The sequence below is a fragment of the Cervus elaphus genome, chromosome 21 (assembly GCF_910594005.1).
Source record: "Cervus elaphus chromosome 21, mCerEla1.1, whole genome shotgun sequence".
Taxonomy (NCBI): Eukaryota; Metazoa; Chordata; class Mammalia; order Artiodactyla; family Cervidae; genus Cervus; species Cervus elaphus.
This window is the reverse complement of record NC_057835.1, coordinates 33729819-33855722: the sequence shown is the minus strand read 5'-3', so window position 1 is coordinate 33855722 and position 125904 is coordinate 33729819. Positions and strand designations below refer to the sequence as shown.

At 40.8% G+C, this 125904-nt stretch overlaps 1 protein-coding gene across 3 annotated transcripts; it reads right to left on the bottom strand.

Annotated features, from left to right (window-relative positions):
* Positions 1 to 4213: 4213 nt before the first annotated feature.
* DNAJC5B (DnaJ heat shock protein family (Hsp40) member C5 beta) lies at positions 4214 to 98341 on the bottom strand. 3 transcript variants are annotated; one of them, XM_043880080.1, is made up of 7 exons: positions 98130 to 98341; positions 79987 to 80138; positions 63295 to 63414; positions 55956 to 56083; positions 20256 to 20469; positions 15770 to 15941; positions 4214 to 4546 (listed from the first exon to the last, which is right to left on the bottom strand). In XM_043880080.1, exons 4-7 carry the CDS (start codon positions 56072 to 56074, stop codon positions 4452 to 4454), a joined length of 600 nt encoding a protein of 199 aa, XP_043736015.1. In that variant the 5' UTR covers positions 56075 to 56083; positions 63295 to 63414; positions 79987 to 80138; positions 98130 to 98341; the 3' UTR covers positions 4214 to 4451. The 3 variants fall into 3 exon arrangements, with proteins under 3 accessions (XP_043736015.1, XP_043736014.1, XP_043736013.1); XM_043880079.1 differs by lacking the exon at positions 79987 to 80138; XM_043880078.1 differs by lacking the exons at positions 63295 to 63414; positions 79987 to 80138.
* Positions 98342 to 125904: the final 27563 nt, after the last annotated feature.

Below are 125904 nucleotides of genomic sequence, written 5' to 3'. Positions count from 1 at the left end.
TGTTAGTTTATAATTTTAATTTATGAAAGAATGAACCATCTTTCTTCAAACACACCTGTGATCCTAAAAACCAATACGTTCTACCTCCTTTCAAATCCTTTAGTTTGGGGGATGGGATGGGTTAAGAAGAAGAGATGAAACTAAGAAAAGCAGGAGATAAGCAAGGAAGTGAATCGTTTTTATTTCCTATTAAGACTTTATCCTCTTATTCAGAATAACGTGTACCTTTCAGATTTTGGTGACTAAAAATTAAATTTCCTAGTTTGCTGTGTATCGAGTTAGAAAATAAATTCCTTGCTAAATACATTAAAGAAACTTTTAAAGCCATTTTATAGAAAATTATTATGCCATTAATAATAAGTTAATCAATATATGGGCTTCCCTGATGGCTCAGAAGGTAAAGAATCCGCCTGCAACGCAGGAGACCCAGGTTTGTTCCCTGGGTTGGGAAGATCCCCTGGAGAAGGGAATGGCAACCCACTCCAGTATTCTTGCCTTGAGAATTCCAAGGACAGAGGAGCTGGGCTACAATCCATGAGATGGCATAGAGTTGGAAAGGACTGAGTAACACTTAATACACGGGCAGTATTTTTCATTGCTTACCGCTTTCATTTGTTGCTTTTATGAAGCTACCTAGGTTAGCTTTAAAATACTGGTTTTTTTGTGATTATAATTCTGAAAATATCAGTTTAGTAAATGGTTAATGTATGCTGCTGCTAAGTCACTTCAGTCATGTCCAACTCTTAGCTTCCTCATGGACTGCAGCCTACCAGGCTCCTCTGTCCATGGGATTTCCCAGGCAAGAGTACTGGAGTGGGGTGCCATTGCCTTCTCCAAATGGTTAATGTATATACATGCCCAAATAGATCATTCTAAACACAATTAAGAAAATGTTGAAATCTCATTCCCAGAGTGAATGTTTGTACTAAAAATTTCCCCCAACTATTCTTCACCAGAAAAGAAAGTATACTGTAGATGAAACCTTGAGATTCATCAATCTGGACAGCATCTCAGGAGTGGAGATATTTGGGTACCAGAGCAGATTACTCAGAAGTAAGGAAAAAAAAAAACTCTCATAAGTAAGATCCATCTTCCTGGACCTGGGAATAAGGATGTGCCTGGGGGCTTTCAGGCATGGGAAATATTGATAATTAGATTTTTCGGCTATTAGAAAGCTCAGTTGACAGCCTAGAAATGAGCAGAATGTGTTAATAACTGTCCGGTAAGTGCTGATTTGATTCTAGGAATTCAGTTTTGCTTCTTGAGGACAGCCCTGGAATAGCATGAAAATTCCAGAAAGTTTTACCACACTTAACCCTTCATCTGGCACTGAGCATGTTTAGGTCTCCTTTTGGAGAAAGGCTTTTCTCAGAAATGGTCTATGTTATGAGAACTGATCAGTTAGTCAAGAAGTATTTAGCAGTCTCTTCATATTTTAGCATGGTGCAGAATACAGATACAAACGCTGACCCTAAGATGTAGTTTTGAAATCACTGCTAATGTGAACCACCTACAATTTGGAAATAACTTTGCTTTACATAAGCTGGTTTTTCATGACTTAATCTAAATTTCTGGCCTTTTGTGGTCTAGAACTGCTCAGGAATAATATGAAGATGACTGTTACTTAGGTTTTAAGGAGGGCTTCAGGCCAGAAGAAGAGGGGTTTTGGAGAGGAGGACTCGTGATTGTCAAATAAAGGTCTTTCTTTGCTTTGAGGACTGTTGCCCTGGAAGTGGACATTTGCCTTCTCACCCATGAGAAGTAAGGGGTGGCAAGCTGCTGAAATTTAAAAAAAAAAAATCTAAAATTGGGTCAGAGGTTTGACTGCCAAATTAACAGAGAAATCCCATGGACAGAGGGTCTTCCTTTGTGGTTCATTTGATAAAGAATCTGCCTGCAATGCAATCCCTGGGTTGGGAAGATGCCCTGGAGAAGGGAAAGGCTACCTCCTCCAGTATTCTGACCTAGAGAATTCCATGGACTGTGTGACGTCCATGGGCTCACAAAGAGTCGGACATGACTGAGCGACTTTCACTTCACTTTACTTCACTTCATGAACAGAGAAGCCTGGCGGGCTATAGTCCATGGGGGTCACAAGAGTTGTACACAACTCTGCCACTGAACAACAACAAATGTAAGACAGCAAAAAAGTAAATGGTTGATTCATGAAACCCCCTACTCTTATCGCCTGGAGGCCAGGATTAGGTTGTGAGCCACTGAAGTGGGCAGTTCACTTAACCCTGCATGAACTGGGATCATTGTTGAGGATCACAGTCAGCATGTCCCTTCTTTCCTTGATGCTTCTCTGCTAAGATGCTGTGGATTCATAATAGCAGCAGGCGATTCCAGATGGCAACTCTACAAGACGCTTATGTGGCCCCTCCTCAGATGGAGAGTTGGTCCTTGTGCCTGTGTAGCTAAGGGGCATTCTGTAGAACTCATTCCCTCACTCACAGACAGACATCTATGTGCTTACATTTGCCATGCAGCACTGTAAGTAAAAACTAGCCCTATGTGGGAAACATTGGCCAGAACACCTCCAGGAATTTATTCCGCATCTGATCAGGATTCTAATTCATGACCTATTTTCATCAAAACTACTCTTGTACTGGCTCTCTGGGAAAGCTGGGGTAGAAGTAGAAAGTTTTCTGTGAGAAGGAAAAGTGAGATCAGGGGGAGAAAGAGAAGATGAGTTTTGTGACTTGTAAGTTACTATTCAACAGCAAGAGTGCTGTTTTGCTTAGAGACCTCAGGAAGGAAAAGTAGTGGCTCTAGGTACTCACAGGTGGGGCTGTTCATCTCATTGTTCCCTTCAGATGGAAAGTTACTCATGTGTTGAGTACAGTTCTGAGCACCTGCTGGTCACTGGACTGTTAGTATTGGGTATTTTCATGGGTCTTGTTGGGTGAGAGAGTTTATATACAGAAGTCTCATCACATTTGTCTCTGTGTATCAACATATACAAACTCATAAAACCATCTTAAACTTGTTGAATACTTGACTGTTTGGAGTTCTTTCACTTCATCTATTTCACTTGGTCTTGCAACAGTTTGGAAGGTAAACAGAGAAGATATGAAAACAGAGTCATAGAGCGATTAGCCGTATCATTCTTATCTCAGTTGGTCACAGGGCTAGTTTGTGAGTGCTTAGTTAGAACCAGGTTCTTAAATTTCAAACTGGGGCCCTTTGTACTTAATTATGTTGATTAAAAAAAAATTCCAGTAACACAAGAGTTAGAGTTTTAATTATGTCAGAACTGTCAGAGCTATAACACTAATTCTCACTTACAATGTATATTTAACTTTAATTAACTGTAGTTTGGTGGGGGGAAGGGTAGAATAAGAAACAAAGAAGGAAATGGCATTTCGTGCAATATTATGTAAAAACATAACAAGATCTTGAAAAATGCAACATTACATTAAGAACTAAGAAAGATCTGGAAAAAATAAACACTTGCTGCTTACTGTTTTAGAAAGAGCATATGGCTTCTACCACTTGATGAATATAAGAATCAAGTAAATGCAGAGATGACCTCTGAGCATAGATGTTCAACATGGGCAGTATTTTCTGGTCACTGTTATTAATCTGGCTGAAAATGGGATAATTGATAGGCCTTTAAATTTAAATTATAGAATTTAGAATTCTGTCCTTTACCTCATGTGTTTCTTTTTCTTAGTGTGGCTAATCTAAGTCTGTTGGACAAAAAATATTTTAACTTAAAATTGTCAAACACAATTGTTTGGGGCTGTTTTGTGCCTAGAATGATTTTTTGGGATCATTTACAACATTTCACAGGGCTGAAGTTCTGTTATTGTTTTTATGCCCATCTAAAAGTACACAGAAAACTTCTTTCTTCCTGGTTTTGTTAGTTTTCAGTAAGTGATAATTTGTAATTTTTCAAAACTATACTTTAATATGATTTGTCTTTACCTAATAATTTCTTCCTGCCTCTTGAAATATTTCTGTGGCCATATTGTATATGACAGGAAAAATCTCTACACACACAAGAAATTCCTCCTAAATTCTCATGTATGTTTTGCTGATGATATTTAAAGGCAGATGTTAATACTGCATTTAGTTAAATATATGATAAATGGCTTTGGTTTCAGAATACAACTTTAGTCTATGAGGACTGAGGTCTGGCTCATATAAAGGGAAGGCTCAAAAAGCCTGTCCAGTGCCACTGTCTAACCTCAGGCAAGGAGCATAAAACAACTCTTCAGGCCTTTATTCATCAAAATGGAATGTGTGTTTCCATTAGGAATTCTATTCAAAGAGTGAATCTGCATACTGAGAAAATTATGTAGCAGTCATCTTTCCTTAACCTAAAGATAAAATACAAATGTTGAAAAGTTCACAGCATTTCATGTCCCCTCCCCTCCCCCAACAAGACCACCTGGAGACATGGCTGAACCAAGAGGAGGTACTGTGGACCCTCAGTGGGCTCAATATTAAGAGTCTGTACAATAACTTCGAGGTTCTTCTCTGATTAGCTGTGTTTTCTCATTTGCATTTGTGGGCTGGAGAACAACTGGGAAGTCCATATCTAAAAATAAACAAAGAAAACCAATAAGCATCCTCTTAGCCTGTTATGTCTCCTTTAATGGGGGCAAGTGGTAGATATTTTTGTGGAAGTGATGATTGGCAAGCCAATTCAATTCCTGAAATATTGAGGATCCTACCTTTTAAAGGCCTTCAAAAGGAAGGATTTATATTGTCTTTGTTCATTTAAGTTCTATCAGTTATAAAAATTTAAAACCAAAGCACTAAACGCAACTTTCACTTCAAGGCCATTTTCTAAAACCAGTGAACTTGAGCTTTAGTTTTTACCATTTTGTGGGCATGAGGACAGGGCCACCACCCATGTCATATAGACTACATGTAAGTCTACATGAAAAGTAATTCCTAGAGTTGTGCAGGGGACAATTGCAAATATGGCCCTGGCTGGGAGAGAGGTCAAAACCCAGAGCTTGCTTAGGTGAGGAGTCTAATAGGAAGTTGTCCACAAAAGTAAAAGTGAAGTGTTAGTTGCTCAGTTGTGTCCGACTCTGCGATCCCATGGACTGTAGCTCACCAGGCTCCTCTGTCCATGGGATTTTCCAGGCAAGAGTACTGGAGTGGGTTGCCATTTCCTACTCCAGGGGATCTTTCCAACCCAGGGATCAGATCCAGGTCTCCTGCCTTGGCAGGTGGCTTCTTTACTCTCTGGGTCAACAGGGAAGCCACAAGTCCACAGAAAGCTAGTATCCTGAATGATTATATGGTGTCTAAGTCACCATACTCCTGAATCTGCAAGGAAATCTGCTGGTCTTGAGTTTTTGTGAAGCAGGGAAGAGCCTTTTTAAAAATGATTATTGACAACTCAATGAGCACACAATTTGGCAGGCCAAACTTATAATACCTTTGTGTTCCAAGAAAGCTCAAGCTGAAAATTTAGTTTAAAATGGTCCAGTGCAAACGCGCTGAGCAGAAGTGAATGACCCCAACCTTCAACCCAAGCCTTAAAGCATCCCCCACAAATTGCAAGAAATAAACTCATAGTTAAAACAAGTAGGAGAGATAAGGGGAAAGAGAAGGAGAGAGACTGAGAGAAGGGGGGGAGAGTGAGTGGAAGTTGGAAATAGAAACAGTGAACACTGGGTAAGAGCCAGTAGAAACAACGAAAGGCTCAATCAGACCCCGAAAGGCTTCAAATCCTGCACTGACACTTCAAACTCATATGTGTTGTATGTCAAGTAAACATCTCAGTAATGCTGAGATTTAAAAAGGAAAATGATCACAAATGATTTAAGATAGCAGTTACCTCTGAAGAGGGAACAGCAAGCAAAGAAAGGTAATGGCAATAATCAGGTCATAATATTAGCTTGTATATGCTGGATAAGTAGAAACAATAACAGATGAAATAGTTAAGTAAATTACCCCCCAAATCTCTACCAGTAACTAACAGAGTTGGGGCTTGAAATGGGACTGTCTGATTCAAAGCCCTTTCCTATCTCAACCACTAACAGTGTACCGTTCTCAAGGTAACTGGCATGAAGGCCGATGATCAACTTTCCCATTTCCCCACACTTGTGAATATTGATGCTTTGTGGTATCCTCTGCTCCTTGCCTCATGGGTGAATTTGCAGGAAACAAAGAACCTTCTCCTTTTCTGAAGAAAGGGTCAACTACTTTCTGTAGTCAACTCTTGGTTGACTACTCTCCTCTACTACAGATATTTTTTAACTGAAGTGAGATTCACATAACATAAAATTAACCATTTTAATGTGAACAAGTTAGTACATTCATAATATACTAAATATATAATTCACTGCTTCTATCTAGTTGCAAAACAGTTCCCCCAAAGGAAACCCAGTACATATTAGGCAGTTGTTACCTGTTCCTCCTCACCCCTACCCCCACAACCCAGGCCCTGGCAACCGCCAATATGCTTTCTGCCTCTATGAATTTACCTATCTGGATATTTCATGTAGTTGGGGTTATACTGTATTTGTCCTTTTGCATCTGGCTTCTTTCACTTAGCATAATGTTTCTGGGTTCATTCACCCTATAGTATTTTTCAATACTTCATTCCTTTTTAAGGTTGAATGATATTTCACCTCCAAGTTTGATCCCTGGGTTGGGAAGATCCCCTGGAAACGGGAATGGCTACCCACTCCAGTATTCTTGCCTGGAGAATTCCATGGACAGAGGAGCCTGGTGGGCTACAGTTCATGGGGTCCCAAAGAGTCAGACATGACTGAGCGACTGATACCACCTTTTTGCTTTTCTTCCCCAGAACTTTCTGGGTTTTCTCTCAACTCCCTCTCCCCTCTTCTTAGTTAAATCCTACAGCTCTTGCTCTTGTCTAGCAAACTCTGCAGGATTCCAGCTGTTTTCTGCCTATCACATTTCGCTTTGATGGTATGAACCCTTGTCTGGATGTAGCCCAGTTTGGGGTTATTTGCAAATGTGATCTCTGCATAGCTTCTACTTCATTCTATTTCTTGATAAAACTCTGCAATAGAACAGCCTAATATGACTATCCCCGCCTTGCCCAGCATCTAGAGCTCCATTTACCCTCTTGTCCACAAGATACAGGGAGACTGTGTGCCAGACACTGGGCCAGTATCAAGATTCCTCCCTTCTGGGACTTCCTTGGTGGTCCAGTAGCTAAGAATCCACCTTCCATTGCAGGGGATGCGGGAAACTAAGATCCCACTTGCCTGGGGGCAACTAAGCCTGCGTGCTGCAACTACAAGACCCACAGCCAAATAAATAAATAGATTTTTAAAATAAAATACTTAAAAAAAAAAAAAGGATTCCTCTCTTCTAGGATTCTCCATCCCCATCATCTCCTACCCCTTAACTCCTCCTCCTCCTTGAAGTTTTCAGCTGTAAGTGTCGCTCCCTCTGGGAAGCGGTCCTCACCTGCATCCAGGTCAGACCCCTAGTGTTCAGTGTCACAGCCCCCGCGCTTCTCCTCTGGCAGACTTACTGTACCTCTAAGTTAACTAGCTCCTTGTGTGATTATTTCTTTATTGTTTGTCTTCCCATCTCCTCTGCTAGACTGTCAGGTCTAAGACCACAGGGAAGGCATGTTTCTTTGCTCTAGCCCCTAGCAAAAAGTGCTCAATAAATGTTTGTGGTTGAAAGACTATCTTGATAAACCTGTCAAGTAAGTTTGCTCACTGAACCTTAGCAGGCAAAGTTTGAAGAAGCCTTGGGTCCACTTTGAACTGCTTCTAGGGCAGTATTCTGCACTGACTCACTTGTCCTGCTTGTCCCAGGCCCGGACCTCAGTGATGCTTACTTGATATTTTCATAGAGAAAGTGAAAGTGTCAGCTGCTCAGTCGTGTCCTACTCTTTGCAACCCCGTGGACTATAGTCAGCCAGGCTCCTGTGTTCATGGGATTCTCCAGGCAAGAACTGGAGTGGGTAGCCATTCCCTCTCCAGGGATCTTCCTGACCCAGGGATCGAACCTGGGTCTTCCTTGTTGCAGGCAGAGGCTTTATCAGCAATGGGCTTTGGACTAGTTACCACAGTTATTTTCCAAAAATTATTTTTAGAAATCAGATCCTTTGGATTGGGGGGTGGTTAGGAAGGGGATTGAGATTGAGTGGGATTGGTGAAAAGAGGAAGGATGAATTTAATCTCTTCCTTGGTGCCCTTTTACTGGGCAGTAAAGTGCGATGAATGCTGAATAGTAAATGTAATAAATGTCTCAATATCTTGGCTGAGAGTGAGTCTAATTACAAGCCATATGGCCTCTTTAGCTCAGTGGCTGTGAATTTATTTGGGCTTCATCCAGGTGACTGGCAGGAGCAGCTAAGCAGTCAATAGATTTTTCTCTGCACTGACTCTCACGTTTTTAGATCCAAGGTCAGCACACTATAACATCTTCTCCCTTAAATACCTTATTCCCTTGCCTTCAAAAAAAAAAAAATAGGGAAATGATTCCACAAGGAAATTTTAGGGTTTTAATTGGTCGTTTTCGGACCAGTGCTTGGGAAAAAAAAAAAAAACAACTGAATTTATCTTTGGTATTTTTGGTTCTCTTTGCCAGGGTATTTAGCGATGCTAGGTTTCCATTTATGCTCTTATTTCTATACCTCCTTCCTCTCTTCTTTCCTTCCTTTCTCTTTCTCTCTCTCTGTCTCTGTCTGTCTGTCTGTCTCTCTCTCTCTCACACACACACACGCAGGCCTAGGGAAAGGTGTTCTGTCTCAGGATGGTCTCCGCAGCCCTCTTGGCTGGTAGAATTTTGACTTCATTGTATCCTTCATCTAACAGAGGAGTATAGGGTCTAGATGAGCTTGTTTTACATAAAGTGCTCAAAATTTCACAAAATAGAACTTCTAATTTGTGATATCCATTACCTTTATCTTTCAAGCTTTAAATTTTCCAGGACAAAAGGGAGGGATGGGCAACCCACCAAGATACTGTCTCTCTTCTCTTTGCTTCTAGTTGACTGATAAGAATAATAGAATTTCCCTGTGTTCCTAGAAACCCACTGGGATTTTATTTTTATTTTGAGAAAGAGATGGGACTCAGTCTACAAGTTCTAAAGTTTGCAGAGACTATTGAAGATGCCACTCTTTTGAACTTCCTTGCTTTATTTCTTAAGGGTAGAAGTTGGGTTACACCCTTTTGCATGGATGAAACACAATAACCCAAGTAAATCTCTCCTCTTTACTAGCAAATGCCACCCTATACCACTACCCTTGACCAGAAACTGTGGTGTATGTTTTTGTGGTTTGTAGTAACTCTGTATAATTACTGCTAGTCATACTGGCATAGGAGTGGCCTTAGAGATAACTTCTGTAACTCAACATCCGAATTTAATTGCTTAAGAGACTTGAAGATCCACACCAGACATGGTGTCACACTCTATGAATGTATCCAATGTGCTCTGACCCTGGAAGCTTTGGGTGATGGAGGGGCAACAGGGTTTCAAATGTGTATTCAAACTTGGTCTGTAGAAAAATTCTTCCAAATTTTACATCTTAAATATGAAATAAGTTGAATAGGAGTTTTCTTAAATTTGACAACATCCCTAAAAAGTTAGAAAACATTATCAATAATGAGATGTAAAATTGAAATTTTTCTAATCTACCAATAATGAAAAACAAATTTTGAACAAACATGCTAGAGGAAAGACAATTATTTTTCTATTGCCCCTACAGTAAATGATGTTAATGAAATTGCTATTAAATAAAGAGGCAGTGAAAGATTTACCCAGAAAGTATAGCAGGGAGTATTATAAAGGTATGCTAGGCAGTTAAACTATTGCTATTTTTCAAAATTTGTGACATTTAAGATGTTTATGAGTTTTTAAGGCTTGCTATTTTTTTGTAATTTCTTTTTTTCATGATAAATACTTGCTTCAGATCTAATTTTGTATTTGTAATTTTTGTTTTTTCTCCAAAAGGACTGTACAGATTGTGTTAAGTTTCTGGCCCTCAAAAACCTAGAATAATTGTGCATTAAAATATTTCAGAATAAGATAGAGCTTTTCCTTTTGGTTAAGGCTTAAGGTAACACAGTCAAATGGGTTCATGAAAAGGTCTGTAATCTGACCTTTTCAATGGAATTGGTAGCTCTGGAGTATCAGAACCGAGAACAGTGACTGACACATAAATTCATCACCAACAGCTCTGTAGGAAGGAAACCTGGGTGGAATTTGGCACTGAGAATGTGTTTCTGTTCCAGAAAGGAAATCTACAGAGAAGGTCTGCTGAAATGACTGGGTGGAGCTTTTGTCTAATTTAAAAAGGAAAGACTCTGTGGCTCTTCAGACAAGAGTGAAACACTGGATTTGTGATATCTAGATTGAATTCACCTAGTTCTGGTTTCCACGCTATACAGGAAAAGATGAGGATGACACACTGGCTGACAATGACAGTGCTCTGTGTCCCTGCTCCTTCCTGTTCTCTGCCACTGATGGACTGGGCTGACGGATATTATAGGAGATCCCAGTGACCCCTGGCATGACCTGATGTCAGTTTTCAGTTCTTTTCAGTCGCTCAGTTGTGTCCAAATCTTTACAACCCCATGGACTGTGGCATGCCAGTCTTCCCTGTCCATCACCTACTCCTGGAGCTTACTCAAACTCATGTCCATTGAGTCGGTGATACCATCCAACCATCTCATCCTCTGTCATCCCCTTCTCCTGCCTTCAATCTTTCCCAGCATCAGGGTCTTTTCCAAGGAGTCAGTTCTTCCCATCAGGTGGCCAAAGTATTGGAGTTTAAGCTTCAGCATCAGTCCTTCCAATGAACACCCAGGACTGATCTCCTTTAGGATGAACTAGTCTAATCTCCTTGCAGTCCAAGGGACTCTCATGAGTCTTCTCCACCACTATAGTTCAAAAGCATCAATTCTTCAGTGCTCAGCTTTCTTTATGGTCCAACTCTCACATCCATACATGACTACTGGAAAAACCATAGCTTTGACTAGATGGACCTTTGTTGGCAAAGTAATGTCTCTGCTTTTTAATATGCTGTCTAGGTTGGTCATAGCTTTTCTTCCAAGGAGCAAGCATCTTTTAATTTCATGGCTGCAGTCATCACCATCTGCAGTGATTTTGGAGCCCAAGAAAATAAAGTCTCTCAACGTTTCCACTGTTCCCCCATCTATTTGCCATAAATTGATGGGACCAGATGCCATGATCTTAGTTTTCTGAATGCTGAGTTTTAAGCCAACTTTTTCACTCGCTCTTTCACTTTCATCAAGAGGCTCTTTAGTTCCTCTTTGCTTACCATAAGGGTGGTGTCATCTGCATATCTGAGGTTATTGATATTTCTCCCAGCTTTCTTAATTCCAGCTTGTGCATCATCCAGCCCAGCATTTCACATGATCTACTCTACGTATAAGTTAAATAAGCAGTGTGACAATAGCCTTGATGTACTCCTTTCCCAATTTGGAACCAGTCTGTTGTTCCATATCCAGTTCTAACTGTTGCTTCCTGGCCTGCATACAGGTTTCTCAGGAGGCAGGTCATGTGGTCTGGTATTCCCATCTCTTTAAGAATTTTCCACAGTTTGTTGTGATCCACATAGTCAAAGGCTTTGGCATAGTCAATAAAGCAGAAATAGATGTTTTTCTGGAACTCTCTTGCTTTTTTGATGATCTAACAGATGTCGGCAATTTGATCTCTAGTTCCTCTGCCTTTTATAAATCCAGCTTGAGCATCTGGAAGTTCACAGTTCACATACTGTTGAAGCCTGGCTTGGAGAATTTTGATCACTGCTTTGCTAGCATGTGAGATGAGTGTGGTAGTCTGAGCATTCTTTGGGATTGCCTTTCTTTGGGATTGAAATGAAAACTCACCTTTCCCAGTCCTGTGGCCACTGCTGAGTTTTCCAAATTTGCTGACATATTGAGTGCAGCACTTTCACAGCATCATCTTTTAGGATTTGCAATAGCTCAACTGGAATTCCATCACCTCCGCTAGCTTTGTTCCTAAGGCCCACTTGACTTCACTCTCAAGGATGTCTGGCTCTAGATGAGTGATCACACCATCGTGGTAATCTGGGTCATGAAGATCTTTTTTGTACAGTTCTTCTGTGTATTCTTACCACCTCTTCTTAATATCTGCTGCTTTCTGTAAGGTCCATACCATTTCTGTCCTTTATTGAGCCCATCTTTGCATGAAATGTTCCCTTGGTATCTCTAGTTTTCTTGAAGAGATCTCTAGTCTTTCCCATTTTATTGTTTTCCTCTATTTCTCTGCACTGATCACTGAGGAAGGCTTTCTTATCTCTCCTTGCTATTCTTTGGAACTCTGCGTTCAGATAGGTATAGCTTTCATTTTCTCTTTTGCCTTTAGCTTCTCTTCTTTTCTCAGTTATTTGTAAGGCCTCCTCAGACAACAATTTTGCCTTTGTGCATTTCTTTTTCTTGGGGATGGTCTTGGTCACTGCCTCCTGTACAATGTCATGAACCTCTGTCCATAGTTCCTCAGGCATTCTGTCTATCAGATCTAATCCCTTGAATCTATTTCTCACTTCCACACTATAATCATAAGGGATTTGATTTAGGTCATACCTGAATGGTCTAGTGGTTTTTCCTACTTTCTTCAATTTAAGTCTGAATTTGGCAATAAGGAGTTCATGATATGAACCACAGTCAGCTCCCAGTCTTGTTTTTGCTGGCTATATAGAACTTCTCCATCTTTAGCTACAAAGAATATAATCAATCTGATTTCAGTATTGACCATCTGGTGATGTCCATGTGTAACGTCTTCTCTTGTTGTTGTTGGAAGAGGGTGTTTGCTATGACCAGAGCATTCTCTTGACAAAGTTCTGTCAGCCTTTTCCCTGCTTCGTTTTGTACTCCAAGGCCAAATTTGCCTGTTACTCCAGGTGTTACTTGACTTCCTACTTTTGCATTCCAGTCCCCTATGATGAAAAGGACATCTTTTTTGGGTGTTAGTTCTAGAAGGTCTTGTAGGTCTTCATAGAACCATTCAACTTCAGCTTCTTCAGCATTACTGGTCAGGGCATAGACTTAGATTACTGTGATATTGAATGGTTTGCCTTGGAAACGAACAGAGATCATTCTGTTGTTTTTGAGACTGCATCCAAGTACTGCATTTCAGACTCTTTCGCTGACTATGAGGGCTACTCCATTTCTTCTAAGGGATTCTTGCCCACAGTAGTAGACATAATGGTTGTCTGAGTTAAATTCACCCATTCCAGTTCATTTTAGTTTGCTGATTCCTAAAATGTCGATGTTCACTCTTGCCATCTCCTATTTGGCCACTTCCAATTTGCCTTGATTCATGGACCTAACATTCCAATGTTCCTATGCAACATTGTTCTTTATAGCATCGGAATTTACTTCCATCATTGGTCACAACTACAACTGGGTGTTTTTGTTTTGGCTCTGTCTCTTCTTTCTTTCCAGAGTTATTTCTCCACTGTTTTCCAGTAGCATGTTGGGTACCTACTGACCTGGGGAGTTCATCTTTCAGTGTCCTATCTTTTTGCCTTTTCATACTGTTCATGGGGTTCTCAAGGCAAGAATATGGAAGTGGTTTGCCATTCCCTTCTCCAGTGGACCACGTTTTGTCAGAACTTTCCACCATGACCCATCCGTCTTGGGTGGCCCTACATGTCATGGCTTATAGTTTCATTGAGTTAGACAAGGCTGTGGTCCATGTGATCAGTTTGGTTAGTTTTCTGTGATTATGGTTTTCATTCTGTTGGCCCTCTGATGGATAAGAGGCTTATGGAAACTTCCTGATGGGAGAGATTGACTATGGGGGAAACTGTGTCTTGTTCTGATGGGTGGGGTTATGCTCAGTAATTCTTTAATCCAATTTTCTGTTGATGGGCAGGGCTGAATGTCAGTTTATCTTCTTCCAAAGAGCAGATGTGAAAAATCATTGGTCTCATTAATCTTCATACCCATGGAGGATCTTAGGTTCCCTACCCAGAGATCGAACCTGTGTCCCATGCACTGGGAGCATGGAGTCTTAACCACTGGACCAGCAAGGAAGTCCACTGGGCTCATCATTCTTAAGCAAGTCACACCAAAGTTCCTGGCTCTTTCCTGAAGAAGAGTTTACACATATATATTTCTGTTTAACCTATTCGTGAGTAATATAGCTTGCTTACTCTTTTTTGGTATGTAGGCCCCATTAAATATGTGTCCTTTTGTATCCCAAATTAAGCAAAAGAAAGTTGTATTTCACCATGGGCCTACAATTTGGCCACAGGGGCAGTAATAAAAAATGGTAGGAGCAAACCCCATCTGCCACACTGGCTACCCACTGGTCCCTATAGGAAGGAGTCACAGCTGGCATAGACTTCCCTTCTGATATCCCAACCCTGAAATGGTCTGAGACCAAGCCAGGTTCACATGACTCCTTTAAGTTGGAGTCAGGGTGGGTAATAATTGGATATTACTTAGCATCACATTTGATAGGAAATTAAAAGTACCTCAGAACGTTTAAAACAGTCTCTGCTCTGTCTCATGTCATGGAATTTGTGCTTTACTGTCATCAAAAGAATCAGTCCACGGAAGTGCGTCCTGCATCTCTGTCTGAGTGCTTGCTCAGTTGTTTCAGTCATGTCTGATTCTTTGCAACCCCACGGACTGCAGCCCGCCAGGCTCTTCTGACCATGGAATTCTCCAGGCAAGAATACTGGAGTGGGTTGCCATGCCCTCCTCCAGGGATCACTGCCTAATTATCAAGTAATTCTTTTATTTCCAGGCTGCTCTGTGACTTAGTGATAAAGCCTGTTATCTAGAATAATGATCCATTCTGCAGGAGAAAATGACAGCGGCATATGACTGCAAGACAGAGAGGACAATGACAGGTTTGACTCCAGTTTGTTTAAACAAAGGCATTTCCCAGAGAGTATGGAGTATTCCTAATGTTGTGAATTCTAAGAGATTTTACCTTTCTTTACATTTTTTTGTTCAATGAGTGAACTTGAAGAATCAAGGAATATACCATGGCCATGCGTACACACTGATAAACACACAGAGGTGGTCTAGCAAACAGTCCCATTTGTAGGATGACATGCTTGATGCTGGTTCGAAGCTAGCTCTGAATGTGTGGATATGAAAGAACCCGAATTTCCAGGGAAGGCTACCCTCCACCAGTTTTACCCAAATGCATTTTTAAAGTAATCAAAAAGAAGAAAAGTCAAGGGTTGCTGACTTCTCTTGATGTCCATTCCCTTCTATTTGAATAGAGATCCTAACATAACAGGGCTTCCCTGATGGCTCAATGGTAAAGAATCTGCCTGTGACACAGGAGATATGGGTTTGACCCCTGGGTCAGGAAGATACCTTGAAGGAGGGCATGGCAACCCACTCCAGTATTCCTGCTTGGAGAATCCCATGGAAAGAGGAGCCTGGTGGCCTATAGTCCAAGCCAGACATGACTGAGCACAGCATGAACCTAAACTAACAGACTGAAGTGCTTTTCCTGGGATAAATATCTGCCTTGGCTGTCCTACCCCTGGGATTCCCACCCAGCCTCCCTGGATCCATGGTTCACTCTCTCATAATGAAACTATGAACCTTTGCTTTGTGATCAGCATATCTCATGACTTCTTTCAGTGTCAGTTTGTGCTTTTTTTCTGTGACTGGTAAAGATAAATTCCTCTTATCTTCCTCAAAACAGGTACCAAAGGAAAAAGTCTGTGGGATTCTTCCCCCAGTTTGTTCGTTGCATCTCTCTCACTTTGTCAATGACCATCACCATGGGACCTGGTGCTTGGCCAGGCACGTGAAGGGACACCCACTACTCTATTCTCGTCTCACTCCACCTTTTGCCATGTCTGTCTTGATCTGCTCCTCAAGATCCTCTGGAGACACGTAGAAGTCCTCTTCTGGCATCGATGACTTAGTCCAGCAGCGTCCACAGCAGCAGTTGCAACAGCAGCACAGACAGCAGCAAAAATAGCAGCCGGTCAAGAGGCCAATGATGACAAACAGAGTCTAGAGGAAAGAGAGGCAAAGCAAAACAGGGGTGAGGGGTACAGGGGTGTAAGAGATCCCAGAAATCAAGTGTTTTGCCCGTGTACCTCCAGAGACCTGGAGGCATCACAGTTCTCATCTCACAAACTGCATATTCACCCTCATTCCTTATTCCGTGGAGGACTATCTTTTCTGTTTCCTTGGAAACAAATTTCTCATAAAGTTTTGCCTAACGAGCCAGGAACAAGTGACTTGCAGTCAAAGTCATGAGGTATGACATTTTCTTCTTTATTCTTAAGTCACAGTGATCATTATTAAGAGCAGAGCAAACAAAACAAACCAGAAAACATACCCTGTACAGGTCAGATGAGCTGACCACGGGCACGAACCACTCTCACCAAAGAAGAGCCATGGATAGCCAGCCCTGCCGCCACGTTATTCTCTCAGTCACCAAGTCTTGCAGTCTCTCCGGGACCTTTGTCCCGCACCACCCCCCTCCACCCCCATCATCTGTATCCTGAGTGGTAGGGCTTTAGAACAGAGCCCCTTATCCTGAAAGGCTACCCACTCCAGTATTCTGGCCTGGAGAATTCCATGGACTGTATCGCCAATGGGGTTGCAAAAAGTCGGAAACAACTGAGTGACTTTCACTTTCCCTTATCTCTGCTCTGGACACTTCAGTAGCCTCAAAACTGACCTACCTGTGGCCACTCTTGCCTCTAACCCAGTCTGCACATTGCTGCTGGAATTTTCTGACATGCGTGTTCTTGTGAACCCATGCAGCAACTCTACTTGCCTTTTAGAAGAGGCTGGAGCTCCTTATTAGTGGTCATCTGGCCTCCCCCAGTGCCTCCCCTGCACCAGCATGGCTCCCCTTCCTGCCGGATTTGCCGTAGCTCTGCTCTCCCTGTGGACTCATCTGCCTGGACATCCCCTGCCCCACCCCCTAGTCATCTAACAGATAGCCACTCTGTGTGTAAGTTTATCTCAGCAATCCTCTCCAACATCTTTCCGGAAAGCTCACCTCCCCCAGAACAATTGCCCCTGGAGAAGGGCATGGCAAACCAGTCCAGTACTCTTGCCTGGAGAATCCCATGGACAGAGGAGCCTGGTGGGCTACATCCATGGGGTCGCAAAGAGTCAGACATGACCGAAGTGACTTAGCACTTATGCACCAGAACAGTTACTCCCTCCTTTGTGCCCCAACCACACTCCATACAAATGTCCACCATAGTCTTGTTTTGTTGACAAGACAAAACTTTTCAGTTATTCTGAAAAGTTTAAGACAGTGATCAGTTTATAATTCTGTCTCAGACCATGAGCCTCTTGAAGGCTAGAACTATATATTAGTCATCTTTCAATCCCTTCTCTACCTCCATGTTTAGTATTTGGCATGTGGTAGACAAGAAATACCTACTGAATGAATGAATGTATTGATTGATTATTGATTAGTAGATAAACAAATGATTTTTTTCCTCCTAGTGCACAACACCAGGATTTCCCCACAAGCATATAAAAAGTTTCCTCACTAAACTCACCATAGCTAAAGATTAAAAGATTACACTCTCCTAATCTAATCTGCAGTGAAAACAAGGCCACCTTTGTTAACTGAGCAAAATAAGTTTACGATTTTATTGAAAATATGGTATTTGAAATTGGAAGTGATTTCATACACCCTCACACCTACAGTTTTTTTGCTGTGAATTCTCTGCATTTTCATAGAGTTGTAAATTTCTTAAATTAGTCTGAAAAGTACAAAAAAGCTTCCTCCTCACCAACAGCCTCTAAGACCCCTCCTGTGCAGTGTTTTGGAGCTGTTTCCCCAACATGCTACCCCCTTCTTTACCTACTCTTGTCCTTTTTTGCTTTTCCTATTCCATTCCCAAGTTTTTTCTCCTCTCTGAAAATTTCCTTTAATACATGTTTTATTCTTTAGTTATTCCAGCTGGATTGCTTGCCTATTTCAGAAATAACCTTGCCTTATCCTCACAGAGCTTAGTGTAGTATAAGATACAAGTAGGTGTTCATTGTTTTTCAAATACACATTTTCAAATCGGTACACTGATTTATACATGTAGTGCGTACTTAAAACATGATCATCATGTGCTGGGGCACTCTGATGGATACTGTGCAATGAGGCTTTGGCACAAGCAGAAGGGAAGGTAGATTTTTTTGTAGCCTTATTTTTAAAGAACCACATCAGGAATTATTTTATGTATATCTCTTACACTGGTCTTCCCACGTGGTGCTAGTAGTAAAGAACCTGCCTGCCAAGGCAGGAGACATAAGCGATGGGGGTTCAGTCCCGGGGTTGGGGAGATTCCCCGGAGAAGGAAATGGTAACCCATTCCAGTATTCTTGCCTGGAGAATCCCATGGACAGAGGGGCCTGGCGGTTGCAAAAGGTTGGACAAGACTGAAGCAACTTAGCACATGTATCCTTACACTACTTAACAGCTTCTGCTTAGCTCTATGAATTTTGATCAATTTTGTCAACTTCTGGACAAGGGAATCAATTCTCCTTTTTATGCAGGTAGGCTCCAATATGCAATTGGGTACTAGTGTTTAATTATCTATAACTCTGGACATATCTTCCCATGGACATTATGTCATATCTGGATGTTAGGTTCCCAGGTAAGCCCACAAAAACCTGTATTTTACATAAACATTCAATCTATCATCATAAATGACATTGATAATATTTACATTCTCATTCCAAGTTCCACGTCCTCTTGGCAGAAATTTGTCTCCCTCCCAAGTCCTCAATAGTAAAGAAAGGGGGTTTCAGTGGAATTCTGAGGAATTCTGAGGATTGCAGAAGGCAAAGGAGGCTTTAGGCTGCAGACTTGCTCTCCCCATGACAGTGAAAGTGTTAGTCATTCAGTCATGTCTGACTCTTTGCGATCCCATGGACTGTAGCCTGTCAGGCCCCTCTATCCATGGGATTCTCCAGGCAAGAACACTGGAGTGGGTTGCCATGCCCTTCTCCAGGGGATCTTCCTGACCCAGAGATCAAACCCAGGTATCTTGCATTGCAGGCAAATTCTTGACTGTCTGAGCCACCAGGGGTATCCTCTATCATCCTGCATATGTACAACCACTCAATTTAGCAAGATTTATTTTTGTGGAAGAAGGTGGCAATCAGAGTACTACTGAGCATGACTCCTGACTCTGGAGATCTGCAGCTTCTTAAATGATTTGTTACAACTCATGTGGATTGAGTTGTAACATGTGATTTCATGTTACATGAGAGCTCATGTGATTTCACGAGATATATGAACCGTTAACTTACTATATGTACACGAACTGTCCAAAAAAAGCTGCCAATGGACTATATGTATGATTCAAATGTAAAAATACTATAATCATAAGATAAGGATATGAATATTTGTATGTGTGTGTGTGCTCAGTTGTGTCTGACTCTTTGTGGCCCCAAGGACTGTAGCCCACCAGGCTCCTCTGTCCATGGAATTCTCCAGGCAAAAATACTGGGGTATTGGGTTGCCACTTCCTATTCCAGAGGATTTTCCTGGTCCAGGGATCAGACCCAGGGGTCAAACCCGGGTCTCCTCTGGCTCCTGCGCTGGCAGGCAGATTCTTTACCACTAGCGCCACTTGGGAAGCCTTGAATACTCATAAACAAATATGAAACTATCATCAAACATGCCTATCTGAGGAATTCCTAGGAAATCACACTACTGTCAAAAGTCAATTCTGATTGCAGTAAGTCCTAACAATGCTGCCTTTCTCTTGACTAGATATCCTTTTTCTCCCTCTCTCTTCCTCTCTCTCTCTCCAACTCAGTGTCCTCCACTACTTAACTCTCACCTTTCCCCCTCATTTCCTTCTCCACTGCCCCACATCAGGCTTCACGTGAACCTATGACATGATTTCCATGCATTCTCCCTAGCATTGTGTTCCCTGATGTAGCCTGTGCTATAGACAGGAAAGTACATAGCTAAATTTGTCCCATAATAATTTTTAAACAGTTGTCACACTAATGAATTATTTTTGGTTTTTAGCAATGAGTCAGTTTTAATTAGTCATTATGGGAGTAGGGAGGGCAGTCAGAATTAACCTGAAGCATCAAATTCAAACATAATTAATGTCTAGAAGTATTTTAAGTCCTGCTGTATTTTATAATCACTTGGTAAGCTAAAGCAAAAATGATCCTTAAATACCATAACAGCTTTCAGTCAAAGTGATAGCTCTTTTATTAATAAGAGTTTAGTAATATACTAAGGTTAGGCTTTCTTTAGGATGGAGTCTAAAAGAGTGAATAATATCATGACCTTTCAGGAAATTTTTTTCAAGGGAAACAAAAAATCCAGTTCACCTTTGCCCACCAGCTTGACAGCATGAAGTAGGTATTAACATTTTCATCTCCAAATTGCTCGGCCACATAGAGTCCCAGTGATCCGTACTTGTCATAAATGTTTCTTTTTGACGTGTCAGTAAGAATTGTGTGGGCGTTGTTGATTTCCTTAAACTTTTCAGCAGCCCCTGGATCATCTGGATTCTTGTCTGGATGGTGTTTTAAGGCCAATTTTCTTTTAAAATTAAAAAGAAGTGAGGAAAAGTGTTATTCAACAGGAATTACAATGATATTCTAGAAGGGCATTGTTCATTTGTTCATCTTTTATACATGTAAATACCACGACATGATAAATTTCACAATAATATTGATTTAAGCAAGGTTTCGTTATCAATTTGTGTTTCTAATGTATAGGCTCAATGGTACTGTTTTCCCCCTCACATCCTCAAAGGAATTCTCCATAGCTGCATAGTTGTTGAGTCTGAGCGATTTTGCTATTGGCAAATATGTGAAGTTAATTTTTGCCCGGAAGTTCATGTGTAGTCCACCTCAACATGCAGAGGCCTTTAAGAGTTCCAGCAATAGGACCAGTTTACACCACAATTTCGTTTAGAACCACAAGACTTTTCCAGAATTAACAAAACATCACACCATATATTCTAAAAGTTAAACTCAGCTGTCAAAAAAAGAGATCTTACTCTGCTCAATGTCATGTGGCAGGCTGCACAGGAGGGGAGCTTGAGGGAGGATGGATACATGTTTATGTACGGCTAAGTCCCTTCATTGTTCACCTGAAACTATTCACAGCATTGTTAATTCGCTATATGTCAATACAAAAGAAAAAGTTAAAAAAAAAAATCTCTCATTTATACACCCTTGAATAAATTTTATGACTGATTCACATTTTTTTTTTCACAAATCCTAACTCCCTTTTGTTTTTATGGACAAATACTGTGACTTACCTTCTATTCAAATATGTATCTGACCTATTTTCAAAGAGGTCTTCCCACTTGAAATAATCTGTAGAAGTTTTCTTGTGAGTCCAAGGCCTTCTGTCCTCTGTGGATCATAATGCAATTCCAGAAGAGTATGAATAAATGTTGTGTTGCTGTGTGTGTGTGTTGTGCGGAGGGGGGGTGGTTTGTGAGTGTTCTTTATTCTTCAGTTATAATGAAGTATTAAAAGTGTAAAATGGATGTAAGAACTGAGCTATGAGGCTCATAGCTATCAGAGAACAGAGCTATCAGGCTCTGGCTAGGGACTCTTTCCCCCTCCCTCCACAGACAGATTTAAATTGATAAAAGCCTTGTTCAATATTGAGTCTGTAGTGTTTTTCCTCTACAAAATCAATTAATTATATGACTCTCTATGGAAATTCCACGTGACTTACTCTCCCTGTTGTACCCATAATATTTAATAGGTATATGTAGGAATGCACCTTAAGCTTTTGTTTATCAGTGTAGATTGAATTGTTTCACTTCAATGCATTAATAAAAGGCATAAGTAGAGCAAAAAAAAATAAAGTGTATCTTGTAAACCAATCTATAAAATAAACAAAAAAAAAAAAACCCCAAACACCTATTTTAGGAATTAAAGCATTGCTGGTTAGGAAGTAGGTGAATGAATAAGCAATTTAGCATCAGGATGCTTAAAAAAGCACCAAAATGTTTAAAAACATAAGTCATGGTGTGTAATAAATTCTAACTCTGAACTCAGAATAAACAAGAAGAATAAAACAAGGATGCATGCATTCATGCTAAGTCCCTTCAGTCATGTTCGACTCTTTCTGACCCTATAGTTCATTTTAAATTTGTTTCATCAAACGCATTTCATCCTTATTTTTTGAGAGATGTTTGGGGTATCTATAAATTCTTACTGGAGACATTTTTTATGTGCAGAATTTATGATAAAAATCTTCTGCTAATAGCACAAAAATGCCAATTTTGTCATTTTAAAAACATTTATAATGTTTACTACATGCCAGCACTATTGTAAGCATGTTATAAATATTAATTCATTAATCTTCACCACAGTTCTATGAGATTAATATTATAGTAATCTCATTTTACAGTGAGGAAATTTAGCCACTGAGATGAGAGGCTAAGTAACTTGCCCAACGTCATGTTTTTGTTGTTTAGTCCCTAAGTCCTGTCCAACTATTTTGCATCCCCATGGGCTGTCCACGGGATTTTCCAGGCAAGAATACTGGAGTAGGTTGCCATTTGCTTCAGCAGGTGATCTTCCTGACTCAGGGACTGAACCTGTAGCTCCTACATTGCAGGCAGGTTCTTTACCCCTGAGCCACCAGAGAAGCCCAGCATCATACAGCTAATAACCAGAGCCAGGCTTTGAACACAGGCGATCTGACCCCAAGCACTGTGCTGCCTCCCACATATTCTTACATTTAAAAAGTAAGACATCGAAAATGTTAATAAGACATTTCAAGGACTGTGGCATTTGGTCAGGGTGATGTGGGAAGCCCCTGGAGTATTTTTTTTTTCTTTCCCCCTGGAGTGTTTTGAGAAGAAAAGTGGTATGATCCGAATTTAAGTTTAGAAGAATCATTCAAGTCTTGGGGAAGACAAATGCAAAAGCCGGAGGCTCTCTCAGGGAAAGTTCATGGTGGTTTGGACCAGTGTGGTAGTGGATTAGTTAGAAGTGGTCAGATCCTGGATACACTTTGGGGGCTAGCTGATGGATTGGGTGTGGGATGTGAAAGAAAAAAGAAGAATCAAGGATAGCATCGAAGTTTCAGCTCAGGTAACTGGCAGTTTGGAGTTACAACTTAAAAAGTTGGCAAGAGATTTTTTTTTCGGTGGTGGGAAATGGTTTGCTAGGATTCAGAGTTCTATTTGAACACCTTTGAGATGCCTGTTAGACTTCCAAGTGTAATGGTGTAGAGATATATGAGCCTGGAGTTCAAATGAGAATTACTCTGGGGGATGTACATTTGGGAGTTCTCAGCAGGTAGATGGTATTTAGAGCCATGGAACTGGAAAAGATTCCCAAGAGAGTTGGATCCAAGCTAAGTCCCAGGGCTGAGTTTTGGAAGGAAGAAACACAAAACAGAAGAAGAAAGAAAGACCAATGGTACAGAAGGGAAAATTTGGAGAATATGGGATCTTAGGATCCAAGTGAACAAAGTATTTCAAGGAAGAGAGCGGTCACTTGTGTCAAATACCATTGACAGGTCATGTGCAATGACAACTGAGAAGAGATTGCTGGATTTAGTGATATAGAGATCTTTGGTGACCTTGATGTGTGCACGCACATATACACATTATACATGTACGCATGTACATATGCACGCAGACTATTGTAAATATGCCTTTATATAGGGAAAATATAGCAGAAAAATAAGTAAAGAGAAAAATGGAAGGTTATAACCACACTTAACTGGGATTATAAGTGATTCTTTTTTTGTTGTTGTTATAAAAAAATTATACATACTACTCATGTAGTTTCTTTCCCTAAGCATTTTTAAGCTCCGGCTAAAAAATTTTATGCTTTTTTAATAGTTGAGAGTTTAGAGTTTGCTCTCTTAAATAACCCACTACCAAATTAAAGTAGAGAGGAAGGAAGGAAGAAAGAAGTCCTCAAACTTCAATAATACAACAATCATTATCAAAAAGCTTCAAGTGGATTTTTGAAGCACATTCATTTTAATGGCTCAGTATTCCTGGAATTCTCACTCCATGCCCTGGAACACAATTGCAGCGTTTCCCCTTGCCAGTTCCAGAGACTGTGTCCAGGACAACCAAATGCAAAGGCTATTATTTCTGCCCTAGAAGAAAAACACCTGGAAAATGTCTCTTTACATATACTTTTTATTTCTAGGGTTCAGTTGTAGATGGATGCCCACTGCCCAAGACTTAGCCAGTGGAGCCTATCATTTTAAGCTGCTTGGATCTTTGTTAGCTTACAAGGGCAGAGGCACACAACCATTTATCACATTTCTCTAACAATGGAGTTGGCAAATTCAGAGGCTGGAGCACTTCCATCTGTAACAAATCCAATTCCTGGTCATCAGCAGCGTTTGACTCCTCTTGGCAGATGCTCTTGGCTCTGAGGAATCCTCAGAAAGTATGGCCAACAGAGGCAGCTGCCAAAGTCACACAACTGCTCACACAATTGCCAAAGTCACACAGTCAAGTTAATCGATCAATGACTCACCTCCTTGGGTATTGTCCATACATCAGGAAAACACATATGGAATTTAGAGTAAAAAGAGGGATGCTTGAAGTACATATAAATACGAAGTGAAGTGAGTAGAAGTCACTCAATCGTGCGGATTCTTCGCCACCCTGTGGACTATACAGTCCATGAAATTCTCTAGGCCAGAATACTGGAGTGGGTAGGCATTCCCTTCTCCAGGGGATCTTCCCAACCCAGAGATCAAACCCAGGTCTTCTGCTTTGCAGGCAGATTCTTTACCAGCTGAATCACCAGGGAAGCCAACATTGCCTATTCATTTTAAAGATCTTTCTTGTAATTTCATTTTATACTTAAAACTAATAATAATGTTCAATCAGAATGTGTGCCTTTAATTCCAAATCTTTCTATACTCTTAATCACTGTTAGTCTGATATGGCTATAACTATATTGCTAGTTACTGATATATATATAAAACTAATACTGATGTGTGTGTGTGTGTGTGTGTGTGTACATATATATGTATCTGTGGTGTTGGAGAAAACTGATGAGAGACCCTTGGACTGCAAGGAGATCAAACCAGTCCATCCTAAAGGAAATCAACCTTGAATATTCATTGGAAGGACTGATGCTAAAGCAGAAACTCCAATACTTTGGCCACCTAATGCGAAGAGCTGACTCACTGGAAAAGACCCTGATGCTGGGAAAGATTGAGGGCAGGAGGAGACGGGGACAACAGAGGATGAGATGGTTGGATGGCATCACCAACTCAATGTACATGAGTTTGAGCAAACTGGGAGATGAAGGACAGAGAAGCCTGGAGTGCTGCAGTCCATGGGGTCACAAAGAATTGGACATGACTTAGCAACTGAGTAATAACTAATATTAGAAATATCATCAATACCTGTACTTTTCACTTCAAAATCCAATAACAGCTTTCAACTGAAAAGCATAATGAATTCACTGAGTGGCAGATAAGATCAATATTGATTTATAGTTGTAATTACCAAAGGCTCCTAAGATCTACCTCCTTTGAGGCAGTGGAATAATTCTACTTACTACTCTCTACCAGTCTGTTTTTTTAAATTTTTTTTATTTTTTATTTTTATTTTTTCCATTTATTTTTATTAGTTGGAGGCTAATTACTTTACAATATTGTAGTGGTTTTTGTCATACATTGACATGAATCAGCCATGGATTTACATGTATTCCCCATCCCGATCCCCCCTCCCACCTCCCTCTCTACCCGATCCCTCTGGGTCTTCCCAGTGCACCAGGCCCGAGCACTTGTCTCATGCATCCAACCTGGGCTGGTGATCTGTTTCACCCTAGATAATATACATGTTTCGATGCTGTTCTCTCGAAACATCCCACCCTCGCCTTCTCCCACAGAGTCCGAAAGTCTGCTCTGTATGTCTGTGTCTCTTTTTCTGTCTTGCATATAGGGTTATCGTTACCATCTTTCTAAATTCCATATTTATGCGTTAGTATACTGTATTGGTGTTTATCTTTCTGGCTTACTTCACTCTGTATAATGGGTTCCAGTTTCATCCATCTCATTAGTAGTGTGATAATTTCAATTGAAGATGATGTAGCACCCTCCATGGTGCTATAAATGACATCATTTCATTCTTTTTTATGGCTGAATAGTATTCCATTTTATATATGCACCACATCTTCATTACCCACTCGTCTGTTGCTAGACATTTAGGTTGCTTCCATGTCTTGGCTATTGTAAACAGTTCTGTAGTGAACATTGGAGTGCATGTATCTTTTCAAATGATCATTTTCTCTGGCTATATGCCCAGGAGTGGGATTGCGGGATCATATGGTGACTCTAGTTTTAGTTTTTTAATGAACCTTCATACTGTTCTCTGTAGTGGCTGAACCAATTTACCTTCCCACCAACAGAGTAGAAGGGTTCCCTTTTCTCCACAGCCTCTAAAGCATTTATTGTTTGTAGACTTTTTGATGATGGCCTTTCTAACCCTGGTGGCTCAGATGGTAAAGCATCTGCCTACAGTGTGGGAGACCTGGCTTCAATCCCTGAGTCAGGAAGATCCTCTGGAGAAGGAAATGGCAACCCACTCCAGTACTCTTGCCTGGAAAATCCCATGGACAGAGGAGCCTGGTAGGTTACAGTCGATGGGGTCACAAAGAGTCAGAAACGACTGAGTGACTAAACTTTCACTTTCACTTTCTGACCTACGTGAGGGGATACCTCATTATAGTTTTGATTTTCATTTCTCTGATAATTAGTAATGTTCAGCATCTTTTCATGTGCTTTTTGGCCACCTGTGTGTCCAGGAATTCTTAACTTTAATTAGTTGAATTAATCAGTCTTTTCCTGAATTAGGGAGTATATTGTCCTATAAACCCTTCAACTCTAAACTTTTTATAGATTGGACTTTCACATAGAATTCATTGATGCATTTATAGTTGATTTTTAAATGTATTAGAAAGTAAGCATACAATTTCATTTAAAAAATCTAGATATGCAATTGCCCTGGCACCATTTATTAAAAAGATAAATTCCTTTTCCTATATTTTAGGATCTCTGTTCTGCTACATTGGTATGTTTGGCTACTTCTGAGCTAATAACAGTCTTAGGTATGGTGTTTTTAAAATATGTCTTAGTATATTAAAGAACAAATTCTTCCACATTGTTGTTCTTCAAGAATTTTGTGGCTATGCTGGTCCCTCTATATTTCCACAAAAATTTTAGAATTGGCTTGTCAGTTTACACACACACACTTACTCTGTTGGGATTTTTATTACAATTACATTTGACTCTGTAGATTAATTTAGAGGTTGATATTTGTATGGTATGTCTACTTATTTAGAACTCAGACTTTATTGAAGGAGCAAACAGGCTTTATCTTGACAGCAGGACTCCATCTTGGGCTGGACTGTGGACTTTGAGCTCTCTGCCCAGTATCTATGGAAGCAACATACCAACTGGAAAACGAGGCCCCCCCGCTCTCTTCCTTCGCTAAAAGAATATCCTAATTATCTGTGTAACAGAATAGAATCATACATTCTATTATGCTTATTGGGGTATGACCACAGGCCTATTGATAATTGTCCACTGTTAACTACTTAGGCTTAAGGCATATGAATAATGGGTTAACTTTGATTGTCAGGGAATTTGGGGGGTAGGTTTGTGCACCTACACTTAGGCTATATAAGGTTTTCACAAAAACTGGTCAGGGTCCTTGGCTAAGAGGAGACTCTGCCTTGGACCCGCAGGTGTAATAAACTGCACTCCACTATCTGCACTGTCCTTCCGGAACGCGTGGCTACAGCATTATCATTTTACCATTTAAGCTCTGCATATATTTTCTTAGCTTTATTTCTAGGAACTTAATCTTTTGTGTGTTTTTTTGGTTGTTGTTTTGTTGGAAGTTTTACTTTCGTTTTTGGTTTGAAGGATTTGTTAACAAAAGAAACCTTTACACACACACAAACAATTTCAATTTTTTATAGACAATTAGTTGGCTTAATTTCAATACACAGTCCTTAAAAGAAATAGAAAAAAAAAAAAGAGAGAGAGAGAGATAGAGAGAAGTAGCAGAGTATATGGTCTTCCCTGGTGGCTTAGTGGCAAAGAATCTGCCTGCCAAGCAAAATGCGAGTTCAGTCCCTAGGTCTGAGAAGATCCCCTGGAGGAGGAAATAGCAACCCACTCCAGTATTCTTGCCTGGGAAATTCCATGAACAGAGGAGCCTGGTGGGCCATACTCCATGCGGTCAAGAAAGAGTAGGACACGACTTAGCAACTCGAAAACAACAGAGTATACTTTACCAAATTAGACTGATATCCACCCAGACTTCCATCATTGACAGCAATCTGGAGTCCCAGCTGGGAAGTGGTCGAGAGCAGTACGTCCCCCTACAGGTAAGACTTCGAATTGCAGTTTTGTGGGGTCCTGTTTATAATCCCAGGCCACAAACTGATATCATCGTCAGTTTGCATACAAAAACGCAGCTCTGGTTTTTATGACTTTTACAATGCTGTTTGTTTCACCCTGTGAGTCACAGGATTTCGTTAGACCCTGGGGAGGGGAGATGGAAGGGGGGGGGGGGGGGGTTGGTGTCCAGACCCTCAGGAGCTCTGGAATTCCAAGAATTCCTTTCTTATCTAAAGTGGCACCTGACTTGGTGTGCTTGCAGACAAGGAATCTGAGCTGTGTCCAGGCAGGTCAGAAGCAGGTCAGAGCCCTGCTCTCCTGCTTCTGAAGCCCTAACAAGACTTCCTCCATTTTAATTTCCCTAACAGTGGGCCTCAGGGTTGTTTAGGCTGAACAGCATAGGAATAAGGCAAAAATAACATGAGTGGTTTTCTTAATCCTGCAAGTCAGACCACAATTCCAAATAGTCAAACAAAAATCATCCAAGAAACAAGGGATTAAACAGGTAGGCAATAATTTTTTGAGCGTAGGGGATTTAGTAAAGAAAAGTCCCGCAATAGAACACATTGGGTGATGTGTGTCTGATCCTTGTCTCTCCTAACTGCTGCCCCCCTCTAGTTATTATATTTGTCTGGGCTTTGTAGGACTTCACAAGTAGCTGATTTGGTGATTGCTAGGTGGCCTAGTTTGTGTAAATATAATGTGTTGGTCTTCTCCATGTTCTTCTGGGGTTTCATTGTTTACAAACTTCTTTTTATATTGAGAAAAATAGCCAAAGCATCTTTGACAAAATGTTCTGCACCAGGCAAAAAGATCTGAAACATAAGCTTGGGGGCCCCTCTTCTTGAAGTTGGGGGGGGGGGGTCTTGAACTACACTTTCTTTTGTGTTCCCCTTCCTCTATTTCCTATTTCAAACAAGATCTGTCCTAAAAACTAGATTCCTATCCCCTCTCTTCCACGTTTGTGCCCCCTAAAATAGACCATATACCTATACGTTTAATTTGTGGGGTATCTGTGATTAAGTGATTTGTGCAAAAATCCTGAAGAAGCTAAGATCTCTCCACCCCTTGTTCCCAATCTCGAGTCATGTCCATTCCTTGATGTGATTCATGCTAAACGGACTGCTGTATTTGGATGGATCAAGACCAACTTTAATTTCTAATCCAAGGGTAGAGAGGAGCAATGAAGGGGGCCTTCCATGTAGAAGGTGGGGCTGGGAGACCACGAAAGGAAGGATGAATGTATATCCAAGTCACTCAGGAACTTTTATATAGGTGCAAGAAACTTAGGTCAAAGTAGCCACAAGATTGTTTAATAGCAGACGGATGAATGTAACTCCATGTTTACTGCTAGAAACCAAAGCTTTGTATGAAATCTTGAATTTATGGGGAGGGAGGGAGGGTAGAAAAGCATGTACCCATCAGTTCTTTCCCTCATCCCTTCTTCTCATTCCTGAACTGCAGGAGACAGCCCCTTGGGCTTTGGCGACCCCATCTGGGCAGTGTTTATTTGATGGCTGATTTTGCTGTGCCAGGTACTTCCTTTCCCATTTGCTATCATTTTGTAACACACACTCTGACCCTTTTCCCTTCCCTTTCTTTTCCTTGGGAATATACAATAAATAAAAACTTATTGGTACTGAAAAAAAAAAAAAAGAAACAGAAAAGTCCCACCATGAATGAGAAGTATGTTTTTGTACATCAATTCCTATATCCATTAACTTTTTGGCAGCAATAGTAATAACAGCAGAATGTTCTATCAAGGTATGATTACATTTATCTATGAAATTTTGTAGCACTTTGGTTCCTTGCAAAATCTTACATAAAGGTTCTCAGGGGAAGCTAATATTAGAAACAGACAAAGTAGGAAATAATGTTTGGGTCCATAATACCTGAGTTCTCATGGGGGGATAGTAATAGGTGGTCCCCTTCCAATATAAATGATCAACATGTACTAGGCATCCAGAAAAAGGGGTTCCTAACTGATATGTAGAAACAGTTTCTACATCATTGGTTATAATACAGAAAATCGAGCATTCATTTTTTTTTAAAAAAGTAGGATTTAGGCATGATAGTCCATTCATGATAGTTAATGACGGTTCCCAATAAGCAGGATTTCCAAATGTGAGGAGTTGGTCCGCAGAGCAGGACCTCTGTAGCTTCATCCCAATCCGTCAGTCATTGGGTAAGATTATCAAAGTCCAAATACTTCCCAGTGAAACGAGGCAACCAATGTTCTTCTCCAAATACAACAGGTAACGCATGAGACTGGCCCATGATACTTGTGTTCACTACACTATAAGGTCAGTGCTCCTTGGTACCAGCGTCAGTGCACTTTGTAATGCCACTGGGGATACGAGCCCAGTGATTGTTAAGAATCCATGCTCTAAATAATTTTTTTCCATTATGCATTAATAGACATTAAAATTCCTTGGGCCTTATCTTTTTGAGCCAGGTACTCTAATAACTGGATAGAACAAACTGTTTAATCAAATATGTCAATTAAGGATTAAGTTTGATGTAGCTGAAATATTATCGAGCCTTTAAACAACTGTAAAATGTCTGTCATGTGTTAAGCTAAATTCCTGTCCTGTGAAAGTCGCTCAGTCGTGTGTGGCTCTTTGCAACCCCATGGACTGTAGCCCGCCAGGCTCCCCTGTCCATGGAATTCTCCAGGCAAGAATACTGGAGTGGGTTGCCATTCCCTTCTCTAGGGGATCTTCCTGACCCAGGGATGGAATCCAGGTCTCTTGCATTCTTTACCATCTGAGCCGCTGAAATATTACCAAGCCTTTAAACAACTGCAGAAAAGCAAAATGGCTGTCTGAGGAGGCCTTACAAACAGCTGTGAAATGAAGAGAAGCCAAAAGCAAAGGAGAAAAGGAAAGATACACCCATCTGAATGCAGAGTTCCAAAGAATAGCAAGGAGAGATAAGAAAGCCTTCCTCAGTGATCAGTGCAAAGAAATAGAGGAAAACAATAGAATGGGAAAGACTAGAGATCTCTTCAAGAAAATTAGAGATACCAAGGGAACATTTCATGCAAAGATGGGCATAATAAAGGACAGAAATGGTATGGACCTAACAGAAGCAGAAGATATTAAGAATAGGTGGCAAGAATACACAGAAGAACTGTACAAAAAAGATCTTCATGACCCAGATTTCCACAATGGTGTGATCACTCACCTAGAGCCAGACATCCTGGAATGTGAAGTCAAGTGGGCCTTAGGAAGCATCACTATGAACAAAGCTAGCGGAGGAGATGGAATTCCAGTTGGGCTATTGCAAATCCTAAAAGATGATGCTGTGAAAGTGCTGCACTCAATATGCCAGCAAATTTGGAAAACTCAGCAGTGGCCACAGGACTGGAAAAGGTCAGTTTTCATTTCAATCCCAAAGAAAGGCAATGCCAAAGAATGCTCAAACTACCACACAGTTGTACTCATCTCACAAGCTAGCAAAGTAATGGTCAAAATTCTCCAAGCCAGGCTTCAACAATACATGAACTGTGAACTTCCAGATGTTCAAGTTGGTTTTAGAAAAGGCAGAGGAACCAGAGATCAAATTGCCAACATCCTCTGGATCATCAGAAAAGCAAGAGAGTTCCAAAAAAACATCTATTTCTGCTTTATTGACTATGCCAAAGCCTTTGACTGTGTGGATCACAATAAACTGTGGAAAATTCTGAAAGAGGGGAATACCAGATCACCTGACCTGCCTCTTGAGAAATCTGTATGCAGGTCAGGAAGCAACAGTTAGAACTGGACATGGAACAACAGACTGGTTCCAAATAGGAAAAGGAGTACATCAAGGCTGTATATTGTCACCCTGCTTATTTAACTTATATGCAGAGTACATCGTGAGAAATGCTGAGCTGGATGAAGCACAAGCTGGAATCAAGATTGCCGGGAGAAATATCAATAACCTCAGATATGCAGATGACACCACCCTTATGGCAGAAAGTGAAGAAGAACTAAAGGGCCTCTTGATGAAAGTGAAAGTGGAGAGTGAAAAAGTTGGCTTAAAGGTCAACATTCAGAAAACTAAGATCATGGCATCTGGTCCCATTACTTCATGGCAAATAGATGGAAACTCCAATACTTTGGCCACCTGATGTGAAGAACTGACTCGTTTGAAAAGACCCTGATGCTGGGAAAGATTGAGGGCAGGAGGAGAAGGGGACAACAGAGGACGAGATGGTTGGATGGCATCACCAACTCAATGGACATGAGTTTGAGTAAACTCCAGGAGTTGGTGATGGACAGGGAGGCCTGGCATGCTGCAGTCCATGGGGTTGCAAAGAGTTGGACACGACTGAGCGACTGAACTGAACAACTGTAAAAGATCCTTGTGTGTTAAGCTAAGTTCATGAAGTTTTAATGTTGTAGGGATTCACTTAGCATCAGTGGCCAAGGCTTGAACTATGTCTTTACCAGTGTTGTGTAATCTAGCAGACAGATAAATTTTGTCCATAAAAAGTCAAAGTTAAGGGAGGACAGGCCTTTTTTGTTGGTCAGGTGATGTTATCCTGAGTTTAGGTCCAGCTCACATTTCTCCAGCTGAAGATTCTTCAATAGATTTCTTCACATTTTTCTTTTAACTGTAGCATACCATTGAATGTTGAGGCATGAATGAGAATCCACATTACAGTCAGGCTTCCAAGAAGAGTCTGTATGTTGCTTTTTCTCCCAGATGCCCACATTTTTGGTGTGCCCACAAAGTCAAAGCCTGTAAGTTGCTAGAGTCTGGATCAATGTCCACTGTTTGGATTTTGGCTTGCTCATCTGTAATAGTTACAGTGTCATTTCATAGAATCTGGGACACTGTGAGAATCTCCATGAAAGACTGAAACATCAGTAGTGTGAACAGTTTCCAAAATGTTCTTTGGCATGAATTTGTCAGTTATGTTTCCCTGGTGACTCAGACAATAAAGAATCTGCCTGCAATGCAGGAGACCTGGGTTCGATCCCTGGGTCAGGAAGATCCTTTGGAAATGGAATGGCAGTCCACTCTACTATTCTTGCCTGGAGAATTCCATGGACAGAGGAGCCTGGCATGCCAGGCATGCCAGGCTTCCCTGTCCTTCACTGTCTCCCGGAGTTTGCTCAAACTCCTGTCCATTGAGTTGATGATGCAAATTGACTGTTCTTGGTATAATTCTTTTCTGCCTCTGAAAATTTCCTACTCCAGAAACTAAAATCACTCTTTTGTTGTTTTCACCATAAGCTCTAATTAGCGCACAGTTCACTGATATGTACATGTAATTTTGTTTCTCCTAGTTGTAGCTTATAGGGTATCTAATCTCTATCCTAAAATAGATTACTGAGATAAGCTTTAGAATAATTCAGTTAAACGTTTCAGCAATAAAACAAAACAGTAAGAAAGTATTTGGAAAATGGGTCTTGGTCAATATGGATTTCAATTAACAAAACTAGAATTTAATATTCGGTGAAACATAAAAAAATATTTTGTGAGGGCTTTAACCTTGCAGCCAGAGAAGGCTTTATTCCTTCTAATAATAAATGAGGTTTGTCAGGGAGCCTAGAAAAGCCAATTGGCCACCTCAGACTTACCGTCGCCCTGAGTTTTTTATTTACATCCATTGTTTATGTGTGTGTTCCTCAGTCATTCACTCGTGTCAGACTCTTTACAAACCCATGGACTGTAGCCTGCCAGGCTTCTCTGTCCATGGAATTTCCCAGGCAAGAATACTGGAGTAGGTTGCCATTTCCTTCTCCAGGGGATCTTCCTGACCCAGAGATCAAACTCGTTTCTCTTGTTTCTCCTGCACTGGCAGGCGGGTTCTTTATCACTGCACCACCTATTGTTTACCCATTTTAAATTCCTTGATTTTTGGGTTGACTGTTTGGGGGTTGATTGCTACCTTGTCCTAAGTGATCTCTGGTGGCCTTGACTTGCAGTGGCTGGAAGCAGGGCTTCAGTCTGGGCCAGAGATTGAGGTCAGGTCCTGATGGTGAGAGCACCGGAATCCTAACCACTAGCCCACTGGTCAGTGACAAGGCCCTGGCTTCTTGGCTTTGCAGAAAAGAATTCCCACAAAGAAGGGAAAGTAGTGAAACAAGCAAAGTGTTTGTTAGGAGAAAAAGAGTACCGTACATGTGAATAGGCACATGGGCAGGCTCAGAGAGAGCGTCGCTGAGTTGCTTGAATGGTTTTGATACTAAAATATTTTTCTTAATTTATTGTAGATGTAAAAGATTTTTATATACTGATTTTTTTCCTACAAACTTTTAATGTTCATTTATTAATTTTAAGAAATAATATGGTTTTTGTATTTTCTATATACACAATCATATAATTAGCAAATAATGAATTTTTTTTCATTTCAATCTGTATATCATTTACATTTTTCTTTATCTTATTGTCCTGGCTAAGACCTCCAGTATAATATCAAGTAAGAATGACTAAAGCAGGGGTTCTTCTTTCCTTCTTTAACTAATTCACTAAGAATGAATGAATATTGAATTTTAATCAAATCTTTCTTCTGCATCTGTTGAGAAGATACGTGTTTTCTTTTCCAATCTATTAATATGATTGATTTCTTAGTGTTAAATGAAACTGATGTTCCTGGGATATGCTTAATTATGTGTTATTTTATTTATTGCTGAACTCAGTTTTCTAATACGTGCATTTAATTCTGTCAATTTCCCTCTAACTACTACTTTAACTACATTCCACAAGTTTTAATATGAAATATTAACTTCTGTATCTTTTCTAATTTCAATTGTCATATAATTTTACCCATGAATTATTTTAAATTGTGCCTCCAAATTTTACAACATAGGGGAATTTTCCAGCTATCTTTTTATTTTTGCTTTCCAATTTGATTTCCCTGGAGTGGGAGAACATATTCTATATGATTTAAATCCTTCAAAATTTGAGATTTGCTTTATGTCTCATTACATGTTCAGTTTTTATGTGTTTCATGTATACTTTAAAGAATATATATTCTGTACTTGTTCAGTGCTTTTTTCATATAAAGACAATAAATTTTCTTTCTAATTCTTTTTGTTCAAATCTTCTGTATTCTTTGCCATTTTATTGTTCTACAAGCAAGGTATAACGAAATCTCCCACTGTTCTGTAGGTTTGCATATTTTTCCTTATAGTTCACTTTTTGCTTTCTATAGTTTAGGCCCTGTTCTTTAGAAGCATACAGATTCACAACTATTATATATTCCTGGTGAACTGAACTTTTATTGTTATGAAATATACACCTCTTTTCCCTAGTAATACTTTTTTTCTTTGATATTATTAAGCTATACCAGCTTTCTTTGGATACATTTATACATATAATATACTTTTCTCTTATTTTCAGGTTTCAAATTGGAATACTAAGAAGATGCTATTTTTTAGGTTCTACTTTCAGATGTCTGGAGTATCTTACAAAACTGGGATCATCTTGATCCAATATTAGGACTTGAGACTTTCTCAGTCACCCCAACGGCTCAAAGTGCAGTTACAGTCCATAGGAGGGTGGTGTTGCCACTGTCTATTTCTGTATAATAAGCTACAGTAAAATTTAGTAGCTTAAACCAGTATTTTATTTTTTTTGCCTACACTGTTGCCAACCTATTGGGTTGGACTGTGTGGGAACAGTTTTTTCTTTGCTTTTTGGCTTTGACTGGAACTGAAGGGTCTGCTTCCAAGATGGCTTCCCTGACCTGCTGATCAGTTGGTGCTGCCATGATGGAAGCTCAGTGAGGGCTGTTGGCTGGGAACTCTGCTCCCCTCCATGTGGCTTCTCCACATGGCTGGGTCAGATGCCTCACATCAAGATGATGTCAGGGTAGTTGTCATACTTCTCAAATGTTGTCAAAAGTAGAAGCTGCTAGTCCTTTTTGTGATTTAGGTAATCCTCACTTCCATCACATTCTATTAAGTTAAATCAGGTCAGAAATCCAGCCCAAATTCAAGAGCACTACACAAGGATATGAATACCAGCGGATATGGTTTATGGGGGACTACCAAAGTAATTGTCAACCACAGATGATTTACTTCCATTTTGCCCTTTCCCCTGAGCTGCAGCACTTTGGCATCTAAATAGAATTGCAGGATTTCCATTTGTGTAGGGCCAGTGTCCAGGTTTGTTCTCCCTTCTCGGAAGATTGAGTCCCGCTCAGCCTCTTAGCTTGTCTTCTCCTATATCGTGACCTAGTCAGCAGCAATATTCTCTTCTTTCAACTGTATGTTAACTCCATAAAGAGCTTTTTACCACTGTTATATGAAATGGGCCTCTGTGTATAATTTATTGTTTATTTCTTTGCTGTAGACTGACACCCATTAGCTCGAAAGCCCATCATTGCCAAACTCAAATTTCCACACAATCAGTTATTTTTTTATTAACTTTTTTGGCCATACTGTGAGACTTGTGGGATCTTAGTTCCCTGACCAGGGATTGATGCCAAGGCTTCGGCAGTGACAGCACAGAGTCCTAATCACTGTACTGCCAGGGAATTCCCTCAGTTAATTCTAAAATAACCCAAACAAGTAGATTGTTAGCCATTTAGAGCCTATATGCTTTACATATCTGCAAGACTCACCCCACGTCTGCTGGCCATTGGTAAGAGAGTCTTGTGGTTGTGAGACTTCAAGCTGCTGTGGCCCTTGGAACTCTCTGACTGAGAGACTCCCCACTCTGCTCCTGAGTGACATCACTTAGATACGTAACCCCCTTTCCAACCTTCTTCTCACCTGGGTGTTCCCTTGGCCTCCCGCCTTCCGATGGTAACCCCCATGCCATACGCCTCTGGGCACTCTCAGCCGTCAGAGACGTCCCCTCTCATGCAGCCCTGTTCAGGCACCATCCAGCGAAACCTGTGTGTGACTAGCTCTCATGACTGTAGCCTTCCCCTTGATCAGCCCCCAAATCTCTCAAACCGCCACAACCATTTCAGACACTGGCGCTCAGTACAGTTTTCCTCCTCACAAGGCACTTTAGTATAATAAGCTGCTGAGAGAAAGCTGGAGCAAGGGTGTGAGTGGGACTCAAGGAAGCTGGAGCCACTGGGCCAGGATTGGTGTAGAGTCAAGGAACAGAATAGTGAAGAATGATGCCAGTACCACCCCTACTGTGTAAGTGTTTCCGAAACCCCGGCTGCCATGTGATGCAAGGGTATGATTCAAGTACTTTGACTACCCAGGCTTCACCCAGGGCCTTCTGAAGGCCACATTACACAGTGCTATGATTTCCGCATATTGACGGACTATCTGAGCAGCCCACCCCAGCGATTGCTCATGTTTTCTCCAGTTTTCTGGGATCTACAGTCACATTCACGATTCAAGACAGGTTGCATGAGATAACAATGGTTATCTCATTGTGGTGATCTTTTATCTCACTGATTATCTGCTTGTTCAGACAATCAGTCTTTTCTCTAACAGAATCACATCGAGAGTCCAGTGCTGACCCCTAGTGGCGGTTGGGACACTGATCCCACCGTACTTAAAATGATCCTTTGCCCGATTTTTCCTTGACTCCGTGAGGCATTATGCTTGTCGTTTCTTATTGTGAGACTTAAAAGTTTTTAAAGTTCAAATGCCAGAGTCTTATTTTAGATAGTTTTCTGATCATTACAATTTTTTTCTATGACTAATTTTAAGAGCAGCTCTTTACCCTCCTTAATAAAATAGAATAGACCATATTTGTGCAAACACAGTAGATAACATATGGCCAACATTAGAAGTAGTTATCCATACCAGTCATAAAAATACTACTTTAGGGGAGGAGGACCTGAAGTTCGGACACCAGTGGGCCTCTGACAGCCTTCAGCGGGTCACTAAGATTGTGTGCTATATTTAATACTTTTCCTCCATAGCCTACCACCTCACCCAGGACTCGAGAACTACATATAATACAGGGTATGTCTGTATCTGGCTCAGGTACAGAAAATTTCTGGGCCTCTAAGGCTTCCCAGGTGCTCAGTGGTAAAGAATCTGTTTGCCAGTGTGGACACAGAAGATGTGGGTTTGATCCCTGGGTTGGGAAGATCCCCTGGAGAAGGAAATGGCAACCCACTCCAGTATTCTTGCCTGGAGAATTGCATGGACAGAGGAGCCTGGCAGGCTACAGTCTGTGGGGTCACAAAGAGTCGGACTCAACTAAACGATTAACACTTATTCTTTTAGACTGTCCATTTCACTGAGTCAGTTTCCTTAACTAGACAAACTCAACCTCATGCATGGTCATACTCTTATAGTGATACTCAGATCAATTATATTCAATTTCTTAAAAGCTCTGATTTCCTGACATACCTCCAGGAAGATATGACACTCTAGCCATCCACTGCTTCCACTCCTACTTCTGGGAGACCAGAATGGCTGGAGAGGATTGCAAAAACAGGCAAACCAGGGACAGTAAAGGTTCAGAGCTTCCCACCTCAGCTGGCCTTTCATGCTGCTTGCCAATCCTGTTGCTTGACCTCAGTAAGTTCCCTTTCAAGTCTCCCATGGCAGGTGTTCAAGCTTTTGCCACTTCTTGATTCCTCTTCCTCATTCCCTCACCCCTCTCCACAAGAAACCTCATTTCCTACTTCAAAGGAATTAAGAGGTCATTAGAAAGAAACTCCTTCATACACTTTTATTTCTATACTTATGCATAATTGCACTCATCTTTTCCTCCTCCTTTTATTTAGAGAAAAGAAGAACCTCTCCTTTTTAAAATTAAAATTTCCAGTGTATTCTAGAATCTGTTTAACTGTGCACCTTCCTAAATCCTGGTCCATCAGTCACCAATCCCTACCCCCAACTCCAGTATCTTCAATAATATCTCCATTAGCTCCTTCTCAGCAAGCAAACACATTCATCATTTTTATAAAAGGAAACTACTTTTTTTGTCCTCACCTCCCCTTCAAACTATTGGACTGTTAATTATCTCCTCTTTCTCTTCCCCATATGTACATATACTAAGTTGTTTCAGTCGTGTCCGACTCTTTGCAGTCCTATGGACTATAGCCTACCAGGCTCCTCTTTCCATGGAATTTTCCAAGCAAGAATACTGGAATAGATTGCCATTTCCTTCTCCAGGGGATCTTCCTGATCCAGAGATCTAACCCAGGTCTCCTGCATTGCAAGTGGGTTCTTTACCACTGAGCCACCGGGGAAGGCCCATTTCTCCTCTGCCCACCAGTTAAATCAGTGGTTTTCAACATCTGGTATTAACAGTCATCTGTGAAGGGGTTTTCTTTTTTAAAACTCACATGTCAAGTCATAGATCTTTCTTTCTTTTTCTTTCTCTAGAGGGTTTTTTTTTTTTTTTTACCGTGCAAAACTGAAATTCTGTGTCTATTAAACAACTTCCCAATTCCTCCTCCCTGGAAACCATAATTCTATGTTGTTTCTGTGAGCTTGACTGCTTTAGACAGAAATTTGTTTTTGTTTTGCTTAACATATACAGGAGTTACTAGCTCCAAAGCTATCTAACACTTTCTCAACAACTTTGTTGGAATGCTATTATGCTACTAATTATTTGATGCTTTTTTCCCCCCTATGGTAAATAGTTAAGCACATTGTACAATATTAATGGCAAAGCATTATACACATACAACGTAAAATTATGGCAATTTAATCTCTATTAAAACATTTAAGCCTGTTCTTTTTGCTTTTTTATTTTGTATTTTTCTTTAGGACTAAATTCATTTTATAACTGGAAGTTTGTAACTTTGGACCATCTCTACCCACCTCACCTAGCCCCAACGACCACCTCTTATAACCACCAGTCTGCTGTCTGTATCTATGAGTTGGGGGGTTTTTTAGATTCTACATTTAAGTGAGATTACACATTTTTTATCTTTGAGTTTTTCACGTAGCATAATGGCCTCAAGGTCTTATTCACGTCAGAAACAGCAAGCTTTCTCTCTTTTTCATGGCTGAATAGTATTCTCTTGAATATATACCACATTTTCTTTATCCATTTATCCATTGATGGACACTTTGGTTGTTTCCATGTCTTGCCTATTATAAATAGTGCTGCAGTTAACATGGGTACAGATATCCTTTCAAGTTAGTGTTTTTGCTTTCTTTAGATAAATATTGAGAAGTAGAATTGCTGGATCAGATGGTAGTTCTATTTTTAATTTTTTTAAGAACCACTATACTGTTTTCCCTAGCGTCTACACCAATTTTTATTCCCTCCAATACTGCACAAGAATTCCCTTTTCTCCACTTCCTTGCCAACAGTTGTTATTTCTTATCTTTTTGAACAGTCTTCCTAACAGGTGTGAGGTGATATTTCCTTATGGTTTTGATTTGCATTTCCCTGATGATTGGTGATGTTGAGCATCCTTTCATGTGCCTGTTGGCCATCTGCATTTCCTCCTTGCAAAAATGTCTATTCCATTCTTCGGCCCACTTTTCAATCAGGTTGTTTATTTCTTTGATGTTGAGTTGTATGATATATGCAGTTGTGTTTTAAATCAGGTGGGAAAAAATAGGAATTGCAAACAGATTAATTCTGTCTTCTATATTTACCTATGAAGTTACTTTTACTGGTGTCCACTATGTCTTCATGTGGATTCAAGTTACTGACTAGTGTATTTGCATTTCAGCCTGAAGGACTCCTTTTAGGATTTCTTATAGGGGAAGTCTACTAATGACACAGTTATTTATTTATCTTGAAATGTCTTGATTTCTCTTTCATTTTTGAGGGATTATTTTGGTAAATATAGAATTATTGGTTGACATATTTTTTCAGCTTTTGAATATATTAGTCTACTGCCTTCTGGCCTCATAGTTTGTAATGAGAAATCAGTTGTTGATCTCATTGAGGACTGTTTATAAATGCTGATTCATTTTTCTCTCATTGCTTTCAACATACTATTTGGCTTTGAACAGTGGTTTAAGAGGTATCTCAGTGAGGATTTTCTTGAGTGTATCTAATTAGAAATTATGGAACTTCTTGGATATGTAGATTATTTCTTTTTTGGAAAGTTTTAGCCATTATTTCTTCAAATATTCTTCTTTCCCCTTTCTGTTTCTCCTCTCCTCTGGGACTCATATGTGTATGTTGGTCTGCATGATGGTATATGTGGAGAAATTGATCTATTTTCAACTTCATTGGTTCTTTCTTCTGCCTGCTCATATCTACTATTAAAGTCTCTAGTGAATTTTTCATTTTAGTTATTGTACTCTTCAGCTAGCTCTGGAATTTCTATTTTTGTTCATTTATATAATTTTTGTTATTTTATTAATATTCAGTATGTGATGAGATACCATTTTCATCTTTCCTTTTGTTCTTCAGATATGATTTTCTTTATCCTTTGACATATTAGCTTACTTAAAGTCTTTGTCTAATATGTCCAAATTTGGAGCTTTCTCAGGGACAGTTGCTATTGATTATTTTTCACCCTGCATATGGGCTTTATTATCTTGCTTTTTGTTTTTGCGTGGCTCATAATATTTTGTTTTGAAAACCAGACATTTTGAATAGTATAATCTGGCAACTGTACATATCAGATTCTCTTCTTTCTCTGTGGTTTTCAGTTGTTAACTTGTGGTAGTTGTTGTTTAGTAACATTTCTGACCTAGTTTTATAAAGTCTGTATTCTTTGTCATGTGTGGCCACTGAAGTCTCTGTTCCATTAGCTTGATGGTCAGCTAAGGATTACACAGATTTTCTTACACATTTGGAACCAAAAATCACTCAGTCTTTGCAGATGAGCTCTGTGTGTGTGTGTGTGTGTTAGGACACACTTTCAGCACTCAGCTAGGCAGTTTACAACTGTGCCTTATAATAGCCTTCACTTCCTGCTTGCACACCTCTTCAAGGTCAGTCAGAAGTGGGACCCTAAGGCTTTCTTGGGTCTTTTCTGAGCATATGCAGAGCCCTAAGCATGAGAGTAGCTTCTAGATTCCCAGAAATATGTCAGAGCTTTCCAAAGCCCTTCAAAGTATCTCATTCCCCAGGCTTTCTTCCCAAGTTTCTTTAGTGAGTCTACTGTTACCCCAACTGTTATCATTACCTCAGGCAGCAATGACTACAAATTTGCCCATAAATGTTTTCAACAAATCCACCTCCCCCCCACACTTTTCATGGCAACTTTAGCACTGGATAAGTTTTGATTTAGGTGAGATAAAACAAACCTCTTAAATAGGTCTTCCAGAAAACCACCAGACAGATCATCCAATGACAATTATTTGCAAATGAAGTCCTTCCTGCTTGTTCTAGTACCAGGAGTACCATGAATGCAGGCAGTTTATTTTCAAGGTTGCAGCTGAGCTTAGGAGCAAGTTGTGGGACTAGGATAATTTAAAATGCCATGAAATTCGCTGTTCTTACCATGATTCAACTTAATTAAAAATAAGTACACCCCAGTTGCCACAAGCTTTTGTACAGTGTCCAGGTTCTGAAAAGGTTGATTCTAATAGTTTTGATAGTTGAAAAATCTTTCAGATTTTTAGTTGTTTTTATGGTGGAGCAGACTTTAGGAGTACCTTATTCAACTATTTCCAGTGATATCATCACTTATCAATAGTTTTAATACATATACAAATGTATTTTTAAAGTTTATAGAAAAAATTTCTTTGAAAGTATACTTTTATACTTTATGCTTCTGTTTCAAGAATACTGATAGACATAAAGCAGATTTAAGGAACATTTTGGTACCTAAAAGATGTAGCAAAGTCCAATGAGGTAAACAATATTAGTTTTGTACCTTCGTACCCTTGCTTTCACATTTATGTCTACATAATTTCTTTCAATTGCTATATTATGTTTTTTGACTTGAGAGCCATTGCTCAAGCACCCAGGAAAACAAGCATTGCTTTTTCATACTGATTTATTCATTTATACTTTTCATGCATGTATTTATTTGTACTTAGTCACTCAGTCATGTCCTACTCTTTATGGCCCCATGGGCCATATAGCCTGCCAGGTCATGGAATTTTCCAGGCAAGAATACTGACATGGATTACCACTTCCTATTCCAGGGGATCTTGCCCACCTAGGGGTAGATCCTGCATCTCCTGCATTGCAGGTGGATTCTTTTACTGCTGACCAACAGGAAAGCCAGTGTAAATTGTCCTAAAATTGGTGTAATTTGTCCTAAAATTAAGACTGCATTAAGTTTCTTGTGGAAGACTTCTCTAATCCTTGATCCACATCAGCTTTGTTATGTACTCTCATGGAACCATCCTTTCTTCCTTTAGATCTCCTTATCTTATCAGTAATTATACACTCATTTTTGTCATCATTTGATTAATTCTTATCTCCTCCATTAGGTTACATGAGATCAGTGACCATGATTTGCTTAGAATTGTACCCCCAGAACCTACCATAATGCTTGGAACAGAAATGAATAATGGCATGAAGCATTCACTTTCATTAAATGATTAATATGAATTCTATGCTCAAATTAATCTATTTCCCTACACCACAACTTCCCTTGTTTTGCTTGTTGTTTAATATGTATCTTTTAAACCTTACTAAATCTAACTCTTTATAAGTTAACCTCTTTAAATGGCACAAAATTTGTATTTACAGATATGTATCAATTAGGGAAAGAAATGACATTAGAGAAAAAGACATTAGAGAAAGAAATGGCAGCCCACTCCAGTATTCTTGCCTGGGAAATCCCATGGACAGCAGAGCCTGGCGGGTTACAGTCCATGGGAGTCACAAGAGTCAGACACAACTTAGTGACTAAACCACTACCACCATCAGTAGACATAGATACAGAAATCAGTTCAGTTCAGTCACTCAGTCATGTCCAACTCTTTGAGACTCCATGGACTGCAGTATGCCAGGCTTCCCTGTCCATCACCAACTCCCGGAGTTCATGTCCATTGAGTCAGTGATGCCATCCAACCATCTCATCCTCTATTGTCTCCTTCTCCTCCCACCTTCACTCTTTCCCAGCATCAGGATCTTTACCAATGAGTCAGTTCTTCACATCAGATGGTCACAGTATTGGAGCTTCAGCATCAGTCCTTCCAATGAATATACAGGACTGATTTCCTTTAGGGCTGGCTGGTTTGATCTCCTTGCTGTCCAAGGGACTCTCAAGAGTCTTCTCCAACACTACAGTTCAAAAGCATCAGTTCTTTGGCACTCAGCTTTCTTTATGGTCCAACTCTCACATCCATACTTGACTACTGGAAAAACCATAGCTTTGATTATACAGACCTTTGTCAGTAAAGTAATGTCTCTGCTTTTTAATATGCTCTCTAGGTTTATTATAGCTTTTCTTCCAGGAAGCAAGCGTCTTTTAATTTCATGGCTGCAGTCATCATCTGCAGTGATTTTGGAGCCCAAGAAAATAAAGTCTCTCACTGTTTCCACTGTGTCCCCATCTATTTGCCATGAAGTGACGGGACCAGATGCCATGATCTTTGTGTTTTGATTGTTGAGTTTTAAGCCAACTTTTTCACTCTCCTCTTTCACTTTCATCAAGAGGCTCTTCAGTTCCTCTTCACTTTCTGCCATAAGGGTGGTGTCATCTGCATATCTGAGGTTATTGATATTTCTCCCGGCAATCTTGATTCTAGCTTGTACTTTATCTAGCCCGGCATTTCGCATGGTGTACTCTGCATACAAGTGAAATAACCAGGTTGACAATATGCAGCCTTGACGTACTCCTTTCCCTATTTGGAACGAGTCTGTTGTTCCATGTTCAGTTCTAACTATTGCTTCTTGACCTGCATACAGATTTCTCAGGAGGGAGGTCAGGTGGTCTGGTATGCCCATCTCTTTAAGAATTTTCCACAGTTTATTTTGATCCACACCATCAAAGGCGTAAGTGTAGTCAATGAAGCAGAAATAGATGTTTCTCTGGAACTCTCTTGCTTTTTCTATGATCCAACAGATGATGGCAATTTGATCTCTGGTTCCTCTGCCTTTTCTAAATCCAGTTTAAACACCTGGAAGTTCTCATTTCCGGTACTTTTGAAGCGTGGCTTGGAGAATTTTGAGCATTACTTTGCTAGCTTGTGAGATGAGTGCAATTGTGCAGTAGTTTGAGTATTCTTTGGCATTGCCATTCTTTGGGATTGGAATGAAAACTGACCTTTTCCAGTCCTGTGACCACTGCTGAGTTTTCCAAATTTGCTGGCATATTGAGTGCAGCACTTTCACAGCATCATCTTTTAGGATCTGAAATAGCTCAGCTGGGATTCCATCATGTTGAGAGATGGATATACATGTATATTCATATCTCACAGTATAATATAATAAGTATTCAAAAGTAAATAGGTATTGGGTGAATGAGTGAGTGTGGAAAAAATCATTGATCATATTGATTCTAGAGCCCAGGAATAATCAAAGTAGATGCTGCATGAAGAATGAAGAGGATCAAGTTAGTTCAACTTGATCGAGTTAGATAAAGTTCACCTAAGAGGAAGAAATAAGAGGATCTGCTACGGGAGAAGGGAAGTTCTTACTGACCTGGAGGATCACTCTGGCATAGCCTCATCTACTCTTCTTTTCAGTGGAAGGTTTTAGAACTCAGGAAGCAAATTAGTGCTTGATAGAGATTAATTTCAATTTATTTTGTGAGCTTGAATCATCACTTTGCCTTGTAAATATTTACAATTCTTCTATTAGCTATGCACTCCCCTGACATTTAAACTTTATTCATAAGCACCTCTGTTATGACCTGTAATTGCTGATAAAGATGGGTAAAAGCACCATGTATTGGGGTTGCCACAGATTGCTATGGAAATGACAATCTTTCCTGCCTCTTACGAAAACACCATTTGCCTCACTTCGGCCTAGACTGAGGCAACTCACCTCTTCAGAGGTTGAAGACAATTTCCAAAAAGTTCCATGTGAAGTTGAATGAAACAGAAGAATCAACTGAGTCCCTGCTACCTTGGGAACCAAGATTTTGTTACCTTGTCTACAAGGAGAAATTAAGCTCATCCATGGACAAAGAGACCCAGGTGCTAATGTACAAATGAATCATTCTGATTCTGTGGTTCTCTGAGGACTTGAGAAAGAGCTCAGTCTTTGATTTCTCCTCCAGTTGGCCAACCATATGGTAGGCTCTTGTGCCATAAACACCAGAGAGACCAATCAACCTTCTTTTCGGCCATTTTGTTTGTTTTTATTTAACTTCACATGCGTGAAGTTAGTACACATGTAGTAACTTCACATCAGTGTACACATCAGTGTAAATAAAAACTAACATTTAAGTTACAGATGAGATTGTGAATACTCAAGAATTAGATTCTCTAAATTGCCCAGCCGGCTCTATTTTCTATTTTCCATTCACTATTGTCTGTCTCCTCCTTCACCAGCTTCCTAACTCAAAAATGTTGTTGGTTCAGAGATGCTGCTTAAATCAGGCAAGAGGGAAAAACATGTCTGTTTAAAGCTACAGCAAATATGAGAAAGATGGGTAAATGCTTAACTATTCTGGGTCTATCTGAACTTGAAAAGATTAACTCAAGTAAGATTTCTTCAGACAGAATGAAAAAGGGGTAGTAAAGACTTTTAGGCAGTGGGAGAATGGGGGAAATCTTTCTTCATCTTATGAAACCCAGTTGGGATCAAGTGACATGACCCAGCTATGGGAAAATTGGGTTAAATAAGGCTTAGACTTCAAACTCATTGGAATTCTGGTGGCTGAGATGGTAAAGAATCTGCCTGCAATGATCTGAGTTTGATCCCTGGGTTGGGAAGATCCCCTGGAGAAGGAAATGGCAACCCACTCCAGTATTCTTGCCTGGAGAATCCCATGGGCAGAGGAGCTACAGTCCATAGGGTTACAAAGAGTCGGACATGACTGAGTGACTCACACTTTTTTTCACTTTTTCAGACTTCACACTGTTAGGAGTTATTACACTCTGTAATACCAAAAGAAGATTTATTTCATAAGGAAGGCCCTGGATAAGACTCATGGCACAAACCTGAAACTACCACAACATTGTTAATTGGCTATACCCCCAATACAAAGTAAAAAGCTCAAAATTTGAAAAAAAAAGACTCAAAGCATGAGTCTCATTCTGTGATGTGGCACTTTTGACATGGTACGGAAACTCACCTTATGTGAGATAAATGGTTTTTGAACAGTAGCACCAAATAGCAGGATAATTTCAGACTTTCAAGGATAATGAGAGTATCTGTCCATTCATAATAGTACCTGGTACTTTCATTGTGCTTTTCCACAAAGGGCTCCATGCACTTTGAAAAAGTAATCTCTTCAAAAAATTTCAGTGAGGCAAGAGCTTTGGTACATTGTGGATTGACACAGCAGAAACCTTCCTCTTGTCATACTCCTTGATGTCCTTTGAGAGAGCTGGGGGCTCCAATTTATCAGGACTAATGAAGCATGATTGTACTCATAATGCAGGAAAAACAATGATATGGGGAAAGGAGAGGTTTATTCACATAAAAGTTCTAGGATAAAGATTTCTAAATAGACCCAGAAAGGGACTGAGAGAGATCTGTGAGGCTTCTATGATATCTCTTAAAAATAAAGAGCTAAAGATATTGATAATTTCCCATCCAACTCTGTAACCCCTCTTTGAGAACATTACCGCTTCTCCTTCCCATAGAGTTGGATCCCACAGTCCTTGCTAAGTGGTAGTGGGGATTTGTGATTCCAGATCTCTAGTCTGAGCCAGGCATACATGGGTGAGCATCTGACCTAGCTGAGTCCATTAGCTACTTGCTCAGGAATTGAGAATTGGGACCTAGCAAAGCTGAAAAGTGGATAAGAACCAAAATAGTTCTCCTCTTCCCACCTCTGTCTACCTTTATGGGACTGTGGAAAACATTCCGTTTCCTTCTCTGAGAAGCTCTAAGTTGGTTTACAAAGGAAGCCTTGATGGAAAACAACCTAAATATCCATTGACAGAGAAATGATTCATTCACCATACGGCTATACAGCACTGTGAAAACAATGAAACTTCTCTATGAACTGACCATTTCTTAGAATGATCTCCAAGATATATTAGAAAAGAATACAACACACAAGATAGGAATGATAGTACACTACCATTTGTATAACAAGAAAGGGAAAATTTAACACACTTAGACCATTTACATTTAATATAATTACTGATACATAAGTCTGTCATTTTACTATTTGATTTCTGCTTGTTTCCTCTATTTCTCATTTCTCCATTTCCCTTTCTTGTCTTCCTGGGGGTTATTTGAACATTTTTAATGATTCCATCTTGATTTACTTGTTTTTTTTGGAATGTATTAATTTGTCTACTCTTTTTAGTGGTTGGGTATATATTTATCACAGTCTACTGATAACAGTGTTTTACCAATTTGAGTGATGTGCAGAAGCTTTACTCCCATTTAGATCCCATTATCCTCTCCACTTTAAATGTCATTGTCTTGAATATCAGACGGTGCTATAAAATTTTTATGGGTTTCTCAGGTAGCTCAGACAGTAAAGAATCTGCCTGCAATGCAGGAGACCTGGGTTCTATCCCTGGGTTGGGAAGATCTCCTGTAGAAGGGGATGGCAACCCACTCCAGTATTCTTGCCTGGAGAATCACATGGAGAGAGGAGCCTGGCAAACTACAGTCCACGGGGTTGCAAAGAGTTGGACACGACTGAATGACTAAGAACACATAATTTTTATACCAATCATCATATATAATTTAAAAAACTTATGAGAAGGATAGTCAATTGTATTTACCCATATTTCTGTAGTCCCTGGGGTTGCAAACAATCAGACTGAGCAACTGAACAACAACAGTATTTCTGTGTCCTTCATGTTCTTTCTTCCTTTCAGATCCAAGATTCCTTCTTTTATCATTTTCTTTCTTTTGAAGAACACCCTTTAGCCATTCTTTGAGTAGATCTGCTAGTGATTAATTGTTTTAGTTTTCCTTATTCTGAGAATGTCTTTCTTTCCCCTTAATTCCTGAAGTATAGAATGGGAAAGACTAGAGATCTCTTCAAGAAAATTAGAGATACCAAGGGAACATTTCATGCAAAAATGGGCACAATAAAGGGCAGAAATGATACGGACCTAACAGAAGCAGAAGATCTCAAGAAGAGGTGGCAAGAATACACAGAAGAACTGTCCAAAAAAGATTTTCATGACCTAGATAACCACAGTGGTATGATTACTCACCTAGAGCCAGACATCCTGGAATGTAAAGTCAAGTGGGTCTTAGGAAGCATCGCTACGAACAAAGCCAGTAGAGGTGATGGAATTCCAGTTGAGCTCTTACAAATAAAAGATGATGCTGTGAAAGTGCCGCACTCAATATACCAGCAAATTTGGAAAACTCAGCAGTGGCCACAGGACTGGAAAATGTCAGTTTTCATTCCAATCCCAAAGAAAAGCAATGCCAAAGAATGCTCAAACTACCACACAGTTGCATTCATCTCACACACCAGTAAAATAATGCTCAAAATTCTCCAAGCCAGGCTTCAACAGCACATGAACCATGAACTTCCAGGTGTTTAAACTGGAGTTAGAAAAGGCAGAGGAACCAGAAATCAAATTTCCAACATCTGCTGGATAATCAAAAAACCAAAAGAGTTCCAAAAAAACATCTACTTCTGCTTTATTGATTATGCAAAAAAACTGTGGAAAATTCTTCAAGAGATGGGATAACCAGACCACCTGACCTGCCTCTTGAGAAATCTGTATGCAGGACAGGAAGCAACAGTTAGAACTGGACATGGAACAACAGACTGGTTCCAAGTAGGAAAAGGAGTACGTCAAGGCTGTATATTGTCATCCTGCTTATTTAACTTATATGCAGAGGACATCTTGAAAAACGCTGGGCTGGAAGAAGCACAAGCTGGAATCAAGATTGCTGGGAGAAATATCAATAACCTCAGATATGCAGATGACACCACCATTATGGAAGAAAGCGAAGAAGAACTAAAGAACCTCTTGAGGAAAGTGAAAGAGGAGAGTGGAAAAGTTGGCTTAAAAGTCAACATTCAGAAAACTAAGATCATGGCATCTGGTCCCATCACTTTCATTGCAAATAGATGGGGAAACAGTGGAAACAGTGAGAGAGTTTATTTTCTTGGGCTCCAAAATCACTGCAGATGGTGACGGCTACAGCCATGAAATTAAAAGACACTTGTTCCCTGGAAGAAAATCTATGACCAACCTAGACAGCATATTAAAAAGCAGAGACATTACTTGGCCAACAAAGGTCCATACAGACAAGGCTATGGTTTCTCCAGTATTCATGTATGGATGTGAGAGTTGGACTGTAAAGAAAGCTGAGCACTGAAGAATTGATGCTTTTGAACTGCGGTGTTGGAGAAGACTCTTGAGAGTCCCTTGGACTGCAAGGAGATCCAACCAGTCCATCCTAAAGGAGATCAGTCCTGGGTGTTCATTGGAAGGACTGATGCTGAAGTTGAAACTCCAGTGCTTTGGCCACCTGATTCGAAGAGCTGACTCATTTGAAAAGACCCTGATGCTGGGAAAGATTGAAGGTGGGAGGGGAAGGGGACCACAGAGGATGAGATGGCTGGATGGCATCACCTACTTGATGGGCATGAGTTTGAGTAAACTCCGGGAGTTGGTGATGGACAGGGAAACCTTGCCAACTGCAGTCCATGGGGTCGCAAAGAGTTTGACATGACTGAGCGACTGAACTGACTGATAGTTTCACCAGACATAGAATTCACAGTTCTTTAAGCATTTGAAAACTGTCATATCGCTTCTTTCTGGTCACTATTGTTTCAGATGAGAAATCTGCTGTCATTTGAATTACTGTTCCCATATAGGTATTATGTCGTTTCTCTGTCTGCTTTTAAGATATTTTCTTTGTCTTTAGTTTTCAAAGGTTTAATTATGGTATATCTTGGCATGAACTTGTTTAGATTTATTCTATTTGAGATGTACTTAACCTCTTGATTTCTAGGTTTGTATATTTTGCCAAATTTGGGGAATTTTCAGTCATTATTTCTTTGAATACTCATTCCGTGCCACTCTTTCTCCTCCCCTTCTAGGACACCAGTGCTATAAAAGTTGGGTCTTTTGTTAATGGCCTCACGGTTTCCTGTGCCTGTTTGTTTTCAGTTTATTTTCTTTCTGCTGTTCAGGTTGCATATATTGCATTGATCTGTCCTCTGCTGATTCTGTTCTCTGTTATCCCACTCTACTACTAAGCTCATCCAGTTAGTTGTATTATTTCTATAATTTTTCAGTTCTTTAATTTCTATTTGGTTCTTTTTTTTATTACTTCTATTTCTTTGCTGAGATTTCCATGTTTTTTTTCACTTAGTTCAAGAGAATTTGCAATTGCTTACTGAATCTTTTTTGATGGTTACTCTAGGATGCCTAGATAACTCCAATAACTGGTTCATCTCTGTGTGGGAGTAAGGTGGTTATCTTTTCTCATGCAAGTTGGGATTTCCTTTTTTCTTTGTATACCATGAGTGATTTTAATGTAGACATTTTGCCTATTGTGTTATGAGACTCCGGTTTCTATTTTTTTTTAAATAAAACACTATAGTTTTAAAAAATTATTTATTTATTTATTATTTTCGGCTGTGCTGGGTCCTTGTTGCTGTCTGGGGTTTTTTTCTGGTTGCGGTGAGTGGGTGCTACTCCCTAGGTGCCGTGTGCGGGCTTCTCATTGCTGTGGCTTCTCTTGTGGAGCACCAGCTCTACAGCAGTTGCCACGCACTCACTCAACAGTTGTGGCTCGTGGTCTCCAGGGCACAGGCTCAGTAGTTGTGATGCATGGGTTTATGTGCCCTGTGGCATGTGGGATCTTCCCAGCCCAGGGATCAAACTGGAGTCCCCTGCACTGCAAGGCAGATTGTTAACCACGGGACCACCAGCGAAGCCCCTCTGGGTCCTATTTAAATTTTTTACTTTAACAGACAGTCACTTTGTTAGAGTTTAGCTTGCAGGTCCTAGCCTACTTTTGTGGTTGGTGGTTCCAATGACAATCTAATTTTCAGACCCTATGGTGTTGTTTTGGTCAGCTTGGTCTGTCTCCTGCCTCTGGGGCCGCTGCTGGTGCTTGTCAGTTCTAGATGAAGAAGTGAAAGGGGCCTCTCCAGGCTGGGTGCCTTGGTGTCTTTAGGTGGGGAAAGAGAATCCCCAGGGGCAGGGACAAAAACACTTCCTGGGCTGGGTGTTTGTTGTGGCAGAATCCCTTGGTGGTAATTTCCCCTGTAAAGTGGGGTCTCTGGTGAGAGAGAGGAGTCTCAGGCGGGTGGGAAAGTCCTCTGTCTGGCTGTTGTTAGGGAGACATTCAGTGGGTCCTCTTGGCCGTTTCTGTGGGGGTTGCCTGGAGCTGTTGGCAGGGCTCCCGTTCAGTTTGGAGGAAGTGAAGGACCACCTGGCTGCCTTCCATTGCTACGGCGGGTGTCGGGAGAGGCCAGGCCCACCTTACCTTTGCTTAGATGTGGAGTCGTCCGAGGCCTCGTCACACTGTTGTTCCTTTGCTCCTGTGGTCCCTAACGAATTCACCTTTTCTTCTTCCTTCTACCTTTCGAAGGTTCTCTTTTTTTGTCTCTTGAGTTATTTCCAAAGCTTTTTGTCATGGTTAGCATGAGGAACTGGGAGAGACAAGCCTATACCATCTTGCCTAGACCAGAAGGTCTCTATATGTGCTTATATAGGCATAAGATCTCTCTGTAGAAGGGTACACAAGGAATTGTTTTTCCAGGGTAGGGAACCTGGGGGACATGAGGTAGGAAGGAGACTTTTTTCTTGCATACCTGTTTATGTATTCTTCCCTGATGGCTCAGACAGTAAAGCATCTGCCTGCAATGTAGGGGACCTAGGCTTGATCCCCGGGTTAGGCAGATCCTCTGGAGAAGGGCATGGCAACCCACTCCTGTATTCTTGCCTGGAGAATTCTACGGACAGAGGAGCCTGATGGGCTACAGTTCATGGAGTCACAAAAAGTCTGACACGACTGAACAACTAACACTTTCATTTTAAGTGATCTCATGTTAATCAGGTGAATATATTATGTATTCAAAAACAAAGTAAAATTTCTAGCTCAATCTTATTCAAGAGCACAACCAAGGATTACAACAGAGGTGAAGCAGCATATAGATTCAACAGTTGGTAATTTTATTAAACTTCACTGACTTTTAATTTCACTGTATTGTCACTGCTTTGATCCAGATCCCTGAATATAAGAATACTATTCTCAGTGGATTTTTCAGCCTGCTCATACATTTTGAATAACTAGCAGAATACAAATATGTAATTTAGTTAGAAGGAGAGACTTTTGGCAGCATACTAGTATCCTAATCAACTGAAAAAATAATATTTGTATGACATTAAAACAAAATTAATAGGAAGACACTGATTACATGAAGAGACTTTAGGTTGTAATGATTAAACTTGCAAACTACTCAGCATAATTAGTGCCTTAATTAGGATATGACCTGAAATTTCAGCTTACAAAATAAAGGCAATTAAAAGTCACATTTGTAAAGTGAGCTCTAGAACTTACAGTTAGACATCACTTTTTTTCTCATTTTGGGAAGCACCTTTGTAGGTATTATGCTTATTGTGCATTTACTTTGATTCCTAGTCTCACCCCCCTCCCCCCCCACAATGTCTCAGCCCACAGCCTTAAACGTCAAGTTTAATGACCTTCACCAAGGACATCTACACACAGGAAGCCGAACAGATTCCAGCCACACTCCTGGGCAGCTCTAGGGTGCAATGAAACAGCAAAGACTTGTCTAGCACATTAAGTGAAGTAAATTAGAAGTTTGATATTGACTTTGATTGAAATATACCATTTCACAGAACTATTTGGTTCCAAATGGCAGTTTTCACAGCTGTCATTTATTTTTCAACATGTGCTTCTTGAAGGCATTTCAGGTCCCACAGCTTACCACATGGTGAAGGTTCTAATCCAAAGTCAAAGAATTTTCCATCAGTAGATAAAAATGGAGAATTCAATAAATTTTGGTGGGCTAGTGATTTAGGAAAAAAGTAATTTGGAATCCTACCTTCATTTCTCATGCCAAAATAAACTCCAAATGGATCAAAGATTGAATATAAAAGCAAAATTATAAATGTACTATAAGAAGATAATGGTTAAATATTTTTATAATATTATAGTAGAGAGAGGCTTTTTAACCACAACAGATTATGCAAAAGCCATAAAGGAAATGACTAACAAATTTGCCTACTTAAAGATTTTAAACTTCCATACAGCAAAAAAAAAAAAAAAAAAAGTTTTCCTAATTCAAGGCCAAATTAAGAAGTGACTGATTAAAATCTGAAACTTTCATTTGTCTTTTGATTCATTTTTCTTCTAAAGGCACAGTTTTGTTTTTCAGTAAGTTAGGAAATAATTGGAAATATGCATTACCATTTATGTACAAGGACATTAAGTATAGGGTAAATTAAAAGAATTTACATGTTAAAAGATAGCTCATGGGACTTCTCTGGTGGTCCAGTGACTGTCTGCACTCCCAGTTCAGGGGGCCCAGGTTCAACCCCTGGTCAGGGAACTAGATCCCACATGCCACAACTAAGACCCAATGCAGCCAAATAAATAAGTTAAAATATTTTTTTAATGGCTCATTAATTAAGTTACAGAATAGCCTAGGCTACAGGCATTAAAAATCACAATATTAAACGGCACCTGTATTCATGATAGATCCTCTTTAAAAAGAAAACTAATTAGTTGGTGGGAATATAAATTCGTATAGCCACTGTGAAAAACAGTATGGAAATTTCTTAGAAAACTAAAAATAGAACTGCCATATGACCCTGTAATTTCACTCCTGGGTATGTATCCAAAAAAAACCAAAACCTCTAATTCAAAAAAATACTTGCACCCAGTATAGGGGTGGGAGAGTGGGAGGTACAAACTGCTGAATTTAAGTTAGGCTATATGTATTGTACAACACAGGGAATATCACCAATATGTAGTAACTGTAAATGGAAAGTAATCTTTAAAAATTGTATAAAAATAAAAAATAGAACAGAGAAAAAAATATGTTTTTCTAAAATATAAAAGGCATGAATCTGGAAAAAATTTTAAGAATGAAAAAATACAATAAACTAGTGAATATAACACAAAAGAAGCAGACTCACAGATATAGAGAACAAACTAGTGGTTACCAGAGGCCAAGAGGGGGGACAATGTAGGGGTTGTATTATCTAGATTTTTTTTTTAAAGACTGGAAGAAAAATTTCAGTGATCATCAGGAGAGGTAAAATTATGGATAAATGTTATTATTTTCATTTTTAGTAATTTCCAAATTTTGCAAAACAATTATACTTAATCCTTTTTTAAATTCCTTGATGCTTTTAAGAAAAAGTTATTTCAGTTTTTCCCAAAAACAGCTGAGTTGGAACTAGATCAGATATGAAAGATCAAAATGGAAGACTTGAAAAGCATAGCACAATACAGCAATTGCAAGAAACCCTTATGTTTTTAAAATCCTCTGCCATATTTGGTGGTGCTATCTCATGTCAGTTAACCACAACTCCTGGTCATTCGCGGTATCCGTCTGTCTGTCTCTGTCTCTCTAATAACACAGGCCTAGAACACAAGACTACCTTTCCAGCATCACAGGAGAGTTCTTTCATAAAATCAGCATCATCCTTCTATGTTCCCAACTGCTCAACTGTAGAACAGGGAATGGAACATGAGTTCCAAAGCTCTGATTACCAGGCCTCAGCAGGAAGCTTATGTCTCTGAAACTCACCAATCACAACATAGCTATCACTAGTAGTACAGGAAATGCCATCATTGAACTTCCTGTGTACCTGTAGGTCTTCTTAATTTCTTCATTTGATGCTCCTTTATGCAGACCAAGAATTTCATACAGAGCTTTTCCAGATGTTGACATTGTCCGCTGTCGTTGGTTAGGTATGTTACATGCCATTTTCTCAAACTGCAAAATCAAAGAGGGAGATGGCTGTGAAGGTTATGCATGCCAGATCTCTAAAGGGAAGATAGTTTGTTTCTGAAGTCAGCTGCAAAAGGAGGGGAGAAAAGAATTAGGAAAGCCAACACTAGAGCTCTAGGTCAGGGTCTGAAGGGCAACACGCAGTCATGCAAATAGAATATGGCTTTTCCACATGGCTAAATAGAAGCAAGACGTTATCTAAATAGCCAGCTAACTTACAATTATTAAAAACTGATCCTCCCAGGTCAGGCATATGTAGATTTTTTTCTGTCAAGATTTTTTTGGTTAGAATTTGTCCTTTTTAGAATATCTTTTCCAAATGTAGGCAACAATGGAAATAATCATCTACTTTACTTTGACACTATTGGCGTAGCCATTGTTAGAGTGTGAGTTCTTAAACAAAAAACTAAAACCCAACATTTTGTAAGTATCAAAAACAAAACAAAACACAACGTTCCTAGTCTCATCTGAGAGCCTGGTTAGACCATCTCTGCAACTATGGGGTACTGAATCCCCCCACAGTGCTCATGGGTTTATATCCAAGATAGCTCCTCTCCCTGTGGTCTATATAGAGCGGTTGTGCTGCCCCATGTCCCATGGAGCCGCCTTTTGCTATTTTCTGGCTGTGGGGGAAGCACAGAGAAGCAAGCACGCTGGGGCATTCCTGCATCCACCATGTCGTCTTGCCAAACCTAATGTCTTCACTCGGAATACAAGAATAATAAAGCCCACATCATAAGGCTATCTTAAGGATTTAGAAATAATGCAGATAATGTACCGAGGACACATTGACTTTAAAGAACTATTTCTATTAAAGGAGGCACAGTGTAGAATTCAGTGTGCACGGCATTCTGACTATAGGTCTGAATATAGGTTTTGCCATGACCAGCTACATGACTATCCCTATCTATAAAATGGAGACCAAAAAAGTACTTAAATTCATAGAGCTGTCATAAGAATTAAATGAGTTAATGTATTTAAAAGATACCAATGTTCATAGCAGCATTATTCATAAAAGATATATGAACATGTGGTATATACATACAATGCAATATTATTCAGCTATAAAAAGAAATGAAATTCTGACATATGCTACAATAAAATGAACCTTGAAAACATTAAGTGAAATAAGCCAGTCACAAAAGGACAAATATTGTATATGATTCCCTTATATGAATACCTAGAACAGGCGATGGTAATTGTTAAATATCACAGAGATTTTACTTCATGTCATTGAATTGTGCACTTTAAAACAAAATAGTAAACTTTGTTATATTTTATCACAAAAACAAAACAAGATAAAAAAACAAAACTACTTAGATTGCAAGCTCTTCCGACTAGAAGTTCCTTGAAAATTATTGTCTGTCTTCCGGCTTCGGGCTTTGTGCATCAAGTGCTGTAAGAGTGAATAAATGTGGATGAATGAACGTGCCAGGGCTCAGGAGTTGGTGTCAGGGCTGGGGAGACTCTCATGTTCAACACAAGGACCCCCTGGTGACCACAGTGAAGCTGCAGACCCAAACAGGCATATCCCAGGGTGGGCTTGGTTGAAGCCAGCCTTCAAGCTCTGCTCCCACCAGACTAGACTGAACCAACACAGATAAGAACAGAGCCTTCTGGATGTTGCCTGGTGGGTTCCAGTGGTCTTAGAGGCCCTTGAGATTCCAACATGGCACAGTGAGCACTTGTGGTCCTAAGTAATTCAATTAAGAACAGTGTGAAGAACTTCAAAATGTGTTTGTGAGCATCTAGCTTCTTGAGAGGAGAAAAGGAAGCCAGTCCTGAAGAAAGTCAGACCTCAGGCAAAAATCTTGTAGACCCCAAGGCACTGAGGAAAAAACTGACTTAACAAGGACAACAACCCAAGGATAAAGCCTCATCTGGTGGCATGACTATGCTGTCTCCTTTCAGTTAGCTGTCCATGCAAGTCGAGCTTCCAGAGGCCAGAGAAGCCCTGGTCCCTAGTGTCTGGTACACATAAGGACAAGAGGAGGAGGAATTCTAATTTTGCCTGCCACTAAACAAAATCTGGGCTTCCCAGGTGGCACACAGGTGGTAGAGAATCCACCTATCAATGCAGGAGAGGCAAGTTTGATCCCTGTGTAAGGAGGATTCCCTGGAGAAGGAAGTGGCAACCCACTCCAGTATTTATGCATGGAGAATCCATGGACAGAGGAGCCTGGCAGGCTACAGTCCAAGGGTTCTCAAAGAATCAGACACGACTGAGCACACACACACAAACAAAATCTAGCTGATATTCAAACTGACTGGCAGCCATGCAGTAAATCATAGCACATATTCTAGTTATTGTTCCACCTTACCTTTCTCACCTTCCATCACAGTTTCCCTAGAAGATAAATAATTAAGGACTTGGGGCTGGGTCATTCATCCCTGTGTTCCAGATCTGCAGTTCGGCCCTCTCGGAACCATAGCCCAGCTGAGTATTCACAATTGAAGGAAAAATTGCCTGACACCCTCCCTACTTCCTTTCCTGTCCCCTCTCTCCTGCTGCCACCTCACATATAAACTCAGGACACTGATACTCTGCCCTACACTTCACCTAACTGCTCCCAGAAATGGAGACAACTGGCAGACAGACTTCTCACAGGTCACACTACTTGCCATAAATGAATGGGATTTGGAAAGTAGAGATTTCTGTGTGACTTGGTGGGCAAGGAATAAACCACAGTAGTTATACTTGCCTCTGAGATTGTAAGATCTCACTGTGTAGCAAGATCCCGAAGTCACTAAGACTGATTCAAATCCTAAGACCATAGAATATGGAGTTATAGGTCATCTAAGCCAACTTGGATGACCTTAGGTGGTCATCTAATGCAAGAGATGCAAGTTTGATCTCTGTGTCAGGAAGATCTCCTGGGAGGAGGAAATAGCAACCCACTCCAGTCTTCTTGCCTGGAGAATCCCATGGACAGAGGAGCCTGGTGGGCTACAGTCCATGGGGTCACAGAGTCAGACATGACTGAGCGACTAAGCACAGCACAGGACAAGCTGACTTAACAAATGCCTTTTGGGGCCTTCTGACCAGAGATCATTGTAGTCAACTAGGCCAGGAGTAGGTACCTTACGAAGCCAAGTCAGAGTCCTTCCCTAAGTTTCTTTTCTTTTTTTGGATGTAGAACAATCTCTCATGGTAAAAATCTGTCAAATGTAAATTTTGGGTATTGTTGGCTGGCCTGAAATGAGAGAGATTGAAACAGACCTGCAGAGGACAAGCCGTGGCAAGAGACGGAGATAGAACCTAGATGGGTTCAGGTACATGTGCAGCTCCTCGTCTCCCACAGTTTGTCAATTAATTCTTCCTTGGATTGAGCCAGTGAAATTCCTCCCTATACACAAATTTATAGACATTGTTTTCTTTTGAGCATATTTTAGCTAGATTCTGGTCAACCGACACTGCTTAGTGTCATGTACCTCAATTAAAAGATCAAGCTATTTCCTTTTAGACAACATCTAAGAAAAGATAGTTGGTCAGAGTTGGCTTATTCTACAAACAGAATACACACACACACACACACACACACACACACACACACATGTACACACACACACACATACACACACACACACACACCAAGATATTCAAACCAAACAGATTCAGTTATGTAGACATTACTACTATGGATAAAAGAAGCAGTGGTAAATCTGAGTTAAGACATTTTCATAAAGGAAATTTATAGAGAGCTATTCAAGAGAGCTAAGAAGAAATAAACGAAATACCTTTGCTTTATGTATTTTTCTCTCTATTCAGTATTCAAAAGAAAGAGTTTCAACTGAGGGAATAAAATGTGTTCACTCTTCATCGTCTATCTCATGAAATAAGAGAGATGCCATGACTCATAAATCAACAGACTGTCCTAAAATCAGTTTCAACAAAGCACAAATATGCACAATTTCTCAATTTTGACTGGACCTTTTATTCCCCCCAAGGTTGCCCCCTAAAATTATTCCAGGTGTGGAACAAGAGAGGGGATTACTTGGGGGCTGTAATAGTCCTGGAAACAATCTGGGATTCATCCTTCTCTGCCCCACAGCCATCCCTTTGTGCACTCCTCTCCCCAGTGGAAAAAAGAAGGCGGATTCCATCTCTCGAATAGTTCCATACATAGAAACTCACCCCCAAGAAGACATGGTAGCTGGCTATTTCGTTTTTTTTCAAATCATCTCTTTGTTGAGAAACATAATCACACTGTAATCTGTGTTGTTTTCCTAGAGGAAAACATAGGCAAAACACTCTCTGACATAAATCACAGCAGGATCCTCTATGACCCACCTCCCAGAGTAATGGAAATAAAAGCAAAAATAAACAAATGGGACCTAATTAAACGTAAAAGCTTTCACACAACGAAGGAAACTATAAGCAAGCTGAAAAGACAGCTTTCAGAATGGGAGAAAATAATAGCAAACAAAGCAACCGACAAAGAATTAATCTCAAAAATATACAAGCAGCTCATACAGCTCAATACCAGAAAAATAAACAAACCAATCAAAAAATGGGCCAAAGAACTAAATAGACCTTTCTCCGAAGAAGACATACAGATGGCTAACAAACACATGAAAAGATGCTCAATGTCACTCATTATCAGAGAAATGCAAATCAAAACCACAATGAGGTACCATCTCATGCTGGTCAGAATGGCTGCCATCAAAAAGTCTACAAACAGTGAATGTTGGAGAGGGTGTGGAGAAAAGGGAACCCTCTTACACTGTTGGTGGGAATGCAAACTAGTACAGCCACTATGGAGAACAGTGTGGAGATTCCTTAAAAAACTGAAAATAGAACTGCCATATGACCCAGCAACCCCACTGCTGGGCATACACACCGAGGAAACCAGAATTGAAAGAGACACATGTACCCCTATGTTCATCGCAGCACTGTTTACAATAGCTAGGACATGGAAGCAACCTAGATGTCCGTCGGCAGACAAATGGATAAGAAAGCTGTGGTACATATACACAATGGAATATTGCTCGGCTATTAAAAAGAACACATTTGAATCCGTTCTAATGAGGTGGATGAAACTGCAGCCTATTATACAGAGTGAAGTAAGTCAGAAAGAAAAACACCAATACAGTATACTAATGCATATATATGGAATTTAGAAAGATGATAATGATGACGCTATATGAAAGACAGCAAAAGAGACACAGACATAAAGAACAGACTTTTGGACTCTGTGGGAGAAGGCGAAGGTGGGATGATTTAAGAGAATATCTTTGAAACATGTATATTACCATATGTGAAATAGCTCGCCAGTCCAGGTTCAATCCATGAGACAGGGTGCTCAGGGCTGGTGCACTGGGATGACCCTGAGGGATGTGATGGGGAGGGAGGTGGGAGGGGGGTTCAGGATGGGGGACACATGTACTCCCATGGCTGATTCATGCCAACGTAGGGCAAAAACCACTACAATATTGTAAAGTAATTAGCCTCCAATTAAAATAAATAAATTAAAAAAAAAATGAAATTAAAAAGAAATCCAGTAGCTGATGGCTTTATGTTGTGGGTTGATTAATACTGAGAATGAGTTGTTACAGAGTTTGAAATTTGTTTATTTTCTGTTTCACCTTCTTTGCCCTATTCCCAAAAGATCAAACTATTTTCTTTTAGACAACATCTAAGAAAAGATAGTTGGTCAATAGTTGGTCAGGGTTGTTAGTAGTTGGCTTATTCTACCAACTGAAACATAAAGGAACACAAAGACGGCAAGTTTGCTTTTTTGTGTCAAGCAACAACCTGCTATGTTTCTGTGCCCTTGATAAGCTAGAAACCAGACTCTTCATATATTATTAATGTAGATAACATTTAGTGTCAAATTCAATAGAGCAATACATTGGAACCCTTATTTGTTTCAATTTGTGAAAATAAAGACATTATGCTAAGAACCAACTGACTACAGGGCAATAGTCCAAACATCTGCTAAAAACTCTCCTTAAACTTAAATAATGGAGCCATACCTTTGTTTAATGCCTTCTATAAAATATAATTTTTATGAGTTCTTTCTCTTAGCCTTTTGAATGCTCATATTCCTATGCAAAATTCAAGTCTTTATTATTTATTCATACTCTCTTATCTATACTATCCAATGGAGAAAAAATTGTTATGCAAAGTTATTAATTTAATTTTGATCGTGATAGGTACATGATACTTAATCTCCTGAACTTAAATTACTTTCTAGCTGCATTTGTGTTGGTCGCTCAGTCATGTCTGACTCTTCGCAGCCCCACGGACTGTAGTCCACCAGGCTTTTCTGTCCATGGAATTCTCTAGGCATGAATAATGGAGTGGGTTGCCATTTCCTTCTCCAGGGGATCTTCCCACCCAGGGGGTTGAACCTGGGTCTCCTGCATTGCAGCCTGATTCTTTACCATCTGAGTCACCTAGCTGCATTACAATCCATGAATATCATAATTTCTTAAAGCACTGACCACTGAGCATTCACTACCAAACCACATTCAGCTCACCTGTCTCTTGATAAAGATACAATTGAAAGAAGGCTCAATGCTCCAATGGTGACAGACATCCAATTCAAAATAAGCACATATTTTAAAGGTACTAACTTGAGGAGTCCTACAAATGCTGTCCTAAAATTTTCATGCTTACATGAAATGTTTCCTTCAGAATAAAAGAAGCTTCACCTCTATCTACTATGTGAATTCTGAAAATGGAAAAAAAAAAATCAGGCTCTGCCTTTCTTGGCAGGGTCCCTTCACTGCTGAGAAAGTAAAATATGAGCAAAGGAGATTAGATCATTAAACAGTAAAAACACTTTTGATGGCTGTGATTGGAGAAACCAACACATTTTACCATTTTTTATTACATCTGTAAACCCTCTATAGAAATCCATTTATTGGAGGAAGATCTTATTCAGAGAGCATTGTATCTTAAAGCTAACCACACATCCAAAATGCTAAGCCTATGTTTTAAAGTATAAACTCTCCCTAGTGTGATTACAATTTGTTATTGAAAAATAATTACCTCTTAACTGCACTGGTACTTATATAAACAGCATCCTGAAGATGAGACAACTCGGAATGTTGCAAATAACCCCCAGTACCTGTTCGTATAACTTTGATCCTGTGTTTTCAAACAGGAACCACTTGCTGTTTTCAACTGGTCTGGAAATAGGTGTGCAAAGAGATAAAGAAAGGCAGCAACGAAAGGAACTATTTCATACCTGTTCTGCTCTTTCAAAGGAAACGGCTGCCTCTTTCCATTGTTCCCACACGAGCTTAAGTGAATCAATGGCGTCGAGTTACTTTTGATTTGCTACTCTATCAGCCAATAGATTATCCCTCTGGAAGACACAACAAAGAGAGAATAAAACATGCATGAACTTGAAGGTTGCCATTACAAGGCATATCCAGTGATACCAAAATACATGCTGTATCTGTATATCTAATTGGATCATCAGTCAGCTGGTGCTGGGCTCAACCAAATGGTGGTATGAATCTGCCTCCAGGTTTCCACCAGAACTTTCACTCAAGAAAATGGGCTATCCCCTGACATGCAAACTGGGTTCTTTTAATTTTTTTTTATTGAGATATAGTTGACATATTTAATTCCTTTCGGGTGTACAATGTAATGATTCAATGTTTGTATATATTGTTAAGAGATCACCAAGTCTAATTAACATCCATCACCATACATAGTTACAATTTTTTTTCTTGTGATGAAAACTTTTAAGATCGTCTCTCTTAGCAACTATCAATAGGCGATACAGTATTATTAACTATAGTCACCATGCTGTACGTTACATCTTCATGACTTATATTTATTTTGTAGCTAGAAGTTTGTACCTTTTGACCACCTCCAACTGTCACCACTGCTACATTACCCGCCCCCCCACCCACCCCTGCTTTGCTTAAGGCAACCACCAATCTGATCGCTGTATCTGTGAGCTCAGGTTATTTTCAAGTTCCACATGTAAATGAGATTACATGGTATTTGTCTCAATTATTTCACACAGCATGATACCCTCAACATCCATCCATGTTGTCACGAATGTCAGGATTTCCTTTTTTATGGTTAAGTGCTATCTACCATGTTTTCTTTATCCACTGATACACACTTAGGTTGTTTCCGTATCTTGGCTATTGCAAATAATGCTGCTGTGACATGGAGGTACAGGTGTCTTTTTGAGTTAATGTTTTTATTTTCTTCAGATAAGTACCCAGATGTGAAACTCCTGAATCATATGGTAGTTCTTTTTTAGTTTTTTGAGGTACTGTTTCCCATAGGTGCTGCACCAATTTACATTCTTATCAGCAGTGCACCAAGGTCTCCCTTTTCTCCACATGTTCATCAACATTTGTTATTTATAGACTTTTTGATGATAGCCAGCTTGACAGGTGTGAGGTGACACCTTACTGTGGTTGTGACTTGCATTTCCCTGATGATTAGTTATGTTGAACACTTTTTCATGTACCACCTGTGTGCCTTCTTTGAAAAAATACCTATTCAGATCTACCCACTTTTAATTGGATTGCTTGCTTGCTGTTTTGCTATTGATTTGTATGAATTCTTTACATATTCTAGATATTAACCCATTGTCAAATGTATGATTTGCAAATACTTTCTCCCATTTGGTAGGTTGCTTTTTTATTTTGTTGATGGTGTCCTTTGCTGCATAGAAGGTTTTTAACTTGATGTATTCTCACTTGCTTATTTTTGTTTTAGTCTTTGCTTTTGATGTCAAATCCAAAATATTGTCACCCACACCAATGTCAAAAGGTACTTCCAAACCTACATTTTCTTCTAAGAGTTTTGTTGTTTCAGGTCTTACATTCAACTTTTTAATCCATTTTGAGCTGATTTTTTTGCATATGGTATAATATAGTGATCCAGTTTCATTCTTTTGCATGTGGCTGTCCAGTTTTCCCAACATCATTTATTGAAGAAACTATCCTTTCCCCAGTGTATATTTTTAGCTCATTTGTCATAGATTAATTGACCATATGAGCCTGGCTTTATTTCTGGGTTCTGTATTCTGTCCCACTGATCTGTATGTCTGTTTTTATGCCAATACCATACTGTTTTGATTACTATAGCATTATAATATAGTTTGAAATCAGGGAGTGTGATACCTCCAGCTTGGTGGTTCTTTCTGAAGGTTGCTTTGGATATTCAGGGTCAAGTTGAGTTCTTTTAAATTTTATTTTCCTTTGGTCTAAGGCTAATACTAATCAATTGCTTTAAGATTACTGGAAGGACCATGTAACATTAATAAGGGGAAAACTACAATTTTTCACTACATTAATCCAACAATTTTCATATCTGAACATTTTGCTCTAATTTTAGTTAATAAGCATTGAGCTGACTGAGGTGGTTTTAAGAATTAGAGACTTCTTGTTAAAACTCTTATATAACATAAAAATATAACATGATAAAATAGTTCCGTATGATTTTGAGTAAGATCATAAAGCTTGAAAAAGGGTTAAAGGAGACAGGTGTTACTCTTGAATTTTCCAAATGGGATCTTGCTCCTGAAATTGAAGGTAGAGTTTAAGTTTGCTTCTTAGCATGACACACAACAAACCCTAGTGCTATTTTGTGCAAATATTTCAAAGCACTCTCGCTTCTAGATAGCACTGTTTTTTTTTCCTCAGATACAATGGTTATTTCTCATAGATCCTGATTTCCAGCCGGAGTTTAGGAAGCAGCCCATCATCATGCAAAGAAATTAGGTGAGGATGTGGGGGAGGGGGCGGTGTGGAACTAAAGACACTTCGAAATAAATACCGAAGTTCCAGCATCACTTCATGTTAAGAACAATGTCCTTTTTTTAAAAAAAAATGAAGTATAATTAATTTACAATATTGCATTAGTTTCAAGTGTATAGCATAGTGATTCAGTTATACATGTGTGTGTCTATTGAGATACATATATATGTATATATATATACACATATATATATATGTGGGAAGCCAATATAGACATACATATGTACGTATGTATCCTTCTTCAGATTCTTTTCCATTATAGGTTATTAGAAGATACTGAGTATAATTCCCAGTGTTATATGTAGGTCCTTGTTGTCTATTTTATATATAGTAGTGTATGCACATTAATCCCAAACTCCTGATTTATCTCTCTCCCATACACCCCACTATTCCCTTTGGGTAATCATACATTTGTTTTCTATGGGAGTCTATTTCTGTTTCATAAATGAGTTTGTTGGTATCACTTTTTTAGATTACACATTTAAATGATGTCATATGATATTTGTCTTTTGCTGTCTGACTTACTTCACTTATTATGATAATCTCTAAATCCATCTATGTTGTTGCAAATGATATTCATTCCTTTTTTATGGCTGAGTAATATTCATATGTATGTATATGATATGTCATGTCTTTATCTATTCATCTGTCAGTGGACATTTAGGCTGCCTCCATGTCTTGGCTGTTGTAAATAGTGCTGCTATGAACTTTGGGGTGCTTGTATCTTTTTCAGTTAGAGTTTTCTCTGGATATATGCCCAGGATCATATGGTAACTCTTTTTATTTCTTTAAGGAACCTCCATACTGTTCTCCATAGTGGCTGCACCAATTTACATTCCCACCAACAATATAGAAAGGTTCCCTTTTCTCCACACCCTCTCCAGCATTTATTATTTGGAGACTTTTTAATGATGGCCATTCTGACTGCTTTGGGGTGATCCTTCATTGTAGCTTTAATGTGCATTTCTCTAGTAATTAGCAATATTGAGCATCTTTTCATGCTCCTGTTATCATCTGAATGTCTTCTTTGGAGAAATGTCTATTTAGGTCTTCTGCCCATTTTTTGATTGGGTTGTTTGTTTTTTGACATTAAGCTGTATGAGCTCTTTGTATATTTTGGAAATTAAGCCCTTGTCAGTAGCATTGTTTGTAAATATTTTCTCCCAGTCCATAGATTGTCTTTTTTCTTTTGCTCATGGTTTCCTTTGCTGTGCAGAAACATTTAATTACAAGGACAAAAGCTCTAAGTTTATAATTTTTTAAGTACTGCAAAACTCTTAGGTGAAGTAGAACTGTAGCTGTTTTTCAGAGAGAAAACATAGTTTCTTCTTCATCTAGTCATTCACCAGTTGGTTACCTACTAGATCCAGTCATTGCTTAAATGCTAGAAATACCCTGGTAAACAAAAATACAGACTCTGGGTTTGTGGTTTACAGAGTTACAGCCTACTAACAGAGGCAGATATTACTCAAATGATTGCTCAAATAAATATAAGAATTTGGAGAGGTGTTACAAGACCATGTAAATGTTAAAAGACTGTACAAAGGAAGATCAGAAAAAGCTTCTCTGAACAAAAATAGCCACGCAGATATCTGAAAAGAACCAAATGACTGGGTTCATATACTTCTCAAGTATACTTGAGAAGCAAGTATACTCTAGGCAGGAGGAAGAGCATATTCAATGGGCCTGGGCACTTAAACTGAAGAAGTAAAACATTCATGCTGAGGTGCGCTCTAACACATAGAATGTCAGCACATGCCTATATATGTATGGCTTCTGATATATAATCTGAAGATATAGCAGGAAATTCCGCTTAAACAAGTGAGGCTTTCTAGAAATGGTGAAGTTTAAATGATGTTTGTTAAAGGACATAACTCATGAGAAGCACATCAATAACTCCTTGATGCAAAATGCACTAAATGTACTGTAAAAGCAGTATAATCATTGAAGTTTGAATAGGGGAATTTAGAAAATATTACAAGACGAAGCAATGTGGCCTTTCTGTAAGTGAGAAAATTGGAGAGAGAAGTCTATGTGTGTGTGTTTGTATTGGGGGATGGGACACTACATTTTCCCTGTGTGTTCTATTTATGGGCTTCCGAGGTGGCGCTAGTGGTAAGAAAGCCACCTGCCAGTGCAGGAGACGAAAGAGATGTGGGTTCAATCCCTGGGTGGCGAAGATCCCCTGGAGGAAGGCATGGCAACCCACTCCAGTATTCTTGCCTGGAGAATCCCATGGACAGAGGAGCCTGAGAGTATACAGTCCATGGGGTCACAAAGAGCGGGACACAACTGAAGCAACTTAGCACTCATAGATGTGCATTCTGTTTATCGGGTCTTCACTATTCCCTTAGGTGCTCCTGGAGACCTTTTATATACCTCTCTCAATTGCCACATAGGGTTAGGGTTATTATAATAAACGGCTAGTATCAATCATCAGCACAGAATCTGCAACAGGGACTAGATGAATTTTAATATTCAATCAAAATAACCTAAGAATCATAAACATTAGGGTACATGGTGTTTAATGTAAGCTTCGTATATCAGCAGATGCAAACACCACTCTTTTTGAACATGTGATGTACAAGGGCACGTAGTTGCAACAAATAATGTTAGTTGCTTAGTCATGTCTGACTCTTTGAGATCCCATGGAATGTAGCCCATGATCCCAGAGCCAGGCTCCTCTGTCCATGGAATTTTCCAGGCAAGAATACTGGAGTGTGTTGCCATTTCCTTCTCCAGGAGCTCTTCCCTACGCAGGGATCAAACCCAGGTCTCCTGCATTGCAGGAAGATTCTTTACCATCTGAGCCACCAGGGAAGGCCTAATCGAAAATAAACCTGAAGAACCCAATCTAAAGAACCCAGTGCAATGAACAAGGCATTATTATTGCTCTCTCTGTTATTATTACCCTACTACATTGTTGCTGTTATTATTGCTATTATATGGAATTCAGGTCATTTTTCAAAGGGACAAGTGATCTGGGTGAAATTCATTCAGTTAAGTGAATTTAGAAAGGGAAAAGATAAGTTATTCCTTTGACTGTGTAAAATTAAGAGGTTATTGGCTACCAGTCCAGCAGCACCTCAAACAAAATTACAGAACATTTCTGGCATTTCTGTAAAACCAAGTGTTCTTTTTTCGGAATGCAAATTGGTTAATTCCTATTATATTTCATAATTTTTCAAAGTTAAAAAATGTCCCTTTTAAGAAGAGGTTACAAAGAAGATGGAAATTATAAAGTGCCTAAATCTATAAATATGAAGAAAGCATAGAATCACAGAAGGCTAAGAGGGATGGTAACCACAAATCAAAAACCTACAACAGATATACAATTAAAGAGAAAGGAAAACAAGCACATCACTAAAAAAAATTATTAAACCACAAGGAAAGAAACTAAATGAAGAAAATAACAGAGAACTACAAAAGCAAAATGGCAGTAAGTACACACCTAGCAATAATAATTCTGAATGTCAATGGGTTAAATGTTATTTTTGTTTGTTTTTTAATTTTTTTATTAGTTGGAGGCTAATTACTTCACAACATTTCAGTGGGTTTTGTCATACATTGATATGAATCAGCCATAGATTTACACTTATTCCCCATCCCGATCCCCCCTCCCATCTCCCTCTCCACCCGATTCCTCTGGGTCTTCCCAGTGCACCAGGCCCGAGCACTTGTCTCACGCATCCCACCTGGGCTGGTGATCTGTTTCACCATAGATAGTATACATGCTGTTCTTTTGAAACATCCCACCCTCACCTTCTCCCACAGAGTTCAAAAGTCTGTTCTGTATTTCTGTGTCTCTTTTTCTGTTTTGCATATAGGGTTATCGTTACCATCTTTCTAAATTCCATATATATGTGTTAGTATGCTGTAATGTTCTTTATCTTTCTGGCTTACTTCACTCTGTATAAGGGGCTCCAGTTTCATCCATCTCATTAGGACTGGTTCAAATGAATTCTTTTTGACGGCTGAGTAAAATTCCATGGTGTATATGTACCACAGCTTCCTTATCCATTCATCTGCTGATGGGCATCTAGGTTGCTTCCATGTCCTGGCTATTATAAACAGTGCTGCGATGAACATTGGGGTGCACGTGTCTCTTTCAGATCTGGTTTCCTCAGTGTGTATGCCCAGAAGTGGGATTGCTGGGTCATATGGCAGTTCTATTTCCAGTTTTTTAAGGGATCTCCACACTGTTTTCCATAGTGGCTGTACTAGTTTGCATTCCCACCAACAGTGTAAGAGGGTTCCCTTTTCTCCACACCCTCTCCAGCATTTATTGCTTGTAGACTTCTGGATAGCAGCCATCCTGACTGGTGTGTAATAGTACCTCATTGTGGTTTTGATTTGCATTTCTCTAATAATGAGTGATGTTGAGCACCTTTTCATGTGTTTGTTAGCCATCTGTATGTCTTCTTTGGAGAAATGTCTGTTTAGTTCTCTGGCCCATTTTTTGATTGGGTCATTTATTTTTCTGGAATTGAGCTTCAGGAGTTGCTTGTATATTTTTGAGATTAATCCTTTGTCTGTTTCTTCATTTGCTATTATTTTCTCCCAATCTGACGGCTGTCTTTTCACCTTACTTATAGTTTCTTTTGTAGTGCAAAAGCTTTTAAGTTTCATTAGATCCCATTTGTTTAGTTCTGCTTTTATTTCCAATATTCTGGGAGGTGGGTCATAGAGGATCTTGCTGTGATTTATGTCGGAGAGTGTTTTGCCTATGTTCTCCTCTAGGAGTTTTATAGTTTCTGGTCTTACATTTAGATCTTTAATCCATTTTGAGTTTATTTTTGTGTATGGTGTTAGAAAGTGTTCTAGTTTCATTCTTTTGCAAGTGGTTGACCAGTTTTCCCAGCACCACTTGTTAAAGAGGTTGTCTTTTTTCCATTGTATATCCTTGCCTCCTTTGTCAAAGATAAGGTGTCCATAGGTTCGTGGATTTATCTCTGGGCTTTCTATTCTGTTCCATTGGTCTATATTTCTGGCTTTGTGCCAGTACCACACTGTCTTGATGACTGTGGCTTTGTAGTAGAGTCTGAAGTCAGGCAGGTTGATTCCTCCAGTTCCATTCTTCTTTCTCAAGATTACTTTGGCTATTCGAGGTTTTTTGTATTTCCATACAAATTGTGAAATTCTTTGGTCTAGTTCTGTGAAAAATACCGTTGGTAGCTTGATAGGGATTGCATTGAATCTATAGATTGCTTTGGGTAGAATAGCCATTTTGACAATATTGATTCTTCCAATCCATGAACACGGTATGTTTCTCCATCTGTATGTGTCCTCTTTGATTTCTTTCATCAGTGTTTTATAGTTTTCTATGTATAGGTCTTTTGTTTCTTTAGGTAGATATACTCCTAAGTATCTTATTCTTTTTGTTGCAATGGTGAATGGTATTGTTTCCTTAATTTCTCTTTCTGTTTTTTCATTGTTAGTATATAGGAATGCAAGGGATTTCTGTGTGTTAATTTTATATCCTGCAACTTTACTATATTCGTTGATTAGTTCTAGTAATTTTCTGGTAGAGTCTTTAGGGTTTTCTATATAGAGGATCATGTCATCTGCAAACAGTGAGAGTTTCACTTCTTCTTTTCCTATCTGGATTCCTTTTACTTCTTTTTCTGCTCTGATTGCTGTGGCCAAAACTTCCAACACTATGTTGAACAGTAGTGGTGAGAGTGGGCACCCTTGTCTTGTTCCTGATTTCAGGGGAAGGGTTAAATGTTTTAATAAGATAGTATAGGGTGGCTGATTAGAAAAAAAGAAAAAAACAGGATCTGTCTTATAAGAGACTCACTTCAGAAATAAAAACACACAGAGATTGAAAATGAGAGGATGGAAAAAGATATTTCAATATTTAATAGATGGATATTTAAACAATGGAAATGACAAGAAACTGGAGATAGCAATACTCATAGCAGAAAAAAACAGACTTTAAAACAAAGTCTAATGAAAGATAAAGAAGAGCATTATATAATGATAAAGGGATCAATATAAGAAAAGAATATAGCACTTATCAACATATATGTACCTAATGTAGAAACACCTAAATATATAAAGCAAATATTAATGGACATAAAGGGAGAAGCTGACAAAACTACAATAGGAATAGAAGACTAACACCCCATTTGCATCAATGGACAGATTATCCAGACAGAAAATCAATAAGGAAATTGTGGTCTTAAATGATATTAGACTAACTAGATTTAATAGATATCTGCAAGGCATTCCATCTAAAAACAGAATATACATTTTTTTTCAAGTACATGTGGAACATTCTCTATGATCAATCACATCTAGGCCACCAAATAAGTCTCAAGAAATATTAAAGGATAGAAATTATATCAAGAATTTTTTCTGATAACAGTAGTATGAAACTTGAAATCAATTGCAGAAAGAAAACTAGGGGGAAAATGGAGACTAGACAACATGCTAACATAAAAACAATGAGTCAATGAAGAAATTACAGAGGAAATTATTCAGAAAATACCTCCAGATGAATGAAAATGGAAGCACAACTTCCCAAACCTATGGAATGCAGGAAAATGCAGTTCTAAGAAGGAAGTTTATAGTGATTAGGCCTATCTCAAGGACAAAAAACATTTCAAATAAACAATCTAACAATATCTAAAGGAATTAGAAAAAGAAAATCAAAGTCAGCAAAAGGAAGGAAATAATAAAGATCAGAGAGAAAATAAAGTAGATACAAAAATAAAAGAAAATATCAGTGAAACCAACAGTAGTCTTTTTAAAAGACAAATATAAAATTGATAAACTTTTAGCCAGGCTTATAAAAAAGAGATAGGACCCAAATAAACGAAATAAGAAATGATAGAGGAAAACATAGCAACCAATAATATCGCAAGGATACAAAATATCATAGAATACTATGAACAATGATAGTCTAATAAATTGGATAACCTAGAAGAAATGGGCAAATTTCTAGAAACATACAACTCTCTAAGACTGAATCAGAAAGAAATAGACAATCTGAACAGACTGATCACTGGTAGTGAAATTGAATTTATAATTTAAAAACTCCCAGGAAACAAAAGCCCAGGACCAGACAGCTTCATAGGGGAATTTTACAAAACATATAAAGAAGAGCTAATACCTATCCTGCTCAAACTATTCCAAAGAAATAAAAAAAAAAGAGAATAAAGCACTCCCAAATTCATTCTACTATTAGCCCGATCCCAAAACCAGACAAAGACACTACAACAAAGGAAATTAAAGCCAGTATCTCTGATGAATATAGATGCAAAAATCCTCAACAAAATATTAATAAGCTGAATTCAACAATATGTTAAAAGAATCATGCTTATACACCATGATCAAGTAGGACTTATTCCAGGGATACAAGGATTGTCCAGTATTTGCAGACCAATCAGTGTGATACACCACATTAAGACCTGGCTAAAAGAAATCACATAATCATCTCAATAGATGCAGAAAAAGCATTTGACAAAATTCAACATTCATTCATGATAAAAATTCTCATCAAAGTGGGTATAGGCGAAGATATCAAGTCCCATTACATCATGGCAGACAGATGAGGAAACAATGGAAACAGTCACAGATTTTATTTTCTTGGGCTCCAAAATCACTGCACATGGTGACTGCAGCCATGAAATTAAAAGACATTTGCTCCTTGGAAGAAAGGCTATGACCAACCGCCATTCAGTTCAGTTCAGTCACTCAGTCGTGTCCGACTCTTAGCGACCCCATGAATCGCAGCATGCCAGGCCTCCCTGTCCATCACCAGCTCCTGAAGTTTACTCAAACTCATGCCCATTGAGTCGGTGATGCCATCCAGCCATCTCATCCTCTGTCGTCCCCTTCTCCTCCTGCCCCCAATCCCTCTCAGCATCAGGGTCTTTTCTAATGAGTCAACTCTTCACATGAGATGGCCAAAGTACTGGAGTTTCAGCTTCAGCATCAGTCCTTCCAATGAACACCCTGGACTGATCTCCTTTAGGATGGACTGGTTGGATCTCCTTGCAGTCCAAGGGACTCTCAAGAGTCTTCTCCAACACCACAGTTCAAAAGCGTCAATTCTTTGGCGCTCAGCTTTCTTCACAGTCCAACTCTCACATCCATATATGACCACTGGAAAAACCATAGTCTTGACCAGATGGACCTTTGTTGGCAAAGTGATGTCTCTCCTTATACACAGCATATTAAAAAGCAGAGACATCACTTTGCCAGCAAAAGTCCGTATAGTCAAAGCTATGGTTTTTCCTGTAGTTGTGTGTGGATGTGAGAGTTGGACTATAAAGAAGGCTGAGCGCCAAAGAATTGATGCTTTCAAATTGTAGTGCTGGAGAAGACTCTTGAGAGCCTCTTGGACAGTGTGGAAATTAAACCAGTCAATCCTAAAGGAAATCAACCCTGAATACTCATTGGAAGGACTGATGCTGAGCTGAAGGTCTAATACTTTGGCCACCTGATGGGAAGAGCCGACTCACTGTAAAAGACCTTGATGCCGGGAAAGATTGAGGACAAGAGGAGAAGGGGGTGGCAGAGGATGAGATAGTTAGATAGCATCACTGACTCAATGAGTTTGAGCAAACTCCGGGAGATAATGAAGGACAGGGAAGCCTGGCATGCTGCAGTTCATGGGGTCCAAAGAGTTGGACATGACTTAGTGACTGAACAACAAAAATCCAAACAAAATAAAGAGCATTTATATAAAAAAGACCAATAACACAATTAGCATCATAATCACTGTGAAAATTTGACAGTCTTTCCTCTAGAGTCAGGAACAAGACAAGGATGCCCACTATCACCACGTCTATTTAACATAGTATTGGAAACGCTAGCCACAACAATCAGACAAGGAAAAGGAATAAAAGGCATCCAGATTGAAAGAGAACTAAATCTGTGACTATTTGCAGATTTCATGGTACTATTTCTAGAAAACCCTAAAGTCTCCAACAACAACAACAAAAAAACCTGTTGAAACGAATAAATAACTTTTTTAATTTGCAGGATACAAGATTGATATACAGAAATCTGTTGCTTTTTGAAACAGTAATAATGAACTATCAGAAAGACAAATTTAAAAAATCTGGTTTAAAATCACATCAAAAAGACTAAAATATGTAAGAATAAACTTAACCAAGGAGATAAAAGATCTATATTCTGAAAACTGTAAAACATTAATGAAGGAAATTGAAGATGATACAAAGAAAATGGAAAGATACTCCATGTTCTTGGATTGGAAGAATTAATATTGTTAAAATGGGCTTACCACCTAAAGCAATCTACAGATGAAATGCACTCTCTATCAAAATACCCATGACATTTTTCACAGAAGTAGAACAAGTAATTCTAAGATTTACATGAAACTACAATGACATTTAATTGCCAAAGCAATCTTGAGAAAAAAAGGACAGAGCTGGAGGTATCAAGCTCCCTTACTTCAGGCTATACTCTGAAACTACAGTAAGCAAAACAGCATGGTACTGGCACAAAAACAGATATATTGATCAATGGGGCAGAATAGAGAGCCCAGAAATAAACCCACAAGCTTATGGTCATTTAATCTACAACAAAGGAGGCAAGAATATACAATGGAGAAAAGACAGTCTCTTCAGTAAGTGGTGCTGGAAAAACTGGACAACTACATGTAAAAGAATGAAATTAGAACATTCTCTAACACCATACACAAAAATAAACTCAAAATGGATTAAAGACCTAAATGTAAGACCAAATTCTATAAAACTCCTAAAGGAAAACATAGGCAGAATATTCTTTGACATAAATAACAGCAATATCTTTTTGGATCTGTCTCTTAAGGCAAAAGAAACAGAAGCAAAAATAAACAAATGGAACCTAACTAAACTTAAAAATGTTTGCACAGCAAAGGAAACCATTGACAAATGAAAAGACCACCTATGGAATGGGAGAAAATATTTGTAAGTGATGTGACTGACAAGAGGTTAATATCCAAAATATATAAACAGCTTATACAACTGAACATCAAAAGACAAACACCTGATGAAAAATATGGGCAGAACTGAAGAGATGTTTTTCCAAAGAAGATATACAGATGACCCACATACTCTTGAAAATATGCTCAATATCACTAATCATCAGAGAAATGAAAATTGAAACCACAATGAGATGTTGCCTCACACCTGTCTACATGGCTGTTGACAAATAACATTTTGTCAAGGATGTGGAGAAAAGGGAACCCTCCTGCATTGTTGGTGGGAAAGAAAATTGGTGCAGTCCAATGAAAAATAGTACAGAGTTTGCTCAAAAAAATAAGAATAGAACTACCATCACTTCAGTTGAGTTCAGTTCAGTCACTCAGTAGTGTCCGACTCTTTGCAGCCCCATAAACTGCAGCACGCCAGGCCTCCCTGTCCATCAGAAACTCTGGGAACTTACTCAAACTCATGTCCATTGAGTTAGTGCTGTCATCCAACCATCTCAACCTCTGTCATCCCCTTCTCCTCCTGCCCTCAATCTTTCCCAGCATCAGGGTTTTTTCAAATGAGTCAGTTCTTTGCATCAGGTGGCCAAAAAAATTAGAGTTTCAGCTTCAGCATCAGTCCTTCCAATGAACACCCAGGACTGATCTTTAGGATGGACTGGTTGGATCTCCTTGCAGTCCAAGGGACTCTCAAGAGTTTTCTCCAACACCACAGTTCAAAAGCATCAATTCTTCGGTGCTCAGCTTTTTTCACAGTCCAACTCTCACATCCATCTGTGACTACTGGAAAAACCAAAGCTTTGACTAGATGGACCTTTGCTGGCAAAGTAATGTCTGTTTTTTAATATGCTGTCTAGGTTGGTCATAGCTTTTCTTCCAAGGAGCAAGTGTCTTTTAATTTCATGGCTGCAGTCACCATCTGCAGTGATTTTGGAGCCCCCAAAAATGAAGTCTCCAACTATTCCATTGTTTCTCCATCTACTTGCCATGAAGTGATGGGACCAGATGCCATGATCTTAGTTTTTTGAATGTTGAGCTTTATGCCAACTTTTTCACTCTCCTCTTTCACTTTCATCAAGAGGTTCTTTTGTTCCTCTTCACTTTCTGCCATAAGGGTGGTGTCATCTGCATATCTGAGGTTATTGATATTTCTCCTGCCAATCTTGATTCCAGCTTGTGCTTCATCCAACCCAGAATTTTGCATGGTGTACTCTGCATGTAAGTTAAATAGCAGGGTGACAATATACAGCCTTGATGTACTCCTTTTCCTATTTGGAACCAGTCTGTTGTTCCATGTTCAGTTCTAACTGTTGCTTCTTGACCTGCATGCAGACTTCTCAGGAGGCAGGTAAGGTGGTCTGGCATTCCCATCTCTTTAAGAATTTTCCAAGTTTGTTGTGATCCACACAGTTGAAGGCTTTGGCATAGTCAATAAAGCAGATGTTTTTTCTGGAACTCTCTTGCTTTTTCGATGATTCAGTGGATGTTGGCAATTTGATCTCTGGTTCCTCTGCCTTTTCTAAATCCAGCTTGAACATCTGCAACTTCACAGTTCATGTACTGTTGATGCCTGGCTTGGAGAATTTTGAGCATTACTTTGCTAGCATGTGAGATGAGTGCAATTGTGCAGTAGTTTAAACGTTCTTTGACATTGCCTTTCTTTGGGATTGAAATGAAAGCTGACCTTTTCCAGTCCAGTGACCACTGCTGAGTTTTCCAACTTTGCTGGCATATTGAGTGCAGCACTTTCACAGCATCATCTTTTAGGATTTGGAATAGCTCAACTGAAATTCCATCACCTGCGCTAGCTTTGCTGGTAGTGATGCTTCCTAAGGCCCACTTGACTTTGTAGTCCATGATGTCTGGCTCTAGGTGAGTGATCACACCATCGTGGTTATCTGGGTCATGAAGGTCTTTTTTGTAGAGTTCTTCTGTGTATTCTTGCCATCTCTTCTTAATATATAAGAAGCGACACAGCCTTGGCTCTTCTAAGGCTTAATATCTAAGAATATAGATATCTAAGAAGGTGTCTTAATATCTTAAGGCCTCTTAGTATCTAAGAAGGACCACAGCCTTGTCTAACAATGAAACTATGAGCCATGCCAGGTAGGGCCACCAAAGACAGACCATGGTGTAGAGTTCTGACAAAATGTGGTCCACTGGAGAAGGGAACGGCACACCACTTCAGTATTCTTGCCTTGAGAACCCCATAAACAGTATAAGAAGAACTACCATATGACTGAACAATTCCACTGCAAGGCAAAGAAAATAAAAACACTAATTCTAAGAAATGCATTCTCCCCAATGTTCATAGTAGCATTATTTATAATAGCCAAGATATGGAAGCAATCTATATGTCCATCAACAGATAAATGGATAAAGAAGATGTAGTGTGTGTGTGCGTGTGTACATACACACACACACAATGGAATATTACTCAGCTGTAAAAAGAATAAAATTCTGCCATTTGCAACAATATGAATGGACCTAGAGAGTGTCATGCTTAGTGAAATAAGCCAGATAAATACAATTACTCTGTGTAATCATTTGTATGTGGAATCTAAAAAATGAACCAAACAAAGGAATATAACATAGGAATAGACTCACAGATATAGAGAACAAACTAGTGGCTACCAGTAGGGAGGGAGAAGGGGAGGGACAAGATAAGGGTATGGGATTAAGAGATGCATACTACTATGTATAAAATAAATAAGCAATAAGGATATATTGTACAGTACAGGGAAATATATATGTTATTTTTAATAACTTTGAAATGGAATATAGTCTATAAAAATACTTAATCATTGTGCTATACATCTAAATTAATATAACATTGTAAATCAACTGTACTTCAGTTTTAAAAAGAACCATAGAAGACCTAAAGAGGGAAAAACTAGAGAGGAACTCTTTCTAAAATCAGTGGGAAAGGTTTTAAGAATTCTGATGTGTAGGTGCCACCCATGGTGTCCCAAAGCAAAAATCTCTTAGTTTTAACCTAACACAAAAGCTTGCACAGTGGACCCAGCTCAGGCACTTTTAGGGCTCCAGGTGGTTCTGTAGAGTTTCCTGCATTAAGAGCTAGTGCTGACTGGTTCCCAGATTCATTGAACCTGACAACTTTAGTTAAGTAACATGAGAAGCACTTGTTGACCAAGCAGCTGTCTGGAGGAATTTTCCTTTGCCTGGGTTTCCTAAGAAAACACTTAGATAAAATAATGGCATCTGTGTGATTCAACAGAAAATAAAATTTGGCTTCTCAAAGTTTAAATCAAGAAAAATTATCCAAAAAAAACACATTCCTGTAGACTCTGGGCAAGTCACTTTAATCCACTTTTCTTCTCTACAAACAGTCATAAAATATGAACCCTTTTTATCTCTTAGAACTTTTATCAAATGTCTAGTATAGATGTGCCAAGAATGACACTAGGAACTTTCATAAACACAAATCTAATGATTATTTTCTAGGGTTGGGGTTTGAGCAGTTAAGACAATCGTTGGCTCTCTCTCTGCCCCCTAAAATTGAAACAGAGTATGCTGAAAGTGCTTTGATAATTTGAATGTGTAATCCTGGTAGATTTCACCCCAAATATCTAATTTATCAGTAAGCGGAATGAGCTATGCTATGCATATAGTGCAAGACATTGTACTGGGGGTTGTGATGCTTTTAGAGGTGATAATAATGGTGCTGGTGATGCCAGCAACTTACATGTTAGATTTTTTTGTTGGAAACCTACAGAAGTATGAGAAGGGTATACTCCTATCCTTATTTTACAGAGGAGGAATATAAGATTAGAGAGGCTGATGAACTGCCCAAATTTACCAGCTATTAAGCCGTGGACCTGGGCTTTGATGTCACATCCCAGGCTCTTAACTCACCAGAGAGCTTTGCTTCAGGAGTTCACGGTCTATTAATATATTCCCTTGCTTATCAATCTGTGAATGAGCCAGATGGTGTATGTTTTAAAGTTCATGAAAAAAAAAATTGGAGTAATGGATTTAAACAAGGAAGTATCAATAAGCCCGTTCCTTAGTGAGGTTCAATATGTAGTTCAGTGTCAAGGACAGTATCTGTTTGGTTAAATAAAACTCTGAATCTGAGACCTGTATTACTGAAAAAGTATTGATTGTGTCTTGTACCCTGCTAGGAAACATAACATGGACTTCACAGATGTGAAATTTAAACACCTTGTCGCTTACTTACAGTAAGCACTTGCTGTGATAAACCAAGGAGACGTCAAGTCCAACAGAAGTGTTTATTTGACAAAAATGTCTCTAAGCAGAATGTTGATCCTTGATGTTGCCTGTAGTTGTTCCCCATTCACATTAGCTCAAGATGTCTCTTTTGTTAATTAGCTAAAAGAGATCGAGGACAAAAACAAAAATAAAAACCTTTACTCAAGGCGAAATTTCCCTTCAATATGGTTTCCAGTATAGTGATTATTCTGCACATTGTCATATAAATGTGACCAAACAGACTACAAAGCCAACAGAGTACACAGCTATCAGAATAGTAGTCATTCCTTTTTTTTTTTTTTTTTTTTGCATTTAAGTAGTAGTTCAGTAGCACTGGCCATAGATATATCTTTAACGCTAATAAACCCACTAACTGCTCAGTCGTGTCCAACTCTTTGCAGCCCCATGGACTGTAGCCCACCAGGCTTCTCTGTCCATGGGCTTCTCCAGGCAAGAATATTGGAGTGAATTGCCATTTCCTCCTCCAGGGGATCATTCCATCTCAGGGATCCAATCCTCGTCTCTTGCATCTCCTGCATTGGCAGGTGGATTCCTTACCACTAACACCATAAGGCCCACTTTCAAATGAAGCCTCAACCAGCACAGGTAACAGACATGTATTTGAAAGAGAAAGAAATACTTAAGGATTCCTTCTAGAGATTAATAACTGCCCTTATATCATACTTGGTAATTTCCTAAGGTTTTCCACGTTAGATACATTATCTGACACTCAGTGTCTGTTTTAAGGAAGAGCCAACTGACTACTTGTGGTCATGTCACTTTCCCCAAGCATGAACATCAATCCTGAGGGGCAGGAAGCTGGAACTAGGGCCCCACCTAAGTACTCTACTTCCAAATCTGTCCTTTTATATCCTTGTTAATTTAAAAGGCTCAATTGAGAAACAGAATCATAAATAGCCGAGAATCCTCTTGCACGTGGTCAAGCAGCTCCTGCAACAACCACAGGCCTGGAAGCAGGGCAGTCCTCTGAACTTGCACCAGTTTCTCATGTCCACAGTGGATTTTCCAGAGGAACATTTCAACTTACTCACTGGGGTAATGGCTATGACTTTGTGCCCTCTCTTGTAGGTACAGGGCTCCCCAGGTGGCACAATAGTAAAGAACCTGCCTGCCAATGCAGGAGACATAAGAGACACAGGTTCAGTCCCTGGAAGATCCCCTGGAGGAGGGCATGGCAACCCACTCCAGTATTTCTCGCCTGGAGAATCCCATGGACAGAGAAGCCTGGCAGGCCATGGTCCATGGGGTCACACAGAGTTGGACGTGACAGAAGCGACTTTGCAGCAGCAACAGCATTGTAAATACCCATTTCCCCCTCTGTTTGCTAAAGGTTTGTCTTTCAGATGAACAGCTAGGACCCACTAACTTGTAATCAACTCATTAGTTTTTTGGTCTGCATGACCTTCTTCTGTTTTGTGGAGTAAGCGGTGCTTTACAGTTGACAACATGTCATTGCTAAGCACAGTCTCGCTGTCTGCTGAATGCCTTTGGAAGGTGCACAGACTGAATAGCTAAAGCTGAGATGCCTCTCCCAGTGGGTGGAAGTAGACAGTCCCCTTTTTCTTCTTTTTTTATGTATTTGGCTTCGCTGGGTCTTAGTTGTGGCACATGAACTTGTAGTTGAGACATGTGGGATCTAGTTCTCTGATCAGGGATCAAACCCCGATCCCCTGCATTGCAAGCTCAGAGTCTTAGCCACTGGATCACCAGTAGACAGTCTCCTTTCTGAATGATATGTAGTCAGGGGCACACATACACACATCCATGGCTTCTAAGCCTGCAGGATGAGATAGGCTCTGATGCTGTCTCCCTCCTGTCCTCCTAGGTGGGCACTTGTGCAGCTCGGGCTCTCTTCACAGGCCTCAGAGACCCAAAGCTGAGCCCTGTCACCCCTTCCAGGGCCCTCACCACCCCTGTCAAACCTCCCCTGGGCCATTCCCAACTGCTCTACACCTGCTTCTCCCAGACTCTTCCATGAGTCCTGCACCGCTGTCCAGAGTGCTCCAGAAGCCATGAACATTCTGCCAGAACATCCTCGCAGCCAGAGACGATTGGTGAGAGCTGATCCAGGGCCACAGACCCTGGGTCACCAGCTGGATCACCAGCTGGCCACCACCAAAGTCCCACCAACTGTCAGGGCAACAACTAATGAAGTAAAAGTAGTGAGAGCATTAGTCACTCAGTCGTGTCCAACTCTGTGTGACCCTATGGACTGGGTAGCCTGCCAGGCTGCTCTGTCCATGGGATTGTCCAGGCAGGAATACTGGAGTGGATAGCCATTCCCTTTCTCCAGGAGATCTTCCCGACCGGGGGATCGAACCTGGGTCTCCCACACTGCAGGCAGATTCTTTACTGTCTGAGCCTCCAGGGGAGCCACAGGACCCCTGCAGTCCTTCAGCCCTCCTTGTGGGGTCTCCTCTATCGGGCTTCTCCACTCTTTCAGGGCCAGATACTAAGTGTAGAACTCAGGAAACCAGTTAAATGACTGGCCCTGGAAGTAACAAGCCGGGTCCGCACACGAATTAGCTTGTACCTGGGACACAATCCACACCCTCCCAAAGAGCAGAGCAGACCGGACAGTCTCAGCATGGGGTGGGAGGGTCAGTGACAAGGGCTTCCCCACAAAGGAAGCTGTAACCCTGCCCAGCACCCTCTGGTGGGTGTCCCACGACCCGGCGTCAGGACTTGGACATCCAGAAAGTGGTCTCAAAAGCCTTTGCTGTATCTTTCTTAGGGACAGAGCAAAACAGTCAAAAGAATAATTTTCAACATTTGATCTCACATTAGGAAAATGAAGCCGAGCATCTATTCCCTGTGACTGTATCGCCCTCTGGTGTTCAAAATGTAATGAACCGTAAACAGGAATTTCAGCTTCTAAACAGTCCTCACCCGAAATCACCGGTTCTGTTTAATATCCCTGGACTTCTCAGCTAGCAAAATGGTAAAGAATCTGCTTGCCAATGCAGGAGACGCAGGAGATCCGGGTTCAATCCTTGGATGGGCAAGACCCCTGGAGATGGGAATGACAATTCTCTCCAGTATTCTTGCCTGGAAAATTCCATGGACAGAGAAGCCTGGCATGCTACAGTCTACAGGGTCACAAAGAGTTGGACATGACTGAACACACGCGCAGACAGATACTCATCGCTGACGCGGCTCCCTCAGCTACCTGAGATTCTGAGAATCACCAAGAAAAACACTCATGGAAATATCAGGGTGGGGCAAGCCATGGCTAGAGGGGACACCACCCTTTTGCTGCGTTCTTCTGAAGCTGAAGTTTTGCAATAGTGTCGAGTAGCTAGGCAGTTGGGGGGGTTAAAACATAACCTTATAAAAATCTGTTCTGAAGTTTCTGTCTGAAGGGGGAAACTTAGGGGCAGTTACTGCAATTCAGAGGTCTCATACCCATTGACTGGGCCAGAGCAGAAGACCCAAGAGCTCCAGGCAGCGAATCCACAACCAGCACATCAGTGCCTACTGGTTGCTGCTGGGGGAGGCAGAGGCCAGGAGCCATTCCCGCGCTCTTGCTCGCTCTCGCTTTCACTCTCTCTCTCTCTCTCTCTCTGGCACATCACAGAGGTCCCGAAACACCAGATCTCAGTCAGGTGTTCCTTAACCAGCAAGGTGGGGTAAGTGTTTTAAAGGCAAGAGCACACTGCAGTCTGAAAGGGCTGCTCTGGCCTCACACTCAGCTACCTTGAATTTATAGCTTCTGGTTACCAGTTAGAAGAGGAGACAACTCATCTACACTTAAAAGCACACTCCAGGGTGTATGCCCAGTAGTGGGATGCTTGGGTCATATGCTAGTTTTATTCCTAGTTTTTTAAGGAGTCTCCATACTGTTCTCCATAGTGGTTCTATCCATTTGCACTCACACCAACAGTGTAAGAAGGTTCCCTTTTCTGCACACCCTCTCCAGCATTTATTGTCTGTAGACTTTTTGATGGTGGGCATTCTGACTAGTGTGAGGTGATACCTCATTGTGGTTTTGATTTGCATTTCTCTAATAATGACCTATGTTGAGTATCTTTCCATGTGTTTATTATGCACCTGTATGTTTTCTTTGGAGAAATGTCTGTTTAGCTCTTCTGCCCACTTTTTGATTGGGTTGTTCATTTTTCTGGTTTTGAGCTGCATAAGCTGCTTGTACATTTTGGAGATTAATTCTTTGTCAGTTGTTTTGTTTGCTACTACTTTCTCCCGTTCTGAGGGCTGTCTTTTCACCTTGCTTGAAAAAGATACCTGTACCCCAGTGTTCACTGCAGCACTATTTATAATAATAGCTAGGACATGGAAGCAACCTAGATGTCCATCGGCAGATGAATGGATAAGGAAGTTGTGGTACATATACACAATGGAATATTACTCAGCCATAAAAAGGAATGCATTTGAGTCAGTTCTAATGAGGTGGATGAACCTAGAGTCTATTATACAGAGTGAAGTAAGTCAGAAAGAGAAAGACAAATGCCATATATTAACACATATATATGGAATCTGGAAAGATGATATGACAATCCCACATACATGGCAGCAAAGAAGCCACAGACATAAAGAATAGACTTTTGGATTCAAAGGAAGGAGGAGAAGGTGAGATGATTTGCAAGAATAGCATTGAAACATATGTATTACCATAGGTAAAATAGATGACCAGTGTGGGTTTGATGTATAAAGCAGGGCACCCAAAGCTGGTGCTCTGTGACAACTTGGAGGGATAGGATAGGGAGGAAGGTGGGAGGGGGGTTCAGGATGAGGGGGACACATGTGTACTTATGGCCGATTCATACTGATATATGGCGAAAACTATCACAATATTGTAAAGTAATTATCCTCCAATTAAAATAAATAATTTTTTTTTTTTTTTAAAAAGCACACTCGACAATCCGAGGCAGCTGACAAGGAGGAGCAGATGACAGTGCAGGACAGCCAGGCTGGGGGAGGGGGAAGGGGGGGTTCCCTGGGAGCCAGAGCACGGGAACAGGGATCTTCCCTCCATAGTTCTCACTGGGGAACTTCCACCGGTCTGGTGCCCAGACTGGATGGCATGGCAGGTGTCGGTTTCTAGCCATGCTGAACAAGCTAGTACAAAGTGGATGGCTTAGAACAACGGAAGCGTATCATCTCACAGCCCTGGGAGGCTGAAGTCTGAAATCAAGGTGTTGTGGGCCAGGCCGGTTTCTTCTGGTGGCTCCAAGGGAACAAAGCTCATGGCATCCTCTTAGCTTCTGGCACTGGGCCATCCTTGGCATGCCTCAGTCTCTGCCTCCATCGCCACAGTGTCCTCCCTGCTCTGTCTTCATACGGTGCTCCTCTCTCTGTGTGTCTGTGTCTGCGGCTGCTCTTATAGACTACAGTCATGTGGGATTAAGGACCCACATTGCCCACTCCAGTATCCGTGCCTGGGAAATCCACGGACAGAGGAGGGTGGGGGGCGGGTGGCGGCTACGGTCCATGGGGTCACAGAAGAGTCAGATACGACTGAGCGACTAAACAACAATAACTATTACTCCATGATGTCCTCATCTTAACTGACATCTTAATTACATGGGCAGAACCCTACTTTCAAGAAGGTCACATCCACACACGCTGGGCATTATGACATTTCTCCTTTAGTGACACAGTTAAACCCACAACAGGACTGTAAGGCTGGGCAGATTGGAGGTTCTCATTAGGCCTATTCAGTGGTGTACTGGAAAATGTTCAACAACCAGATTTCCAGGGGAGAAAAAGCCCTAGTGGTGAAGTGTTTGAAAATTTTCTTGGCATAACTGTTCCCTCCCAGGTCTGCTTCAAGCTACCAACATAACACCCAGCTTGCCAAAATTCCAGAAAATTTGACGATGTGCATCCCTCATCCACTGGTGCGAACCAACTCCCACATGCTGTTGAGCCTACAATAACTTACAATGTCAATGGCTAAAAGGAGTTGTCCAAAACAGTTTGTTCTGTGTGTTTACACAGGCTTCTCTTGTGGCACAGTGGTGAAGTGTCTTCCTGCCAGTACAGGAAATGCAGGGTTGATCCCTGGAGAAGGGCACGGCAACCCACTCCAGTATTCTTGCCTGGAAAATTCCATGAGCAGAGGAGCCTGGAGGGCTTCAGTCCAAAGGGTTGCAAAGAGTTTGACACGACTGACTACACACACATATTAGTTTACCTGTTGAGGCCAAGGTGCCCCTACAACTTTTGATTATCTGTACATAAGGTGACCAATTCATGTATACTGCATATCAACTTTTAAATCTGAGCACGCCTTGGGGCCATTCTATTTTCTGGGCCTCCCTAGCCCTGAAGCAGCTGCAGCAGCATTCTCCTTCCAGCCTTCCAGACACTCTGCCCCCAACCTTTGATGTCCTTACCGTCCACAGGTCCCGTTTGCCCCATGGCTGTCCCCAGATCTATCAACTCACTCGTGTTCCTCAGGATCGTGGCACTCGGCTCTCACTCTCTCCACCCCAAGTCCTGTAACTGACCTTTGACTGAAGGTCCTTCAGCTCCCACCTAGTCCTCCCAGCCAGCCCACCCTCCCTTGTGACCCCTTGTTCAGGTACCTGGATGTTCTCCAGGTCACAAACCTTGAACTCCAGCCTCACCCACTACTGCCTACCTCACCACCTCACTTCCCTGTGCTCGTGGTACTAATCTCACTAGTACCCCCAGCTCCCCAAATCTATCAGCTTGTTCCTCTCTTCCATCCTCTCCCTTTTCAGCTTAGATACTGTAACTATAATATATATTCCCTTGTCCATGCTCCCAATTCCTTTTACCACTCCAGCCAACATCCAGCTGTGCATCAATGGCTAAGGCAGATGTCAGCACCACAGACCCACTATCTCTGGTACCAGCTGCAACCATGCCCCATACCCTCTGTGTGTCTTGTTGCCAAGTTCTGTCCAACTCTTTGAGACCCCATGGAAGGCAGCATGCCAGGCCTCCCTCTCCCTCACTATCTCCCAGAGTTTGCCTGTGTGTCCTAGGGGAACCCTAATCCTTTCACCATTCTCCATCACTCTCATCCCAAACTCCTTTTTCAATTCCATCGAAAGACATTATGCCCTACTTGGGAAAGAAACACGGAGTACTCGACGGTTAATAAGGTATTTTCACATAGCTTCATTTGACTGCCACAGAAGCTGGGGCAGGCAGGCAGGGAAAGAGTTCTTATTCCCATTTCATAAACCAAGAGACTCCTCTGAGGCTCAGAGGAGCTTCATGTTAACACTGGACAGTTACTAGCAAAGCCCCGGTTGGTGCACAGGTTCCAAGATCCCCTAGTCAAGCAGTGAAGTGGATATTTGTCCAAGGGCATGAGTGAGTCCTTGGCAGGCAGGACGAGCAACCATGTCTCTGTGTACCTTCCAGATTCTCTATCCACCTCTAGGGTGTGCTGCCTTCACAACAATGGCTCTATTGCTCTCAAAACACCTGAAGTTCATTTATCCTTTATGTTTGTGTATGTGTGTTAGTTGCTTGTGCATGCGAGAGTGCGTGCTAAGTCATTTCAGTTGTATCCGACTCTTTGTGACCCCATGGAGTGTAGCCCATCAGGCTCCTCTGTCTGTGGAATTCTCCAGGCAAGAATACTGGAGTGGGTTGCCTTCCCTTCTCCAGGAGATCTTCCCCACCCTGGGATCAAACCTGCATCTCCTGCATTGCAGGCAGATTCTTTACCATCTGAGTCACTGAGGAAGCCCCCCTTTTATGTTTAAAAAATTTTAAAGTAGAATGATCTTGAAAACAATAAGCAATGTTATTTTATGTTTTTTTTTTCAAGTTGTTCCCACCAAGGACTGTTTCTCTGTGTAAATATCTGACAATGTCCTCAGAGCCTTGCCTGACATAAGCACAGCTGCCCTCAGCTCTTGTCATCAGGTTTGCAGGCTCTGGAAACAACAAACCAACAACAAAACAAAGGGAGCCAGACCAGGGATCTAATCTAGAAATGTCATTCCATGCAGCCCAAATGCGTGCCTGTTGGCCTGCCATGGAGAATCCTCTGGGTGGATCCCTGCAAACTAACAGTGAAGCTGAGTTTCTGTGAATACATGATATAAGCCAAAGCCAGTTCCGTTGGGAATGGGGTCCATAGTGAGTCATTCACTTCAATTCCAGACAGATGGGAATCTCAGCCCTTTCCAGGCCCTTCCAGTGAAACATGAAGACTAAAGGGACTCTGTTTCTGTTCATAAGAAAGGTCCACCCCATTCCAGCATCTCTAGCAGCACTTACTTTGTGCTGTTGTTCTTTGTTGTTCTTCAGTCACTCAGTCATGTCCAATTCTTTGCGACCCCATGAACTGCAGCACGCCCGGCTTCCCCGTCCATCACAAAATCCCAGAGCTTGCTAAAACTCATGTCTGTCGAGTCGAAGGTGCCATCCAACCATCTCATCTTCTGTCTCCCACTTCTCTTCCTGCCCTCAATCTTTCCCAGCATCAGGGTCTTTTCCAATGAGTCTGCTCTTCGAATCAGGTGGCCAAAGTATTGGAGCTTCAGCATCAGTCCTTCCAATGAATATTCAGGGTTGATTTCCTTTAGGATTGACTGGTTTGATGTCCTTTCTGTCCAAGGGACTCTCAGGAGTCCTCTCCAACACCACAGTTTGAAAGCATGAATTCTTTGGTGAGCAGCCTTCTTTACGGTCCAGTTATCAAACATCAGTGTACGTGGAAGCAGACACGCAAGAGGGATGCTGACCTCCCTTGTCATCTGGCGTAGCCTGCATGTCTTTCTGCCCCTCAGCTGCTGCCTTGGAGATAAACTGTTCTTCACCTGGCCCTGCAGCCCTGCCCCCACCCCCTCACAACTGATATCTCTGGGGAACACTGGCCTGGGGGACAGATGACTCAGCCCGTGACTGTAAACTTGGGTAAGACATAAGAGGAACCTCTGATTCCTCCTCTCTAGGAACCGAGGCTTGCTGTGACCTACCCAACTCAGCCGCACTGTTAGGACTGCCTATGTTCTCCCAAAGAAGGGGACTCGCAGGAAGCAGCCCAGAGAGGGGACAGAGGAGTCCCCTTTATACAAGGTTGGTTTAGGGGCTCCTAGTACAGTGTTTCCTGACAGTGCTGGTGGAGGTAGGAAGTAAGGAGCAGCAACTTGTAGGCCGAGGAGCAGACCCAACAAAGGGAAAGCCCAGGCCTGTCCCATGGGTGAATCAGCAGGTGGCACACCTGTAGAATTTTTTATTCATGTGCATTTTATCCTGGCTTTATGGGCAGATTTTGGGAATGGGTAGAACAGGATGAAGGCCTTCCCACATGGCACTAGTGGTAAAGAATCCGCCTGCCAATGCAGGAGACAAGGATTCGATCCCTGGGTTGAGAAGATCCCTTGGAGGAGGGTATAATCACCCACTCCAGCATTTTGCCTGGAGAATCCCATGGACAGTGGAGCCTGGTGGGCTACAGTCCATGGGGTTGCAAAGAGTCGAACATGATTGAAGTGACTTAGCACTTATACACTGAAATCCAAGTTGGGGAGGAAAAAGGGTCTGATTACTGTTTACACTGTGAAGGGCAAAAGATGATAAAATGCCCACCAAGTCTTTGAAAATCAAAATAACAGGAAGACAAGACCATCAGGAATAATACTTACAGGCATAGATGTCTATTCACCAAGATACACTGAATACCTATGAGCCCTGGGGACTCTAGCAAATGAATGAAAGAGATGGGAGCCTGTATCAACTACAGTGTCCTCTAAAAGCTAAGTGTCTGGAGAGTCCTTGGCCAGCCTTATTCAAAGCGTCATCTCTGAGAAGAAAAATCTCCACTACTCTGAGCTTAACTCTGATTGGCAGTGAGGCTCTGACGTTTTAGAGTTGATAACCCGCCTTGCTGCACCTGTATAGGTACAATTTGAAGCACACTTCATAGATTAAAGACTGATCTTTTTGCCCAAGAAATATGATCTGATAAGCCAGGTTGGCCAGTTGACTCCATGATGAAAGAAAATTTAGCTTGTGCTAAATTTGTGTGGCTGCAGAGGGAGTTCTCTTACTTTAGATTGGAAAAAAGCTGCGTGAAGGGAGAGAGTGCCCCAGGGTGGAGCCAGGAAGAGTTTAAAGCAGCCAGCACAGGAGGAGCTGAGGATGGGGTGCAAGGAAAAGGACACCTCAAAACCAAGTTTGACTTTGATGTTAATCAGCAGGGGGTTTGTGAGATCACCATAGGAGCATTGCCATAGTAGACACTGAAGAGAATGAAGCTGACATAAAAATGGTATAACGAAATACAGTTTCCCATTTTTTAAAAAAAGGAAGGCCTATGTTTCGGCTTCTCTGGTGGCTCAGATGCTAAAGAATCTGTCTACAGTACCGGAGACCTGCAGTACAGGGTTCAATCCTTGGGTCAGAAAGATCCCCTGGAGAAGAGAATGGCAACCCACTCCAAAATCTTGCCTGGAGAATCAGAAATCTTGCCTGGACAGGGGAGCCTGGCGGGCTACAGTCCACAGGGTCTCAAAGAGTCGGATACGACTGAGCAATTAACACACACAAGGCTTCTGTATACTAATCTCATTTTTAAAAGTAGATCTGTGCATCTGTATATACACATATGTACACGGAGAGCATGCACATAATACATACTCAGACACATTTGTATATGTACAAAACCTTTCTGGAGAGTATGTAAAACTTGCAAAATCTCCATGGAGGAAAAGGACTGGGGCCTGGGGTGGGAGGGAGAATTGTTTTTCATAGCGTAGCACTGTTTAATTTTCTTTTTTTTTTTTTTTTTACAACATGCACATATAACTTTTCAATTAAAACACTTTTTTTTTTCATTAAACTATGTTTGAGGAAGAATTGCCAGCACCAAGAAGGGCCCCCTGCCTTGAGCAGCTGTGCGCTGTCAGCATTTAACACCCCACCTCAGTAGCTCTGCTGTCTAGTCTGTCTGTGACCAGTCTTCTCCTTTCTGGCCATGCTCCACACCACTTCCAGTTTTCTCTTTCAAGAACGTAGGTGGGATGGGGTGGGAGGTGGGAGGGAGGTTCTAGAGGGAGGGGACATATGTATACCTAGAGCTGATTCATGTTGATGCATGTCAGAGTCCACCACAGTATTGTAAAGAAATTATCCTCCAATTAAAAATAAGTTTAAAAAAAAAAAAAAGGTAGGGTTACCCAGGCCAGGAAATCCTTGTTGCCTCCTGTTTCTTTCAGGATAATGTGAAGTCTCCCTGGTGTGAGGCATTATCAGGAAGTGGTACTGCACCTAGGACAGTGTCTGCTGGGCCTTTTCTGGCTGTCTTTCTTCACTTCTCCTCCAAGTAATCCAGGCCTGGTCAATCAACCAGACCTCATTAGTCCTCCTTTCTAAAGCTCCCGGAAGCCCAGTCTTCCTCTCTTCCCACTATCACTAATCTAGACCCAGTTCATCACCTCCTTAGTTTACCCTGCCAGCATTCTAATTGAGACTCCTTTCTCCAGGCTCTCTTCATTCCCATCTTTTCTCTGGACACTATATTCTTTTAAAATGCAGGTAGTATCCTATCCCTCCCCTGCTTATAACCCTTTAGAGTGACCCGCTGATGTCAAGCTAAAGTCCCAGCTCCTTAGCAGGGCTAGCCTCTGCATCTTTCTCCAGAGCCATCTCCTCTCGGCTCCTTCCCCTCGACTCAGACTCGACTTCCACTACCTCCTGTGAGCTGGTCAGAGGAGACAGGTTGTCTCCTCTGAGTTTTTGACATGCTATGTGCTCAGTTGCACAGGCATGTCCAACTCTGTGACCGCATGGACTGTAGCCCACCAGGGATTCTCCAGGCAAGAATACTGGAGTGGGTTGCCATGCCCTCCTCTAGGGGATCTTCCCAAACCAGGGATCGAACACGGGTCCTTTACGTCTCCTGCATTGGTCAACGGGACCTTAACCACTTGCACCACCTGGGAAGCCCAAGATGAGTTCAGTCCTCATTTTTTTTAAACAGTGGGAAACGTAAACTGTTTTAAAACTGGCAAGTGACAAACTCTAGTGTTTATTTTAGAAAGGTGTGACCAGCAGAGTGCAGAGGAATGAAGCTGGGGAGATGACTTACCCCGGGAAACATGATGGGAAACAGCCTGGTCCAGGGCAGCTGCCAGCAGAACCGGCAGGAAGTGATGGATTCCAAAGAGATGTGGAGCCTTAACCTCCTGGGCCTGGTGGCCCACAGTTCTAGCCAGAATAGCTGGAAATGTGCTGAGGTCATGGGCCGAGATGGGAGTCACAAAAGGAGATCAGATTTGGGGGAAGATAATGAATCAGATTTAGAACATGTTGACTTGGGGCGTAAAGTCAGGAAGCCTAGGTCCATAATTAAAGTGCAACACAACTCAGGTTACGGCAGGTGGGCCCTTTCACAGACAGCACCTGTGAGGGTGGGTTTCATCCTTTCTGGAGTGTCATGTTTCCGGGACTCCAGTTTCCTTGTCCCAAAGCAACCTTGTGAACTGTTCGTATCACATGCAAAGAAGGCGTTGTGAAAGCACGGGGAGAGGGTGGAGATGAGGGCTGAGCGGGACAAGACCCATTGGGCCGGGGCCAAAATTTGTGCCAGAAAATTGTCTTCCTCCCCAAGCTTGCATCAGTCACGGTTCTATTTCTCTTCAAAAGTTCTCTCAAGTCCTAACTGTGCTGTGATGAGCAACCTAAACCCTGGAGACAACTTTGCCTCTGCCCTGGGCTCTCTGAAGTCCTGGGCACTCTGAAGTCCACAAGAGCATTTCTTACATGGTTATGCAGTTCTTTCTTTGTTTTTGAACTCTTCACAGGTGTATATCTCATCTCCTCACCTAAATCCTTAATTGTTAAAAGAACCCAATTTATGGCAAACATTGTATTTTGTTATTGCCACTGTGCCTGGTATACTGGTACATCGTCCATTGTCAAAAACTACAGATTTGATTGAAACTGACACTGAATTCATTTGGGGTAGAAAGAAGAAAGGATAATAACCACCTTGGAAGGACAGGATACAAGAAGTTTTATGCTGGTGAGAGGAGTAAGATAATGTCAGTTCCTAGCGTACAAAGAACTGATTCTAACATGAAAGGAAAGCTTTCACCTCTGCTGATAGAAATGGCTTTGCATTCTAAACATGCTTGAAAGGAGCAGAAGAATACTGGCATTCTAGTTGTCAAGTGAGTGGTCTTCTCAACTGGCTAACAAGTCTGTTTTTCTTGGACCACCTTTTGTTTATAAGTAGTATTGGTAAAATAATATAATAGTTAACTATACTACATTGTGGGGCTTCCCCAATGGCTCAGCGGGTTAAGAATCCTCCTGCAATGCAGGAGACATAGGAGATGTCGGTTTGATCCATGCACTAGGAAGATCCCTTGGAGGAGGAAATGGCTACACATTCCAGTATTCTTGCCTGGGAAATCCCATGGACAGAGAAACCTGGTGGGCTACAGTCCATGGGTTCTCAAAGAGCTGAGTATGACTAAGTAACACACACACACACACACACACACACACACACACATCCATTACGATCACCCTTCATCCTACACTGGGGAACTGGAGGAATGGGCCCTACCACTCACAACGTTCAGTAGAGGCACAACCAGACGAAGTGGAATGACTCAAAACTGATTCAGAGTCTTCTCCTAAGAGCAGCCCAAAGCACGCCTCTGGACACTGGCAGAGATGAGGGCAGCGGGCCCTGGGGTGTCTGCTTCTCACTCCTGCCAAGGGCTCCGTTCTCCTTCCTTGTAGAGCACATCTTGCTCTTTCTGTGATTCCCCCAAGGGCGAGGTAAACAGCAGGAGAGTTCCTTCTTGGCCCTGGTGGCAGCAGCGCCTGTTGGCTCCGGGTCACATTCCTTTCCAGACTTCACAGACCTTGGGTTACAAAGGGCTCGTTGCACAATTCTTGGGAGAGTGGGTATGGGGGCTGGGCTAAGTTGAAGGGGAGTGTCTGGCATGTGTCAGCCATCCAGGTGTGGCCGTTGGCCAAGGCTCCCCAGGTGGCGGCATTGAGGGAGGGAGGAGAGGAGGAGGGGGAGAGAGAGGGAGAGAGTCAAATGTCAGGATCTCTGGTGAGGTAGATTTCCTTTCTCTTTTTTCTCTCCCACGGCTGTTAATAACACTTGTCAGGATGCATTTCTCAGGTGGAAAGCTTTTCAAAAGTACAGTCACCATACCTGTGTTTCAGCTTGCTGGAGATATTTGAAAGTTCAGAACCCACAATGGAGAATCTGAAACGAAAGCTCCTCTTATCCCTCCATTTTTCATAGTCAAGCTTTCTCCTGCCGTTTGATGCGATAAGATGTATAAAATTACTCAATCTATTGCACAACTTTTGAAATGAATATGGAAGCTGAAAGATACTACTACAGCTTTGTTTAAACCCTATGCCATGATGGAATCGTCTTTCCTGTTGGTAATCATTTCATAATTCTCTTTTATTAAAGACAGTTAATCTGGAAAACCAGAAACCTATGGAAGATCCTTATAGGATAAATGCATTTCAGTGAGTTAAAAAACAAGCTAGTGACCTAGAAAATATTAATCGGGTCTTTGGAGCCGGTGGCTATACAAATGAGGTCTGTGCTTATATTCAACAACTCTTCATTTCATTTTCTTTCAGATTTTGGGACTTTAGGCTGATGTTAATAAACTTGCAATGAATTCAGTTGGAGGAAACTCTGAGTATCTGTATCAGGGAGTGCCTGGACTCAAACTTACAGATTAATTAGAGCAGCAAAACATAGATAATTCTACATAAAACGAACTCTGGACATGCCTTAAATTGCTCCTAAATTATCAATGACTCTAAACAAAATGTCAATTCATGGTTTAAGTCAGGAAAGGCTCATATAGGAGACAAACTAGGTAATAAAGATAGGTCTGTTACCACGGATGGTGTAAACCTCCATGCCTGCCAGATTAAGTTTACTCACACATGCATTTGCAGAGTACACACATACATACCACAGAGGATACACGTGCATACACATAAGCAAAGGCTTCCCTGGTGGCTCAGACAGTAAAGAATCTGCCTGCCAACACAGGAGACACAGGTTCAATCCCTGGATCCGGAAGATCCCCTAGAGAAGGGAATAGCAAATGGCAACCCACTCTGGTATTCTTGCCAGGAGGATTCCATGAACAGAGGAGCCTGGCAGACATGACTGAGCAACTATTACTACTACACATAAGAAAAGTGATCTACCTAAACTGGAAAAGGCCACAGAAAGTTTGTATATTTATTATAAAGCAAAAAGGTCATTAACTGTATAAATGCCTTTTTTTTTTTTTAAATGGACTACTTCTAATCAGGTCTGATGCTGGGAAAGATTGAAGACAGGAGGAGAAGGGGACAACAGAGGATGAGATGGTTGGATGGCATCACCATCTTGATGGACATGAGTTTGAGCAGGCTCCAGGAGTTGATGATGGACTGAGAAGCCTGGTGTGCTGCAGTCCATGGGGTCGCAAAGTACTAGACATGACTGAGTGACTGAAATGAACTAAACTGAACTGAATCAGGTCAGAAGGCAGAGTAGGCAATCCATTTCCCTGGATTCATTTTCATTGTATTCTCAGCCTTTTGAATGAGGTCTTAGGTGCTTTCTCTTGAGCTTGGTCAAAGCTTGTTTTGTTTGGAGCTGAAGGTTGGGAGAGCTTTGGTGAATAGTGTCACCTACCTAGAGTACCTGAGTTTACCAATAACCACACTAAGGTGATAAAAGGAGATTTCCTTATCTTAGAATATCCTGACTTAGAAATTAAAATAGTTCAAGTATGAGCCAGTAAATTCCTTCAGGATGAATTGGGGCAGGGAGTACTGAAGAGGCCGCCAGGCTGAGAGTGAGAGGATTTAAGCCTTAGGCTCAAGATAGCACTAACTAGCTCAATGGCCTAAGTCAAGATATTTAACCTCTCTGTGCTGGTTTCCTTTACTGGAAATTAGGACATTGGAATGGATGATCTTCTAGTTACCTGCCCCCCAACTCTAAAAGTCTGTGGTGTGTGACTAACACAAGGGTCAGAGAACATTATAGTCAATAAATGTAAATGTAGACAAGTTAGAATATTCTGTGTTTTGTGGATGTTATTTTAGGTTAAACTTAAACATAGTTTTCAGGGCTTTCCAGATGCCACCAGTGGTAAAGAACTGCCAATTCAAGAGATGTAAGACTTGCAGGTTTGAAACCTGGGTTGGGAAGATGCCCTGGAGGAGGGCATGGAAGCCCAGTCTAGTATTCTAGCCTAAAGAATCCCATGGACAAAAGCCTGGTGGGCTGTGGTTCCTAGGGTCACAAAGAGTGGGACACAACTAACAACTGCACAGCACAAATGTAGTTTTCAATGACTATAAAATGAATAAAGTCTAAACACTGGACCAGTGAGCTTTTACTTTCCAAGGACTTGAGGTTGGGTCATAATCTAATTGTGAAAATCATAGTGGCTTCTCTAGATGGAAGTTGAATATGTGCTAGAGTCAATGTGCAAACACATTTTGTTTTTATCTGAGCCTCTGGATTTATTTACATGCTTCAGATTATTACTACTTTTATAGAGCGAGTGAATATTGGCTTTGCAGCTGGGACATATTTATTCCCAGGGTGTTGGAGGCCAGAGTGTTAAAATTGTGTGCTGTGGATAGAGACTGGGTCTCCCCGCCTTGTCTGTTCCTCTTGGGGTCCCTGGCGGGCAACTAATCTACCTGTCAGAACATTGGACTGCTGCTTCCACTTGGGAAAGGAACATGGCAATAAACTTGGATCTCGCAGGCGGATCTCAGCGTGCCTGCCTGAACAGTGCTGCACTTGGCTCTGGGGTCGTGGTGTGCCGAGGGCAGCCAATGTAGATGAGTCAGAGCCTGGCACCCACCCCACCCTCCGCCCTCCTGGTAAACAGAGCAGCTATTTGCCGTCACTCAGAGGCTCCCAGGGCCTCGAGACTCCAGGAAGAAACAAATAAGTTAGAAGCCAAAACCCCAAGGCAAGGTAAAGAAAACAGAACTGTCTGCCTCCCCAGCGATGATTTCACTAGTGGGAGTTCTTTAGGGGGAGGAGCAGTAGACAGTCTCAACTGAGCTGTTTTACTTTCTTCTCAACCAGAAGGCCCTTCTCTTTCACTGTTTCTAGGGGTGACCTTTTGCCTTTTAAGCCTTGAAACTTCAAAAGCAGACTTGAAAATCAATATTGATTGCTAATCCATAATATCTTTTCCCTCCCTTTTATTTTGTTTGCATTTTTTATACAACCTTCTATTAAAATACTTCTTTCAGTTAACTTGTTTTTCATTTAGTTTATTCTTCCCCCATAGAATTCCATGGACAGAGGAGCCTGGTAGGCTATAGTCCGTGGGTCACAAAGAGTATCTTACTCATTTGGGGCTTCCCAGGTGGCACTAATGGTAAAAAAACCTGCCTGCCAATGCAGGAGACATAAGAGACTCGGGTTCGATCCCTGGATTGGGAAAATCCCCTGGAGGAGGGCATGGTAACTGACTTCAGTATTCTTGCCTGGAGAATCCCAAAGACAGGAGCCTGGAAGGCTACAGTCCATAGGGTCACACAGAGTCGGACATGACTGAAGCAAGTTACCACTCACTCACATCATTCTGGGGAGAAGCTATTAAAAGAATACCTGGATAAAAGAATAGACATCACCAGGCACTAACTGAAGACTGTTTTAGAAAGCAGTTTTACACTGACCTCTTGAGGTTCTCTTGCCTCTTTTACACCCCTCAATGGATGGGGAGAGGACTAGGCACCAACAGTCTTGAAAATGTCCTTGTGGTGTGTCTTCATAGTAGTCAATCTGGCTGTTTGGAGAAGATGCCACAGCTGTGTTTCTGCTGGGAGCTCCTGTGGCATTTGATCTGCTCATTTGGATCCTTTACATTGCCCAAAAGTAACTGGTGCATCATCTCTGTGCTTACCCTGTTACTCCTAAGTCTGGAGACACGCCTATCTCGTAGTCCTGTCCTCTGGATAGCCATTCCCTTCTCCAGGGGATCTTCCTGACCCAGGGGTTGAACCCAGGTCTACTGCACTGCAGGCATATTCTTTATTGTCTGAGCCATCAGGGAAGCCCCTTGTTCCTTTAGACATAGTAAATTTGTTCTGAGTTTAGCAAATGTCACGTACCTGAACCAGAGTCATGGCTGGCTGATTCCTTCTAGCTCCATCAGGTAGCATCCCACCTTTAATACAGCAGATAATTTCTCCTCAGTAGCCAGGGTTGAGCCTGGGCTGGACATTGTGATGTCACAGAAAGGAATCCTTACTCCTCCCAAAGGCCCACCTGGGACCCTCCAGTGGAGTACTTCCTCTCCTGCCCATGGCAGGAGGTTGGGAAGGTACACCCCCTCATCTCTAAACTGACCCACAGAATGATAGAATCTTAAATGTGGGCAGAGACGTAGGAGACCTCATGACTCAGTTTTGGTCTAACTGCCTGACTTTGAAGCTGGGAAATCGAGGCCCAGGGTGGTTAAGTGTCAGAGATACGTCTCCAAGCCAGGTGCCTTCCGCGTTGTCCCCTACCCTTCTGAACATGCCGTTTTCACTCTAGGCTATACTGTCTGGGTCTTGTCAGCATCGCCATTTTCTGATAAGCACCTCATGGGGGTAATTCTCACCTGAATCCACTCACAGAAAGAGACCATTTGAATCATTTGAAATATGGAAAGAGAACAGAGTCTCAGTGAAAATCATTCGTTTTTCCAACAGTGTATAGGCTGCCAGAAATAGCAAATTCTCGTCCTAGCCTGAACTCAGAAATCCTGAGCTAGCAGACCAATCCTAGATTAACCAGTAATGTGACTTCTGGGTAACCTGATGTTGTCCGTGAGATCTGATGATAAGGAGAAAAGCTCAAAAGCCCAGGATTAGTACTGCTGCAGTGCCAAATCAGGCCCTAGTGTTTGCTGAGGAGGGCACAGGAAGGAATGAGCTGTAAACAGAGAGACTCTCACTGGAATTCATTTCTTTCCTTTCATACTCTTCACTTTCTCTAGATACTGTCCCCATATGGTATTCAAAAATTACCTGCATTCATTGCACAAAACGACTTGTATCTGTGAAGCTAGGGAATTGTGCTTTTGAAATCTCTCAAGGTGGGACTAGATATTGCACTCTTATAATACCAACGACTGATGTTTTATATCATGCTTTAGCATTTACAAGCCATCTTCACATACATCATTTCATTTCATCTTCACAGCTCGGTGAGGTAGTGTATTTTTAGTACATTTTTATGGGTGAGAAAATTATAGCTTACAGAGGTTGTGACTTGCACAAGATCACAAAGCTAATTATGTGAAAAGGGTAACATTAACTACAAACCAGATCTTCCAACCAAACTTTTCCCCCACCACAGGGCTTCCGCAGGGATGGGAGGAATTGTTCTTTGGTTACCGAACACACTTGAGGGCAATTCCATTAAGCAGTCCTTTGAGAAATGAAGAAATTATTCCCAAGGAACATAAATACCTCTTTGTTAACCCCCTAAATGTCTTCATAAAAACTTAGAGAAATGATTGAAAAAGAAAGTGAAAGTGTTAGTCACTCAGTTGTATCTGACTCTTGGCAACCCCATGGACTGTATCCCACCAGGCTTCTCTGTCCATGGAATTCTCCAGGCAAGAATACTGGAGTGGGTTGCCATTTCCTTCTTCAGGGGATCATCTCAACCCAGGGATTGAACCCAGGCTTCCTACATTGGCAGGCAGATTCCTTACTATGAACCACTAGGGAAGCCCATAATTACCCAGAAAGTGAAAGTGAAAGTCACTCAGTCATGTCTGACTCTTTGCGACCCTGTGGGCCATACAGTCCATGGAATTCTCCAAGCCAGAATGCTGGAGTGGGCAGCCACTCCCTTCTTCAGGGGATCTTCCCAACCCAGGGATCGAACCCAGTTCTCCCGCATTGCAGGTGGCTTCTTTACCAGCTGAACCACCAGGGAAGCCCCATAATTACCTAAACCAGACCTAAATCCATTTAACATGTAAATGCAAAATTTTTTGCCCAGCTTTCATATAATATATGCTGATTTTTCCAGAAATGCAGCTACTTTGTACATCAGGGAAGACCATTCTTTATCTTGTTCAGAACTTTACCGAAAGTTGTTCACAATTTTGGAAAATCAGCATCTCCAATGGCCATGCCACTCACAGTATTTGAGTTACCTTGAAACTCGCCTCTTTGTGTCTGTACTCCCAACCTCACTTTCTCATTGAATCTCCCATTAGGTCCACCATAGTAGTCAAGACCAGCCACCTAATTCACTAAAATATATATTCTTTTATACAAATTATTCTCTCTTGTTTCTCCTTTTTATCTAGGATAGAGCATTATACTGATTTTTATTAAATTACATAGATAGGCTATCTCTGATTTTCATTTTGGGATTGGACAAGGCGAGTTAAAACTTTGTCATTGAAAGGGAACACTGGGCCTGATAGGATGAACACCTCACTGTCATCGAGTCCAAGAAGTTGCTTGAAACGTTCATGGGCACAACTAAGGATCTCAGTGTAATCCACATAGTCTTCATAAGAGTCGATGATCAGAGTGCTACCTTCTTTAGCCTTACTAAAGGCAACAGTATCTGCAAAATTACAGGCTCAATGTACGAGTTGTATTTTTCAGTTACTCGCAAACAAAAAGTGTAACCATTAAAAAATGTTTAAACTGTGTTTATGTAACACTAAAAAAAAAACTTTATGCATCAACTATGGCACATATTACATATCATGCTTTAGGAAATACATGATTTCATGCTTTAGGAAATGTAAGATTTTCCATTTTAATGATGCAGAGGAATGCCCAGAAGACAGTAGTGAGCAAAAAAGATCCATTGCAAAAAAGTAGGTACCATTTTTAATAAATACAAGTATTGGGAAAATTGAAAGAGCTACACCAAAATATTAACAGGGGTTAGGGGTTATCTCAGAATGGGAGACTGTGCGTGATTCAGTTCTTTTGCTTGGCTACCTTTTCTAAATGTTTTAGAATAGACATATATTGTACTTAAATTAAGAAAAAAGGCTATTTGAAACAGAGATATGGCACATTTATATTCATATATACATCTCTGTAGTGCCTGACTTCTTTAACAAGCATTATGACTTTTGCTATTAATATTTTAAAAATCTAATAAAGCAGAAAATAAAACAGAAAAATGTTGAAAGGAATACTCTTGTAAATATAGTGAATGAGTATCAAATTTTCCTCAGTTGAGCCAGAAATGTTATAACATTTTTATATAGTGCGTGGTGTGTACTGTGTTGCTTCTGCCGTGTTCTACTCTTTGCAGTGCTATGGACCATAGCCCACCAGGCTCCTCTGTCTATGGGATTCTCCAGGCAAGAATATTGGAGTGGGTTTGCCATCTCGTCTTCTAGAGGATCTTCCCAACCCTGAGATCAAACCCAGGTCTCCCGCATTGCAGGCAGATTCTTTACCAGCTGAGCCACCAGGGAAGCCCAAGAGAGTCTGAAGGGCTTGTGAAAACACAGATCACCAGCCCTGCCCTCAAAAACCCCAGTTCTGAGCCCTGAGCAGTCCCAAGACTGTATTTTTAACAAGTTCCCAGATGAAGATGGACCTGCCCTCAGGACCTCACTTTGAGAATCCCGCCCAGAAACTGAAAGTTCTACAGGCACTTTCACAGAAACAGGAAAACACAGTTTGGGACCCTGAGTCTTTACCTATTAAAGACTCAGCAAAGCATTTGTATATTAAGGAATTTTGTTCTTTCTTTGCTTTTCCATTTTCTTTAATTAGGATTTCTTTCCACAGATAATGTTTATTTTCCTGCGAAAATGCTTGTTTTTGTCCATCCCTTCAGGGTTCTCCAAGGTTAAACAACATCCCTTTTCCTTTATTTTGTACTTTTTAAATATGAAAATGTTGTAGACGAACATAATATCTGACTTTAAAGATGCCTGCATTTATTTGATTTCAACGACCTATTGAACACCCGTGTTAGCATATAATTACCAGGAGCTAAAACTCCAAAATAGGTAAGGGATATTAACACACTGTGTGCTAGAGATTTTAATTAAGCCTTAGTGACTCTGAAGCTGGACTTTTCTTTAAGGGATGTTATGAGAATCAACATGATCTTGAAAAAATAAATCTAACTCCAGGCCTTTTTCCAAGCCAAACTACTTGTGCTTATTAGAAATGTAAGCATGCCTGGAGAATCAGAAAGATATATGTTGCTAATGTTTACTCCCACGAGACCCACCTCATGTGCTCATAAAAATCGTAATATTTTCTCAAAACAAAGGTAGTACTGTACACCCCTACATAATTCATTTTTAAGTAGTGCTAATGACATTAGTAAGGGAAAATGTCAGCCAAGCTGCAATAAAACGTTTCCAGGCCAATAAAAGTACCGTAGCTGAGTCGAATGCTTTAAAATTACTGGGTTTGAAAGGTTAAAATAATAAGTGATCACAGATCCAAGAAATAAAATGCTCAAGTCATTTGCAGAGACATTTTCTACTATGTCATAACTAAAGTTGTAGGGACTCCTCAGTATAGATCCTGTAAGGTGATCCTTTGAGGACCCCCTTTGCTATGTGACTCCTCTCTTTCCGAAGAACAGAAAGTTATATACAGGACCAATAACACAGACATCTTAGGAAATTCTTAAAACATATATTTTGTTTTGTAATGTCTTTGTGTAATCCCATTGTGGCATAACAACCTGTTCTTTCAGAAATGCTTTAAGCCAAATATAAAAGCACACTGTGAAGATCTACATCTCCAAAGACTAGGGCTGATATTGATCTAATTTTCTCACCAAGGCACCTTTTCAGAACATTTTTCCAATTTTTTTTTCATTTCTACCTGTGTACTGCCAGCGCATTATTACCAACACATCTTCCTCCACCCTCCTCATGCGTGTGTGCTCAGTCACATGACCCCATGAACTGCAGCCCTACCAGGCTCCTCTGTTCATGGGGTTTCCCAGGCAAGAAGGCTGGAGTGGGCTGCCATTTCCTTCTTCACTACCGCTTACACCCATGAAAGAAGCAGACACAATCATGGCTCGGGAGTTAAGGAATATATCATTTATTGAGCATTGTGATTAGGCACTTAACATATATTTTCTTCTCACCACTCACTTGTGAGCTAGATGTGTTGTTATTGCCATTAATTTGTAAGGACACAGTTCAGAGAAGTAAAATTTTCCTTGAACTCTGTGGTAGTGAGTGGAGACGAGACTGAACCTGAGGAATACCCGACTCCAGAGGTTGTGCTCTCTCGCCCGGACTGAATCATCCTAAAATGAGGTCTATTGCTTACACCTTCTCCTACTCTGGAGAATTATGTTTGGCCTTAAAAGCTGAGCTAGAGTTTCCAAGAGGAGCACAAATAACCAAGAGAACGAGAAAAGTCTAAACAAAGCTCTTTAGTTTCAACAATTTCTATTAACGAAAACATGAGCGCTAGCAAATAATCCAAAGTTAGTGGTTTCATACATGTACTTTGTACAAAGAAATTGTTTCTAGGTCAGTTAAAAATTTGAAACTGAAGTGTTTCTAGTTCATTTGAAATTTTGTAAATTATATATTAAATGCATTGTATGTGCATGCATGCTAAGTCGCATCTGTCATGTCCAGCTCTTTTGCGACACTATGGGACTATAGCCCACCAGGCTCCTCTGTCCATGGGATTCTCCAGGCAACAATACTGGATTGGGTTGCCATGCCCTCCTCCAGGGGATCTTCCCAACCCAAGGATTGAACCCACATTTTTTATGTCCCCTTCATTGGCAAGGGAGTTCTTTACCACTAGTGCCACTATGGGAAACCCGTTAAATGCCTTACAAGAACTAATTATTTAGCAAAAACATGAAGCTTTGTTGAAAAAAAAGAATATTCACATCCTAACTTACTTCCTTTGTAAAGTTGGGATTTCCTTTTCATAATCCATCTACTTCCTCAAGTGTTCATTTCAAACCAACGGTGCACAAGGCACCTGCCAGATGCTACAGGGATGCATTGAATACAGACAGTGTCCTCAGAGAGCTTAGAGCCTAATGGTGCAGGAGTTAAATAGCAAAAACAAACAAACAAACAAATAACTGTACTACAGAAAGCAGTGTATAAGTATCGTAAGAGAATTATCATCAAAGTGCCATGAGATGTTAAAGGAGAGAGAACTGACATCTAGGTCTGGCAGTCAAGGAAAGCTTCATGAAGTGGAAGACATATGAAATGAGTGAAAGGATGGGTACTTTATTCATTCGTTTATTTTATTCATTCGTTTATTCATCATTATTTATTTTTGACTGCGCTGGGTCTTTGTCGCTGCTCAAGGGCTTTCTCTAGCTGCGGTGAGCAGGAGTTACTCTCTAGTTGCGGTGTTCAGGCTTCTTATTGCAGTGTCTTCTCTTGTTGCAGAGCATAGGCTCTCGGTCATGCAGGCTTTGGTAGTTATGGCGTGTGGGCTCAGTAGTTGTGGCACACAGGCTTAGTTGCCCTGTGGCATGTGGGATCTTTCTGGACCAGGGATCAGATCTGTGTCCCCTGCGTTGGCAGGTGGATTCTTAACCATTGGACCACCAGGGAAGTCCAGGATGAGTACTTTCCTGATAAGTAAGATGAGAGTGACAGGTGAGAAGGAATTTCTGGGCACAGCTGAGTTAGAGCTTGTCTTATCAATAATTCTAATCAAGTCAAAGTCTTAGTGCTACAAAATGCAATTCAGGATATTCATTTATTTGTATCCACCCAAAGTCTTTGAGAGAAAATATGATTAACCCACACATATAACAGGATTGTTAAAAATTATGTCAATGTATGGCAAAACCCACTACGATATTGTAAAGTAATTAGCCTCCTACTAATAAAAATAAATGGGAAAAAAAAGAAAAAAAATTATATAGGAATGCCTACACGTGCATGCATGCTGAGTCACTTCAGTCGTGTCCAACTCTGTGTGACACTATGGACTGTAGCCTGCTAGACTCTGTCCATGGGATTCTCCAGGCAAGAATACTGGAGTGGATTGCCATGCCCTTCTGCAAAGGATCTTCTCGACCCAGGGATTGAACCCACTGGCAAGCAGGTTCTTTACCACTAGCTCCACCTGGGAAGCCCAGCAATGGCTCAGCTCTTGGTAAATCTGCCTCTTCTCCCCTTTCTTTACCGCAAATAGTTACCCCAGGTAAAGAAAATCCTAACACCATACAGATTGCTCACACTACAAGTGGTCTGCAACCTCAGTTATGCCCTCAACACAAGGCAGCTCTTCTATTGTCCATTTCACAGTTATTGTTAACCTTCTCCAATCTCCAGAAGCCCTCTGCCTTACCTATTTCCCTCTCAGTCTAGGCAGTGACCTCATCTCCTTTGTAAAGAACTCAGAAGTCACTGTGTCATCTCTCCCGACTCAAACCCCACACCTCTCTGAACATACCCATATCTGCATCCTCTCTTCACTCCTTCCTTCAGCTCAGTTGTAAACCCAGCCCTCCTCCAGATCAGTGCTGATACCTCTGTGCCCTGAGCCCCATTCAGGCTAAAATAATTATTTAGCAAAAACTTGATATAGCACTCAGGGGCTACTTCAAGGAACTTACTCCGTAACTTACCCCTTTAGCTAATTTCTAACATCGTATCTCTCTCTCTCTCTCTGCTGACTCCCCCTTCCCAGCATAAAAACATTCTCAAATCTCTTCTCTCTCTCTATGCTGACTCTCTCTTCCCAGCATAAAAACATTCTTAAGTCTCTTCTATTTATAAAAATACAAACCCTCTATTAAACTCAGACCCCTTTCCCCAACACAGCTACTTTCAGTTCTCTTTCCTCCTTTGCCGAGCCAAGCTAATGGAAAGAATAATCTACAGAGTCACCTTTCAGGCCACAACACCAATGTCCAAAGCAAAACAGAGAGGATACAAAAGTACCCAGGCTTGATATCATTTTATACATAACGACTTCCTTCATGACATCACTCCCAAACTCTCCTAGGACTTCCTTCAAGCTACAGCTGGTAGACAGGCTACTCATGTCCTGCCTGAAAGACTGTTTATAGCGTTTTCACGTGATTTTTCACATTCTCATGCCATTGCCAGGATATGTGGTGATGGAGTATGTACAGAGTCAGGAGGAGCTGGACTCCTGGTCGGCCACCGTCTGTGTTTCTGTCTTACCTCAGTGTGGGAATCACAAAGATATAAGCATTCAGCAGTTTCCCTTCCTCATAAGATCTTAGTATAATCGGCATGTTCTCTAGAAACCTATTGAACTCATGATGTTTTATTTCTAACATGCTATTAATTATCTCTGTTTGCCTTCCCCTTCACTTTCAGATGGTTTCTCCTCTGAATTTCTGATTAATTTCTGATTAATACTCAGATGGCATTCAGAAATCTAAAGAAATTTAGTGACTCCACAGTGACCTAATCTTTTCTCTGAGTAGTTAAACTTCTTCTCGTTGTTGTTTATTTGCTAAGTTATGTCTGACTCTTTGCAACCCCGTGGACTGCAGCACAACAGGCTTCCTTGTCCTTCACTATCTTCCCAAGTTTGCTCAAACTCATGTCCATTGAGTTGGTGATGCCATTTAACTATCACATTCTCTTGTCGTCCCCTTGTCCTCCTGCTTTCAGTCTTTCCCAGCATCAGGGTCCTTTTCAATGAGTTGGCTCATTGCATCAAGTGGCCAAAGTATTGGAGCTTCAGCATCAGTCCTTCCAATGAACTCTTAGGGTCAATTTCCTTTAGGATCGACTAGTTTGATCTCTTTGCTGTCCAAGGAACTCTCAAGAGTCCTTTCTGCACCACAATTTGAAAGCATCTGCAGTAGTTAAACTTCTACCCAAGTTTGATTACTAATTGATCCTAAGATAATATTGGTAGGAAACACCCAAGGGCTAGTAACAGCTTTTTAGGAAAAGAATGAAGAGATCACCATGTAAATCAGGACACCAACTGAGCATATGTTCCAATTTAAGAGACAAATGTGGAAAGAATAGCTGCTTTTTAGAAGACAGAGAATTGATTTTTTTTTTTTTTTTTTACTGTGTAAGACGCTGTAAAGATATATAAAGTGATACAGAGATGGTCACATGTGGTACCTGCCCAAAGAACTCCCCAGCTGATGGGGGGAAGGAGACAGAAATCACATACAATTCAAATGCAGACCAAGAGTTGTTAAGATCACCATTTTTGGAGTTAAATCCTAAGTTCAAATCTTTGCCCAGTTTCCTCATCTATATAGTGGAAATAACAGTACTTACTTTGCAGGAGCCTGCAAGGAAGAAATGAGATGAATAGTGAATGTAAGTTTAGCATGGATGAAGCATATTTGAAGTTCCCAAGGATAAGTCAGTGTGATTTGGGCTGTTATTAGCTTTATCATTATTATGGAGGGATAGGCCAGATACTGTATGGATTTAAAGGAAGAAGAGATCACATATGCTTGGGAGATTGAAGAAAGATTTACTTAGTAGGCAGACTTTTGGAAAAACCTTGGAGAGTGTGTAATGTTTCTTCAGGTCAAGGTGAAGGAGCTGTGTCTCTCTGCAGTCCTGGCATAGGACCCAGAGCCTGCCCATGGCATCATCTTAAGGGTCATGGGTAAAAATGAAACTTGGTATGTATTAAAATTTACAATACTTGTTTATGACTGTACCTGGTCATTTCATTTATTTAATAAGTTCCTATTTATATTTTTGATTTGAAACAGGCAATTCTTGTTAAAGTTCTATAATATCCATAGTAGTCCAAAAAGCAAGTAAAGGGTATTTTCAATAAATGCTATTGTAAAATAATTTCAAAAGAGCACACTTGTTATTAATGACAGGCAGTGTATTATGTACCTCTTGCCTTGTCATCCTGTCTATGGAGTACATGTTGTAAAGGAAGAAAAGTGGGTAATTATATTTCACATGAACATCAAATTGAGTGTTCCTTTCTTCCAGTTTTATAAAGTAGAATTGTGGCAAGATTGTCCCTAGCTAATGCCAGGAAAAATGAAAAATAAATGTCTTTTTAAAAATGTCTCTTATATAAACAAGTAAAATCTGTTAAAGTGGTTTGTGGTCATTGAACACAAGTCTGTTCCCGTTAAAACAAACTCCATGGATAAGTCTGAATTATTTTATGTTGGTGTTTTGTTGTATCAAATATTGCTTAACATGAAATTAAGTATATAAAGTTTACATCAGAGCAAAATAAATATCATTATTATTACTAATTTATCCATTGCTAGCAATTATTCAAATAATTTTTCAATAAGAGTCTTAATTTTTTCTATATTCACCTTAATGGGTGCAAGTTGATGGCTCAAAAAATGGACAAGTGATTTTTTTAATCTTTTATATAAATAGAAAAATTAATTTTTGTCTCTGATGTCTATTTTAATAATTGCCTTCAAGATACTTATTAGAAAAATGCTGTTGAGATATGATTATTAAGATTTGTGTGGTCTGCATAAAAATTATTTAAGAGGTTTTAAAAGTAAAAAAATAAAACAAAAACAAAATTATCTAAGAGGTTCTAATATTCCTTGGCATTCGATACCTCAGTCTCATTCCCAAGGAATTTTTTAATAACAGAACCTTATTTGGGACTATAATTATTAAACTTTGATATAAAATTCTGGACATTAATCATTTGAGAACATTTCTGGTATGTGTTGTGGATGTCATATTTGGAATACTCTAAATTGCACTCATTTCACATGCTAGTAAAGTAATGCTCAAAATTCTCCAAGCCAGGCTTCAGCAATACGTGAACCGTGAACGTCCAGATGTTCAAGCTGGTTTTAGAAAAGGCAGAGGAACCAGAGATCAAATTGCCAACATCTGCTGGATCATCAAAAAAGCAAAAGAGTACCAGAAAAATATCTATTTCTGCTTTATTGATTATGCCAAAGCCTTTGTGTGGACCACAATAAACTGTGGAAAATTCTGAAAGAGATGGGAATACCAGACCACCTGACCTGCCTCTTGAGAAACCTATATGCAGGTCAGGAAGCAACAGTTAGAACTGGACATGGACCAACAGACTGGTTCCAAATAGGAAAAGGAGTACGTCAAGGCTGTATATTGTCACCCTGCTTATTTAACTTATATGCAGAGTACATCATGAGAAACGCTGGGCTAGAAGGAGCACAAGCTAGAATCAAGATTGCCGGGAGAAATATCAATAACCTCAGATATGCAGATGACACCACCCTTATGGCAGAAAGTGAAGAGGAACTGAAGAGCCTCTTGATGAAAGTGAAAGAGGAGAGTGAAAAACTTGGCTTAAAGCTCAACTTTCAGAAAACTAAGATAGTGGCATCCGGTCCCATCACTTCATGGGAAATAGATGGGGAAACAGTGGAAACAGTGTCAGACTTTATTTTTTTGGGCTTCAAAATCACTGAAGATGGTGATTGCAGCCTTGAAATGAAAAGACGCTTACTCCTTGGAAGGAAAGTTATGACCAACCTAGATAGCATATTAAAAAGCAGAGACATTACTTTGCCAACAAAGGTCCTTATGGTCAAGGCTATGGTTTTTCCAGTGGTCATGTATGGATGTGAGAGTTGGACTGTGAAGAAAGCTGAGTGCCGAAGAATTGACGCTTTTGAACTGTGGTGTTGGAGAAGACTCTTGAGAGTCCCTTGGACTGCAAGGAGATCCAACCAGTCCATCCTAAAGGAGATCAGTCCTGGGTGTTCATTGGAAGGACTGATGCTGAAACTGAAACTCCAATACTTCGGCCACCTCATGCAAAGAGTTGACTCATTGGTAAAGACGCTGATGCTGGGAGGGGTTGAGGGCAGGAGGAGAAGGGGATGACAGAGGATGAGATGGCTGGATGGCATCACTGACTCGATGGGCATGAGTTTGAGTAAACGCCAGGAGTTGGTGATGGACAGGGAGGCCTGGCGTGCTGCGATTCATGGGGTCGCAGAGTCGGACACGACTGAGCGACTGAACTGAACCTGATTTTGGAAATAGAGCTGATCATTATCTAGAGGGACATTCCAACTTTCTCCTCCACCTACTCTCTCACCTTTGCTGCCATGCTGTGCTCAGTCACTTAGTCGTGTCCGACTCTTTGCGACCCCGTGGACTGTATCCTAGGATTGTATCTGGATCCTAATTCTAAAATTCTAAAATCACTGGACATACGTTGCCAAGTTCCCAACCTGAATGTGGGGATTGTTCCTGGATCAAGCTCCAGTTCTCTTCCCTGGGAATTAATGCTTCTCTCCATTGTTCTCATGGCTATTGGCTCCACCTTCTGGGAGTAGTTTTTCATCATCCTTTTTGGTCATATCTAAAGAAGTATACATCCTCCCTGGCAGCTGAGCAGCTTCCTCTTCCTACTATTTGCCTGTAGAATGTTGGAGACCCTAAGGTCTTTTTTAAAAAAATCAAATCTTAACCAAGAATATAAGTGAGTGTGTGTGCTCAGTCATGTCTGACTCTTTGCAGCCCCATGGACTGTAGCCCGCCAGGCTCCTCTGTCCATGAGATTCTCCAGGCGAGAATACTAGAGTGGGTTGCCATACCCTCCTCCAGGGGATCTTCCCGACCCAGGGGTTGAACCTGCATCTCTTTCATCTCCTGCATTGGCTGGAGGATTCTTTAGCGCTGGCACCATCTGGGAAGCCCAACTGAGAATAGTTTGAGATTTACACCAATGCTGAGTTAGTACAAAGAGTTCCCATTTACTCAACACCCTGTTTCTCCTGTGTGGTAACATCTTACATTAATATGGTCTATTTTTCACAATTAATGAACCTATGTTGATATGTTATTGTTATCCTAAGATCTTTTATTATGGTTCAGAAAGTCACAGTATCATTTGGGGGAAAAAAGTCACAGTCTCTTTTAATCCAGGCAAGTCTGCTTTGGCACTTAAATCTCTCTCGGAGCCTATTAAAACTCTGAGTGTGTGACTTGAGTCAGCTCTAAGGGCAGCAGCCATATCCACATCATTTTCAAGGTTCCTTCTCTCTAGAATTAACTACAGATAGTTTATCAAATTTGTGAAACCTCCTCCTTATTTCTTTCCGATGAGCTCTTTTGTTCAGATGAAAGAATGTATTAGGGGCCACTTTAATCCATTCAGAGGTTTTACAGAGAGTATCATGGTGAGTTTTTGTTTGATCTTTGTCATGAGACTGGGTCTTTATTAGCATCTCAACCAGCCTTTGTGACTTTAAACATTTTTCAGTTTTTCTTGTTCTATTCGAAAACGAGAAACAGTTCTGTTTTCAAAGTTGCAAGTTTTGAAATTTATGGAGTCACTCTTCACTCTTTCGTTCCTGCTTGCAGGCAGGTCAGTTTCTTCTTAAAACTGACTTATCAAAAGAAGCAACCAACTCATGCTAATAACAGTCTTATCTTGAAATCTCTTCAACCCAAAACCATGCATTCATGAGATATACTTTCTGTCTTCAAGTTATCTTGGTTGACAGTTTTACCGAATATTTACTGCTTCATAAGATGGGTCATCATTTTTCCAGTTTCCAACACTTTCTTGCTTCCTGGTTCAGTCCCAAGACCAAAGACACCTATTTTAGGTTTTTTTGTTTTTTTTTTTTTAATCTGTTATTATTTACTTATTTATCCCCTGTATTTCAAGTTTTTATCTCAGTAGCATCACATTTTTAAGGACTAATTTCTGTGTTAGTCAGTTTTTACTGCAATAATGCTATGTAGTAAATATCCCCCAGAGGTCCGTGATTTCTAAAATAAAGGCCTCTGGCTCATGGATCTTTGGCTTGGTTGCCCTCAGCCTGCAGATTGTTCAGATCTGCTTCTCTGCTCCTATCTAGGACGCAGGAAGGAGAGGGCTCTTTATATGGCAAAGATCAGGAATGCAAAAGGCTGAACCAAACCAAACATACAGAATTTAAGCCTTTGCTCACATTTTATTGACCAAAACAAGTCACACTAATATCAATGGAGGGAGGAGTTGTCTTTGTTCAGTTGCTCAGTCATGTCGAAAGGAAAACATCCTATTTTAATTATTCTGTTTTATGTGTGTTTGCAACCCCATGGACTGTAGCACGCCAGGCTTCCCTGTCCTTCACTATCTCCTGGAGTTTGATCAAACTCAGGTCCATTGAGTTGATGATGCCATCCAACCATTTCATCCTTTGTCACCCCCCTTCTCCTCCTGTCTTCAATCTTTCCCAGCATCAGGGACTTTTCCAGTGAGTCAGCTCTTCACATCATGTGGCCAAAGTATTGGAGAGGAGAAAGCAAATTCTTACATGCAAATAATACATTTTACCTCACCAGACATAAGTCTGGCTTCCAGAATTCATCATTCAGATGATCCCTAAAATGGAGGGGAGCAGGAACGGGAGGGGTAAAAATATAGTTAGGAAAATTTTTGTACATATCAGTTCAGTTCAGTCACTCAGTCGTTTGCCCAACTCTTTGCGACCCGTGGACTGCCACAGGCCAGGCTTGCCTATCCTCCACTGTCTCCTGGAGTTTGCTCAAACTCACGTCCATTGAGTCAGTGATGCCATCCAACCATCTCATCCTGTTATCCCGTTTCTCCTTTGCCTTCCATCTTTCCCAGCATCAGGGTCTTTTCCAAAGAGGTGGCTCTTTACATCAGGTGTCCAAAGTATTGGAGCTTCAGCATCAATGCTTCCAATGAATACTCAGGGTTGATTTCCTTCAGGATTGACTGGTTTGATCTCCCATCCCTTCATACCAAAGCCAAGGATCCTGGCCCCACTGATATACTTCAGTACACACACTCCTCCTGGGATGTTGGACAGCAGACCTAGCCACACTTGGAATAGCTACATTTTTCTCAGGGCCTTCCTCTCTTCATCCCCATGGACTGCAGTTCTTTGGGGTCATCATCACCTCTAGCCTGGCTTCCTACAACAACCTTTGAGCCTGGCTCTTTCTCCAGCCTGCCCATCTCCAAACCGTTCTCCATTCAAAGTAATCCAGAGTAATCTTTCTAGGGTGGAAATTTCATCTTGTGGCTCTCTCAGCATAAGTCTCTCAAGGTTTTTACTTTTTGTCTCTAGTAAATAAAATAGCTTTGCACGTGTGCCTGCCACCACCCCCACCAGCTGGTCCCAGAATACTGGGCTTTGGTAAAGGGTCAAGTTTCTCTCATCCTCTCAGACTCCCACACCTTCAGGCTCCTGATACAAGGGAATGGTGTCCTTTCTGCGGGGCGGGCCTCCTGGGCAGCGAAGGTGATGCTGGGAGCCTGAGTGTGCCGAAAGCTTTCCCTGCACCCTGCCCAGCCCCCATACACCACTTCTGACCTCCCCAGAGAGGGAAATGACTACTGACAGAAATGCAATCATGCTGCCAGACACATGGTGTCAGCTCTACAAATTGTGAAACTGAAGTCTGCGGCCCTTTGATTCTGTCCCTGTGGTGTCAGGAAGTGAGTAAAGACAGCTGCTGGGAAGCTGGTGGAGAAGGGGGAAAAGTTAGCCTCTCAGGAAATTGGGGAAAAATTCTCTTCTTTAGGCATCCAGAAACTAGAAGAAAACGGTTCCTGTCTGAGGTGGGTGTCATGAGGTCAGTTCAGTTCAGTTCAGTCACTCGGATGTGTCCAGCTCTTTGCAACCCCATGGACTGTAGCACGCCAGGCTTCCCTGTCCATCACCAACTCCTGGAGTTTGCTCAAACTCATGTCCATTGAGTCGGTGATGCCATCCAACCATCTCATCCTCTGTCGTCCCCTTCTCCTCCTGCCTTAATCTTTCTCAGCATCAGGGTCTTTTCCTCATGAGATACCTTCTTACGATTCTCCAGCAGCATGACTAGGAGGTGGGAGCTGTCCTTCAGTATCCTTTCTCGTTCTTGTATAGAGCAGCGAAGAGAGCCAAGCATAGTCACAGAGTTGATAGGCTGTCAGGATCTGTAAAAGTCACATTTACTCTTTAACAGATCCCTCTTACCCAGACAGAATTACTGTTCTCTTTGGAAATTATTTTAATCAAGTCTTTAATTTTTTATCTTCAAGTCATAAACACATCAGACTAGCTCAAACAAAGCAGCATGGTTATTAAATAAGAACTCTGGGGTATCTTATAAAGCTGACAGTCAAGAAAGTGAGTCTTGTGAGTAACCAAAATGAGGAATTGGCTATTACAGTAAAAACTGAAGCCAAATCTGAGCAGTATGTGTTGGTATTGATGTTTTCCTATAATTTTTAATGCCAGTAAAATTCTAGGAGACCAAATTCTAGACTTGTCAAATACCAGCTATATCCAGCTTCTCTTTCTCCCTGAAACTGACCTTCCCACCACTTTCTATGCGGGAAACCAACATGAACTTGTTCCCTACACATGGCAGCTGCTGGCAGAACCAGATAAGGTTATGTGATCCAAGAGCAGTTTACCCCTTGCTGGCCAGAAACCCATGAGATGGGTCACCGCAAAGGTCTTGTCCCAGTAGTATCAATGGTAGTTGTTGTTTAGTTGCTAAGTTAGGTCCGACTCTTTGGAGACCCCATGGACTGCAGCCCACCAGGCTCCTCTGTCCGTGGGATTCTCCAGGCAAGAATACTGGAGTGGATTGCCATTTCCTTCTCCAGGGCATCTTCCCCACCCAGGGATTGAACCTGCATCTCTTGCATTGCAGGCAGATTCTTTACCACTGAACCACCAGAGAAACCCTCAATGGTAGTTAGTCAATCCAGTTAATCCAGGTTCCTCTGGATGGTGGAAAATATGGAAATATTGGCCAGTGAGTGATAAAGGTAAATGGAACCAGTTTACAGAAGGACACAGATACCTTAGCTAAGAGACCATGTTGGCTCAGAGAGGTGGAGAGAGTCACTGGCCTCTAGACCCGTCTTGCCTCATTCTAGTTTGCAGGTGCCTGTGTTAGTTTGCTAGGGGTGCTATAAGAAAGCACCACAGACTGAGTGGCTTAAACAGATATTTATTTTGTCTCAATTCTGGAGGCTAGAAGTCTCATAGAGTGTTGGCAAGTTTGGTCTCTCCTTGGCTCATAGATGACTGTCTTCTCCCTATATCTCCACAGAACTCTCCCTCTGTGCATGTCTGTGTTCTAATCTCTTCTTACCAGGATACCAGTCAGATTGAATTGGGGCTCATGTAATGACTTCATTTTAACCTACTTACCTCTTTAAAGATCTGTCTCCAAATGCAGTCACATTCTGAGGTATTGGGGTTAGAACTTCAATATATAAATGCGAGGAGACCCAATTCAGTCCATGCCAATGCCACCTCCCTTTTTTTGCCGAGTCCTGACTAAGTCTATACAATGAAAAGAACCTAATAAACTGTATTAGCACTCTCTGTTGTAATCAGCAGAAAACCCAATTCCAACAGTTTTTAGGAGAAAGGGCGCAAGCAACTGAGAAGTCAGAAGTGTCACTAACTTTAAGTACATCTGAATCCAGAACTCAGATAACATCCTTTGATTGGTTAGGATCCTGGCAGGACATACATGGCTCAATCCAATCAGGTTTTATCCACTGGACAGGGCTGCCACCTTCTTCTACTCCCAACTCTCTACCTCTGCCACTGTCAATGATTCTGACACCCCATCTCTGACAGAAAGCAAAGTGATCTGGGCCCCTCAGAAAGCAAAGTTATCAGATGAACCATAGAAACAAAAGATTACACTAAGTTTAACCCTAAAGATTTGAATTCCAATCCCAAAGAAAGGCAATGCCAAACAACGTTCAAACTACTGCACAAATGCACTCATCTCACATGCTAGCAAAGTAATGCTCAAAATTCTCCAAGCCAGGCATCAACAGTACTTCCAGGTGTTCAAGCTGGATTTAGAAAAGGCAGAGGAACCAGAGATCAAATTGCCAACATCTGTTGGATCATCAAAAAAGCAAGAGAGTTCCAGAAAAACATCTACTTCTGCTTTATTGACTATGCCAAAGCCTTCGACTGTGTGGATCACAACAAACTGTGGAAAATTCTTAAAAACATGGGACTACCAGGCCACCTTACCTGCCTCCTGAGAAATTTGTATGCAGGTCAAGAAGCAACAGTTAGAACTGGACATAGAATGACAGACTGGTTCCAACTCAGCAAAGGAATATGTCAAGTATGTCAGTATATTGTCACCCTGCTTATTTAATATATGCAGAGGACATCATGTGAAATGCTGGGCTGGATGAAGCACAAGCTGGAATCAAGATTGCTGGGAGAAATATCAATAACCTCAGATATGCAGATGACACCACCCTTATGGCAGAAAGTGAAGAAGAACTAAGGAGCTTCTTAAGGAAAGTGAAAGAGGAGAGTGAAAAAGTTGACTTAAAACTCAACATTCAAAAAACTAAGATCATTGCATCTGGTCCCATCACTTCATGGCAAATAGATGGGAAAACAATGGAAACAGTGAGAGACTATTATCTTGGGCTCCAAAATCACTGCAGATGGTGACGGCAGCCATGAAATTAAAAGACGCTTGCTCCTTGGAAGAAAAGCTATGACCAACCTAGATAGCATATTAAAAAGCAGAGACATTACTTGGCCAACAAAGGTCCGTCTAGCTAGTCAAAGCTATGGTTTTTTTAGTATTCACATATGAATGTGAGAGTTGGACTATAAAGAAAGCTGAGCACTGAAGAATTGATGCTTTTGAACTGTGGTGTTGGAGAAGACTCTTGAGAGTCCCTTGGACTGCAAGAAGATCCAACCAGTTCATCCTAAAGGAAATTAGTTCTGAATACTCATTGGAAGGACTGATGCTGAAGCTGAAACTCCAATACTTTAGCCACCTGATGGGAGGAACTGACTCATTGGAAAAGACCCTGATGCTGGGAAAGATTGAAGGCAGGAGGAGAAGGGGACAACAGAGGATGAGATGGATGGATGGTATCACTGACTCAATGGACATGAGTTTGAGTAAGCTCTGGGAGTTGGTGATGGACAGGGAAGCCTGGCGTGCAGCAGTTCATGGGGTTGCAAAGAGTTGGACATGACTGAGCAACTGAACTGAACTAAACTGAAAGTTTTGAAGACTCTAAAGAAAAATAGCAAAATGGCCACAGTTCAGAAGGCTTTGACTCACATTAACAAGAGTGGAATGAAAAGTATTGATTCCTCTTTTGGTACAAAACATGTTTTAAAAAATTGGAAACATTTGAATCTTTGGAAATGAAATTGAGCAAGAAAGAAAAAAAAAGGTATTTAATCACAAGGGATATTGAAGTAGCAGAGCAAGTAACAATTAACAGTGGGACTTCGTTACCATCTCTAGGCCCACAAAAGTGAAGCAAGTACAGATACTGGAACCTGAAGCCACTTAGCTGTAGGAACAGGTCCCCTGATAGAGCCATAGCCTTCAGTAGAGATAGCCAACCTGAGAGGATCCTACATAAAGAGACTGGGAAATAAATAACCTAATCTCTGATCTCCTGACAACAGTCCCATCTTGAAGCCAGAGGGGAAGAGAGCTGGACAGAGTCCATTTAGTCAGCTGGTGGAGAGAAGGAGAGAGATCTAGGGGCAAGTGAAAGATAACTAACAGCACTTGGTCTCCTTCTTCATCTTCTCTGTTGGTATCTTTCTGGGCAGGGCCTCAGCTCAACACCCTTACAACTTTCAATCTGTGGGAAGAAAGCTTCTCTTGCACAAGTTTTCCAGAAGCCCAGAATTTAGTCTCATTAGCCTGCTTATATCACCCAATTTGTCTCTAATTCAATCACTGTGGCCAAAGGACAGCTGAGCAGGTTGTGATCACCCAAATACCCCTAGAGCTGTGAGAGTGGGATCAATCCCATAGAAGCACGTAGTATCCAATGGGAGAGCATAGTTACCCAAAGGAAAATTCAGATGTTGTTAACAGAAGAAGGGGGACTACACAGAGTCTAGACAGGTGAGAACAGCCGATGAGCACTACAGTACCCGGATGATTCATAGGCCAGCCCTCAGTAAAAATGTAATGACTAATTGCATTGATTGGATGCAGTATGTTTTGAGAACAATTCATTGCTGATAGTCAGATGTCAGTAAACATTTGCAAAAATCTGATGGACTATAAATGTTCATAACCTATGCGTGCATGCTAAGTTGCTCAGTTGTGGCTGACTCTTTGCGACCCCATGAACTGTAGCCCTCCAGGCTCTTCTGTCCGTGAGATTCTCTAGGCAAGAATACTGGAATTGAGTTGCCATTTCCTCCTCCAGGGGATCTTCTAATCCAGGGATCGAACCTACATCTCTTATGTCTCCTGCAATGGCAGGTGGGTTCTTTACCTCAAGTGCCACGTAGGAAGCCCCTCATAACCTATGGACAGAATTACTTTGCAAATGACTAGGGGGCATTTCTGAATCCAGAGGATGTTTTTTCCACTTCCAGTCTCTATAGCCATCCTTATATGAGTATTCTTGTTTGTAGAAATCTGTGTTTACACCCCAAACACTGCCTCTATTCAGTGATCTGAATTATTTTGTAAACCCTGTTTATTTCTTTTCATTAGACCACAGTCTTGAGAATTTCTGGCTTGTTTACACACATCATCAAAGTACTTTTTCTAAGACTCATTTAGCAAAAGATCATCATGAAAGAGGCAGTAAACTAAGATTAGTGAATAGTTTAAATTTAACTGTTAATGAGGCTTCTTTGTTTCTGCCCATTAAAGATGACTGTCAGTGTTGCTAAGAGCTATTTGTTAAGCTGATAAAAAGCGAATATTGTCTTTAAAAAGTCAAAGTGCCTTTATCTGATCTCAAAGGTGAGCTTGTAAAATTAATTCTTCTGATGTTTGCTTGTCATTCAAGCATAACTTTTCTTCTATCCACACCCACTGATTTTCTTGTTCAGCTCCAGTAAACTTTTGGCAGTAGTTCTGTCAATGGCTCTTGGGATAAGAAACCCTACCAGTAGGGTCTAAGCAACATTTTGCAGGGAGCGAGAGCAGGAATCCAGATTGCTCTGACACTGAAAGTCAAAGAATTTCCAAAATATAAGAATCACTATCTTTAGAGTTTTAACGCCACTGAAAGTTTCATATAGGAAACCTTTCCATTTTATGTCCCTTTAGTCTAGAGAGCGATGATTTTAGTGATTCAGTCCATAAATATTTATGCAGTGGACAAGAGAAGCATGGACCCCACTTTAATTGAACAATCTCCTGTAGAGGATCCCCAAATACTTTGCCCACCTGATGCGAAGAGCCAACTCATTGGAAAAGACCATGATGCTGTGAAAGATTGAGGGCAGGAGGAGAAGAGGGCAGCAGAGGATGAGATGGTTGGATGGCATCACTGACTCAATAGACATGAGTTTGAGCAAACTCCAGGGATAGTGAAGGACAGGGAAGCCTGGTGTGCTGAAGTCCATGGGGTCACAAAAAGTCGGACACAACTTAGTGACCAAACGAATACATGGATGATGGGGTTGCCATGGGGTCTACAGATAAATTTGCACAGGTTGTTGCACCCACTGCCCGATCATTCTTGCACGGGACACTCCAGGGAGAGTAGGAGAGAAAGCCTAAAGTGACGAAGCAACCATCTTTCCATCACCTGTGCCGACAAAGGCAAACAACAGTATGAAGAGCTCCTCAAACTTCACATGTTCAGTTTTGGAATAATGACACACAGCCAGGGAGGGAGGTTTAACTTCTTATCTCTTTCTTTTTTTTTATTTTTTTTATTTTTTATTTTTTTATTATTATTTTTTTTCTGTTTTTAAAACCTTTTCACTTTTTTTTTTATTATTATTATTTTTTTCCAGTGGGTTTTGTCATACATTGATATGAATCAGCCATGGATTTACATGTATTCCCAATCCCGATCCCCCCTCCCACCTCCCTCTCCACCCGATTCCTCTGGGTCTTCCCAGTGCACCAGGCCGGAGCACTTGTCTCATGCATCCCACCTGGGCTGGTGATCTGTTTCACCATAGATAGTATACATGCTGTTCTTTTGAAATATCCCACCCTCACATTCTCCCACAAAGTTCAAAAGTCTGTTCTGTATTTCTGTGTCTCTTTTTCTGTTTTGCATATAGGGTTATCGTTATCACCTTTTCATCTGTCTAAATCCCTGCCTCTTTAAGCCTTTCTGACCATTCCGGATCAGAGTGATCTTATCATCCCCTTTCTCTCAAAACCTGTGGTGCTCAGACCTGACTATATATGCTCTCTCACAGTATGTATCTGATTTTTAGGTGTCCCCCTATGCTCCTTCATGGCAAGGGCCAAATTGAATGCTTTTTTACATCCCCTATGGCCTAAATTCTGGGGTAAAACAGGAGCTGTATAATCACAGGCTAAAATAACAGAAATGCTTTGCTCAGGTTAATATTAAACTTAGTTTGCATTCTCAGTCCATAAACCACTCAGTAATTAGAGGGTCATTTGTAGAGAAGCAGCCTTAAATGTAACAGCAATGAAAAAGATCTTGTCTGGTGGCTGGAGGAAGTAGAGCAACCTAATAAAAATCTAATGAATTGAGTCCAACCTAACCCAAAGAACATCAAAGCTGAAACAGTTCGTACAAAAATCTTTCGGTCCACATTTCACAGAAAGGAAACCAGGGTCCTTAGAGGCTGTGGCTTGCTCAAGGTTACCTTGAATTAGTAATAGGAGCCAGACCAGTAACTACAGTTCTGGACCAAGTTATTGGGTGAAGAGTCAAGTTAGGAGTCGGGTAGATTCAACTTTGTGTTTTCCAAGTCATTATAATAGCAACCATTTTTCAAACTCTTTTTATTGTTCCTGGAACTGTATCAGATCCTTCTTAGATAGTAACACATTACTTCATTTAATCTTCACAACCCATCTGAAGGAGATACTGTATCAGCCTGAGTTCCTCCTGAGGAACAAAACCAGTAGGAGACAGATATCAAGAAATATGTTTTTTAGAGAAATGCACATCAAAACAATGAGATACCACCTCACACCTGTCAGAATGGCTATCATCAAAAAGTGTACACATAACAAATATTGGTGAGCATGTGGAGAAAAGGGAACCCTAGTATATTGTTGGTGGGAATGTAGATTGATGCAGCCACTGCGGAAAACATTATGAAGGTTCCTCAAAAAACTAAAACTAGAGATACCATCGGAGAAGGCAATGGCAACCCACTCCAGGGTTCTTGCCTGGAGAATCCCAGGGACAGCGGAGCCTGGTGGGCTGCCGTCTATGGGGTCGCACAGAGTCGGACACGACTGAATTAGCTGCTGCAGCAGCAGCAGCAGAGCTACCATATGATCCATCAATTCCACTCCTGGGTATATATACAAAGAAAATGAAAACACTAATTTGAAAAGATACATGTACCCCAGTGTTCGGAGCAGCATTATTTTCAGTAGCCAAAATAAGGAAGCAACTCAAATGACCATGAACAGATGAATGGATAAAGATGTGGCATATAGATATATATACATGCACACACACACATATACATACGTAATGGAATATTACTCAGCCATAAAAAAGAATGAGTTTCTGCCATTTGTACCAATGTGGATTGACCCAAAGAATATTACACTTAGTAAAATAAGTCAGAGAAAGACAAATACACTATGATATCACTTACATGTAAAATCTAAAAAATAATAATACAAATGAATGTACACACAAAACAGACTCACAGATAGAGAACAAGCTAGTGGTTACCTGTGGTGAGAAAGAAGGGGGTGGGACAAACTAGGGGGATGGGGCTAAGAGATACAAACTGCTATTATAAAATAGATAAGCAATAAGGATATATTGTTTGGCACAGGGAACTATAGCCATTGTCTTGTAATACATTTTAATGGAGTAGAACCTATAAAAATACTGAACCATTGTGCTACACACCTGAAACTATACTTCAATTTTGAAAAGAGATTTGTTGCAATTGGTTTACATGATTTGGGGAGCTGACTAGAGAATCCAAACTCCATAGGGAAGTGTAGCTTGGGGTTTGGGGACAAAACATAACTGCTGTCCACAAGTAGACCTTCTTCTGCTTCAAGGAAGCCTCAGCCTTACTCTTTTATTTTTTTAATTTTATTTTTATTATTTTTTAACACTAAAAACATTTTGTATTGGAGTATAGCTGATTAACAATGTTGTAATAGTTTCAGGTGAACAAGGAAGGGACTCAGCCATGCATATACACATATCTGTTCTCCCCCAAACTCCCTTCCCATCCAGGCTGGCATACAACATTGAGCAGCGTTCCCTGTGCTATACAATAGGCCTTTGCTGGTTATCCATTTAAAATATAACAGTGTGTACATGGCCATCCTGAAGTCCCTAACCATCCCTTCCCCCCAGCAACCGTAAGTTCATGTTCTAAGTCTGTGAGTATCTTTTTTGTTCTGTAAGTTCATTTGTATCATTTCTTTTTAGATTCCACATATAAGGGATGTCATATGATATCTCTCCTTCTCTGTCCGACTTACTTCACTCAGTATGACCCTCTCTAGGTGCATCCATATTGCTCCAAATGGCCTTATTTCATTCTTTTTGATGGCCTCAGCCCTACTTTTAAGTCTCTTCAGCACCTTCTGGGGGTGTGTCTAATTCACCACCATGACCCTCTCCTGCTCTGACTCCTATCTGCTGGATGTTTGGTTCACTTTCTTAGCCAGACAAAAGACGACACATTGGTTGATTCTGGCTTTTGCTCTGTTATCTTTTCCCTACCTCATCTTAATTCATATCTCTTTGCTAAAAAAAAAGTATTTCCGCCTTCATGAAATAATTGTAAGAAATGGTCTTGTGTGTGGACGCTCTGTGAGCATATTCCCCTAAAGTCACTGTCCTACTGCTTCCTAGAATATTGAAGGTTTTTCAAAAGGGCAAGAGGATTGGACCTGCTGGAATTCTTTTGTCTCCCATGACTTGAGTAGGGCAAAAAGTGAGTTGATTACCACTTTCGGTTTTCATGATAAGGGCAGTCACAGTCCAAAAACCAAGTGGCACCCTTCGATGTTACAGTTTATCTGTCCAAACTTGAAACCAACCATTTTAGAAGACCTTCGTGGCCTTGACATGAATGGCACAAAGTGAAAACATTACTTTTTTTTCCCATTAAAAAGTCACAACTGCATGTTTTTATATACTACCCACCTGGCATCCTTAAATACATCTCATGATAGCATCTCTGCACCTCATCCAGGGGCAGCTGGGGGGAAAAATAGACTCTAAATCTCAAAGATCCTAGGCATCTTCACCGTGTGGTCCCACACATTTGAGCCCTTTGTGGTTTTCTTGTCTCCATCCCAGTCTCACTATTACAAACCTCTCACTATGTCCCTCTACCCAGCTCCAGCCTCTTCACCTTACTCTCAGCAGGTGACCTTGCCAACTCCCTTGCAGAGAACTTGAAGGTCATCAGACAGAAACTCCCTCAACATCCTGGCTGATCACCCCCTACTTTCCCACTAAAACTTTCCTTTATCTGACTTTCCTACCTTCCTTCCCCCACTCTCAGAAGTCAAAGAGTATCCCTTCTTCTCTTGTTCTATGTGAATCACTCCATCTGTTCTCACCCACCCCTCTGCTCTATCATTTCCTTTCTGGAATTGTAGACCTTTTTTCATAAGATCCTACCCAAGAGCTTATAAAGAGGTTCAAGGTTTGCCCATCAGCAAGGAAGAGAGGGAAGGAGAGAGGAAGAGGAGAAAGAAGGAGGAGGGGACAAACTCCTCTAGCTGTTGCTCCACCTCCTGTCCTCAGACAATTGTCCTCATGTCTCCAGTTTCTCATCTTTCCCTATCTATGAACACACTGCAGTTTGCCTTTTGCCTCCATCATTTTACTAAAGATGCTTTTGCTAAGGTTGCCAGTGACCTCCCAATTGCCAAATCCAATGGATATTTTCCATTCCTTATCAAACTTGCCAACTCCCTTGCAGAGAACTTGAAGGTCATCAGACAGAAACTCCCTCAACATCCTGGCTGATCACCTCCTGCTTTCCCATGTCCCATGATTATGGGACACCTGGCCCTGTCTCCTTAAAAAAAAGTGCTTCCTAATCTCCAGGACAACACACAGCCCTGGTTCTCTTCCACCTCCTGAGAGATTCATTCTCACCAGAACCCTTCATTGACTTTTTCCTTCCATCTGCTCCCCAGGCTCTATCCTGACTCTTATTTTCTTCTCACTTTGTACCTCTTCCAGTGATGTCCAGGCCTTACCAGGACCTTTAATGATACCTTCATTCCAGTGGCAGAGATAATTAGAACTTATCTGCAACAATTCCCTACAGCCCAGGGAATTTCTCTAGGCAACACCTTTCACCCACCACTTAGAACTTTCTTCTCTTGTTTGGTTTCCATCCCACTCCCTGGAATAGGATCCCTGTGCTCTGTGCTCATGCAAAGCCTCTTTGCATGCATGACTTATTTAGATGATCACCCTGGCTTTTGAGTCTACTATAACAAGAACAGAATTATTAATGCATGAATCCTTTCAACCTTTCACCTCCTTCTGTCCTCTAAAAGGATCCTGACTTTGCAGATTTCATTTCTTCTCCTCCCTCACCCCCAGAGAAACCTCCTCTGCCTTACCAAACTCATCTTTGGGGAATTTGTGATGTAGAGTCAGGAGGAAGTGGGAGGGAGCTAGGAACAGGAGATGCAGGAACTGGGGTGGGGGAAGGCTTTTCAGGATGTGTATGAGGGTTGAAGGAGTTTGTGATGAGAGAGAGACAGAAATGGGAGAGAGACAAAAATTGGAAAGAGATGGGGATTTTAAGAGGTACTACTGTGGTCTATGTTCATTCAAAATATGTTATGTTCACTCAAAATATTATAGACATGAAAGCAAATAACTTGAGTAGTTTGGATAGTACTTTTGGGTTTGGGCAGATTTTCTTTAATGGCAGTTTTGCTCTAAAGATGGGCTTCAGGGTTTCCCCAGTATACCCCTCCTCCCCACAAGTCTCCAAACTGAAGCACCGATTCCCCCTGGACATCCCACAGCTCAGATGTCCTCATTTTCCCTTGAGGCCAACCTCTGTGGAAGAAAAGATCCAAGTGCTCATGTGGTCTTACATATGAGGCTCCGGGTTCCAGACCTGAATTGTCAAGTCATTTCTTTCTTCTGAGCCCCAGACCAATACATTAAACTGTTTATAAAACATTTCATCTAACATTCACAGAACTCTCACAGTCGCCTTGTCCCAAAGTTGCCTCTTTGTCTTTATCATCTCTTCCTCTTAATGTTGTTCCTCTGAAGTCCCTCAGAAAGACATCAACCTCAACTGAGTCACCTGATACAGAGACGTGGGTGTCATCCTTTCTTTGTTAAGACCTCCTCTAGATGGTCATCAGCCCTCTCCTGATTCTTAAATATATCAACACACTGAGTCACTTGATGCTTCTGAAACTCTTGAAGTTTCTAAGTTTTTCTCATTATGCCATGGAGCGTTCTCTTGTGTTTGCCTTCAGCGTCTATTTCCTACCTCCACTCTTCTGTTAAACATTAGATGATTCTTAAACTTCATCTCTTTTTCAAAGTTTCCCTTGATTGCCCGACATGGATTGATCATTTTTTCCTTTATACTACCTTGAACTTACTGGTATTAAGGCAGACATCACAGTGTATTGCAATTATTTTACTTATTCAACTATCTCTGCTCCTATTCAATGACATTCTTAAGGGAAAACACAGTATCTTATTACTGAATCTCTATCACCCAGCGTGGCATCTGGTTTCTGGTAATAGCTCAATAGATAAACACTTATAATTCCACAAATGAATTAGCAATTAGTTTATGAGGTAGTCAGGAATTCAAATTAGAGATAGAAAAGATAGGCTTCATGAATTTAAATAGTTTGCCCAAACAGCTGCAAACTGAGGGATCAGAGTTTGATCTTGGCCCATTACTACAAAGCCCTTAACTTTTTTTTTAAACAATAATCATGCTACCTCTTAGCTGTGGTCAAAGCCCTTCTTATACTTCAGGAAATTTTATCTGCTGATAGTGATCATGTTTATCCCCTTATGG

Bases quoted from the DNA above. Each gene is read 5' to 3' on its own strand.
- DNAJC5B (XM_043880078.1), bottom strand. From the start codon at position 98,180: ATGCTACCTGATGGAGCTAGAAGGAATCAGCCAGCCATGACTCTGGTT. The intron at 20,470-55,955 runs GTACACAGGAAG...TAATTTTAAAAG, and splicing joins GAAATTAAGAAGACCTACAG to AAAATTGGCCTTAAAACACC. The intron at 15,942-20,255 runs GTGAACTGGATT...TCTTTCCTCTAG, and splicing joins TGTCAAGCTGGTGGGCAAAG to ACTCTGTTTGTCATCATTGG.